Source organism: Crinia signifera, chromosome 5 (assembly GCF_055691185.1).
Source record: "Crinia signifera chromosome 5, ASM5569118v1, whole genome shotgun sequence".
Lineage (NCBI taxonomy): Eukaryota > Metazoa > Chordata > Amphibia > Anura > Myobatrachidae > Crinia > Crinia signifera.
Window position 1 is genome coordinate 53428886 of NC_139221.1, and position 129246 is coordinate 53558131.

Sequence of the window (129246 nt, forward strand, 5' to 3'; positions counted from 1 at the left end):
GCAGAAGATTCCATCACAGCATCTTATATAGCGCAGCAGATTCCGTTACAGCGTCTTATATAGCGCAGAAGATTCCGTTACAGTGTCTTATACAGCGCGGCAGATTCTGTTACAGTGTCTTATATAGCGCGACAGATTCCCTTACAGTGTCTTATAGCGCAGCAGATTCCCTTACAGTGTCTTATATAGCGCAGCAGATTCCGTTACAGTGTCTTATAGCGCGGAAGATTCCGTTACAGTGTCTTATATAGCGCAGCAGATTCCGTTACAGTGTCTTATATAGCGCAGCAGATTCCGTTACAGTGTCTTATATAGCGCAGCAGATTCCGTTACAGTGTCTTATATAGCGCAGCAGATTCCGTTACAGCGTCCTATATAGCGCAGCAGATTCCGTTACAGTGTCTTATAAAGTGCACCGGATTCCGTCAGTGTCTTATATAGCGCAGCAGATTCTGTTACAGCGTCTTATATAGCGCAGCAGATTCCGTTACAGTGTCTTATATAGCACAGCAGAGTCTGTTACAGCATCTTATATAGCGCAGCAGATTCTGTTACAGCGTCTTATATAGCGCAGCAGATTCTGTTACAGCGTGTTACAGAGCCCACAGTGATGGGGAGGCGCTGTGTAAGTGTGGGCGCCGGGGGTCTGTGGGGCTATTGTAATGTCGATGCCGGATGAACTGCAAATGTATGTTTACATTTGTGGCTCCTCCCCCGAACTGGGTGATTAGCGCGCCCCCAGCCAATCAGGAGCAGAGTTTTTCCAAAACTCTGTCCTAATTGGTTGGGGCCGGGCCAATCCCCCAGTTCAGACGAGGAGCCAAGAATATAAACAAACATTTTTTGGCTTGTCCTGTCCATGGGGGCATTTTCAAGGCTTCTGCCAAATATGCATGGAAAACAAGGAGTATTTTCCAGCCGTATTTTCGGGTGAAGTACCACATAGTAAATTTGGAATCACCATTCAAATAAATGGTGATTCATATTCGTATTCTTTCTATGGCGGATGCATTCGTGTTCCGGAATAGGAATACACCTGTCAGAAGAATACGAATGCCCGTATACTTTGTAAATTCTAAAAAACGAATTGGAGGCCGAATACGACTACGAAAATGCCTATTCGTAGCCATTCGTATTTTAGTAAATTTCCCCCTATGATATGCAATTCAAAACGAAGAAGTCTGTTATACTTCTCATATAATCTAATGTAATTGGTATCATACAATGAATTGCTTTGTAGAACACAAAAAAAAACATGTCATCATATATCATCTGATAGAACTTAATAACTAAAAAAAGACATAAAGGCATTTCATTAAAAAACATGAATCATTGTTACATTATTATTTCTGAGTATTAAACGTTTATATTAACCCACAGTACTTTGGTGGTAATTCAGACCTGATTGCATGGCTGCGAATTTGCACAGTGGCTGATTATTGATAGACTGTGCATGCATACAACCCGTAGTACACATGCTGGAGGTTATCCTGCGATGAAAGCCTGCTACTTTTTTTATTCTCTGGCTGTTCCCATGGTGACTGACAGGAGGTAGGCGTCTGTGGGTTATAATTGGAGTGCCCAAAAAACCCACAGGTGTCCCAGAAAAAAACGCTGGGAGTGACATGGAAAATGCAGGTGTGCGTAAGCGTTTTAGGGAGGGTGTGTAACATCAGCAACAGGCAGGGCCGGCGCCACCACTAGGCAGCTCTAGGCATTTGCCTAGGGCGCCGGCCACTGGAGGGAGGTGAGCGGAGATGCTAGCAGGAGCAGGCAGGGGTGTCCGTGCCGCGGGGGTACCATTACCTGCGGCGCTGTGTCCGTTCCGCCATCTGGCAGGAACGGGCAGGGGTGTCCGTGCCGCGGGGTACCTGCGGCACTGTGTATTAAGCTGTCGGCTGTGGCGGCGGGGTCCCTGCAGTGATTAGCAAATAACTAGTGCTATTTGGCGGACGGGCGGCGGCGCGGGTGAGATTCAGCCAATCAGCGTGCGGTAAGTGTTTTCAAAATCAGAAGCACTTCCCGCGCCGCCGCCAGGCCGCCGGATAGCTTAATGCACAGCGCCGCAGATATCCCCACGGCACGGACACCCCTGCCCGCTCCTGCCAGACGGCGCAGCAGGTACCCCTCAGTCCCCACCCCCCCCTCCCCCGCCTTGGGTGCTCCGGTGCCTTGCATGCCTGTTTTCATCGCAGCCACCGAATAAGTCACTTGCTGCTCGGAGCCTGCGATGAGTGTTGTTCAGTGGAAAAATCATTCTATGGTGAGTCTGTTACGAACGGTTTTGAACATTTTTGCATGGCTGCGAATAGATGTGTGATCTATTTACACAGCGAGTGCATTATTTAAGAAGGTGGGATTTCACTGTAGCGGGGCGGCGTCTACTCGTTGCAAACTTGTGGTTATGTGATCCGGTCTGAATTACCCCCATTATACAGGCTTCATCTTTGCTAAATAGGAGCTGCCATCTCTCCACAAGAACTGTGCAGTGCAGTAGTGAAAAATAATTGCATTTATCATGTTAAATGTATTTTTTTTTTTTTTACAGAATGTTTGCTGTATAATACACAAAAGAAGCTATTTGGAAAACACCCTAGTGCATTGTATTAGGACAGCAGCTAACAATCCCTACTGTTACTTATATATCAGATGTTTTGTTTCTGTTCACACATGTATATACAGTTTGTGTGTTGCCCATCTCCAAACAATAAAGAAAAAGGTAAAGCAATACAATGCTTAAAAATAAAAAAATAAAAGAGTAAAAATCCAAACTACAGAATAGTGTTGTTTTGTCAGCTAATCCCGGAGTTACATCAGACATTGAGGGGCGAAGTGTGATCAGATTTTTGCGTGTTAAGGGCACATCAGCAGCTGAAATTCAATGCCAACTTGTCGAGAAGTATGGTGATAACCTGTCACGGAAGCAGGCAGGGACGGATTGGTAATAACAGCCTTCAAGAAGATTCCCGGTGAGCTGGTGCACCTGTAGAGCCACATGTGGCCGGGAGAGAGTATAGGATGAAAGATGGTGATGTCAGTGTGTTTAGGGTATAGAAGGTGCCAGTAAGGGGACCACTTTTTGGATTTTTTTCCAGGGCTACTTAAAATTTCCAATCCACCCCAGACATCAGGGAAGAGCATTGTAGTGGAATTAGCATAAACTCGCAGCCACAACTGCAGGAAGAAACCAGGGGCAGAATGTAATGCCGCCCGAGTTCGGCGGCAGTGCGGGATGCCGGACAAACTCTGACTTTTTTTAAAGGGGCAATCACTTACAAGGCAAAACCTAATATGTGATTGCCCCTTTAAAAACCATTTGAGTAAGGACTGTGTCCTGCACCGCTGCCGAACTCGGGTGCCATTACATTTCACCCAAGGACTGATGCAACTGTGTCCAACTTAGAATTATGCCCTATGAGGAGGAATCCTGCCACTTTAAGCAACTCCACCCCTCAACAGACCCCATCTCCATGAGGACTGCTTCCTAAAATTTTCCGGGCTGGTTTTCCATCTCAATCCGTCCCTGGAATCAGGTTTTGGTTTGATGCATGGCCTTTGATAATGGCAGAACAGATGTGCGGGTAGATGGTGCTACCTGTGCGAGGTACTTGACAATTCTTCCTACAGCCTTGTCCTGGCACAAAGTGATTTCTATCTCTATGGACCCTTGAAGAAGTACCTGGGTGGAACACATGGTTAAGTTCAGCAAGCTGTCATGTCCTGGCTTCAGGCGCTTAACACTGACATATTACACACTGTGGGCTGGATACCACATGATATATATATATATATATGTTACTGGGCACAACAGCTTCACCAACGATCCGGGGCACCGTCAGGAACACACAGCCCACGCCGTGGATGTATCCAGGATGTATTATGTACCCCACAATCTTTGCAGCTTATCTAAATTCCAAATTGTCAAAGATCCATTTCAACAAATGTCCAGCAAATCACCTAGCCCCCATTATATATGTGGATTGTGCCTGATACATTTACAATTTTTTTTTATTATTGTTGTTAATAGTAGTAGTAGTAGTAGTAGTAGTAGTAGTAATAGTAGTAGTAGTAGTAGTAGTAGTAGTAGTAGTAGTAGTAGTAGTAGTAGTAGTAGTAGTAGTAGTAGTAGTAGTAAAGAGCCTACTTCCACACTGTTTGTACTCACATTACAGCATACTGGCATTGCAACCCTATAGTGTGTTGGACTATGGCATTATTAAACTACACATATTCTACAAAAGGAGAACTAGTCATCATTGAAGTAGAAAATAGACCCCTTTAGAGATTTATAGAAAAGCACTGTGACTGAGTTGGCGCGATGTTAGATCCCAGGATGGGCTTGTCCTGCCCGCACACATCACCCATAGACCAGTGACATCCTCATTGCTGCCTGAGCATGCTGCACAGGGACAGCAGACAATAGCAGGACAGCGGGATCCCATGTAACAACACATGGCCGGTGTGTGGGCAAGTTCACAGTTCAGCTCAGTGAAATGATGGGGGAGTTTTCATCTCTCCAGAAACAAAGGTGCAGGGCTCCTAGCCTATGAGCGGCGATTCCCCCGAGTCCTGAGTGCACCAATACACTGCCTGGGTCCCCATTACATAACACATTGGGAGATCAGCAGCAGCAGCATGTCACAGAGCACTTTCCCTGTATCTGCTAGTACACAATAAACACACAGGACTTTCCTTTTCCCCAGTAATGCTGGAAGCAGCATGGACAGGGGAGCTGGAGCTGGGCTACAAAACAAAAATAAATAAATAAATACAATTAAAATATCAGTTAACATTTCAGTGCAAACTGGTTGCACATTAGCACTTTGTCAGCCCCCCTTTAACAAATAAATAAATGACTTGTCTCCTTTAGAAAGCGTGTGCCCACAGGAAATGGCCCTCCATGGCAATAAAACCATTATTTTTAAATGGCATCTCTCCTTTTACTGATGTGTATCCCCCACTGTGTGCGAAGGTCCTAGTGGTCCCCGGGGATTGCAAGGGGGTTGCTGCTGTAGCACTAGCAGCACAAGTGGTCATCAGATCTGATCACACCCTCAATACCTTCCCCAGCAGCCCAGCACCTCCCACTTACACTCTTTTTATAGAGCTCCCCTCTCTAAATCTCAGGTTACTCGGGTAAGAGTTTGCAGACCTGCAGCTTCTTTCTTTTTACTTTTTTTTTTTTCCTATATATTTTTGTTCCTGTGCCTGCAGCCTGTGCAGAGACATCCAGCCCCAGCCATTGGATTGGGCAGCCTGTCCTGACACACATCACTGTGCTGAGTGCTGCGGGACGTGTTGCAACAGATGGTTGGGGTTAGAGTGTGTCATCACATTGGAGTGGGGATTAGGGCAGAAAGGCTGCATTGCTGGAGCTGTGTGGTCTCCTGCAAGTGATCTGCAAGGAAGAGGAGCAAGGGGGACAACAAGGATCTCTCTTGTCTGTTCAGGTATAGTCAAACATCATGCTATTCTGCTTGTTGCCATGTGTGTGTGTATGTGTGTGCTTGTCAGCCACTGCTGCCTTATCAATGCTGTTATTGTGCTTGATCGATAACCCCGAGAAAGAGAGAAGGGGGGGGGGGGGTAGAGAGAGAGAGGGGTGCTGCATAAACCCTCACTTTGCTGAGCACAGACTCACACTTCCCCCCATGAAGCTGTAAGCAGGGCTTTAAACTGATCTTGGGGTTACCTGATCTCCCCCCTTATGACATAGCCTCCAGCAGCAGGAGAGTTAATTCAGGATACTCTAGATTGTATCATGTGATTTTTAAGGGTTAAAAAAAAACCACTTGTTGTATCCAGGAAGAAATGCTGTGGATGTGCCCAGTGCTTTCTCAGAAGACTTTCTAGGAAATACTGTATCTTGCCCTGATGCAGGGGCTGCAATACCCACTGTAAAGGCAAGAGCAGATCTGTTGCTTAAAGGTGAATTATTGCTACATGGAAGAACACATTTTTAGAAAACCCCAAATTAAATTCTAGAAGAGATAAAAACATTGTATTCGATGTATTCAAATCTGCACGGAATGGCATGATCCATGGAGCTTGCACTCTATCGCTATGTAGTGTGGCACAGGTGTTGGCTAGCACAGTACCTGTAGTGTGTAGTTTAAGTGATTATTATTTCTCTGTAAGGAAAGTTCATAGGTAAATTCCCCACCAGGACATTTGGATGGAGAGGAAATAGCTGTTGGTGTTGCATATCATGAATAGTGTTCTACCCCAAATCACAAATAACCAGACACAATTGTACTCATGGTGTATAGCACAAACAAACCCTATTACAATGCCAGATTCTTGTTTCCTAATTTGATATCAGTAATTGGGGCTCTCATATCCTTGATTGCATTGCTGATTGCTTTGCTTTGATGTCCATGTATTCATTGTCACATTGTAACAATGTTACCTGACTTAATTCATTTAAAAGTGACTGTGTACATTAGGTAGGTGTTGTGTCTTGCTAGTCAGGGTATGGTGGTACTAAATCCCTAAGGTTTCATTATCCAGAAATAACACTGGATGAATAAATGGACCGTAGCACATTACCTGAGCTTTGCAGGTAATCCAGCTGTATTATTTATGCCTGTCATTGGATATGCCTGCATGTGCTCCTTGCTGTTTGTCAGGGCTTGTTTCACTATGGCTTAGGGGCTACTTCTGATTGCTCTGCGAGTTAGGATAAAAAAAAATGTTACTGGTGTTCTAAAACAGATTTTTTTTTTAAAATGATTTCTCAACTTTACGAACAGAAAAGCGATCCGCTTTATTAACATGAATAGTCACAATAAGTTCTTGTAGATTTCAATTCTGTGTAATGCAATCTAGAGCGGTAGGTGACAGTTGATCTTATCCCAAGAGTTCTATCTATCACTATTGTGTTATGGCAGAATTATAAACTTGGCAACTTGTTTTTAAATTTTGCGGAGGGTATTTATCAAAGCTTGGGGAGAGATAAAATTGTGAGAGGTAAAGCAGTAGTCAGTGAGTTACTACCTATCTTTTACAGGCTATTGGGGTAATTCAGACCGGCTCAGTGTGGGCAGAATTTGCTACCCCGGCTGATTGTTGGGGATTGATCATGCGTGCACATGGGCATGTGCAAACCCCCAGAGCGAATGCCTCCATCAAGTTTCACACTCGCCGGGGCTTCCGCTCATCAATGGGTGGATAGTAGGCGGGCGTAGGGGAACGTCCAGCGTGTTATGGGCACGCCCATATAAATTATGGGTGTACCCTTGCGAACAAAGGCGTGTCGATGTACGCTTGGGGCAGGCGGCTAATGTCACATGATCTCAGCGCCCGCCCCCATTTTGCCCAACTCTGCCAAGGATAAAAATTCACTCAGCGGTGTTGACCTGCTCGGTAGGCAGCGAATATACACTGAATCTGGCCCTGTGTTTGAAAAATGATAGGTGCTGATTGATTGGTACTCTATCTCTCACAATTTTATCTCTCTTCAAGCTTTGATAAATACCCCCAATGTATTAGTTTTTGTGAAGCTCTACTGAATTCAGTACTGATGACATATAAGTATGCTAATGACTGTTGTTACTTGAAATGGGATCCAAGGTGTTTAATTTCCTCCAGAAGGTCTGCAGAATTTTTGATTTACAAAATGTAGATATTTGCATACTGTGAGCTGAGACTGTTGGTGGCTTCTTATAACCTTGTCTATCTGATAAATTGTACATTTAAAAGAAGAAGAAGGCCAATACTTACAATAATAGACTGTCAAGATGCAAGGAACTTGTTGAGACACTTTACATTTGTGACATCACAAAGGAAAAGTGCCTCATTTATTTATTACCAGTTATTTATATAGCGCACACATATTCCGCAGCGCTGTACAGAGAATATTTGAACATGACCATCAGTCTCTGCCCAATCTATAGTCCCTATGTACGCACACACATTCATTCTAGGGGTAATTTTGTTGGGAGCCAATTAACCTACCAGTATATTTTTGGAATGTGGGAGGAAACCGGAGTACCCGGAGGAAACCCACACAGGCACAGGGAGAATATACAAACTCCACACAGTTAGAGCCATGGTGGGAATCGAACCCATGACCTCAGTGCTGCGAGGCAGTAATGCTAACCATTACACCATCCGTACTGCCCCTCGTACCCCTATTAAACATATTTCCTAGTGACTTCATAAATTATCATGAGTCTTATTTCAGTGTTCCAAATCAATACCACCTCATCTGCATGTAAGCCATGGGCACACATTCAAATGATTGCTTAGAAAATTAATCTTAACTGCAATCAAACCGCACTGTACATGCCAAAAGTACTGTGTGAGTTCTTCCACTTGTTGCTGTAGTACAAGTCTGCATTCTATCCTAGTTATCTCTGTTACATACTGTGCTCAGCAAAGCAAGGTTAGGAAGCCTGCCAGCGTGAATGATTTTGATTGATATTTAAAAGTGTGCGGATTTGTCGATGAATTAAAAAAACAGAACAGATACATTTACAGACAAATATTTAAACTCTCATTAAAACAAAGATCTGAACTTGAGTTATCACTGGCAATCATACTAGCTGCTAAATCCTAGACCACAGAGAAACGTCAGTTATAAGCAGCTGATTTAATGGAGTTTGTTTTAAAGTGTAATTAGAAGCTTAGATTACTGCACAATAGCCACGTTTTTAAATCTGGTACAAAAAAATCACCTCAGGATCATGACTGCAGCTCTTATTTTTGCCTATTTACAGAGTTGGAAAGTATTTTGTTACTGCCGTCGTTTGCAAATATAAAATACACACTATCCGTAATCAAAAGATATAATTATAAGTTTCTGTGGTATTTCAGTTCGTGATATGGCATTATTATATCTTAAGTCTCTGTCAATCATACTTAGGAAGCACAGATTGGGTTTCAGAAAGCGCCCTGCAGTTCCCTGACACTGATATATGACACAAAATATGGAAGATCAGGAAGATTATGTATTTAATACTACAAAACACTTCAGGATTCCATTTATGCCCGAAGTAAAACTTTTGCAACGCGACTTTGCGGACGTGCCGTATTGATGCATTCTGGTACTGCTGAAGTTCTGAATATATAGGGGGAAATTTTCTAAGATGGGAGTTCTGTTTGAAATGGAATGTTGCTATGGGAAACCAATCAGCTTCTATTCCTTTCTAAAATGTGTTAACTAAATAAGAAGTAGATTCTGATTGGTTGCCCGTGGCAACATCCCATCTGAAATAGAACTCCCATCTTAGTAAATTAACCCCTTAGTTCCTTTTTCTGCCATTTTGCAATGCTCAAATGCCATCAGCGAGGTGCAAGGGCTACTAGCTAATAATACCTAGTAGAAAGCTAGCAGGTTGAAAGATCACTTCTCACATATTTTCAGATTTGACTACTTCAAAATGTAAAAAAAAAATAAAATGTAAATGTTAATTACATTTTTTTTTTAAATTTTAAGATTTTAATTTTTTTTTTTTCAAACAGATTTTGCTGTAGATCAGTGCTGGTCTACTTTGTTATTTTGTTTTTTAACTGGAATCTGAAATGTATGCATATATAGAATTAACCATTAGCAATTAACTTTGATCTACCCCAAGTTCTAAAATAAGGGCTAGTTCATACACACATGCATCGGGGAAAAGGTTAAATAATAAGTACGAAAACGTATGTGCAGGTTAATGATGTGGTTGAAATACATTTCCCGTGCTCTGGTAAATAACTCACAAATAGCTCCCTTACCAACAGATACATAGGTCTACTAGTGCACCCTATAAGTAATAGGGCATACTGATTCCTAATATTTAATATGCTGCATTCGCCGGAATAGCGGAGATGATGTTTCTTTGTCATATTCTTGTTTTTTGGCTTTAATCATGAGTAAAAAGTGCAAAACTTCCCTAAATGTAAATGCCTGGCTAATTACTAGGGGTTTTCTTTTTGCACCGATTTGTAGCACTCTGCTAAAGCTGGCCATGAGAACTTGTAAAAACATGGACTACTGTATACTGTGAGTGTAATAGTGATCTAGGCTGTAATGTATTTTGCAGTTCTGTTCTAGTCACAATGCTTAATAATGGTGGATTTATATAATAATAATAATAATAATAATAATAATAATAATAATAATAATAATAATAATAATGTTAATGAAGCACATGGATGGAACCTTAGGAAATGTTGGGAAGTAGTAGGAAATGTTGGGCAGTAGTTGGTGCAGGTATTGATTGATATTTAGCCAACATGTGGGTGCATGCTCTCAGACGATATATCACATGTAAAAAAATGGCACATTAAGTGCCAATCTTATCAAGCTCCCCCGGGGAGCTGCCGGGAAAGCTCAGGGGGAAGTCGGGGGCGACTTGTCCTCAGGGGGGCCTTTAGGGTGCCTTGAGGAACAAGTTTCGGAACCTCTGAAATAGGCAAAAAAAGGACTGCACAACAATAAAGTTTTGTTAAAACCAGTTTTCAAAATCCTATCTTTCTGTTAAATCCCTCTTTTTTAGTTTATTAAATAAATAGTTTGTTGCATATTTACTATCATTGTAAATGAGCAATACGTTTTTACTTGTTCACAAAATCTTATAAGAGGAATATATTTTACTAGTTACTAGTTTCTAGTTACCAGCTTGTCAAAATGACACAGCAACATAACCGTAATGTCAGAATTGCCAATGATTGAATTTTTTCCATACAAAACACTTGAGTCTCCCCCAAAAATGTGAGGACCAGTGTTAGCCTTTTATTATTTAGGATGTTCAATCATTAGAAGTAGCCTGTCAATTTATACGCACATGTGTAGAGCACTGCAAGAAAAGTGAGTGCCAACTTCACTGTGAGGGATGTTCAAAATATCCGCTAAAAATGCCAGCAACGCTCAAATTTGTTACACACATTCAAATAAAAAATGTTGTGTAAAAATAAAAGTGTGCACACTTGAACAGTTTCTATTCACTGTTGGGCATGCCCCCACAATGATGAAAATTGGAGGCTTGGCTCGCAGTCATTGCATTTTCATGAAACCCTTTTTTAAAAGTCAGGCCCCTTCAGATGTCCCCATCATGCAAAATGTTGGGAGGTATGCCTATACATCAATATACGTTGGCCACTTATAAAGAGGTTGAGGTTGGACAGTAATAAAACAGAAAGGTCAGTGACAAAGTTTTACCATCTCTATATAGTCCTTTTTATATGGCTAAAGTAAAATAAACTTTACTCTATAGCCTGTAATGGAAGTGCAGCAATTTGTACAGCATATAGGGCTGCGGAATATGTATGCGCTATATAAGAAACTGTTAATAAATAAACAAATATAGAAGAATATAAAAATATATATCTATATAGTGCAATTGTGCCCTGGACTATCTTGCTCCGGTGGCCTCAAGTTGAGTGATGTCACCCTATGTAGACTCTCGTGAGGTGGACAAGCGGCACTCGGAGACTTGATGAAAGCGAAGTCGTGCTTTATTTTAAGACATCAACGTTTCGGGGCTGATCCTGACGAAGGGGATGAGCCCTGAAACGTTGATGTCTTAAAATAAAGCATGACTTCACTTTCATCAAGTCTTCGAGTGACGCTTGTCCACCTCACGAGAGTAATACCCCCCTCCCACTTTCTGGTGCTCTTGGTTGGAAACTGATTGGCAGGAACGCCATTTACGTTTGTAAAGAGTGATAACAACAATATCACAATCTACCCTCCCAGAATGGCCGGCAGGCTCCCGAAAATCGTGTCCCCCTCCCGGCCCCCCGGAAAGGTGGTCAACCCTCCCAGATACTGGCGGCAACCCCTGAATCTCCCTGGCCGCATCAGTATATTACTGTGATTCGTGGCTTTTAGGGGGCGGGGATTAACATGCACACCGCACCATTTATCCCCGCCTCTTCCTCGAAGACCCGCAAATTGCATGATTTGCCATACTGGGGACCGGGGCTTGATGATGTCTACATCAGGCCCCACCCCCCAAAGTGCTGCTGACAGTCTCCTCTCCGGGCTTCTCCCGGGAGGAGACTTTAAAAGTAGGCAACCCTGCAATATCACTCATTGGGGCAGATGTATTAAGCCTTCAAAAGAGATAAATGCGATGGTGATAAAGAGAGATAAACGTCCAGCCAATCACATTCTAACTACCATGTTACAGGCAGTGTTTGAAAAACATCAGTAACAAGCTGATTGATTGGACGTTTATCTCTCTTTATCACCCTTGCATTTATCTCTTTTTAAGGCTTAATACATCTGCCTCTTAATCGGTACATTTTTACAACATTCTTATTTTATTTTCAGTGGGCTGAATAGTTCAAATCAGCATATTTAAAAAGATCCAATAGAGTTAAACGGCCTGTGTATATCCAATTATTAACGTTAACTCTGCATGTAACATAATAGTGAAGTAATACTGTTTCCAAGTGACTGTTCTAAAATAGTACTGTTAACACATGTCCCCCCATAATGTAGCCAGCGAACTCATATCCAGTTTCCAGGCCTGCGAGGAAAACAAAAAGGAACTTATATGAGCTTTGTTAATAGAATTACAGTAAAGTTGTGTGAACTTAAAAGAAATCAAGTAATTGTCCTCTGTGCAATAAATAGAGCAGTTAAATACCTCTGTGCCTCTGGGGAAGTCCAGCTTGTTGTCAAAGTGTAATTTACTGTTCCAGGTGGTGAACACTCGAAAATATTTATGGTGGGTTCAGCATTCCATATATGCGTTATATGTGCTACTACTGGCAAGGGTGTAAACAGCCTATGCACATGTACATACAATGTTCTTTTGATTCCATTACAGTAAAAGGTCCCTAAACACATTTTCATTTTCTATTTCAATTACTATTTGCATTGTTATGTAAATGCATGATCAAAGACCTAGATGCCTGTAGTTTCCACACACTGGCACTTGCAAGTGATTGACAAGCCCAGGGGCAAACTTGTCGGGGAGAGCGGAATACCAGCTAGCAGCACTCTTTCCTAGGTCATTCAGCCGCTGGTCACATCTCGCTGGGTGGCTCTGGTCTGTGAGATGGATGGCTCTTAGGACTGGGAAGAAGGACGTATGACCTGACAACTTATTGAAAAAATAACAAGAGGGCATTAAAATAGAAAAAAAACATTTAATAGGAACCACTGATGAGAGGAAGTTTTTATATTTTAGGAATGGTTTTTGCAAGTAAAATTTTAATAAGACACACATACAGAGATGGATTAAAGCTTCCAGGGGCCCTGGGCAACAAAGTCGTGGTGGCGCCCTACCCCACGCCCCCTAAAACAATGCTCTGGCCACCACCCTCTCCAGTGTGCGTTGCCATTGGCAGGCAGGGAAGGAGCAGTGGAGTGCTATCATTGTTGTTCGAGGATAGCTAAACCACCGCCTCAAGCAGCAGCTGTTCTTCGCACCCTACTCCTCCTCATCTTCTTGGGGGACCCCTCAGTGCAGCACGGTCACCACTAGTGGAGTGGAGCGTGTGTGGAGGAGACTAATGAGCCAGCATTGCCATGCCACTGCTTCTGAATACATGCTGCATACAGAGCATTGCTATGCATTCAGAAGCAGCTCTCGGCATACAGACCGTTTGGGTTGGCCCTTTGTGTGTGGGGCACCCTTGGGTGACCTCCCCTGTCCCATGTTGCTCCCTGGTAAAATCAACTCCACATACCAAGGTGGTTTGTACCGTATCTGCATTGTAAGTTAATGGTAGACATAAAACCAAACTCTTTTGGAGAGGTTAGGTCTAGTATGTTAAGGAATACAGGCAGAGAGCTGGAAGAGGTTAATGCAGTGGTCCCCAAACTGTGTGCCATGGCACCCTGGAGTGCCGCAAAGCACTTGCAGGGGTGCAAAGGGTTGGTGGCCCAGGACCAATTCAAATTATTTATGGTCATTTTAATAGATGAAACCAGTGCGTGAGGCTGCCAATGATAAGTTATGTGGACAAACCACCACAACCACATGACAGTACCTATGGATGACGTACCTAAGGGTTACTTATAAACTCAGTTTTCTTAATTGAATAATTTTTTTGTGGAATTTGCAATAAGAAACCTTTGCATTGCGGGCGCAGTGATTCAAAAAAGTTTGGAAACTACTAGTTTAATGGAATGTGATAAAGACAAGATCATAACACCCTCAAGTGTTTTGGTTTGGATTTCACTTTAAATTCTGAATTTTTGAATTTCACTGAATAAAAAACAGCTAAAATCATGTAAGTTTACTAATTCAGAAATCAGAATTCAGATTTAAAATTGATAAAAATTTCGAACCACTGAAAAATATGAACCGGGACTTGGTTCATTTCATATCTGCAAAATTCAGGTGGGTTTGGATTTCTAAAGAACTGATCCACACATTTCTTATTTACATGATATATACTTTACATATATACATAAGTTACGGAGAAAAATTACATTTACAGTTAAGTGTCGAGCTTATTGTCAGAATTATGGTATCTGTAATGGTTTAGTTATATATTTACAAATCAGTGGTCTTCAAAATATCATAGAATGAGGTTCAGTGTTGTATTATATAATGGTTGTGGCTTGTGAATGCTGTTATAATACTTATGATGAAATTGTGTATGGCAGAAGTTGGATTGCATGTACATGGTAGCAGCGGTTGGATTGCATGTGCTTGGTATCAGCAGTTGGATTGCAATTGCATGTGCTTGGTAGCAGAAGTTGGATTGCACAGTAGCAACAGTTGGAATTCATGTACTTGGTAGCAGCAGTTGGATTGCACAGTAGCAGCAGCTGGATTGCATGTACTTGGTAGCAGCAGTTGGATTGCGTGTGCTTGGAAGCAGCATTTGGATTGCACAGTAGCAACAGTTGGATTCATGTTGTTGTTGTTGGTAGCAGCAGTTGGATTGCACAGTAGCAGCAGTTGAATTGCACAGTAGCAACAGTTGGATTCATGTTGTTGTTGTTGGTAGCAGCAGTTGGATTGCACAGTAGCAACAGTTGGATTCATGTTGTTGTTGTTGGTAGCAGCAATTGGATTGCACAGTAGCAGCAGTTGGATTGCACAGTAGCAACAGTTGGATTCATGTTGTTGTTGGTAGCAGCAGTTGGATTGCACAGTAGCAACAGTTGGATTCATGTTGTTGTTGGTAGCAGCAGTTGGATTGCACAGTAGCAGCAGTTGGATTGCATGTACAGTACTTGGTAGCAGCAGTTGGATTGCATGTGCTTGGCATTGTGCAGTATACCAGTTTATGCAGGTGTATCTAGCTCTGCAGTTAGTGGTTCAGAATGGTGCAAAAAGTTTCTGAGGTACAGTGGTTTGCCCCGGCCCATGGTAAGAGTTGCCTGGAGAACTAAATGTTTTGAGATCCAAAAGTTTTATTTTGTTTTTGCAAAGAAAAAATAAAATATGATGAAGTGTAATTTTAGTGGTGTTCCAATCAGTACAGCTCCATTAGGACTAGAATTATATGTATGTGTACCTGTGAATGGAAGATCCCCAAAATACAGAGCACTCTTATCATACATTAAATAAATCCAGCCCAATTTTTTTGTATGAGGTCCCATGCTGCTGGACATTGGGGTGCAGCTCACAGTCTATTGATGCCTCTTACTGTGAAATCCCCCCATCCATCTCCCCTCTCTGCCTCCATATGATATGCTGGCAGTCTAGAACCCTATGGGCTTTATTTTTTAAAAAGCCGCAAACGCAACATTCACAATTAGGGGAATTTTAATTGCCCTAGGAATATCCAATTAAAACCTGATGTCAGCAGTTATCAGGGATTATTTTTTCTCCTGCCTTACAGATTCTGCAACATGGTACTTTAACAAACATTAACAAAGGTATCGGGGAATTTTGGGAATCCAATGCCCTGGGCTTTAAAGTCCAAGGCTACTTCCCGTATCACAGGTAATTGAATTCCCCACCTGAGTGTAAAACCTGTGGTGCTTTACACTGTGAGTGCCGCTTTAAATATGCACCTCCAACCCAATGGGAAGCGACTGTTTCAGAACCTTCCACTTCAGTCTTCTATCTTTCAAACTTTATCTTTCAATCCTAGAACTGTCCCCACATTATATGGGCAGGTGGCAACATGATGTTACATCTACAACTGTGAGAATGTTTTTAAAAAAAAATCAATATTTCTCAAGATATGCAGCACATTATTGCCATAGCACTTCCCTGTAATAGATTAACTAGGGTTCCAAAGATTAGAAATGTACATAGACAGATACCTGCTATGGTAATATATGGTATATTTGCTCACTGTCAGTCACTTATAATGTAAAAAGTTTTAAATGTTTCTCGCACACCATTGGTAAATAGTATTGTAGTATGAATGGGTTAATAATACATCTATGTCATAAGGACTTAGCAGTATTTGGATAAAGCAAGGCTTTATTCTAACCATTAAAACAGGATTGTTGCTGGGCAATGCATCATTAAAAGTCATTTTCATGATGCTTAACGTTCAGTATCACCAAGGCCTTGATCTCTCTCTCCATTTTGGTCATTTGGAAAAATGTATTTTTAATCATTTTAAAACTCAGTCCATTAATTTATCATTGCTGATGGCCAATACTGAAGCTGAATTTCTTGTGCCATAAATCTATAAAGAACTACATGGTATCACCATATACAACACCTGCTCTAATCATTGAACTGCACAGCACCTTGACTATAGGCACAAGGAGTTGATCTTTATCTCAAGTGTTGTAGACCTTTAAATTCACATTCTCTCCAAACTTTGCTATTATTCCATAAGCCTCTCCTCCACTTCCATAAGCCACTATATACGTCACTTAAGGCATTTTATAAGCTCTGGAACCTTCTAGAGGAGGGGTGACCAAACCTGTCCTCAAGATCTACCAACAGTTAATGTTTCTCAGACAACCTGTGGATCTATAGTAGGAATGAATACAGCAGGTTTGAAAATGTGACAGTTAGTAATGACCACAGCTGTGCACCAGCTAGGTGATTTGGAGAATGTGGACCATTGGTAGATCTCAAGGACTGGTTTGGCCAACCCTATTCTAGAGGCAAAACATAGGAAGGCTACTGGCTGCAAATAGCCAATGTCCAGGCTTTGGGCAGCTGTCCAGGGCCCAATGATTCTAGGAGCCTTCAATAAGCGTTAGACTGGGCGCGATGGCATCTGCTTTCCAGGGCTGGTGCCTTTGAAGCTTCTTGGAGGGCAGTTAGAGAATGTTTGAATTTGGTTTTCACCTATTTTGGTAGCTAATTGTTTAATTTATTTATTTCTTTAATATTATATTCTTTGAAACCCTATAAAGCGCCCTGGAAATAGTAAGAGGTTAGCAATTAGTAATGTTAGTTTTTTTTGTATTTAGTATTATATTTCCTACTTGTAGCCTACTCATCTACAGATTTCATCATTGTTATCTCTTCCAAAACAGCTGTTATAACAGCAACATCTGCAATCTATAAGACAGTCCCATAATGCACCAAGTCAAACTGATGGAGCAAATTTATCCAAACTATGATTTATATTTTTTAATCGAGTTCCTTTAAAAAAAAATTTTTTATTGAGTTTTCCTCCGTTATTTATTTAGAAATATAAAAATTGTCCAGGCATGATTGATTATCAGTTTTACCTATTATAAATCAAATAATGTTTGTTCTTTAATGTAGATATGATTGTAAGAATAGAAGAATTATTTCACTAACATTTGCCATAGCGTATGCTATATTAATGCATCCATGTGGGAGGTATATGTTTTCAAGGAAAACAGCTAAGTGCAACTTATAAACATTAGTTAAATATTTAGTTTGGCTATACTAAGTCACGAGGGAGCTGGTAGAATTATAAACAGATTCATATAATTAAAATCCAGACATCCTTTTTACAGCAGAGTGCACTTGTTTGTTTCCTAGTTTACTGCTAGCAAGGAATGTATTAATAGTATATGATGAATACTCTTTTGCAGTTGCCAATTTTTAATTTGAGAGAAATTGTCCGCTCCTGTTTTTGTATTTCAATCCCATTATTCGTTAATATGAGGATACTCAAAAGTAATTTACATTTTGAAAATGAGCCATCATTATTGCATAGTTGTTAAATGTCTATAATTTTCATAGACAGGCTAAAGTACACACTATGGGATATGTGTAGCCAGCGACATTGTGGGTTGAGCCATTATTGGCAAGTCCTCTAACTGTTTTTGCTCATTAGTGTATTGTTAGGCGCTGCGGAACCTTTGTGGCGCCATATAAATAAATGATAATAATAAGTGCATGCACATTTGCCGGTGCTGGCAGCGATGGAGCAGGGGCAATGGAGAGTGATAAACAGCCAGCCAATCAGCTCCTTAATTCCATGTTAGAGGCTGGGTTTGAAAAATGACAGGTAGGAGCTGATTGGCTGGTTGTTTTTCACTCTCCAGTTTATTTTATTGTGTAGTGTGTGTAGCCAGCTAACATTTATGCCTATAAATGTATTTATTTCATGTACAACAGAATTCCTCTTTTTCTACTGTACTTCTTAAGGATAATGCACACTGGTCGATTTTGAGCTGAAAGTAGTTCACTTTTGTGAGTCTTGTACTATGGAAACCCCCTGTGAAAATTGCTGGGATGAGCAATAATTGCTCAGTGTGTATGCACTGAGCGATTTTCCGCCCAGCAATTTTCTTCTTATTGCTCCTCATAGACACTGGGCAAAAACACCCTGTGTGTATGAGGCTTAATTTTCACCACCCGCTCCATATTCATATCTTTTGAAGAGGCATAAATTAATTATTTAACAATTTTATATTATAATAAACATTAAGAAACTTGAAATAGCAAGGATGGTAGTACGGAGAGGTCCGCTGAGACAGTACACCTGTGACGTGCCTCAGTGCACTAGCTATTAAATAACGCTCCCATGGAAACTATTTGAAAATGTTTGAAACTATGTTATTGATATATGGAAATCATTTTTAATGCCACGTAATTATTTCTAAATGTCTTCAGTTTAACATGAAGATTGACGCGAGTTTAACTTTTCCTAAACTTTCAGGATTTTCCTAAGCTCATTGTAAACATAGGGTAGCACTTAATCGTGGTAAAGTGGATCTCCTGGATTTCCAGAACAGTTCCTGGTTTTACCAATAATATTTACAAACTTCGAATGTTCACTTCCTGTTATTCAGAATGCACAATGTTGTTAAATAAAAGTATATTGGATTTATTATTTGTGTTGCATGTGTTCTTAAACAAAAAAAAAAATCTTTAGGAGCAGATAAACCACTGAGGAGGCTAAATTTACCTCATAAATCCAAGGACTTATAGCGTTTGCATGGGGAAAACATTTTATCGCCGGTGCTGCAGTGCATGTGCTGCTGCGATTTTTGCTCTATAACACCAGTTTGGGATGAGCTCAACAAATAGAGGATCTAAATAAAATAATTGTTGTAAACTGTTGAATCGACTGACTTGACATTTTGGCGTAAGAATGGTTTATTGGCTGGGATGGAACAAAGGATATGTGTTTTCTTGCTTTCTATTTTACATTCAGATTGCAGATCCTATTTATTGTGTTTTGCGCTAAACTCTGTTCATTTAATAATATGTGATAATATTCATTTATTCCAATATATCCCTTTATTTTTTATTTTTCCCGGAAAATATTCTAATCATTTGGGGATTTACTTGAGCCAGATGTTATACAAAAATCATGATTTTGTTTTAAAGAGTTCGATCGTTAGTGGGCATCTTTAACCAGGTAAGTCTGGTTAAACTTTAATTGTCTACAATAATAATAATAAAGTTGCTTTGTACCATTGAATATTGAAAGAACCTCTATACAAATGTGTCCTTTGACACCACAGGTTGGATGTATGCAGATATCTGGTGTACCCAGGCCCACCGGGGCAATACAGTGATAGGGGCCCATGTTTAGGGGTGTGGCCAGTCTGTGGGCCAGGCCAACCCTATGTGTTCCCTTAATTTTCTAGGACATATCTATAATTTTTCAACAATCCTTGATACCATTAGGAGTTAATTGATGTCTGTCTATGGTGTCCAGATGTAGGAGGAGCCTAAACCACTAAGAGAAATATAATGTCACCAATTCCCTTTCAGTTCTATGTGGTTAATAATGTAAAAGGGCAACAGCTGAAAGCCTCTTAATTTTGAAGATGACATCTGGTGTAATGTGCCACCAGTGTGGTACTGGGATATGATGTTACTGAATCGGGGGAGGGGCAGCTAATGAGACAAGCATACCTGCACTTTCCCTATTACCAATGTAAAAATTGAAATAGGAGTGTAGAAAAGTTTTGAATTCTAGTAAGAAGGGGAGTAAATGGTTTTATTCATCTTTTGGTTCATTCCAGATTATAAACCGCATATGTAATTTCCTCTCAGAGCCACTGGCAATGCTGATGTTCACATGTGCAACGGAATATGCTGCGCTGTATAAGTAACTGTAAATACATTTAAAAAATGGTTGAGTGTTTTTTTTTTCAACTGCGTTTCAATGAAAATCCCTTAAAAAATCATATGACACAACATGTTACACAAAGTGTACGCACAAAGGCACTGTTGGGTGCTGACAGTGGACATTTCTCTTTTAAATAATCACAGGGGTAAACAAGGAAGGGACGTTCTAGTGCCAGTTGCATAAGGTCGTAGATGGGCAACTGCCAATAGATGCATTCATGTCTGCCTTTCTTCTCATCTCTTATTCAGGGGTCCAACCAGGGGTTAAAGTGAGGGGTAACTGGATGGAACTGAGTTCCACCACCTCCACATTGGCCCTGCACAGTAATTCTAACAGAAAAGCATTATAATTAGCAGGGGGTGCCAAAACCCCTAACAATGGCCCTGGCTCTGCCTAATTGAGGGGGGGGGGGGGGTTGAATTAGGGGTTGAATTAGAGGGCAAAGGGAAATGAGGTCTCAAAAACCACTTTATGCCCTGGGTCTAACACATGATACAATCCAAACCCTGATCATATACTGTACATCACAAATGTATGTCTGTAGCACAGTAAATGCAAAGAAATTCAATTTTAGAACTTCTTGACTAAGTATTGTGTGTCTACAGTCAATGTCTTTGTATAACAGAAAAAAGTTAGCAAAATTATCACATGGTTAATATTTATTGAAGGGCAATAGCCTGGAGAGTAGAAGGGGGGGGACCTAGTGATGGAGTACCAAAGAATAACCCATACACCAGTTTCTTGTATCCCTCTGTCATGCTTACCTACAATAAGCTGAAGGTCAGTCAGGTGGAAAAAGGAAGGGGTACTTGTGTAGTTTCACGGCGCCAGCATGGCGCCGTGCTACTTCCGGGTGTCCGCTCGCCACTAAATATGTCAAATAAACTAACTTAACTCCATGCCAACATGGATAGTTCATGCCTCCACTATCCATGTTGGCATGGAGTTGATTTTAAATAGCGTGGCGAGCGTAGCGAGCCACCGAGCCTGCAGCGTGGGCGAGCGAAGCGAGCCCTGCAAGGGGACTCAGACGCACGGGGCCATGCTGGCGCCGTGAAACTACACAAGTACCAAGGAAGGAAATAAGCAAATAGCAGAAGTAATGATAATGGTATCACTATCAGAGAACATAAAAGAGATGGTTGTTAGTTTTATCATGGAAGAGGAGAACGTATTATATTTGACTATCCGGTACTTGTGTATTATGACGGCGCCCACGAAATCAGCCGAAAATCGGCCGCAAATCGCATGGAAAAATCGGATGCGATTTTGCGGCCGATTTTCGACCAATTTTTCACTTTTTCCGACCAATTTGCATGCTGTTCCATTATTGCACACCTTGCACACCCCCGATTTCCATCGTAGTGCATCGCATGCAATATAGTGGCATGTGATGCATGTGAAGCAATTCGATTTGTAATTGTACAATCACCCTGATGGGTGCTTACAATGTTAAATGCACCGCCATTGTTAACGCCACCCCCACTATCAACGCCAACCCAAAGCGTGGCGAGCAAAGCGAGCCCGCAAGGGGCGGCGGTACGCGTCCTCCGACCTTTTCATACCCCCCCTATCCACGTTAGCCGAGCCCGAAGCATGGCGAGCGCAGCGAGCCCCGCGAGGGGACGCGGAATACATGTAAAGTAATCCGCGTCCCCTCGCGGGGCTCGCTGCACTCGCCACGCTTCGGGCTCGGTGGCTCGCTGCGCTCGCCACACTATCTAAAATCAACTCCACGCCGACGTGGATAGTGGGGGTATGAAAAGGTCGGAGGACGCGTACCGCCGCCCCTCTATCTAAAACAACTCCACGCCGACGTGGATAGTGGGGGTATGAAAAGGTCGGAGGACGCGTACCGCCGCCCCTCGCGGGCTCGCTGCGCTCGCCATGCTTCGGGTTGGCGTTGATAGTGGGGATGGCGTTAACAATGGGGGTGCATTTAATATTGCAAATCACATCGCATCGCATGCCACTTGCTGGCATGCGTTGCTATGCGATATTTAATTGTACAATCAGGGGCATTTTCCCGAAAATCACATCGCATACCATCGCATAGTACCTGGGGGTGTGCAAGGATGGAATAACATGCAAATCATCAGGAAATGGCCGAAAATCGGCAAAAAATCTGCCGAAAATCGGACGCAAATCGGACGCAAAATCGCATCGCAGATCATATCGGCCAAAAATCGGCAGAAAATTGGCCGCAAATCGGATGCGATTTGGATGAAATCGGGCGCCGTTATAATACACAAGTACCGACTATCCTATTACATGCATAATGTCATATTATGTATATATGTACAAGTGTAACATTTCCATATACCATTTATTGGACTAAAATTGTATCTCAAATTTAAACATTAGCATTTGGGATTATGTATTTGCTGTATTTGTATAAGATGAACATTGTGCTTTCTCTTTTACGTTGTGTTGTTTGGTATCTGTACCACTGGCAGAACACTCTGACCTCCTTCCAGGAAAGCCAGTATCGGGAAGACCTAAAACAGGGGCACATATGAAAAATTACACAAATTCGGTTGCATTAATAAGACCATTCATAAAACAGACAATAAATAATCTGAATGAATGTGGATATGAGTCCAAAAGATTCTTAAAGTTCTGCTACCACCTAAATTTGTTGGTTATCCCAACATTGGAGGCTGCTCTATGCAGTGATTTGGGCCAGGGCTCGTGGTTCCTTACACAACCCCAGCTATATAACACTGAGATTTTGTATGCTGGAGGACCACATTTTGCAAACAGATAAAGCGGTCCCCACTTGGGCCAATACTTCCAACAACAAGGCCACAGCTGCTGGAAGTATTGGCCCGTGTGTGGCCCACTTTCACTGGGTCTATAAAATGTGGTCCCCCAGCTTACCAAATCTCCGCTAGAAGCCAAGCCGCTGGAGCACTTCTGTAATCACTGGCGCCTGTTAGTGTGGCACTGAGCTGACCACAGGCTGTTAGTGAATGCCTTTTCCAACTTTGCTTTCTTATCATTTTATTGATGCCAGTTCATTATTGACCAACCTTGGGCCACATGTGATTCAATATGTGTGGCTAGCTTGAGGCAGCATGACTGGATACGGTCGGCTTTGGTTGACACATCGTCAACATGGCTAAGGTAGAGAGGGTCAGAAGGTCGATACAACTGTTATGTCAACAATGGGGAGGTTGACAGTCAATAGGTCAACATTAGTTTTTCATGTTTTTTCCAAATCGTGGTGGCATTACATACCCTTACATCCACTAGGGCATGGAGGGAGGATACAATAGTGGCCAGGGGATGTGGTACACTGATACGGTATCCATGTAAACTTATGTCGAAATTCGGGACAAAAGCCATGAAAAAGTAATGTCGAGCTTTTGACTGTTGACCTTCCCATTGTCTCCCTAAAGCTTGTGTCGACCTTATGACCCATATCCAACCTAACAACAGTAAGTATTGAACGCTCTGGGTAACTAATATTTGTGCCGCACGTAGTTGCAATGTCTCTACAAAGGGTTAATCATCTTTCGGGAGGCACCGTTACTTTCATAATCAGCAGAGTTATGGCTGTCTGATTTTATGAATAACTTTTCTTGTTAGGGCTTTCCATGTATGTTAGTGGAGTCAGACTGCGTTGTCCTTCAAACAGTTCTGCGAATGTTAAGGTCTAAATACTACTGTTAAATAAGGATAAATTACGGCTTTTTTAAAAATGTAGTGCATGAAACAAAAATGTCCTGTTAAGTTAACATGAGTCATGGGAACTTTTCTCCTTGGCCATATCCCAATATATTCCCAATATAGTTAGTTCTGCCAAGATCAAGAACGGGATGAAGGGTTGGTTGTGGGAAATACGATTTGGGTTGCCCGTACAAATGCAGTGTGTTTTTCGGTTTCTGTGGTTATGATGACTACTTCTGGCCTATTGGAACAGAGGATAATAATTGGGGAACGAGAATAGTTAGTCAGTATCTTCCTGCATTACTGATTAACCCTTTTCAGGCTTGCTTTTAATTTTCTTCAGTTAAACAATGGGGATGCCCAAAGTTCAAATACATTTCTGACTAAGCAGTAATGCGAGATGAATTGCTTGAGTTGTTCCCGACAATGTTTTGTTTCATGCCAGCGTGGAATTACCATCTTCTGGTCAGCTGTAAAGAAAGAGATGGAAGAATTGAAGCGTGATTGAACAACCAATGTATTGGCAAGGGCGTTCCCACTGCCCGCACTATCATTGGATTTTAATCATGTCTAATGCATGTATGACACAGAGTTGGACTGAAACAGGATGGCCCTGCAGCAAAGCCATAGCCAGCACCAATCTATGTTACAGCCTCCTTTGGTACTTGTTTCCTAGCACGGCCACACCGATCATGATCGTGGGCATCGTTAGTAAAAATCGGGGGCATCGCGGCCATCGCATGCACTAAAAAATCGGGTGCGATGGTACCGACGCGATGACCGCGATTTCCCATAGCAAACAATGTTAAATGCCTCAATTTACCCGCGATGCCCACGATTTCCCATAGGAAACAATGTTAAATGCCTCAATTTACCCAAATCATCATAGGGAACAATGGTAAATGGGCCAGAAACCCCCAAAAACACCCCTGAACAGTGAAATGTCCCCCCAAAAGTAGTTTACGCCACCCCATGATCAACGTGAACCCGAAGCGTGGCGAGCGCAGCGAGCCCGCGAGGGGCGTCGGTACGCGTCCTCCGACCTTTTCATACCCCCACTATCCACGTCGGCGTGGAGTTGAGAATAGAATAGTGTGGCGAGCGCAGCGAGCCACCGAGCCCGAAGCGTGGTGAGCGCAGCGAGCCCCGCGAGGGGACGCGGATACCTTCACAGGTAAATGTGTCCCTTCGCGGGCTTCACAGGTATCCGCGTCCCCTCACGGGGCTCGCTGCGCTCGCCACGCTTCGGGCTCGGTGGCTCGCTGCGCTCGGTACGCATCCTCTGACCTTTTCATACCCCCACTATCCCGTGAGGGGACGCGGATACCTGTGAAGCCCGCGAAGGGACGCGTTTACCTGTGAAGGTATCCGCGTCCCCTCGCGGGGCGCGCTGCGCTCGCCATGCTTCGGGCTCGGTGGCTCGCTGCGCTCGCCACACTATTCTATTCTCAACTCCACGCCGACGTGAATAGTGGGGGTATGAAAAGGTCGGAGGACGCGTACCGCCGCCGCTCGCCACGCTTCGGGTTCACGTTGATCGTGGGGTGGCGTAAACTACTTTTGGGGGGACATTTCACTGTTCAGGGGTGTTTTTGGGGGTTTCTGGCCCATTAACCATTGTTCCCTATGATGATTTGGGTAAATTGAGGCATTTAACATTGTTTCCTATGGGAAATCAAGGGCATCGCGGGTAAATTGAGGCATTTAACATTGTTTCCTATGGGAAATCGGGGGCATCGCGTCTGGACCATTTAAGCCTTTTTTAGCCGCCTGCGACGCGACCGACGCGATTTTGACTTTTTTCAATGCATTTCAATGGGAAATCGGGGGCATCGCGTCGGTCGCGTCGCAGACCACTAAAAATTACACCCGATGCCCGCGATTGTGGCCGTTCTAGGAAACAAGTACCCCTCCTTTTTTTCTATCCTGAAGTAAACCAATGAAAAAAATATAAATCAATTTAGATGAAACAGGACTTCCACCTAACTATGCAAATGAACATCAAGGTATTTGCTCGCTTCTGATTGGCTTAGTGCATGGCCATCTTAATGTATGGGTACACTGGCCAGTTGCCCAGGACCCCACAATTCTAGGAGCCTTTGAGCAGGGAAAGTTGGTCCAACCGCACAGGCTGGTACTTCCAGGGCTATTTAGAAGGCATGTAGAACTATACGCAAAATCTAAGGGGGTATTCAATCCCAGGCAGGGGTTAAAGTGAGGGGGAACAGGGTGGAACTGAGTTCCACCACCTCTAATGGTGAGGTGGAACATTTTAACCTCCACATTGGCCCTGCACAGTAATTCTCACAGAAAAGCATTCTAGTTTGCAGGGGGGTGCCAAATACCCTACCACTGGCCCTGTCTCTGCCTAATTGGGTGGAGGGGAGGGTGGGTAATTAGGTGGCATAGAGAAATGAGTTCCCCACCTCTGCATGACCACTTTAATGAGTCCTGACAGCCGGGGCCCCTGGCCTGTTTTAATTTTGCTCGACCGCAATGTCAACAGGCGGGATTCAGTGTCCTGCATGCCGATCGTCGAAAAGGGATCATGTCCACATAAACGGCCATGGATTGTCTGTGATCGCGACAAATCACGTCTGTTATCGGAAAATGTTGGGCAAGACAGCATTGAGTAGGCGCCTGCTGCTATTCCCAGCATTGAATAGGCGCCTGTCGCTATGTCCCCTGTCAGAAATAGCAGTGGAGATTGAATACTCCCCTAAGTATGCAGATTGGTGGATGACTGGAGATCTCCACCAATCAGAGTGCTGTTAGACATCACTGTGTGGGTGTGGAAGCATGTGGAGAGACGGTTGAGAACTGCAGGAGGGATTTTGGTGCACAAGATAACTTGCACACGTTTCGTCTGTCATAATTTTAAAATAGATTTTACTGTTCTGATTTACAGAATCAGCAGGGCCTGAGAATTACAACTGTGTGGAGTAACCTCTGGGGCTCCTACTTTAGGAAACAGCAATATACTGAAATGTATATTGTACCTGTAGGTGGTAGAGCATCTGTTAACAGAAAGTTATTTATTAAGGGTCAGACAATGTCTCACTGATACCTTATAACATGCCCAGTCCTTCGGTGTGTAGTACCGTACAAAGGTTTCCATGCTGTTCTTGATTCACTGTAATGGCATCACTCCCACGTTTCAGGTGTCTAAAAATCAGGTGAAGGAATAGGAAGCATTGCAGGTATGCACCAAAGACTAGCAGTCCCATTCTTCTACAACAGAGGTTCTCAAACTCGGTCCTCAGGACCCCACACAGTTCACGGTTTCCAGGACACCCGGCAGGTGCACAGATGCACTCATTACTGACTGATTCATTTATAAAGATGCACAGGTGGAGCTAATTACTTCCCTTGGGATTCTGTGAGGAGACCTGTAAAACATGCACTGTGTGGGGTCCCGAGGACCGAGTTTGATAACCTGTGTTCTACCATATCTTCTATCAGAGACTTGCCCGACCTATATAAAGCAAATAGAACGAATGCAACCAGGAGAACAATAAAACAGAAAAGAAAGGGATTCAATAAACTGATTGAAAAAGTGACCTTGTATAATGTCTCCCACTGTTTATACTACTGTCATAGTTAGTGATGCCCAAGAAATACTTAGTAATAAAGAGTTTATCTTGACTGTGTAACAACAGGATGCTTATTGAATGAAAGGATTTTCTATAAAGAAATTTCTTAAGGTTTTCTATGTTTCAACATGTTTCTTTTTTAATCTGAAAATACAAAGATAACATGTATTTTTGTCAGGATGTTACTGTTATCATTTGTATTCATCGTTCTGTGCTACTGACGGAAGTATATTATTTGTTTGCACATGTTGAAGTAGGTTTTGCTAGTGTTTTGGGTTAATCTGCGCATAGACTTTGATAGCAGTTGTTAAATGTGTTTTCTTTTCATCAGAATGACAAGTTGGTTTTGTGCTTGTGACTCAGCTGAATAGTGTCTATGGCGCTCTAGGTTAGAATATCTCCCATTCATTGACTTGTTACATAGAGTACCGAAGTTATCTAATTAGGGAGCAATTAGCGATTGTGCAACAACCTAAAGCCATTTAAGGGCATATGTGTAGTCACAATGATATGGACCATGTACAGTAATGAACATCAATTGGGCCTAATTGTTACTTCTCCCCACCGTGGGAAACCCATCTACAGATGCAGACGAAATGTCAACAGTGTCATAGGGATAATATTAGGTTTAGGCTGTGGAGGAGGGGGGTTAAGCACTAAAGGGGGGATTAGGGTAAGGCTGTCGTGGGAGGTTAGGGTTAGGTGGTTGGGGGGTTGGTAAACACTATGAATAGGATTAGGCTGGGGGCGGGAGGGTTAGGGTAAAGATGACCATATTGGTTAGCCAATACCTCATGAGCAGCCGGGAAGGTCAGGGACGCATGCGATCCATCACAGTTTGTTGTGATGGATCGCATGTGGCCCTGCTCCGTGCCTGGGCCGCCGCCAGAGGGAGGTCTGAGGTCGAGTGGTTGGACGGCCAGCAGGTCAGACCACCGACTTTGAGGAGACATCAAAGTGAACCAATTTGGGCCGATTTGACGTCCCGATTCGTTTAGGCTGCAGGGTGGGTGGATTTAGGGTTAAATTGTGTGTGTGGGGGGGGGGGGGGGGGGTAAGCACTACAGGTAGGATTACAGGCGGATTAGGTTTAGGCTTTGGGTGGGAGGGTTAGGCTGTCCAGGGGGAGGTTAGGGTCAGGCACTAGATGGAGTAGTAGAATTAGGAATACTTACCCAACTGCTGATGGATTAGACATTAGAGAACCAATGATCGCATTGCCCCCGGACATGGAAGGTAAGTCACTAATGGGACACCAGGGACAATATGTCGACATTTCATCACTGTCAACGTGTTTAACATCGACATTATGGATATGTTGACATTCTCATGTCAGCATGATAATTACCAACATTATGACTGCTGACCCAGCCCTTTTTTAAGGGTCCCTGGGTTGACAATGTCTAGGTGGACAGTCAACTAGGCCGATCACTAATGATCGACAATGACTAGGTCAACACCTAAAAATGGTTGACATACCTTAAGTCGACATTAACAGATGGTCGAAACAAGCTTAAGGTCAACATGGACGTGGTCAACACTCAAAAAGTCGAAACAAGTTTTTCATGTTTTTATTTTTATTTAGACCAACTTGGTTCATAACTTATTGTCCCAGAGGGCATAGAGTGAGAATATTATAGTGTGCCGAGCACAGCGTGCCATACGAGGGGACACGGTACACTTTTACGGTGCCCATGTCGACTTATGTTGACATAGATGCAAAACCTTTTCTCAACCCTGTGGACCTTTTATCAATGTCGACCATTTTTAAGTGGCGACCGAGTCACTATCAGCCCATAGTGGTCAACCTAGTTAATGTCAAACTAGAAATTGTCCACCCCGTATATCATAACCTTTTTTGAGATGGCCATATAAAGCGACAGCAATGTACTTAATCTACATACAATGATTTAATTAAATTCACCTATGCATCAGACCAAGTTAATGTATTAATATTAGTCATGCTTGCCTACTTTTGAAAACTAGTTTCAGGGAGATTATAGTTTGTAGTAGAATGTTGCACGGCGCCCCATTGAGGGGGTGTCATGCTCCACCCAAAGGGTGTGTCTAGTTCCATATATGGAGAGATTGTAAAAAGAGATTGTGACCGTGGCACCTAGAAGCGTGGGGTGTGTACTGCTACATCTGAGAGGAATCTTTTATAATGACTTATATCCAAATATAGATGAGCCCCAAAGCAGTTAGTAAGAGATACTATACATGGTAAAGTGCTGGGAAATGGTGCTGATGATTCAATGTATCTGTCTCTCATTCCTTTTCCCCAAAAAATGTAGCAGTGTAATGTGGGCTAGGTGAAATTAGGGAGATTGCTGGACTAATGAATGAGAGAGGGAGGTTGCTGCTATTTCAGGGAGTCTCCTGCAGAATGCAGGAGGGTAGGCAACTATGATATTAGTTTACATGAGGTTAAAAGGTTTCTTGTGAATAAATGGTCAGCTGAATCTGCCAGCGACTACAAGAACGGATTTGTGATTGTACAGACCCTACAGTACCTTCTGGATTAATGTTTGCATCAGACTGATTCTGTGCAAAGTACATGTAGTGTAGCTGTGGGCCTGTAAGGTGCTATTCACCAGAAGCTACTGTAAGGTCATATGACTTCAGACCCTGACAGTGCATGCTGTGACAAGCTGCTTCTCTGTTGAGTAAAGGGCTTTGTAGCATTCATCCAATAAAGCTGGCAAACGACTACGTCTGCCCTGAGCAGCAGTATCCCTCAGAGTATTCTGCACAGGGGTTTGTCTAACCACCAGGTTACAAATCTATAGCTTTATTTAGTCCAGGCCCCTAGAGGAATCCTGCTGCTGCTGCTGCCCTAACGAGCAAAAGAGAAAAAAAATCTTTCGTTGACCACATGGACTCCGGCTTTTTTCCTGCAGACTTGTTAATGTATTGCAGAACACAATGATGGTAATGTTGATTATACAGAGGTAAAGTACTCTCTAGTCAGTGTTGATGTGCAAAATCCAGGATGCGTTTTTCTAGATGATTCATTATTTTGCTACTTTAACAAAGAAGCAGTTCAGCAGGGTTTTTATTCTCTTTAGTTGTGCTTGACTGGGGTCAAACCGCCTTTTGTATTCATCCTGCAAAATGTGCTTCAGATATTTACAACTATGGCAGACATGATTCTGCCATTGCTGAAATTAATTAACAATGAATTCTGTGTTGTCCTTGTCAGTACTGATAAAAGACAGAGGCGCTTCTTATCCCGCTTTATGGATTTAAATGACACATTTGTAATCCCTCATAAACGCTTGTATCAGTTTTATAACATTTCCACAGCAACGTCAAAAACCAGTTATCCAGCCGACCACTGACCACATTAGAATCTTTATATTTTAGGCAAGCATTAACCAATGTTCTAATGTCCACTGTATATGCTAAGGGGGGTATTCAATCCATATTCAATCTGGAAAGTTCTGTTTGGTCTGAAAAGGTAACGCATTGTCGAATTCTTGGCCAATTTTAGACAATCCACTGCCTTTTTCGCCAAACCTTGGACTTTCCAGCACTCGAAAGTCGGAATATTGTATTCCAACTGTCGAGTTCCTGTTGAAAAGAACGATAAGGGCCTGGGAATCTGACTGTCCGGGTGTTCTGACAGTTGGAATCTCAGTTTGAATACCCCCTCCCCCCCCTTATGTACCCAGGTATGGTTCATTTAGTCTACAAGGTATAGATCAACAATGGCTAAGTTGACATTTAAAGGTTGACAAACACAAGGTCGACACTGGAAAAGGTGGAGACAAGCAAAATGAGGACATGGAAAAGGTTGACACATGAAAAGGATGACATTAGCTTTTCACGGTTTTTGGTGTCAATGTCGACACTTGAGCTCACTTCTCTAGCCATATTTTGGGGCACTTTCCCAATTGTAGTACAATTGTATACTAAAGTAGGAAAAAGTACCCCAAAAAATTTCATGTTGACCTTCCGCTTGTGTCAACCTTTAGTCCATGTTAACCATTTGGTCTTGACCTATTGACTGTAGACCTAGACATGTATATCAGCCATCCGGATACCAATCTACCCCAGGGACTCTAACAAGTTAGCATGGGAGTCAGACCTGGGAGAACCTTTGGACCATGAGGATTGGCAGAAGGTTCCAGCAAATACTTTGTGTGCCCAATTAAAGACCATTATTATTATTATCATCATCATCATCATAATTTAGCATATATAGCACCACAAGTGTTCTGCAGATCCTATAGCAATACAAGCTTCTGTATTGCTGCTTCTGTGTTCCTTCAAGACCTCATAAAATGAACCCATGTGTTTCAAATAATTGCAGGAGCAGGTGTCTGGCTGAAGGCTCAGATCCCCATATTTGCTGTTTTTGTCCCAAATTACAAACCTTTAGGAATTATATTCAACACACTTTGCAGTCAGTCCTACAAACAGATATTCCTCTCTTTCTGAAGCACTTTGGCAATTAGCGGTTAACTGCAAAAGTCTCCAATCAATATACAGACACATATAAACTCACATTAGTTACGTAACATAGTAAAAAGATGGCTTAGATCACGTACCAAAAGTAGCGGAGTCGAAGTCCGTGTGACAGAAAAACACATTGGGGGGGACCTAGCGTTGTGAACTGCAGACAGAGATGGAGATTTGAGAGCGTTACTGGTAAATGTAACCGGCTTCTTATTAAAGTGCATTGCGCTACAAACTATGCGGTGATTACAGCCGCTTCTTTGGGTATGTGATCTACTGTAAGACACCCTCTTCCTTTCATGCATCACTTGCCTCTTCTCCAACCGCTTACCCCATACGTGTTTAAAAAAACTGATCCATAAATTGCGGTCTATGAACCATTTTGCCTATGCTTTTTCTGTACAATGTATCGGTTTTTTTTTTAATTTATGGATGTACAGTATATTGAGCATTTTTTGTTAAACAATGGTATCTTTTAGTTGGCTGTCCTGCATGGCCAATCAGATGATATCGTGTATGACTCGGTGCAAGAGGTTGTTCCATCATTCATGACATTGCGTAATGTGTACTGGCAATTTACTATGATCCTGGGCGAAGGGAAATTGCACCGACCATCAGCACGATTGCAGGTCATGCAGGTGTGTACCTGGCCTTGAGGGGAACTAAAAATTGTTAATTAAATGGTACCCTTGCATTAAACAGAATCTTTTACATGTAAATATTTACTTACTGTATATTTTTCTTGGATTTGTGTGGAAATATATCTTACCCCATCATACTTGGGAAACCACATTCTCTTCTATTTTTATTTTTAAATGAAATACCAGAACCCGGGGGCTGCTAATTTATGCACAGTTTCCAGTTCCTGACACTTGCTGGGTACACTGTAAACATGTTCCGAGTGAAAAGATTTGTTTGGAGACCCCCGGGGTCTACTGAGGGGGTCATAATGAACTGGTGACATGCTCAGTAAGCAAGTAGCTTACCAAAGTATATAATGCAGCAAGTTGCTATATAAATTCTTTGCCCACTGAATTCCTGACTTTGATCATTCCAAGGTTGGTGGAAAGTTGTAATACAACAAAAATGTAGGCGCATTCAGCTTTAAGGAACATGTTGCGGCCTTTCTAGTTACTGCAAACTCTGATGTTGTTTTTGAATCTTCTCATCTTTATGCATGAGTTCGGCCTATGTCCAATACAATGACCCTAAAAGGAGACTCTCTGCACAAAGGAATCTGGGCTAGTTTATACATATATTATATGTTTTGTTAACTACGCTTTCTTGGTCTCTTCGTGGAGTACCACAATGGGAAACAACGTGGTCAGTCACTAAAGCTGGCCACACAACTTCGCTGTCACTTGGCTGATCAAGTTAAATGATCATGATCAACTGAGTAGCATAAATGCAGCTTAACTCCCTGTGATTCCCCGCATACACACTGATCGGAAGTACAGTCTTCTATGTGACCGGGAACTCAGGTATTTAATATATTGCAGGAATGATGCATGAGAGTTTTAAGCTGTTTGTTGGGTGATTGGGCTAATGATTGTATAGTTGTGTCCCAGCTCAAAGGTTTATGGTGAGGAGGAACATTTGGCAGACAAATCAAGGAGCTATCTTTTATAAGAAAACCAAGTATTGGCCAAAAAGCATAACCATGGGGTATGAACACAACAGACCCAATTATAACCACCCACATTATACCTAAAAGTAAATAAACTGCAGACATGTTTTAGTCACTTCTCAGATGCACTCTCTTACAAATCAATGTATGCTTACATTTTGTGAAAACTGAGAACATCCCAATATTTGGAGGCATTTGGAGACTGGGATTGTTCAAGTCGCCTTTGGGTGTTCTAAGCTTTTTCTTACAGTATCTGTAAGTGCTAACAAAAAAAAAGAAATACGATCCAAAAAGCTGTATTTTCTGTAGTTTATAAATGCTTAAGTTTATTTTGTATCTTTTTTTTCACTGAAAGCACTTTGGGGGGAATCTAATTGCAGACAAAGTTCTTCCGCCAGCACATAAGTGCACTGAGAGCAAAAATATGCAGTCGGGCTGACAGCAGGCTGTGAGGAGTGCAAGATGCACTAACCTTATTGGTGTTTCAACTCCCATGCAACGGCAGCACACACCCTTTGCCTGCAATCCCCTTGGAGTTCTATTGGTAGAAAACCATGGATCTTATCATGTGTGTTCTTATTATTATGCTATTACTCTTATCTGTACTTGAACCTTGCTGTAACAATTGCAAATGTCTCCATTGTGAGACGAATAAAGGAATTCTATCTATCTATCTATAATAAAAAATAATATTGGTAGTAGTAGTAGAAGGATTAGGCGTAGTGTTCCAGATGACTCACCGACAGTTGGGATTCCAACAGTTGTTTCTCTGACATCGTAATCGGACAGACAGGAGCCAGATAGTCGGAAACCCGACTTCACTGGCTATTTTTCCTCATGGGGGTCCATGATCCCCATGGATGGAGAATAGAATAGGCAACAAGCCCACAAGGGGCTTTAATGCATTTGCCCCCCATTGGCCTTCTGACAGTCGGGATTCCAACAGTCGCAGAAAAGACCATTGGAATCCCGATTGACGGTAAGTTATACAGTACCATACCCGAGGTGTAGTAGTCTCTCACCACAGAGAGGCTTTTGTTGAAAGATTTACAAGAATGTACTGTATACATCTGACCATCAAATGTATAATTCAAAATTACTTCAATAACTATGCAATAACAATCTATACTAAAGTTCACCCGTGTGCCAATAATATTTAAATATGAAATTACAGCAGAACATGGACTTGTAATCTTCTCTATAACATGAGGCTTTAATAAGCCTACGTTTGGTGGCCACATGTTCCTGAGACAGCCAGGAAACCAAATCAGTGCAAAGAAGGGATTACTTCAGATTCCTCTGAAATATGCATTGTTCGGAATGGCCTCTGGTGACCAGCATTCATGAATGGCTGATTTTACTTCTGTGACAAATCATCTGTTATAACTTCATCAGCCTCTTTTATGTGACAAGTATATTTTTAGCTGAATGTGAGATGTGGAGTTTAACCAGGTGCACAAAATAATGCAACAATAACGCGTAAATCATGTCTCCCGTGCATGATGAAGAATTTACTGTATGACAGCCTCTATATTTCTAGTGTGACACTGACACATCCCATATAATACATTTAATGCTGCTCCTCACCTCTATGGGGGAATTCAGATGGCTGACGGCTTTATTTTTAAACTGCAATATAGATCTCACTTTGAAGTAAAACCCCACCCAAATCTAACTTTCTTTGTACAAGTTACATCTGCCCCACCTGCAGTGCACATGGTTTGCAGTGCAATTTGCCTTTGCAACTTAGAATAAGGGCCTTGGTGCTGTATGCTGGGCTGCAGTGACCAGGGAGGGGCTTACAGTACTATTTCCCCTATATTTTATTTTAGTGGTGCATGCCCACGCCTCTTGTGATTAGGCCACACCTTCAGAGAAATCCCCGGGCCCTGCCAGGCTCTATACTGCCCTGACTACTGCTACTACTACATTTTTAAATTTTCTGGGGGGAAAAACATATTGTATAGAAGGCAGCCATCATTATAATAGTTGCAGTGGGTAATTACAACACGTAATATACAAAATACTCACAGGATCATTTGTTCTACAGAGGATTCATTGTATCCGCAAAAATATAAGATATAGGGCTGTAACTAAGGGCATTCAAACGTGCCATCATCCACGGTGTAGGGCTCTGATTTTGGCAACGTCATGGCCTCATGACACCTGTGTTTGGCTTGCAGGGTGAGTAGAATAGCACCCAATGTCCAGTAGGGCTGCTGTAGGGCTGCACAGATTGTCTAAAAGATGTACCGAGCAGTGCTGTACCGATTGGCATTATCAGAACCATCCCTAAATTTAAAAAATTTAAAAATGGAAAATTTGAGGGTATCCTGCTGATGCTGATTATATTACAGTAATGTGAAAATGCAGGCTACACACGGGCATTCTGAAGGAATTGGGCGGGCAGCTGACATCTGGTGATGACATCTACCTGCCCCTGGTGTTCACGTCAGCAGTCGATTTCCATAGAACGCCCATGAATTACTGGGCGTTCCCATGGGCAAATTCGCATGCGAGCGAACGGAGCAGAATAAGGTCCATACTTGAAGAAGCCTGAGTTGCAAGTTTGTGTTCTTTGATTTCATGCGGTCTGTAATGTTAAGGTCCATACACACTAGGAGATTTTGCCCAGCGTGTATGCTGACAGATGATGGGGAAAATCAGTGGGCTGAAAAACACTCATCACTGGGCTGAAATACACACTGAGCGTTGTTTTGTACATTTTAGCGATTTTCCCCAGGATAGACGACTTTCCATAGCAGGATGCTATAGAAAGGCGTCCACTCCGCCACTCATCGGCTGGTAAGACCAGCCGATGAGTAGCCGGGCCAGCGATGATGCAGGAGAACGTAGATGATGCGGGAGAACGCTCAGCGCTGCCCCATACACACTGGGCGGCTTTTGAGCTGAAAGCAGCTCAGACGAGTAAACTTAGCTGCTCTCAGCTCAAAGTCGCCCAGTGTGTACGAGCCTTTAGACCTCCCACCCTGTACAATTGGATACAACAATGCACACTGAGCCTAGCATAGCTTCATTGTCGTTCTCTTTCATTTCTTAATAAAAGGAAAGTCATTACACAATTTATCAGTTAACTAACATTGTCTTTGAAGAAATTATAACTGTGGGCTCAAACACAAGACAGGATTTAATATAAATGAAGGAAACAGTCCTTTGAGCCAAAAGACCAATTTTAAATTCAAAAAGGTTATTTTTATCTTGCAGGGTAATAATGTTGTTTATTTTTACTAGTATAGCATTTACCAGGCTCAGAGCACTGTATAAGTATTTAAAGCCAAATATCATTTCAAATACAAACATAAAAATGTATTGCTTATATTTCGCAAGGAAAACCATGTACAGTACTTTATATTTGCTATGTGAAGTATTATTATTACAGGAGGCTAATATACAATAACCAGTATTGTCGACACAAGCATTAGATCGACAAGAGTTTTTCTCGTTTTTTTATTATTTATTTTTACCCGAATGTCGACATGGACACCATCTAAGTGTCCCACGTGCCTCGCTGCGCTCGGAACACTATTATATTGTCCCTCCACTCCGTATAAAATACCGCCTGTCGGCACAAGTCGGCTAAAAAAAGTGAAAAACTCATCTTAGACATGTCAACCTATTTCAGCTGTAAACCTAAGCCCTGTCGACCCTCACTTGTCGACCTAATGTATGTTGACCTTCATACAGTTGACCTAGTAACCGTAACTATGGAACCTGGTTTGAGAATAAGTGATCTGAAGCCAGGGCCGGACTGGGACCAAAAATCGGCCCTGGCATTTTTAGAGCACACAGGCCCACCTGTAGCAGGCGGGACCCTTGAGCTGTGAAGCTGTGCTGCGAAAACGGGGTGTGGCCTAATGGAAAGGAGGTGTGGCATCACAAAAAGGAGGCATTACACTGCCCATTACACATTATGGAACACACCGTTGTGCCCATTACACATTATGGAACACACCGTTATGCCCATTCCACATAATGCCACACACCGTTATGCCCATTCCACATTATGCCGCACACCATAATATGCCCATTACACATAAAGCGCACACCGTAATGCCCATTACACAAAATTCTGCACACTGTGATGCCCATTACACAATATGCTGCACACAGTTATGCCCCATTGACAAAAAAACAAGAGCAGGACACTTACTAGTCTTGGCTTGCACTGTGGAACTGGCATTGCAGGACAGATCCGACTACAGTTACCATGTGACTGGCTCTGCCCGGCACTCTGCTTAAATAGAACTCCGCTGCGATGGCACCCTGCTGCAGATTATCCCGCCGCTGGAAATGATGTTTGATGAGTCTGTCCTGCCCCTCAGCTCCCCCCTCCTCAGGACTGCCACCTGCCAGCTGCCACCGCGTCAAGGTGATGATGGGCTGGGCGGGCGGGCAGCGCAGACTGGCCATGCAGCGAGGACTGGAGGCAGCGGGTGGGCTCAGGAGCAGCCGCCATGTCATGATGTCATGAAGCTTCGGCGTCATGGCATCAATATGCAAATGATGCGGCGGCCGTCACAGTGATGGACAGGGAGGCAGCGGGGCGGGCACAGGTGCCGTATGACTGCAGCTAAAGTTCTGCACAAAATCGGCCCACAAGGCCATTGGCCCTTCTGGCATTTGCCAGAACAGCCAGATGGCCAGTCCGGCCCTGTCTGAAGCTAACGTCAGAATCCAGACTGCCCTGGAGGTGGGCCAAAAGAAATAGATGGCCGGCTGCCTTTGACATCATCATATCATAACATGCAGCTGGCCACCAAAGACCACCTCCTCCAGGCTCCACATCATGACCACGTCACAAACTACACACTCATGTGGCTGCACCTCCAGTAACTGGAACATTTGTGTGTCCTGAAGGCTGGAAAACAAGACAATCCCAGGAAAACCTTCATGTACAGCATTTCTACCTCAGCGTGTCACCATAATGTCAAATAGCCCACTGCGAGTACTCGGATTGCTGGGTGCACGCACCGAGGACAATAGGGGGGGGCATGGGGTTGCCCCATTAGCATATGGGAACGCCCAGAGTTTTATAGGCATTCCCATGAGAACGCTGTGCGTACTCATGCTAATGAGGCCATGATGTGGTTGCCAGGGACGGGCAGCTGACATCACCGGATGTCAGCTGCCCGTCTACTTCCTTCTAAATGTGCACGCATATGTAAGGGTGCATCTGATCACCATTCCATGTGCGTGCACATACCACATCATTCGATGGACGCTGACCATCGAATGATGTGGGTGTTCCCCTGCACGCTGCGAATCGAAGTTTATGCAGAACATCCATTCGAAGTCTTGCGAATGGTGGGCCGGCGTGCCACCACCTGACTAACCCCCAAGTTGTAGTGGATATGATAGGCAATATGTGGAGATGTGATTACACTTTGCGGGCTGCATAGTACAATATACCCGCAGAATCATAAGTCCCATGTCATCCTACCCTTGTCTTCTCTATTTTAAATTTAAATTCCAATAAATAAGCAATGTTTGTTCATCTACATACATCTATTGTCTTCCTGGATAAATGTCTTACTAATTAGACACACCTGACCTTGTTACTGATTGCTTTCTACACCTTCAATGTACCACTATATTGGTAATTAATGCACCTAAGCATAGTTTTATGCATCCAGTTCATATAAAATATAAAAAGAGCAGTTTTTCTTTAATTGCCTGTGAGAATTCTATATTCTTAAGTCATCTTAGTTTTAATCTGACACATTGGGACACACCAGTTATTGTATTAGATTTAAATGTTCAACCTTGAGTCATATTAATGCTGAAGTTGCTACAGTCATGGAAATAACACATCAGGATGACTACTTTTTTATAATTGCAAAAATTGGTTTAAATTTCTGTTATAGCATCTTTCAGCATGCAAAGGAGTCAATTTGGTCTGTCGAGTGGTCTCTAGTGGTCAGTGGTTGTGATTCATGTCATAGAGGTGAGGAGTAGTTAGCCTTTTCTATAGAGAGAGAAAGAGAGAGATAAGGACAGTGAGTATTGTTTCTATTTGTTCTCTTCACAAACCGTGTGCTTGGAAGTTATGTATATAAGGAAAGGCTCCTAGTTTAGTATATATTTACTGTGCTCTTCAGCATTCTGCCTGCAGTCTGGAAATCCTCCCGGAAATTGAACTAGGATTTGTTTCCATTATTTTGGATGTTCTCAGGGCCATCCTTAATCTCCTGTGGTCTAGTCCACAGTTATTAAGCCCACGTCAGTATTTTTGTCTGTGACATAAAACACAGCACATTATCCTGACACCGGCACTTATGAGTACATACCATCATCATTTATTTATGTTTTATTTTTTATAAAATCTATATTGTCCAGATTAATTTTATTCTTTATTGTAACCAGATGTCCAGTAAACAATTTTATAGATATAACATTTCAAGTGAAAGGTTAACGTCTCCCAATACTAGAAAATTAATTAGGGTGGAATAAGGTGATCTGAAATGAAATACAGTTTTATTTATAAACTCTTTAGTATCTGGCAGTTCAGACCGTCCATGGATTGTACATAAACTTAAGGAAATGGGACCTACACATGGGCCGACATTTACTAAATTGCTCAGAAAATGCCTGAAAACGCATGTAAATCACTGTGTGTGAAGACCGCACATCGATTTAAATGCACGGCCCCACCGGTCTGAATCCAGCAGTGATTAATAACTTGCACCCAGGTTATTAATCCGTCGGGGCCAGTGTTCTCAACAGAGAGCACTGATCCTGACACCTCACTTCGCTCTGCATTAGCGGCTCTATGGGGAGGGGGTGGGGCTACAATCACACAAATTGCATCAATTAGTACCACACCCTCCCCGAAGAGCCATGAATCACGGCATTTACAGGAGTGGGGCGGTGCTTAATAGGGCAGGGCTTAGTGACTGCAAGTCCCACCCCCTGGGCTTCTCCCGTAGAGGAGACACTTAAAGTAGGCAAGTATGGGCTAAAGTAACCTTATCCTTCATAACAATAATACTTGCACAATGTAAACTACTGTAACATCCTCAAAAAGAGTGAACTTCACTAAATGTACCAATTTAAAAAGAATAAATTGAACATTGTGTTTCTTCATTATATTTAACGATTCCCATTTGAGATTTTTATTTTACATGTGGTCAAAACTCCATATAATTTCATAATACATCTGAGGATTTTGTAGGATCTTGCCAATATCCTAGCGCAAGCATTACATTATTGTCTTACTCATCAAGAACTGCATTATTCCGTCCACCCTTTTCCTGGAACTCAAATCCGGAAGTCAGGGTGCAAGTGAGACAAAAGGTCGTAGCGGCATAAAGAATTAACTGTGTGAAAATGGATACAGTTCCTGGAACTGTAGAATGAACAACTTGTAAGAAGAATGTCCCCAAATTTAGCACTATGTTCCGAGGAAAAAGTAATGTTCAGCGATCATTTAGAATTGTATACTATAACATCCTGCTTACGGTAACACAGGAATATATACACTTCACAATATGCTCATGCACTAACTAGATTCACTACTGTTATCATACAGAGAAGACAAGAGAGTCACGTCTACACAGTAATGAAGTTCCATGCTTGTAGAATGCACAATATACCGATATCATTTACGGTATGTTCTGCATATTGAGTGTTCTGCTCCGAGAACTGGGCAGGTGGCTGATGACCGTTGATGTCAGCCACCTGCCCCCATTCCCCCCGTAAGGCAGGTACCAAGCCGCGTTGGCACAGGGACGCCCAATGTTTTTCTGAGCGCACCCAACGTTTTCTTGGGTATGCCCAGGAAATGCAGGGAGTTTGCATGTGAACACCCCCTGTCCGCCTCCATCGTGCCCCCCCCCTCCCCCGCGGCCACCACAGAGACTATGCAAGTCTCCAAAGTCACACACACACAGAAGCCCTGCACGTGCGCATATGCAAATATGCACATGCGCAGGGCTTCAACATCGGTCCTCGGCGTGTTCACAGTCAATTAAAATGAGGGCCATTGTTCAGTGTTTTTGCACCATGTCGTTAGCCCGGGAGTACTGTGAGAATCGGTGATGATATCACTCAATGACCAGGGCTCCGGCGGTCTGCTGCTGCGGTCTTTTGATTTCACAGGATGCTACTGAGATAGCAAATCTGAACACAGCAGTGGGATAAAAAGCTGGGCACTCACCATACAAAATTGTAATGTAATTCAGACAAAGAGCAGGGGTGCCGCTGAAGAAGTAATGAAATCAGCGTTGACCCGCTCCGAGAGAAGAACGAGGCAGAGAAAAGCCCTGTTTTCAGTAAAACTGGGCCTCTCTCTGCCCTATGAATAGACCCCTAAATATAAAGCCTTGAACCATATACAGTTTATGCCAAACCACATGGGGAAGCCAACTGTGAAGCATTCAGTGTCCTTTTTCTACATGAAGGACCTGACGAAGTGTACTGTCACTGGCTGGATACTGTAGACTGGACAGATGCCAGGCTCACTTGAGCAGTCATTTTAACAAGCTGCAAAAAAAACCTTATCAAAGCTTGGAGAAAGATGGGGTCTATGTACTAAACTTTGGAAAGAGATAAAGTGGACGGAGATAAAGGGTCAGCCAATCAGCTCGTAATTGTGATTTTTCAAACACAGGCGGTAAAGTGGCAGAAGATGATTAGTTAGTAGGCCTACGTTATCTCTCTCCAAGCATTCATAAATCTCCCCCTAGCTCATGTACCACAAATGGGACCACAGAATTCATTAGGCTATACTGGATCGCTTTTGAGTCAAAGCACTGTGCCTATATATGGACATTAGCCCACATTTAACCCTTCCTAGTGACAGGGAGATAAACCCTTGCTTTCCTCCGACAAAGAAAATTACATTGGTGTCATAGTAAATGGACCCCAGACAGCAGTGGCGTATCTAAACAATGCCGCACAGGTTGTGGCTCTGCCATTTTGTGCCACATCAGTTGCTGTGGTCTCCTCCGCTTTCCACCCCTCCTGACTACTCCCGGCATCGGTCAGTAGGATACCCAGCTCCTGGGATTGGTAGAGCTGGAGCTTCTGGTGCAGGTCTCCATGAGAATAGGAGCTGCCAGTGAGCGGGAGGACTGGCTCTGACGATGCTGATGAGACACGGCACTGCCGGTACACAGCACCACTTTTACTAAAGGGAAAGAAGGGTGACTTAGGGGGTTATTCTGGTTCACTCGCAAAGGCACAATCACTCTCTAATGGAAAAAAAAACATATGCACTGCAGGTGGGGCAGTTGTAACATGTGCAGAGAGAGTTAGATTCTGCTACTGCTCTCCTCCCCTCACCTCACCTTTCTGTCTCATCTTTCCTGTGTCTCTCGCCTTTTTTGCTGTATCACCCCTTTTCTCTACTCACTTTTTTCTCTCCCTTGCTGTCCCCCACCAACCTCTCTCTCTCTCACCCTCTCAATCCACTGCTCTCTCTGCTGTCTTTTTAACTTTTCCTCTGCTCTCACTCCCCCTGCTCAAAGTTCTAGTTACACCTCTGCCTGTCCCTATGAACCCTCATAATAATATCTGAATAAACCAAGCTGATCCATCAGATATTAGAAAACAACACAGTTAACCCCACTGTTACCCAGCTTTCAATATCATCATTGCCTAAAAGTTATTTTGTATGACATGACTCCTTGATCCAATTGTAAGTAGATGTAACAATGAAAAGCGATGAAGACTAGGATATAATTATTTCTTCAGATGATGAGTTTGGAAATGTAATAGTATAATTAACAAGTTGTCTGGTAAGGGAACTTAACAACATAATTAGAGTGTGCTTCTGTGAGCACTGATTGAGGAATAGAAGAGGGGGATATATTTAGCAGTTAGTGCGGCATAAGGGTGTGAATTTTATTAACACTGAGGTGTAATTGTCAGCTGTCTCATATGTTGAGGAGGGGGGGGGGGGTATTCAAACACTCTCCTGCCAATGTTTGCACAGTGCAGTCAGGATGACTGCGCTTTCTGGGTCAACAATGTCTGAAACTTTTTTTTTTTCCTGAACTGTGTAACAGAAAAAAATGGTGTGAGGCGTTCCACATGCAGTTTTACTGAGGTGAGTTAAACTCTTAACTTTTCCTGTGGGAATAATATACACTGTGTTTACATTAAATGTGCGCAATGTTGTGGGAGATGTATATGAAGTGACTTATGGGCTCCTTCGTGTGAAGCCTTAACATCTTTACATTCTGCTGAGTTTATTATATTTTATTGAGCATCAAAGCAGCTTTGGTTTGTAACGTGACCAAAATATCCCGGGATGGCTTTTACACGGAGAGCAAAGGCAGCTAAGAGTTCTGTATGAATGTCTGTTCAGGCCCGGAGCAGTTCTCTGGCAGTTAATCAGGAATATATGGTAGAGAATGTTGGTTTCTCTGGCTTCTTCCTTTTTAGAAGTATTTGTATGTAATAGAATTTTGAAGAAGTGTTTGATGTTGACCCAACATTATGATTACCCTGCTCTTAAATCTGCTTGTGTGATGTGAAATAAATAATTGGCAAGCTAGATTCAAAGAAGGACATTTATCAAAAAGTATAGCACACTGTTCATTGGCTTGATACCATAACGCTGCTAAACTGTCCCGGTGACTTTCATCAATGTTTCTCGCGCCTTGTCCGCACTGACTTTTCTTTTCAGTTGTTTTAAAAAATGATGTGTGATGAATCAATTTTTTAAAAACATCTTGACACTGAAGTGTTGCCAGCTGGCCCCTTTAAAAACAGCTTTGTCCTGTGCTAAGCTTACCAGTTCATCTCATCCACCAGAGGGGACCAGTGGTTTATATTTAATGAGTGTACAGTGACAGCAGCTGCATCACTGCACAAATCACCGGGAAAATGTCGCGGCTGACATTTTCCCAGAGACCTGGGCATGCACAGTACACTCAGCACCAGAGTCTACAGTACTTGCTCTTGCCACCAGCTAGACAGGATGGAGACTCCACAGGGCCCTCTCCTCACTTAATATTCTCCTGGGGTGAACAAAATATAAACATGCAACTGGGCATAGTTCATATACATAGGCCCTCGCCTCTGCTTTCCCTCTGCATCTTCTTGTTGAGAGGAAACTTTTAAAGCAGAACCAATTTGAAACACTTATACACTAACCAATTTGAAACACTGTATTTAGGCCCTTACTTATCTATATTCTTTCTCCTTCAACTCCATCTTCATCTGTGTTGTCTCTATACATTGTGGTCAGGGCTTAAAGTGGTCATGGAGAGGTGGTGGAACACATTGCCCTCTGCCACCTAACTGCCCCCTCCCCTCAATAGGCAGACACAGGGCCAGTGGTAGATTTTTTGACACCCCCCTTCCCCCCCTGCAAACTATATTACTTTTCTGTTAGAATTACTGTGCAGAGCCAAGGTGGAGGTTGAGCTAGTTCCTCCTCACCATTAAAGGTCCACACCCTTGCCCCCACTTTAACCCCTGATTGTGGTGCTAAATAAATGATTCAGATACAACTTGGTTGTATCATTGTACCAGATTTTCATTTACAGTATAGCAACTTTCATGTACAAAGCCAATTGATTGTAATTGTTACTATGTTATCGGTCTGAATCATTATAATCTGCTCCACTCACTTTTATTTTCTATTTTCTCTATCCCTCCCCAAATGTACAGGTATGTTCAACATTCTGAATAAATGATTATCTTTTTTAAAGTAAATACAGTAAAGATGTACTGGATAAGTCAACAGATCTATTGCTTAAGCTTAGTTCAGAGTAGTAGTTTAATGTTTGGTTTTTGATTTGGTGTTTAGTCATAGTTACATTATGAATTGCTGCCATCTGTGCATGAATATGTTTATGCACAAGGCTAAAAGAGGAGGCTGCCTATACAAGAGTCCAGCTAAGCTTCCTGGCAATGTTAGATTATGGACCATAATATATAATTCTTTTGAAGACCTTATGTAAGCAACTATTTGTTATAGCTTGGGGGTGGTCCAAGATAAAAGGCTTGGAAATCACCAATTTTGAGTATTTGAAATGTCGAATATATAAAACGTAATTTTAGCTACATTTTTTGCTCTTGATTTTAAGGGTTCTAGATCAAATAAGGCCACCTTGTCACTCCGATGTTGCCAGCTTGCCCAACAAAAACATCATGGTTCTGTGGGCCCCATTCACTTCTGATAGCAAGGCTGCAGTTTTTGCAGATGGACAAAACCATGTAACATGTACAGAGGTAGTTAGATTTGGGTGAGTTATTTTGTTTCTGTGCAAGGCAAATACTGACTGCTTTATTATTACACTTACAATTTAGATTTCAGTTTGAACACACCTCACCCAAATCTAAATCTCTCTGCACATGTTAGATTTGCTTCACCTGCAGTGCAGTCCCTGTTTTCTGCCCCCTGTCACTCCAGTCTTCCATGTCACCTATTTGTTCGGGTGGCTCAGCATGGAGGAAAGATTCAATGGTGGTAAAGGGACACAATTCTCACAAATGGGGCAGATGGGGTGGCTGCAGCTTCATCTCCATTCATGTAGGAATAGCCCTTTAAGGCCAATATTAGCAGAAATAAAAAAATGCTCAATAGTTAAAGTAATTAACAGCAAGATGTCCAATATAAGCAGTAGTACATAATAAGATGCACATTGGTAATACTAATTAGTAATACCAATCCCCAGCTTCATAACAATTAGTAGCCGTGGTATCTAATATTTAGTTGCTACTAAAGGTTGTGTGCCCAGAAGTTGTGGTAATGACCTGTAAAATATTCAAAAACTTTTTTTAGCTTGGCAGCGGGAGATAGAGGTGTAATAAAGCCATGCTTTAATATAACTACTTAAAAACTTGTCATCTCCTGGCACTTAGAGGGCCCTGAGCCACCACAAATATCCAGAGACTGAGATGAATTTACAGTTGTTACAGTCTCTATTTATATTCAATATTACATTTTATGTGTTTTTTCTAATGCTGATTTTTGCACTTTTTTGCCAAGAAATTACTCTGTACTCTTTGAGGGTATTAGTACTGCTGGACGTCACAGCAGTGTCTTACAGCCTACATTAACATTTAACAAGCAAGGAAAAATGGGGCAGATGTATTAAGCCTTAACAAGAGATAAATGCATGGGTGATAAAGAGAGATAAACGTCCAGCCAATCACCTGCTAACTGCCATGTTACAGCCTGTGTTTGAAAAAAGTCAGTAAGGAGCTGATTGGCTGAACGTTTATCTCTCTTTATCTCACTTGCATTTATCTCTTGTTAAGGCTTAATACATCTGCCCCATTGTTATTTATTTACTGTGTACCTCTATGGCAGGGGTGGGGAACCTTTTTTGTGTCAAAGGCCGTTTGTATGGGGAAACAATCCTTCGGGTGGCCATATGTAAAAATGTCTCTTACAAATTGTCCTGCTGCAGCCATCTCACGCTCCAGTGGCTGCCGCTGAATAGGACTGACAGTCTCCGGCTGCTGATTAAGAGAAATCTCGCGAGAACTACTGACCTCTTGCGAGAATTTCCCTGTGCTTGACTCCCGGCAAAGCCACTGGGTGGGTGGGTGGGCGGGCCTATCAGAGCAGCTACAGGGGCCCGCATATGGCCCCTTGGCCTGAGGTTCCCCACCCCTGCTCTATGGGTTGCAATGAAATATGAACGAAGATAAAGGCTGCAGAGTGCAGCAGTTTCAAAGACACTCAGTGCACATTGGGCCTTACTGAGCTCAGTACAAATTTGTTCAGAAAATGGGCAAAACCATGTGCACAACCATTTTCTGCACGGACCTCACGCTGTGTTAGGTATGCCTCTGCACATGCGCAAACACCAACCATTGGTTGTCCGTATCAGAATAAGGGCCATAGTTTTGTCCATTTGAGAAGGAATTTGCCTTTGCGAGTGAACCAGAATAAGGGCCATAATGCCCTCAGAAGTGTCGCTTACACATATAATTCCTCCTAAAGTGCAGCTTACCTACATACTCATTGCCTAGGGTAACATGCTCATTGCAGGGTTAACACGCCCATTGCCAAGGGGTTACATGCTTGTTGCCAAGGGGGTTGAAAGGTTTGGATTACATGTTTTCACCATCTTAATTTACCAAAACTGAGTTACAGCATGGAATCTGATGCTTAAGCAACTATGTATGTAAATACAGATTTTTTCATTTAATGTATTCTAGATGTATGAAAAAAATCTGTATTGTAAAGCAGAGGAGATCATCGATGGGTGAAACCATTGATGGTTCCCATGCAGATAGTTTCACACTATCAAATTTACCCATCAATGGTACCATGGTACCATCGCTGGCAACCATCGATGGGAAACCCACCGACGGTCATCCCAACAGGAAGTGTTTGTTATACAGGAATTGTAGCTATTGTTCAACCTGACTGCAGCTAGTAAAGATAAACTTGTGGAACCAAGGGGCACTTTTGAGGCCCCTCAAAAAATGCGTATCCAGTCGATGGATCGACTGTGTCTAGATCGACCACGTTTTGGTCGACCACGCTTAGTCAAACCCATCTAGCTAAATGCTTAAATATAGACCACGTCTAGTTCAAGAACAATAAAAGTTAGATGCAATCGTTAGGTCGACGAGAACGTGTTCGATAGTCACAACGTCAACACAAGTTTTTCATGTTTTTTTTGGTCGACTTGGTTCATACTTGACTATCCAAATGGACAAAGAGAGTATAATAGCGTGCCGAGCGTAGCGAACCACTGTGCCCAAAGCATGGCGAGCGTAGCAAGCCATGCATGGGGACACTGCGCACTTATACAGTGTCCACGTTGACCTATGGCGACATAGCCACCAAATGTCGACCATGTGACTGTCGATCATGCTCCTGTCTAACTGTCGTTAATGACGAGCTAGACTCAGTCAACTATTTCAAGACATCTAACTAGACGGGTTAGACTAAGTGTGGGCATCCATAACATGGTCGATCTAGACACCGTCGATCCACTTTACCATAACCAAAAATGTTATGTTGCCCAAGTCTGAGTAACGGTGAAGTGTAATAGTGGTACACATGGTGTGATTTTGCTTGATTGGGATCGGATCTAATGGTACACAAAATGCATTCAATACTGTAGTACAGATCTGTACTATATAGTCTTGCCTGAAAAGCCTATTTTTCTATTCAATTTACACTACATGGGAGAGCGCATTGGGATCGAATCAAATCGAAATGTAGAAAAATGATTCGATGCCCATTCGGTTCTTTATTCGATTTTGCTTCTATAAGAAAAAAATAGTGTATATATCACCGTGCTTACCCTCTATAAGCCATTGTGTAGTAGATAGTAAGAGCTCAAATTTTACTCTATTATAATAAGGTACAGGTTGAGAATCCTATATCCGGGCTTCCCGTATCCAAATTATTCCCCAAAACGTGTTTTTTTGGAATAATTAGTAAAAAAAAAATGTTACCCCCCCCAACCCTTTTTTTATACTTACCAAGTCCCCCGGCATCCACGGCAGGCCTTCAGCATCCTCTCCGTCGTCTCCAGCGGTCCCAGGAGAGCATTGCGCGAGTGTGTGCGTGCGCCGGTGGAACTCGCGCAATGCACTCCTGGGACCGCTGGAGATGCCGGAGACGGTGCTGGAGGCCTGCCATGGATGCAGAGGGACCATCGGGGCACCACCAGGGGACAAGTAAGTATGCTTTAAAAAAAATATTCCAAAACCCGGAAAAGTCCCTTATCCGGAATGCTCGTGGCCCGAGCATTTCAGATAAGGGATACTCAACCTGTACCAGGAGAACATGAATAAATACATTTTACTCAAACACCAAACTACTGTAGCTCGCGTATGTTTGTGAGCATAAAGTATGTCTATATGTACGCATTATTTCTATGTACAACGTGCATTATATTCCCCCCTTTTTTAAAACTATTGCCCTTAGTTAAGATAGGATTGGAATGTGAATGAGCAGTGCTCCCATGTATCTAGAACTGCTTGTCTTGTACCTAGACACATACAATACCTCGCCGCAGCTCTCTCCAGGATTAGATGAAGCGGTGGGAGGCTCATTGATGTGGCCAAGCAGTTTGAGAGGATTATCTTGTTTTTAATGAGTGAAACCTGGCTTTTATGTGTGAGTGAAACCTTACAGTATTATAGCAGTCTTCTTATAGCCCTCCGTTAATTCTGTGGTTCTCACCATTAAGCTGAGTTGTGCTAATATTTACATTGAGACCCTTGTGAGGGCTCAAACACAAAGGAACTGAATAACAATGATACTTGCTGCAGTTTGCCCTGCGCTTATGTTATGTGCTGTTATCTGGAATGGAGCAGCTCTTAGTACTTGATAGAGGAACACTGATTTATCCAGTGAATGCTGCCAACAATAGTTCAGTATAGCGTAACTATAAATTTTGCTCCTTCACAGCCAAAAGAATTCTGGCACCCCAGGGGCAAACGCAGGATTTTCAGAAGGGGGTTTCCGGAGATGGACACTTAGGTGACCCAGTATATGCCGGGTCAGTTAAAGTATTATAGATAGACCAAATGTATATAAATAATAATAATAATAATAATATATTATGATAGGGGGTATTATATCAATCGCTCAGCAAGTAGGGCCTGGATCAGTAATTTCCACTAATTACCCCTTTACTGCACAGATGGTGGGAGATTGGGTGGGAGAAGTGGGCTTTGGGCTGAATGAAGGGGCCCTGATACATAACTTCCAGGGTGGTAGAGGATGTTTAATATGCAGAGGAGGGGTGTATAATGGAGTGGGCTTATTATTCATAATTTTCTGGTGGGAGGACAGCTTGCTTGCCTGCAGATATCTCCAGTTCCCAGAAAAAGATTTTTTAGATTTTAATTGGAATTAAAAACTAGTTAATCCCACCTACCAAATGGTATTATGGACTAGGGGATCAGAGTTCAGGAGGCAGAGCAATCCGCCAATGAGTATATAAAACTAAATTCCAGGCGTGTGGAGCTGGAGCAGTAACCAGCTGCTGGAAGGCTGATATCTCTGGTTCTAGGAATAGTAGATACAAGCTACTAGTATCCCTCAAAGGGGGAGAGTCCCAGCTTTTGGAATATACCCTCAGAAAAACTTTAAGTCAGACAGAACCTGAAATATCTGACTGGGAAGAGCAATTAACAGGCTTGGATGGGGACCACTGCTTTGAAGTCAGATATCTCCAGTTCCCAAAGGCCGTTTTTTAAAATTCTTGTACCCATGGAAAGAGGGGACACTCAGCTTTCAGCCTAGGGTCCTTAGACTCCTGGGGGGGGGTTTCTGGGTACTCAGAAACCCCCCCTGCGTGCGCTACTGCACCCTGCCCACCCCCCCTACATTATTTTTTCAACCTACATGCTCATTGCCAGGGCTAACATGCTCATTGTTCATTGCTAGGTGTTACTTCATTTTACCAGGGGGTTACATTCTCATTGCTAGGGGGTTACATGCTCATTGCCTGTGGATACTTGCTCATTGCCAGAGGTTACATATGCTTGTTGCCAGAGAATACATATGCACATTGCCAGGGAGTGACATGCTCCCTGTCAGGGGTTACATATGCTCTTTGGCAGGGGGTGATATCCTCATTGAGAGGGGTTACATGCTCATTGCCAGTGGGTTACATGCTCGGTGCCAGGGTTACTAGCTCATTGCCAGTGGGTTATATACTCATTGACAGGGTTACTAGCTCATTGCTAGGAGATCCAGTGCTCCCGGAATCCCATCTATTGCTGTACGCGCAGTGCTACCCTGACATATGATAGAGGTTTCTAGCACCTGTATCCTAAAAGGTGGAAAAGATTTGTAGAAGGCCATTTTTGCAGATACCAGGTGGCCTGCATGGAATCTGCAACATTCACTGCGACAGCTCCCTCCCCACTGCTGCTTGACCTGCAGATGACATAATGAGAGCTTGGGGGGGACTGTTTAACACATTTGCAAAGTATTTAGCCTACACTTTTTAATAACAAACTATAATGGGTGCGCTGGCTTTAGGGCATACCTCCCAACATGACCCATTCCAGGACAATATGCTCTGTTCCTGGACTTCCTTGCCAGCGGCAGTTACAGAGGTGGAACAGTAGCATGGTTCAAAATTCAAATAGGGGAACCACACCAACTGCCACCACAAACACTATCAAAAACAACAGTCCTGGGCTCACATGCACATGCAGGAACATGGTAGTCACCACCACTTTTGCAGGTTCTGTGATCCGACCCCCTGTAGTGTCCCACCTACTTCTCCTCTCTCGGTAGAATTAATGTAGGCAAATATGGTAAGCCTATACCATACCTCCCAACTGTCTGGATTACAGCGGGACAGACTGCTATTTAAAGACTGGTGGGAGAGCAGTTGGAAGGAGCTGGAGATCAGAGCAGCCAGTGATCACTGAAGAGGTGCTGTGCACAAGCAGGGAGCAGAGGGCTGCCCAGTTGCTAGGAGAGCTGGGCACTCCCCCACATTTTATAAAAATGAGAGTCGTTTCGCTAGTCCATGCCCCCTCTAAACGAGGCCATGCCCACCTGCCTCCCTTTGGTGCGGCAGGTCCCGACTTGCCAATTACAAAAGTTGGGAGATATGCTACACATATGTCATCAGCATTAAGGCCATGAAACTCACCAGGCACCTGTAGCTCTTGCGTGGGCTGGTTTAGGTCCCTCTATAAGAAAACATCAATTGGGAATGTTTAGATAAACATTCAACAAAAATATTTTTTGTTTAGTCTTCTGGTGTGATTACTATCAATGTTACGTCATTGGTAGTGAACAATAAAGTTAATCTTTATAAAAATATATTAAGAAAACCTAAGTTTTAATGCGCTTCTTGACATTTTGATTACTTAATTAAAACTAATTGAATAAATTAAGGGAGACACCTTATATTTATTTTTATTTTTTTCATTTGTCATCTAAATTCTAAGCCAGCCTGTATAACAGTGATGGATACTTGTCACTTAATTAGTTCTGCTTGCTTGTCTGATTCCGGTTAATGTTGCATGCCTAAACACTGCTTTGCTGAATGTTCCAGGTGCCAAACTGCTGAGCTTATAATGAACCCTGGCCAGCCAGTTTCTTTCTTAAAGCAGGAGAGGTAGTGTATATAATAACAATTCTCCACGCTCCATATACACATATAAAGCGTGTTAGCTGAAGAGTCAGGAATGATATACCGGATGCAGGATTACAACTATTGTATTTATTTTTTTCAATGTGGAAGAATTATCTTCTACGGACTGACTCTAACAAGAACATTAACAAACCACCATGTCCAAGATTTTCCTGTCACATCAGAGTATGAATCTTCTTGAGTGACAAACACCAAAGTATCTCGGGAGGGAAATGACGGGTTTGTATAGACAGCAGAGAGAGACTTGGGATCATCTGGGGCTCAGTAGATTATGAATAGAGCAGAGTTTCTGCCAATGTTGATTGATGAGAAGCAGCTCTGGAACGTAGAGCTTCATACAGTGCTAAATCTGATCATCGATGCTGTCAGTCATTGCGAGGCTCATCGCTTTTCAACACAGGCATAGAATTAAATTGCCAGATTTTTTCCCCCCTTCTCTGAGTCGTTCAAACGTAATAGCGATCCTCTATAATTATAGTTGCTTATTTCCTTATTTAAGCATTTCTTCATTTATTTCTAACATAAGGGCTTAATTGAAAAATAATTAACAAAAAAAACTTTGTGCGTTCCGATTGTCATCCTTGAGGATTTGTTTGAGGTAAGGATTATTTATCCCAAACACCATAGAACAGGAATTCCCAACCTCAGTCCTCAATTCACAATAAGGGGTAAATGGAAAGTGGTGACGTGTTACGTATAACAACCAATAAGATTCTATAATTTCTCTATTGCAGCCTAGAAAACCGTAGACAGGGGGCCACATGTACTAAGCTTTAAAAGCGATAACATGGAGAGTGAAAAACCACCAGCCAATCAGCTCCGAACTGCCTGGTTACAGGCTGTGTTTGAAAAATGACAGGTGGGAGATGATTGGCTGGAGGTGTATCACTCCCCACGTTATCACTTTTTGCAGTTTACTACATCTCACCCAGAATCTGATTGGTTGCTATGGGCAACATCTCCTCTTTTCATTTTTAGGAGCTTTAGTAAATAGGATCAATGAATCAAGTCCTTTTAGTCGTAAATGGGCGCTAATTCGACAATTAAGTGGCCATATCGGCCAATGTAGATTCGTTTTTTCCAAGAGCCGAATCTGCATCGGCGATTCCTGGCCGAATACTGCTGGGATTGAATAGGTCCTGGCCTGTATTTCCGACTATTGGAAATATCATCCAGATTTGAATACCCCCCTTAGCAGTCCAGTTTTTAGTGATATACATGCTTGAACACAGGTGACTTAATTAGTACCTCAGTTATTTTGATTTAACCTTCTGTGCTGAAGCCTGGACATCACTAAAGTCAATGTCCCATTACAATTTGTACTGTTTAGATGCATATGTTAAATTTGTCATGGTTTGCCTGCTATTAAGGAACCCTCCAGGGCTTGACCTGGGCTGCAGTCAGAGTCACACCCTAATGTGCACACTGAGCAGCCGTCTTATTGCAGCTGTATCTCTTGCACCTAGCATGCAGTAGGTGCAGTGGAGGAGCACAGGCCTACCTGGTTTCCTGTGCCAGCCCTACCCTGAACATGTGACATCACAGGAAGGGGCGGGGCCACCGGCAGGAGATATTATAGAGCTGCCCAGATGCTTCAGATGACTCTACACACTAGAGGATACATGCCTGAAGCATCCCTGAATATTCTGGGCTCCCCTTGTAATGCTGCTGAACACACGTGTATGGGCGCTCAGTCATACTGCCTATGTGCATGTAATGAAGGTTATACAACTGGCATGTAGGATCTAATGCTTGTGGCATGTGAAGGAGACTTTGGCTTTAGGCTTCCAGCTGGCACTGTAGCACAATGTACATAAAGTAATGGTTCCATCAGTAGTTTACATTGGCACAGCCATCTGGCAGTCACCTTTAGTGCAGTACATCGGGACAGGTGATAGCTAACAAGCATGGAATAAATTAGGCCTTCATTTTATCATTAGATTCCTCAGCTGTCACCTGCAAGCCCCCCCCCCCCCCCCTCCTCTCCCCCATCCCTAGTCCAGGTATCTCGGCCACAGCCTCATCAGCCTATTGGTTAATCAGGCACCTGTGATGACACCTTCTCTAGAGTTCTCTGAAGGGGTGTGGTATAGGGTTCCGACAGTCGGGATCCCGACAGTCATTAGCCCGACGTCGGGATCCTGACTGCCCGGACTCAGACAGCATGGTGAGCGCAACAAAGCCCCTTGCGGGCGAGCTGCGCTCGCCCAAAGCCATTCCCCCTCTATGGGGGTCGTGAACCCCCACGATGGAAAATAGCGGGTGGCCGTCGGGCTCCTGTCTGTCAGCATTTTGAAAGTCGGTAAATGATTGTCGGGATCCCGACTGTCGGGACCGCGTCCGGCACCCCTCTGAAGATCCGTCATTAGACTTCTGTTTGTAGGTGGAGCACTGAATTTTGTTAATTTGTGTGCAAATTAGAATCCGGATACAAGTTTTCTCTCATTTCTCTTATACAGGAAAATCATATAAAATGTTCATACTGTGTATGAAACAATATATTCTACTTGTGGATGTTGTGTTTCCATGGTTTGCATTTTGTTGTTGTTTTCTCCTCTCTCCCCTTTGCCTCTAGCTAATCATTGTAGATAATTATTTACCGTCCCGGTCTGGTGCAGATCGTTTATGCGTTATGTTAATGCATGTAAATGAATGCTGGTATTAATAGGCACATTAAAGCATGAAATGACCGTCTAATAATTTATTTTGCAGTCACGGGATTGCCTACAAATAGCAGAAGTGACACTGGACCCATCTGTGAGCGGGGGAGGCACCGACAGACCAACAATGAAGTGTTACTGTTTCGCACTCGTTTTATTATTACTGGATATGGAACTGCCTACGAGTTATTGTTCGACACTAAAAGCGCCCAGGTTTAGAGGACGTATACCACCGGACAGGAAGAACATTAGACCGAACATTATTCTTGTCCTCACAGATGATCAGGATGTGGAGCTAGGTGAGCAGTGTACATTTATACATTTGGAGAAGTGTGAGCACCACGTCCATTCATGCACACTGTATTCCCTGACACATATCACATTTATGAAAAGGGTACATGTTGAATGAATTATTTTAATCACCAGTGTGTACGGGCACTTTAGTGTTTTGTATACTGTTTTAGTTTTCTTTCTAGTGTAGTTATATAGTGTTTTTTCTACAGTTATGTGTTGTATAGTCCCCCAAAAAATCTAATGATATGGACGAAAATACTTTTACTCCCAGTGAAAAAAAATATCAAAATATATTTGTTAACATGTGTAAATGTGATAATACATCGTACATTCCTACTGTATTTGTATTTCCTATTATTGTCCGTGGAGAGGTCTGATAGTTGAGTATATCAACCCTTTGAGTACTAAGCGAGTTTGTTCAAATAAAAAAAAAATTGCCAAGCGAACCATTTTATTAAGCCTTTGAGTGCCTTTGAGCGATCCTTAAAATATCGGTTAAAAACGCCAGTGCCGCTCACAACTACTGTTTTTTTTTGGGACACAATATTTAACTAAACTTCAATATATTGACTGGGCTGCATTTGTATTTATTTCTACTACAAGAACAACCTATGTGAGCGATCCTGGCATTTTTAGCAGATATTTTGAGGATCGTTCACAGCGAAGTTGGCACTGAAAGGGTTAAGTATACAATACACTGACCAACAAGATAGCAAACATTCATCATGTCAAAATAATACATAAGATCCACACTGTGCGTTTATAATACAGTCTGATGGTTTCTATTTTGTTGTTGCTGTTGAATCTATATATCTGTATATTGTGTTTATCCGTATACAATAAACCTTTTGTGTATCTGTACTGTATATCGTGCATGCTGAAATTCCATCATGCATTTGCAATTTCCACCATGATATATGGTTCCCAATAATCTGCACAATGTTTAAAGTTTCTGTTATTTGTAGTATTCACCCATCCTATCATTGAATAGATACAGTTCATAGGATACATAGGATACCGTACAGATAACAGGCTGTGTTTGGCAGTTAGGAGCTGATTGGATGGTACTTTCAAACTCTCTGCAAATAAATACCCCCTAGGCAAGGCTTTATCACGATAGAGATTGATGACTTTAATTTAAGAGGTAGTGCCATTCCTGCCAAAGATCCCCAGATTTTAAAATGTTGACACTTTATTCAATGCTCCTGATATAACCAAATAACTACTTCTTTATTATCCACTGAAAATAACAAGCTTGAGGGCGAAATTCAATTGTTTGATCGCCAGCAGCACCCTTTAAGTTATGTGGATTTTTCACAGGTTGTCTTTTTGCATATATGCTAAATTATAACGTTTGTAGAACCTATTTTGTACCATCGTTAAAAATACATCAGGGTCTTTTCCACAATTAAAAATAAGCCATTGCAGTCCCCTTGTTCTAGAGATCCTCAGCCCTTGTTGCATGCCGTCATTACATTATTTTACAATGCGCACAAACCATAAGGCCCATGAGAGCTGACAATTGTCCTTCCCTGTTGTGCTACTTTTGCTACCTACTGTAGATTCTGTAAAACAGATACAGGTAGCTATCTTTACTAATTATATTAAACTGGGAGCAACAGGACTTTGCTAACAACTCAGTGTTCCAAATTTCCATCCAGAAAAATAGAGAATGTCCATGTATAAATGGGAAACAGTACTGTGAGGCCACTGGTAGGACAATTGAAGACGCTAAAGGGAACCCATATGTGCGTTTCCTATTTCTGCCCTATGTAGACACTTTTTGGAAAATAGAATTGTGCTAAGGTAAAGTTATTTATTCTGGTGGATGGGGGGGGGGGGCGATTTTGCATGTAAATGACTTAAACATTAGCAAAGAATATTATTTATTTCAGGTTCGTTGCAGGTGATGAACAAGACCAGGAAAATCATGGAGGAAGGAGGTGCTCATTTTATCAATGCCTTTGTGACCACTCCTATGTGTTGTCCCTCCCGCTCATCAATGCTAACGGGGAAATATGTCCACAACCACAACATTTACACCAACAACGAAAACTGCTCCTCTCCGTCTTGGCAAGCCATGCATGAACCGCGCACCTTTGCTGTATATCTGAATAATACAGGATATAGGACAGGTCAGAGGCATTTCTCCATATACTATTCATTTTAGTTTGTAAGAATGAAAATATGTACTTTGTTTGACTGCAATTTGCATCCAGTCAATGGAACTTGCCTCCCCATCTGATGGGGACAATGCCGCCCTAAAATTGAGACTTTTTCATAAAAATTGGCATAGATGGGAGCTATATTATGGTATGATGGCCTTTCATTTGTCAGTCATTTTGTCTACAAATTCCTGCATGTAATTGTTATTACCAAATAATGGGTTATATAATCATTTGGTATCTGGTTGTTAGATCTTCTCTATAGACATTCAACAGGTCAAGCCCAAATGGCCAACATGCAAAAGATTGAGAGTGAAATGGTTGACAGGGTCAAAAGGTCATCAGGTGAAAGGTAGTGTTTGAAGTCGATAGGTGTACTTTCACTTTGATCTGTGACAGTTTTTAGCCCACAAACTCTCCACCCCACTCTCAATCCCTATTTTTGCCTACCTCCAATATCTGTCTTCACAGTTCCCCCTCTCCATATCCAGCAAGTTTGAAACAGATCAGTGTTGCTGAAAAAATTGCTTTCTGTTATGTAATTAAGTAATTTGGTCTGTCAGTTGGCCTCTAGTGGTCAGTGGTGGTACTTCACCTCATAGAGGTGAGGAGTAGTTAGCCTTTTATATAAACAGGTTGAGTATCCCCTATCCGAAATGCTCGGGACCACGAGCATTCCGGATAGGGGAATTTTCCGGTTTTTGGAATAAATTGTTTTAGCCATACTTACCTGTCCCCTGATGGTGTCCGGTGGTCCCTCGGTGTCCACGCAGTCCCCGGGCGTCCACAGCAGGCCTCCGGCATCTTCTCTGGGTCTCCAGCGGTCCCAGGAATGCATTGCGCGAGTGTGCGCGCCCACCGGTGACGTCACCGGCGCGCGCGCACACTCGCACAATGCATTCCTGGGACCGCTGGAGACCCTGGAGAAGATGCCTGAGGCCTGCTGTGGACGCCCGGGGACTTGGTAAGAATGAAAACAGGGTTAGGGGGGTTAAAAAAAAAAATTTGAATGATTCCAAAAACCACAGTTTTTGGAATAATTTGGATAAGGGATGTCCGGATACAGGATACTCAACCTGTGTGTATATATATATATATATATATATTCAGAACTACAACTAATTCCTCCCGATTTAGGATCTTATTCTGGTTTACACGCAGCGCTGCAAAGTTTATATTGCTCCGTGTCTTTTTTAGCCTGCCACTGCCGCCCACCCCCCTTTGCAGGGCGAATTCGTCCGCACGGCTGCGAATGGATGTTTTGCATAAACATCCATTCTCAGCCAATGGGCAAAACCCGCATCATTCGATGATCACCGATCATCGAATTATGTGGTGAGTACACAGAAAACTCAGACACTCTCAGGTGTCTTAGCTCTGCGTGCGTCCTGATGATGTCAGCTGCCCGCCCCCGGCACCCGCATCATTGGGGCATTAGCATGAGAACACCCAGTGTTTTCATGGGCGTTCCCATGGGTGAATCCCCCAGCCGGCGGCTCTACGCCCCCCCCCCGCCCGCACTGTTGTGTGCACATCGCAGATTAAAAACATTGCGCTCCGTTGCGAATTCGCATGAGAGAGCATCAACCAGAATCACCCCCTTAGTCTCCTGCTAAATGTAATCTGAAGTCATAACTATATAAGGAAGCAACTGGGCTTCTCTGCAAAATCCCTTGTCCCCCACTGTCTGGTCTTGTCCTGAACTTTGAACCCACCACAAAGCTTTCATTCTTGAAGAGATAACATTCATCAGTGAAATCTGCATTCTGTCATGTACTGCATCAATGGTTCCCTTGGTACAGTATTGCAAGGGGCATAAAATAGACCACTAAGTATTTTCACTGCTGAATAAAACAGGAAATTCCTTGCTAATTGCAAATGGATTTATATGGTTTAGTCCAGCATATGTTATGATGTAAGCCATTATTCATATAATATTATATGTATTTCATTGGATTCGGTTTAAATTACTTTAATTACAAAATACCATAAGGAGCCAGTCCTTGTAATATTTATAGAAATTAGTTTTCTTTTACATAATCTGTATGGGCCCCTAGCCAAAGTGTTTAGTGGTATGGTTATTTAAAAAGTTAACAAATGTTTATTTACGTTAGCATTAGTGCGCTCCGCGATCCCTGCAAGCTTTAGGGATGAATTATTATTATTATTTTTGCTTGTGATTACTTAAATGCTTAAAATGCCATTGCTGCAAATCTGAAACACTGACCACTTCATTTCAAAGACCCAGCAATGGCATTCAGAAATATATCGAACAGTGATCATACTTGGGTTAATACAGATGGAGTGCTTCTCAGCCAGCGCCGGAGATCGCCAGAATGTCCCCGGATGCGATTGCTGTCGGAGAGGTGCTCCATCTGACTGGGACGCGTGATCATCTCACACGCACGCACGTCCCAGTTTCCGGGCGGAGGGCTATGCAAACCTTGCCGTCTCCGCTTCAGGGAGATGGGCAGGGTTAGGGGGGTGCGGGGAGGCAGCAGCGATCAACGGCAGGGACCAGTGGGGAGCTCCGTCGGAAGGGGACGCACCAGTGTCTGGTGCGAGCGCGTCCCCTTCTGGCGGGTGGCGATCCGCCCTCCAGAATCTGCCCCAGTGCAACATAGTTTTGCCAAGTTGTGTGCTTCTTTGCTTTACTTATATAAATCAGGCCCCATGTGTGATTCTTGGAGACTCCAAGAGATTTCCAAATAGAAAGTTTGGGAGCAAATTTTAGACTAATCCTACCCATTGGCTATTATGTTTTTTGGTGGTCAATCTGTGTCATAATAAAGAAAACAAGACATCTTTTCCCTCAGCACACTGAGCAATGCTAGTAACTAATCTAGAACACTACATGATAATAGAATTCAGAGATATTGGTTACATATACCTGCGCAGGTGTATGCTATGCCCCCAAGCCGCGTCAAGGCTTCTCTGTATATTGGGGGTCCCTAGCGCTTTATCTAGGTGCAGGGTGCGGCACCCCAAAAACCATAATAAGCTGGGAAGCCCAGTGCGGCATGCCAGTGATATACTAAGTGTTAATAATTAGTGATAGGAAGCCGAAGCTATATAAAAAGGGAGAGATAAATGAATGTAATTAAAATAGGATAGAGATAGTGTTAGTGAGGGAAAAGTGTTAATAGAATGTAAGAGCATGCCGCACTAAAGGCACCCAGCCCATCCAGTCCAGGAGCACCGCACCCCACACCACCGTTACCCTAAATTGGGTCTACGATTAACCAGCAAGGAGCCACATGATAATGGCTCCTTACTTGATATATCCAAACTAAGAGCTACCTACCTTGGAGCAACCCCTGACTACTCCATGTGGCATATCAGGACCCACATCTCCTCCTAATATGGGCTCCCTTCTGCCTCTAACAACATACATACAGATAGTGATAGATGCTCAATTAGTTCAGTAGCATTTCCCAGGTGCATGAGGGAGGGGTTAATTACTGGGTAAGTAAAACAAGACATCTTTTCCCTCAGCACACTGAGCAATGCTAGTAACCAATCTAGAACACTACATGATAATAGAATTCAGAGATATTGGTTACATATACCTGCGCAGGTGTATGCTATGCCCCCAAGCCGCGTCAAGGCTTCTCTGTATATTGGGGGTCCCTAGCGCTATATCTAGGTGCAGGGTGCGGCACCCCAAAAAAATGTTTTTTGGGGTGCCGCACCCTGCACCCTAGATATAGCGCTAGGGACCCCCAATATACAGAGAAGCCTTGATGCGGCTTGGGGGCATAGCATACACCTGCGCAGGTATATGTAACCAATATCTCTGAATTCTATTATCATGTAGTGTTCTAGATTGGTTACTAGCATTGCTCAGTGTGCTGAGGGAAAAAATGTCTTGTTTTACTTACCCAGTAATTAACCCCTCCCTCATGCACCTGGGAAATGCTACTGAACTAATTGAGCATCTATCACTATCTGTATATATCATAATAAAGAAAGGCATGACATAAATAACATTGTTAATAATAATATTATTATTATTATTATTAATATCAATATCATCTATATATTAAAAGCAGAAGGACTCATTTTATGAGTGACTTATTTCTATAATGTCTGAGCAGGGTACCTAATATACCAACTTAAAACTCTTGGTCCGTAGATTTGCAGAATTGCATTGGCATTGTAAATGGTTGCTACTTTTCGGAATTATGTGGCAAAACGTCCACCTACCATTTGTAATGCATCACCATTGTGCTATGGAAAATGCAACAGTTGGTGAACACTCCCTGTGCACCTGCTGGGTGACCTGTGACCTGCTGGGTGGTCTGGAAACTGTGACAGTTATTTGCAGCCACCCACTAAGCAGGATTTTTACAAAATTCAACTCCTAAGGAGGTGAAAACTTAAAAGGGGTAAAATGTTTGAGATGTAACCTGATTACTGTTTTATGTTAATGGATTTTTGGTCTGTTAAGGGAACATCTAGCTTATAGTATGTGCCTTTTCTTTTGCAGCATTTTTTGGAAAATACCTGAATGAGTACAATGGAAGTTATATCCCACCTGGATGGAGAGAATGGCTGGGGTTAATCAAGAATTCCCGCTTCTATAACTATACTATGTGCAGGAACGGATACAAGGAAAAGCATGGGTTTGAGTATGAAAAGGTAATTAATTTGGTATTGGCAGTTTTATTTGGGTGAAAACTTGGTCAATGTACAGTCACACAGAAAATCTCCCAATCATATAGGAAATCTATTGTGTCTGAAATCAGATAATTGTAAGTGCGGTTGCAATGAGTTTATAGTTTGCTTGCCTACTGTCTTGGAACATCCAGAAGACCCTCATCCAGGAACCCTTCATCCAGGAGACCCCTCTTTGAGTGGTTATCTCAGATTAGGGAAGTTTCCTGGAATCAAGGCCCCACTGGCCGTCCCCATCCACTGCAGTGCAATGTCTGTACAGCTCGATCATGTGATTCCTGCTGAAACACTTCATTGTGCTTCCACCACCAACCTATGCCACCACATTATACAGTTCCAAGGATCCGCATCATTGTGTGTTGCCATACCCAATACACTGCCCACTTGGCTGCGCAACACCTCTCGCACTGCACACCTGGCTGACCCCTTCCAGAGGGGTCATCGGAAAAATAGGCATACAGAACCTATAAGAAGCTGATTTTCAGTGGAAGCCACTGGGCAATGGCCTCAGCCCATATGCTGTCTCTGGGCACGTAGGCTATCTTCCGTTATCATATAGATATTTCTGTGTGAGTATAATAAGTGCTCTAATGGGTAAAAAAAAAAATTCTTAACTAAGTGATAAAAACCTGAAGCAGGGAAAGGTATGTGAAGAATTTCTGTGAAGTGGAAAGCAGTGGCCTGTGATTTAACACCTCCACATTTTCTCGGTTAAATGACTCTTGAAGTATCCAAAGACTAGCATTTATTTCATTGTGTATGTCTTCAATGTACTTGGTGTTACTAATATCAAGAGCAAAGTGTAGTGTACAGTAATGATTTCTAATTATATTTACAGTAGGATCTTTACATACTTTATATAATAATCCAGAAGATATCTATGTACTTTGCTCTCAGGAAACACTTGTAAGTCAGGGGTAAGGGATTTCTCTAATACACAGGTCTTTGGGCCTGCAATATAGATCTAACTTTGAAGTAAAACCCCACCCAAATCTAATTATATCTGCACAAGTAACATCTGCCCCGCTGCAGTGCACATGGTTTTGTCCATCTAAGAAGGATTTTGTCAGAAAGAGTGAACTAGAATAAGGCCCTTTGTTTCTTGACAGATGCTGCCCCAAAAACATGTGATATAGGTCAGAAGTCCCAGAAAACATTCTTTGCAGTGGTGGTTAATGGTGACCGTGGGGTCACGTGAGGTCATCAGTAATGTTCCCCGATGTCATTCTGATTTTAAAGTACAGTAGCAGCATGCAGAATTTGTAGATGCTTAGAATTAGATGCTTATAATTAGTAAACATGTATACAATCCTATCTGTATACAAATGCACTTATATACTGTAGAGTGTGGATCCACTGAGAAACTGTGAGTCTGAGGCTCTAAAATACGGTGCATATATCAACTTGTGAATGCGATAGCATTGAATTCTTTGGGCCATACATCTATGGTTCAATGTTCTGTCGATCCTATGCAATTTTGTCCAATCAGGACAAAAGGTCGGCACCACATTTTAGGCGTCTAAATAGGATAGGAGTCTGAGTGGATTTAGGGTTCAAACACATGTTATCAAGATTAGCCATTCGTGTGGGATCAGCCTGATTTACCCACAACTGAATTACTTGACCGACAGTGTTATACCGGCATGGTGTAAATACCTATGGTCAATATCCTGACACATACATAATATGGGCTGTTCAAATTAGGGTGGCCAATCCCGCGATCAGCGGGATCCCATAACTTGGCCATAAAATTACCGGGATTTGAATCCCGTGATTGGAGTCTAAGGGTGGGCTGCATCTGAGCACTTGTTCCCTTGCTTTTCCCTTCTCTGGCTGTACGGCTCTGTGCAGTGTGATGTGATCAGAGGTCATGCTGCACAGCCCACTGGTGGAACTGCTGCACCCCGCACTGCTGCTCTGCACCTCCCAGCTGTACCACTCCCTTCAAACCCCGCTTCCGGTCCATGTGAGTAAATGCTCGGGGCGGACGGTTTGGTTAGGTAGAGGCCATTTTAATTTATTTGGAAGGCCAATCCCGGGATCCTGGGAATCCTGGGATTAAGCATTTTTTAAACCTGAATCCATGGATTGAAAAAATGCCCCCGGGATTGGCATCCCTAGTTGAAATACCTATGGTCAATACGACAACATGATAATAATGCCAAACATGTTAAAATACCGACATAGTTATAATTAGTGTAGCGCGTCCCCTCGCATGGCTCCCTGCCCTCGCCATGCTTCAGGCATTTTATATTCTCTCTCTATGCCCACTAGGATGGTAAAGTATGAACAAGCTGGTGCTTGAGAAAAATTTATGAAAAAGTGTATTATTTGTGACATTATGTAGGCTTTGTGGTTTTGTCTGTGTGTCATTATGTAGGCTTTGTGGTTGTGTCTGTGTGTCATTACGTAGGCATTGTGGTTGTGTCTATGTTTCTTTCTGTCTGTGTTTTACTTGTCGGTATTTTGATGTTGTCTGTATTTCAATTGCCGGTGGTGTGTATATGTCGGTATATTGTCCATCAGCATTTGGTTGTGGGGATTATGTTGATCGATATCCCGTCCATCATTAACTTAACAATATACCATTAGTTTTACCATCGTACAGACCACATTTTTTGCCCCTCACACTTTCTCAAAAAATCTGAGCTCTACTATACTTGTAGATCAGAACTGTGCCACAACCGGATATATTATAAAGGTGCTGTCAAACTAAAAAACAGAGTAGTATCTTTACATTAGTACATAGAGGTGGAAACCATCTGGGTTTTCTGTTTCATCGGTATAAACTCTAATCACATTTATTCAGGAGATCACTTACTATGATTGGTATTAAGTTTAATATTAATATTAACAGGTCGGTTTTGGTGGGTTGTTTTAACCGGATGGGTGCACTGGCTTAATTTGTCATTAATATAATGAAGATCAGGTTGGCCTGTGTTGCATGATTGATATAAGGCTTACTTGGTGAACCTTGGCTTCATTGCCCACTGATATTATAAAACCATTACCCAATGTTTCTATACATTAGATAATGCTACTATAAAACTATTATTTGTAACTATAGTAGGCATTTGTAAATATACACACTTGGAGGGGGCGCTGCTTTTACCAATTCAGTCCAATGACGTTGACCTGTGACCCCATGCAAACACGACATGTCTGTGTAAGAGGCATGTAACTGGCAGCAACAGGTGGTTGAAAGTCAGTAGCAACAGTACTGTATATTGGTAACGTGCATTAGATAACAATAGAGGAGGACACTGAACAGGGAATGATACATATAGTAATTTACAGACTGGCATCAAAATGCTCTGTGGATTAAGGGCCAGTTTAATCAAGCTTCAAAAAGTGATAAAATGGAGAGTGATAGACAGCCAGCCAATCAGCTCCTATCTGCCATGTTACCGACTCGGTTTGAAAAATGACAGGAAGGAGCTGATTGGCTGCTCGTTTATCACTCTCCATTTTATCACTTTTTGAAGCTTGATACGTCTGGCCGTAAGGGAGAATTACAACTCTCCTGTAGATTGTAACAATATATAGACACAATCCATAAAGTCTGTAATAGTGTTACTAATGTTAATGCACATTCATAAATGACATTTTTCCTTGCAAGATTTGAACTCTCTTTGAAGTAACTGATGGGCTTAACGCCCCCTCTCTATATGTTACCAGATGTTGCTAACCCTTCGTCATAGATGTCTACTTGGAATGTAATATTTTTAGAATGTTTGTTGTCATTAAGTAAGTTCATTTCAGTTGTGAAAGTCCTGGCCCGTTCTGACGTCTGGAGAAAAAGCTTTCTGAGAAACTTCACTCAGAAGAGAAAGGCACGGGCAACATATGGTGTCCTCTGGAACTGTAATCCTGTGATAAATGATGTTACCATGTATTTCCATCTATAAAGCGCAAAAGCTGGACCTAGGCTGTGCTGTTTTTCATTATGTTTTGGAAAAAAAAATAGTGCTCTTCACTGTCAATTCTCAGGGTAGTACAAATGGAATAGATGTGTAAGAAATAACAGGGTTTCGGGAACACTTTTGAAACTTTTAGAATTCACTCCTAACAAAAACGAGGAATGTGCGCCAAGGTGACCTGCCCTCAGCTGTGAGATTTCACAGAGGCACTAACTGCCGCAGACCATGAGGCCTGTCTTTGTGATAGCTGCATGCTGGGATGCCGTAAGAAAGCCGTCAGTCAGTGACACAGATGTTCCAGTTATGGCATTTGACCCATGTAATGGGATTGCACATAAGATTACAAGCTTAGTGGTGCTCACCCCCTTAGGTCCTGGAAGATATATGGCTTCAAATTAATTCAGCGTAACCTAGTTTTATGATTTCTTTTTTTCAAGTATATAGTCATGGTAAAGGGCAATGGAATTTGATGCGCTATATAAGAAACTGTTAATAGATAGATAGATAGATAGATAGATAGATTGATAGATAGATTGATAGATAGATAGATAGATAGATAGATAGATAGATAGATAGATAAATATAAAGGTGTTTTACCTTTTTCTTTTTTTTACTATTTTCCAGTTGTATTGTTCTTTTGCCATCCTCTTTATTTTTTGTGTCTTGTGAAGGAAATTCTTGGCAGAGTTCAGTAACGATGTTCTGATCTGTACATTAGAATTACGGAAGCCAAACATCACTCATTTTCTTGCACACTTTTTGGAAATCCTCCCTTAAGGGGCATACACTCACTGTGTCTATTTTCTAAGCAATCTAATTAGATCGCTTAGAAATTAAGCACGAATCGCTCTGTGTGTACACCCCATAGCAATAGCAATGCGCAGTGCCGCAAGTTGCCGTTGCCGTCTCAGACCTTGTGTGCATGCAGTCATAGTTAGATCTAATTAGATCGCTTAGCAATTAAGCACGAATCGCTCTGTGTGTACACCCCATAGCAATAGCAATGCGCAGTGCCGCAAGTTGCCGTTGCCGTCTCAGACCTTGTGTGCATGCAGTCATAGTTAGATCTAATTAGATCGCTTAGCAATTAAGCACGAATCGCTCTGTGTGTACACCCCATAGCAATAGCAATGCGCAGTCCCGCAAGTTGCAGTCGCCGTCTCAGACCTTGTGTGCATGCAGTCTATAGTCTATTGTAAAACGCAATGGAATCTGCTGCGCTATATAAGAAACTGTAAATAAATAGTTAGATCTAGATCTAGTTAGATTGCTTATCAATTGAGTTCAAATGACATCGCCTGTACAGAATGAACGATAGCAATCTACTATTTAAAGTAACTTTTTTTTTTTGTTACCACAAATCTCAATGTGCATATGGTAGAGATGGGTCGTTCGCGAACGAACCGGATCTTTTGAACGGATCCCATTCAAGAACGAATGAGCCGCCGATCCCAAAAAAGGTGATCCGTTTCAGTTTACAATGTATTTTCCTGATCTCAGTGCTGCCACCTGTGGCAGCTGAGATGTACTACCTCTGTAGACTGAGTACAGTGCTGTGACTACAAGTGATAGAAAGATTAGCTGCTGCTGCCAGGGATGGCCATCGGTGCAGACGCCATCGATGGTTGCCATCGATGGTGATTCTGCACCCAGCCATCGATCAGTGTTTTCACTCGGTCATTTATATTCCCCCTTTTTTTTAAAGCGAGTCGAGGACCCGTCTAAAAGATACGTATCTTTTCACTGAACGATCCGTCGGTTCCCGGCTCAGCTTAAGGATCCGTTTTGCCGTATGGGCGATCTAGACGGGTATGAAGGTCTACATACATTTGGTCGACAGGGCAAGGGTCAACACATGAAGTAGGTCAATATGGCTAAGGTTAACAGGGTTGGAAGTTTGACACAAGCATTAGGTAGACAATGGGAAGGTAGACATTCAAAAGATCGGCATGAGTTTTTCCCTTTTTTTTGACCCAAATTTCGTAAGTTGACATGGACACTGTACCAGTGTACTGAGTCCCCCTCCCATGGCTCGATTCACATGCCATTCTTTGGGCACTATTATATTTTCCTGCCGCTAGTGGATGGTACGGTATGAAATACCACCTGTCGGCACAAGTCGGCTCACAAAAAGGGTGGAGAACTTTAAAACTTTTGCTGAAGCTACTTTATTTTGGCATATTTATTTGTATTCTTTGTTTTAATGTACACCGTTTAAATTAGCCACAAGTAATGCTGGGTACACACCAGGACGACTAGGGCCCGATCCCCTCAATCTAGATCCAATTCCGACCAATTGGATGTAGATTGTGTGGTGATTGGGCCCTTTTCTGTCCTGTTGTGGACCGATACCGATCCGATGCACGGTCCCGCGGGTCAGTCGGTCGTTATTGAGATCCTACCTGCTGCAGGTAGGATCTCAATGACGACCATACAGCCGGGTGCGGGTCGCCATCGGATCGGACCCGCTCACGGTGCACATCGTGAGCGGGTCGTGCCCCCCCGCGTCACCGTGAGCGGGTCGGACTAGACCCTGACGACCCGCTCACGATGTGCATCGTGAGCGGGTCGTCCTGGTGTGTACCCTACATAATTGTGCAGCGCTTTTTACACTATTGTTTTACATCCATAAATTTTTTTTTTACATTTTCGTCTACTTTTTTTTTACAATTTAATATCTAATTTAAAACAATTGTATTATCCTAAGAATAAATAATTTGTATTCATCTTTAACCGTTCTCCTTATCCTGGGACAGAAACATAGGTAATCTATCACTGTCTTTACCCGGTGGAGCTTACTAATTTTCTCCCTTTAATAAATAGACCCAATAATGAGTTATGTCCTGTAAGGTTTTGGTAACCAATAGGAGGGAAATGGATGGATGCATTGGAATGCAGAAGCTCATTCTCCCTGTCACTCCTACCTGCCAGTACAGATACAAGTTTCCGCATGAAGGGTATCATTTGGGCATTAAAGGAAGATCTGCATAAATGCACATTTCAAACATTCTAAAACAAGAAAAAGTGTTTGCAAAATAAGGTATAATTGTGCTTACATGTAAATACAAAAAATATATACTGTATATATATATATACTTTCCTTCTCCTCTGGCACTCCAGTCCCCCATGGAGATACAATGCTATGATGCCTTCCACCAAGTAGAATACAACGATGTATAGCGGCAGACAATGAGACGGCACTCACAGACTTTCAGGTATCCTGATGAAGGGGCCTTTTCCCCAAAACGTATTGCTGGATTTAAGCACTTTCACCTTTAAACCTGAGTATTGGAAGTCTCTGAGTGCCGCCTCATTGTCTGCTTCTATATATTTATATATATATATATATATATATATATATATTATTGGAGCGGGAGAGTTTATGGGGGTATTCAATCCGGTGGCACGACTGTCGGGGCTGGTCCGACAGGCGTGACCCAGTCACGTTCTCGGCCAGCTCAACTGCTGCTCGGCAGGCAGGATCCAATGTCCAACCTGCCGAGTGCCGAACACAGGGGTGTGGCCATTAGATGCGGCCAAAAATCGTTGAACTGCGGCCGGGAGCTCAACAATTCCTGGCCGTTCTCATCAGAACGTGCCCGAACGCTTGTAAAGTCAGGCACGTTCTCCCGAGATCTCTGTTCAATGCTGTCGGGGAAGGGCCCCGGCGCTATTTCCCCCGTCGGGAATAGTGGCGGGAGATTGAATACCCCCCTAAAACTCCAAATGACTATGGCCCTTATTCTGATTGACGCGGACTTTACCGCATACTTTCGGATCGCGTCTTTACGGCGTCTGCGCATGCGTGGAGAACGCAACGCGCATGTGCCACGCATTGACTCGGTACCAGTTCGGCCAGATCCCGTCCAGAACTGTTCACCGCTATCATTCGGGAAATAGGGGCGTATTATGGGCGTCATGCGGAATGACACATGGGCGTAGTTTCAAAGTGGGCAAAACGGGGCGGAAACATGGGCGGACACGGGGGAGTACACTTATGTTGGGGGGCGTACATTCGGAAACCACTCCGAATGCACGCGATCAAAAAGGGCAGAAATGTGCGGTGTCCACAAGTGTACTATTGCTTTGTGGACACCACTCGTTCATGCGGTAGGCGAACGTACCGCCTAATGACTACAAGCATTAACACCTGAACCCAATAGAATCGACTCCTTTACTCATTACTCACTAATAGGCCGCTTGTCAGTGCTTTAATTGAAACCATTGCTGCTTCAATTGCTGTAAGGGTTAATGTGTGCAATGCATGTGTTAGGCATGCTTGTAAGGATATATTGGCATCTAATTGATTCCAATTCCAAATAACAAGTTTTTTATGAGGATAGGTAATTGAATAAGTGGGTCAAGTGATGTATTGCAGAAGATACATAATAGTGGGTTGTTTGGCGTAAATACTCCGCTTACGTGCGGTAGCACCGCTTGGCTCCCGTTCGGATGCGGTATTCCCGAGCATACTCTGTAATACTCTGTAATACCGTGCCGAATCGGAGTGTTTCTCCCGCACACGCATGGTTTGTATGTCGTCCGTAAACACGCCCTGTTCTTAAAGAGTGAGTCCGTCCGAATGCGGAGGACACGTGGGCGTTTCTACGGACGATGGCCGCATGCGGCAAAACACCGTTGCGTGCTGACCGCTCCGTAAGAATGCGGGAATTTCCGCACAGATCAGAATAAGGGCCTATATGTTGGACCTGATTCTGAGTTGCAATGCATTGGGCAGAAATACATTTCCTTTCCTGCATTCGCTAGACATACTGGCTGCTTTTGCTTCTAGCTGAAAAAGCTTTATATTTGCTCTGCAGTTTAAATATCAGTTGAGATCCACCATTCCCGAATCAACTCTCTGCACATCTGAAATCCGCCCCACCTGCAGTGCAGCGCAGTTTGTTCCAGATACAAAGTTACTTGCTTAATTTGTTTTGCTTCCAACTCTGAACCAGCAGCCCCCATTGGCACATTTCCAACGCAAACTGACACGTGAGCTAATAAAATTGTAAAAGGGTCTTACTTTGACGATTTTACAATGTTCACAAAATGTCATTTACTCCTATAGGATTCTGTTCTACCCGGCTGAATAGTAGCAGTGGCAGCTTTGTATTATAAAAACACCTGGCTCAGGGAATACAGCCGTAGAAGAGAACTCCTGTCTCCTTGGCTCTGCTATTGCAGCTGTTGTGAGGAATAAGTACTCATCATGAGACCACTTGTGTTATGCCGGCTTCCAAATGAGGCTTGCATGAGACTGCCGGCCAGCGGTAGTAGCAGGTGGTTTCATTTAAAAGTTCATCTTTATTCCCAACCTCCTCCTCTTTTGTTCCATTTCCTCAATTTCCCTGAGCCACACAATTTCCGCGAGCCATCTTGGCTATGGGTTAAGTCCACTTATTTGCAAATCAGCGTTGCCTTTAATGTGAGCACTGCAGCTGCGTGCACCCAGTGATCGTGCCGGCCTTAACGATCTCACTCGCACACTAGTGGCGCTTTTACAAGTCCCGCTGGTAGTGCTGAGGTTAAAAATCCAATTATCCATAGCTATTTAGCCTGGCAAATCTGAAAAGAATAAAAAATATATATATAAAGCTGCTACATAAATATATTAGTACTAGCATAAAGTTGATATATATGTGTGTTTTTTTTTTTTGCTTTTTATTTTGTACAATCCATTGCACTAGCTTTTATACTGTTGCTGACTAAATAATAAGACTTATGGTGTGTACACACGGATACAATCCAGCATACAATTTTGACTATATAAGGTTTTTTACCTTTCGATACCGATGCGCGCTCCCAGGACAGCACAAATTGAAACCCAGATAGACAGGGCTGCAATGACTACACAGTGCAGATCTGCACTATATAGTCAAAATCGCATGCACGTCGCATGACTTGCCATGCGTTCCGATCCCTATGCGATCTGATCGCATCGGGATCGAATAGCAAGCCTAATTGACCATGTGTACACACCATAATGGTGTGTACACAAGGTACAACGGGATACGGTCATATTATCGACAGTCATTAGGTCGACACCGTTGGGTCAACAGGCAACTAGGTCGACTGGGCTCTAGGTCGACATGGATGAAGGTCGACATGGGACAAGGGCGAAATGGTTTTAGGTCAACAAATGCGTTGGGTCGACATGGGTTAGGTCGACAGGTCGCGAGGTCGACATGGGTTTTTTCCACTGTTTTTTTGAGCCGACATGTGCCGACAGGCAGTATTTCATGCCCTACCATCCACTAGGGCATGGCGGGAGAATAAAATAGCGTGCCCGAAGCATTGCGAGCGATGCGAGGGGCTGCGGTTGACTTCCAACTGTGCCCATGTCAACTGTGTCGACATTCGGGTAAAAAACAGTGAAAAAACCATGTCGACCTCACGACCTGTCGACCTAACCCATGTCAAACTAATGCATTTGTCGACCTAAACCCATGTCGACCTTGTCCCATGTCGACCCAGACATCTGTCAACCTAGTTGCCTGTCGACCTAAGTGTGGTCCATAATACGATCCACACCCCATTAGATCTGCACTATATAGTCATTGCTGCCCTGTCTATCTGGGTTTCTATTTGTGCTGTCTCAGGAGCGCGCATCGGAATCGCAAGGTTAAAACCTGTGTGATCTGCATGCGATCCCGATGTGCTTTTGACTATATAGTAAAAATCTCATGCTGGGTTGTACCGGGTGTGGATCGTATTATCGACCAGGTTGACAGTCATTATAGCATGAATTGGATGTAAATAGGACATGAGTTAGCAAAGATTGTATAGAAAGTCGAAGAGCAAAGGAATCTCACCGTGTGTACACACCATAAGGCATAAGCCTGTATTCTGCATACTTTTTTCAATTTATTATATTTTGGATTAATGTTCATTTAATTACAATGGAAAATGGGTTGTGCGTCTTTAATTACTAATCCCTTCTGCAGATTAAATTGCTATAGTAACATGTGCCAGAGCAGTTTATAATATCCGTAATCTTATGACGTGTGTGACCCTAATGCCTTATGTAAGGCACGTCATTTTGACCTGATAACTTGCTAAAAGTGCTTTTAGAAAGTAGTTCTGGATGACAGAAGCCGCTTTTCTGACCATTCGTCAAAACGCTGACATCACAGTGACAGCTTTTAAGCATTCTTTAGAGCACTTTGTAGCAGGATATCAAAGGCTTGGCACATCATAGGTGTTCCCGGGAAGGTTCTGGAAGCTATCAGGGTGGCATACATCCTCTCAGTGATATGATTACACGCATTTGGAGATATCAGTAGCAGAGTGTTCCAGTATAATGAACTTTTTAAAGTGAAAGGAAAATGGTCATATTAAGGTTGATGGTTCATCCTAGTTAAAAGCTAACATTTTTGCAGTGGGATACTGCCACTCATGCCGCAGTTTCCCCTGCGATCACTGCCACCAAGTCTCTAATGCCCCTTTCACATCGCAGCTAATTACCGGGTACAAGCCGGATTCTTGCCGGTTCGACCCGGTAATTAGTGCAATGTGAAAGGGGTTACCGGTTACAGCTAGCCGGTAGCAACACAGCAATCCGAACCGGATAAAAAACGTTCTTACCGGTTCGTTGCCTTGTTGCTGTGCAGTGTGAACGGGTTAAGTGGGACCGCACACGCAGGGTCGCACCGGGACTGAACCGTTTAAAAGTCCCAGTGAGACCCTGCATTTGAAAGCAGTGCTAGAGTGGAATCCCACAAAAAAAAAGTTGCCAGTTATTTACTAATTTCCAACTGTTTCATTCTTTGTTTTTTTTTACCTTATGGTCTAGGATTATTTCACCGATCTAATTACCAACGACAGCATTAGTTATTTTAAACTATCAAAGAAGTTGTACCCTCATCGGCCAATCATGATGGTCGTCAGTCATGCAGCTCCACACGGTCCTGAGGATTCTGCTCCACAGTTTTCTGAGCTCTTCCCAAATGCTTCCCAACACATGTGAGTAGAATTTTGGAACTCAATAGTGACTTTTACTGTCCACAGAAGTTTGGAAATTAGTTTCCTGGAATAAATCTATTGATTCCTTCAAGTAATTTCTACTCTGAATCATTTTTGTGCCTAGAAATTGGATAATTGATTAAAATGAGTCAAAGAGATGATGCATGTATGAGCGCAGGTAACATAAACCCCCTTTCTGTATGTATTCATTTATGTCAATTATAATTTGACATGACTGTGAGACTTACCTATTTCCATAATTTATTATTAAATCTTTCCAATGTAACTGAGAGATTCTGCTGTCTCAAAAATAGCATTTTAGGAGGCAAGACTAAGCGCTACACAGGTGTATGTCCCACCATACTTTCCCATTGCAAACCAACAATGGGTTAGGGGTACTGGGTCCAGTCTGACCATGAGTGATTCCCACACATTCTTGAATCACAGAGTATAAGCATTAGGCACCCATAGACCAAATGTTTGTATTTGTTAAACTGTGTCTGTCATCCTTAGTAACACCAGTTATTTGGTGGTGTACATTGTTTTGGTTCTAATTGTCCACCCTGTTTTGATTGCCAGTCACTGGTTTTGCGGATTAAATGGATTGAGCCCAGAAAGTCAGTTATATAAATCAGTTTATATCGTAATTACAGTATTTGACTTTTGAAACCCATTCTTCCAAATGAGCAGTAAAATTATTCGTTCTTTTAGTGTGAGGTTAAAAAAAATGAAATGTCATTGGCTCGAAAAACAGGAAAGAAATAAAAAATTGTTTCCAAGAACACTTGTCCAAATGATAATATACTTGGAATCCTGTGGCACGGGTGGAACTACTTCAGGGTTCCAAAAGATGTTCCCTTTAGATTGTTAAAACAAACATTCTAAAGATGTTCTCATTTGTTCTGCAGGGTGAGCTCCAATTTTCTCAATTGAACTTGCAGATTATTGTTCTTTTCGTCAAGGCAACAAGGTTTACGTCATGTAATGTTTCGTATCACCCATACTCCCTAGTATTTCTGTAGCGAGCGATCAGGACATTTGAAATGTTGCTTTGTGCAATATGAGAACAGCTTTTAATATGCTCATATTAGTAAGTGGTTCGGCTACGCCCGGTACAAGGTGCTGCATTTCTGCACACAACGTATAATGCCAGGGAGTTCGATATTGTGCATGTTATTTTCAGTTACATGAAAGTCGTTACAAAAAGGCTCTTTGTTTGTTTGATATATAATTTATTATATTCCAACTTGATATCCACAAGTATAGTTTTGAAGTTTGCCTTCATCAACATAATGAATGAACATTGATCTAATGAAATGGGTTATGTAACTTTCAAGGCTCACCTGCTTTCCTCCTTCTGATGTATAAATCATCATTACATGAAAACTTTCTGTGGCAACATTGATACCAGAGACAGGAGAATAGTATTTTATATTCATTATTGTAAAAGGACAGAGATTGCAGATAACAAGCCCCAGGACAGCTGGCTCAGAGCATGCAAGATGCTAATGGGAGACCTCACACACATATACAATTTAATTTTTTAACCATTATAGACATTTATGCAACATTCCCCAACCCAAAGAGAGTTGGACACATTTATTTTAAAGCAATACAGTATTCAATTGATGTTGAAACTGCCGTCTTGCTGAAAAAATGGCAGTTTTCGACATGAATAGATCAGAAGGAGTTACGATCTATTCAATGCTAGCTGTTTTGTTCGGCTGGTCAAAATGATCAGACCTACCGAAAACCAGGTGGATTGATGGAATAGCCACTAATCCACCTGCTTTTGATGGAAAGGTTTTGGCCATGTTTCCGGAAATCTCAATCCGACATGAAAAGTTTGGATTGAGGCATAGAGGATGGCGCCGGTTGAGCAGCAGCAGCTAACATGGTGCCGTCCTCCTGTCTGCCGCCTCACATACTCTCCTGCTGCATACCCATACCTTCCGGTCACCACCATTACTCCACCCCCCACTCACCTGTCCCACCGCCAGACCCGGTGAGAGCAGTCCTGCCACCAACCCGGTGAGCATCAATTAGCGGCCAAATCCGACATCTGAATTTGAACGCTGCATTGAATAATGGATGCCAGATCCATTCCATCAAAATAATTTCAGAATGGATCTGGCATCAATTGAATATATACCTGTAAATTAATTTCCATGTTGTGGTGTAGACACATTTGACAATCAGAAGGGTTCTGCAACTATATGATCTTGCATTTTGCTTATTTGGATCTTTTCAGATACCATTTTGGCCATATACCCATAAAAGGTCCTTATTGTACTTAGGCCACACCTACATGTTCGTTCCAACCCCCAACTCCTTGTCATACAGAGAGGCAAATGCATATTTCTAGAGTCTAGACGTACAGGGGTATACCGACTAACAAGAAACAAGCCACAACTCACTTTTACATCCAATTCTGAACAGAGCCGGCCCTAGCCTAAATGACGCCCTAGGCAAGATTTTAGCTGGTGCCCCCTAGCACCGCCACTAGTTCTGCCTCTGACCCTGCTCCCCTTTCCCAGCACCATCAACCCTCATCATAGCAGTCATCATTTTGGTGCTCCTACCCGCAATATTTTAAATAGAAACAGTGCACACATTCGGTGTGCAGCCCAAACAGGGGTGTGTTCTTGCTGGGAAGGGGCATGGCCACCCAATAGTACCCCCAATGCAAATTATGCCACACAGTAGTGCAACTTTATTCACATTATATCTTGCGATGGTGTCCCTTATTCACGTTACATCACACAGTAGTACCACTTTACCTTATGTACATTACTCCTCACATTATACCCTTAGAAAAAAATCCGGAGAAAATTTTGTATTTTAAGCACCTCCATGGCCACACTGCAACCCAGCACAAAGCAGTGTTGTGCTGGGCAGAGGAGAAGAGTTGCAGCTGCTGCTGTCACTTAAGGGGAGGGGGCCCAGGGCCCCCACTGGGCCCTTCCATCAGACTTTGGCCTGGGTAATTTGTAGCCCCTACCCCTTTCTCTCTGTACCCCTGATAATACCATGCAGTAATGCCCCTTACACATGACACACATTATTAATGTCCTTATAACCATAATGCCCCTTACACATTATGCCAACCTTTATTAATGCCCTTCATACACATAATGACACACATAATGCCCCTTACACATCTGTTGCACATTATTAATACCCTTATACACATGACACACATAATACCCATTACACATATGTTGCACATTATTAATGCACTTATACACATGACACACATAATGCATGTTACATATATGTCACACATTATTAATGCATTTATACATGACACACATAATGCCCCTTACACATATGCTGAACACTATTGCACAAGCAACCCACCTGCAGATAGCACTCGCACAGCCGCTAACACTGTGACCTATGCCCCTGCTTGGATACAGATGTTTCCTCATACATCTTGACTCAATAAGCCATGCAGCTCCTGGCCAGTTCTGCTAACGTTGGGTGCCGTTTTTTCTGAAAATTCATCTTATTTGCATTGTTATGACCAGCACACACAAGGAGCTTCCAATGATTAAAATGATATGCAGCATGCCTATATTCTGTGTGCAACTGTGGCTGTAACTGCATATGGAATGCTATGTTACAGTGATTTCCATGAATACACTATTTCATATGCAGATACAGCCTCACTCACACACAGAATATAGGCATGCTGCATATCATTTTAATCAGCAGAAGCTGGTGATGCCCCTAGGCATTCCAAATGCCCTAGGCAATTGCCTAGTTTGCCTATGCCTAAGGCCGGCTCTGATTCTGAATAAGATCCTTTGTACTTTTTTATTTTAATATGTAATTTGTTTCCTTGCCCATAATAACAAAAAACACAATATATATGGCACCAAGATAAAGAAGATTGTGTGCAATGCACACTTCAAAACCAATTAAAATATAACCATTTTGATATAGCACTAAATTACAAAATGACAATGTGAGTCATAGACACTTCGACGCAAATAAAACCAATAACAAAAAGAGAATATGCATTAAAGCCTGTCTGGGATGACCAAAGACATTGTGGATTGAAGGTCTGTCGCTAGGGTCTCTGACTGGTCTCTCTTCGCTCTGTGTGTAATAAAGACACAATGCTTTTCCATTATACCTGTAACTATGTATTCTGTTTAAATGACAAATGTTTCTTTTGCATTGTTCCTCAGAACTCCCAGCTATAACTATGCACCAAACATGGACAAGCATTGGATTATGCAGTACACGGGAGCCATGCTACCTATACACATGGAGTTCACAAATGTACTTCACAGGAAGAGGCTGCAGACACTCATGTCTGTGGATGACTCCATGGAGAAGGTAACTTTAAAATAAAAATGTACCTTCCACCATCATCTCCAGAGGCAGAACTATCATTGGTGCAACAGGTGCAGTGCACCGGGGCCCCTGTGGATAAGGGGCCCACTGCTGCCCCTGTTGCACTTTTCCTGCCACCACTGTTTTTCCCTCTCACATCCTGCTTACCCTGTCACCCACTGCCTCTCCTTCTCACACACTGAGTGACAGGGAGAGGCAGAGGGTGACATGGAGAGGCAATGTCACCCTCTGCCTCTCCCTGTCACCCAGTTCCTCTCCCTGTCACCCACTGCCATGTTGCATATTGTAAACTTGGGTTGGTGTGAGTAGGGGGGCCCAAATTATAGTTTTGCACCTGGGCTCACCACTCAGAACTTCTCCTACTGAGAATCTCCATTATGGCATGTGAGCTGTAGCACGTGTATATATTAGTCATGAAACATAAAAGTTTGGAGATGCTATTTTGGGGTCCCAATTGAGGCTTTGTATTGGAGGTGTCATGTGTTAGGGATGTGTTTGTGTGCCCTGCATTCTTTCATCTGGCTCATAAAGTCTAATGGACTTATTCAAGTAGCCACAAGATTCCATGTGTTACCCAGGCAGGATAGTCTTGCACATTTTTATACACGTCCCATAATCGTACCAGCAAATACCAAAAGAGATGTTCCTAACATTTACCATTAATCACCGGAACCTTATACTTAATTGAATCTGCATACAATTCTAAATTACAATAATATTTAAGCAGGCGAATAAAATGTTGAGGACTTTCAAAGAGGTTTATACACAATCAAGTGATTAATCTGATGTTCTGCTTGTAGATTATTATAAAGCAGGCAGTTTGGCATAATGATGTTGCATTGTAATAATCTAATGCCGGTATTTCATTTTCGTTTTACCAGCTCTACAACATGCTGGTTGAAACTGGAGAATTGGACAACACATACATTATCTACACAGCTGACCACGGCTACCACATAGGACAGTTCGGGCTGGTGAAAGGAAAGTCAATGCCCTATGATTTCGATATCCGGGTTCCCTTCTTTGTGCGCGGTCCAAATGTGGAGCCAGGATCAATGTAGGTTCTCCCATCTTGTTCCCAGCTGTAGATTCTTTCAACTATGTTTCCAGATAACATGGGTATCCATCACATTCTCTGTCCTGGACTTTATCAGTAACGGGCTACATTATGAACTTGTTTAAACATAAAAAATATTTTTTCTTTTGATTTTTTTAAACAAAGGTTAAAATCGGCAAATAATGTAAACCATGAGGCCTGGGAGCTTGCAGGGCCTGTGGTATAGACACAGCTGAGAGCCTGTATACTGAAATACGGATGGTTGACAACATTGCATGCATGGGTTTTATTACATTACCAGGGCTGTTTTGAAGATAAATAGCTACTGGATATAACCAGCCTCTCAGAGTACAACACATGTTCACATTGATTAGTTTGCAGATTATTCTGTCTGTTTATTCGCTTTCCAGCTGGCCCCCAACGTAACTATACTGCTTGAGTGTGTAATGTATGTTCCAAGTTGTACAGTATATCATTTTTTGCTTTGTGGGAATATGTTCAGCTTGAAATGAAGGAAACAGAGAATGTATTTGAATACTCATGTGAAGTTGCTGGAAATTGTTTTTAATACTACCTTCAGACGTGGACCGGCAAAGACAAGCCCCAGAGTTTGTTTTATCTGTGAGCTGCCTAAAGTCCCATCAAAGACGTGTCTTTTTTTAAATCTATATGCGGTTTATAAGAAACTGTTAATAATAAAAAAAAATCATCAATATTTCCCAGCACTTTATCAAGTATAGTAAAGGCCCATACACACTGGGCGACTTTGAGATGAAAGTCGCTCAAAACACCCAGTTTGAGTGGCTTTCAGCTCAATGCCGCCCAGTGTGTATGGGCCGACGATGAGTGGTGAGCGCTGCTGTGCGCTCCCGCATTATCACTGGGAAAGCCGTTCATCTGCTGGTTATACCAGCAGATGAGCGGCTTTCAGGACGGCTTTGCATAGCGCTGCGCTATGCAAAGCCGTCCTACCCCCTTCCGTCGGCGCCGGGCAGGGGGAAAGCCGCTCAGTGTGTATGCACTGACTTACTAACTGCTTTGGGGCTCATCTACATTTGGATAGAAGTCATTTTAAACTACACACCCACGCTTCTAGGTGCCACGTTCACAATCTCTTTTCACAATCTCTCCATATATGGACTTGGCTTGAAATGTATCATGTAGACTTGAATGAATATTGTGATATTAATATTTGATTAAGTTGGATATTGAATTATATATTACTTAACCGGTAAGTATTTGTTTGTAATACCCAGAAGGAGTAATGTTTAATATTAACATACATTGCTCTTAACAAATTTTCATATGCGGAGAATCAGTTAGATTTTACTTACTATTGGGCAGTCATCAGCACTCCAACTGCGGCTTACTGGATTACAATTGTAATTCACTAAAATGTGGGTTACCTGTCGAACTCGGACAGTTTTTTTTAAAGTCAAAATCATTTACAAGGCATGGTTTTGCCTTGTAAATGATTGCTGCTTTAAAAAAAGTCCAAGTTCAGCCGCTAACCCGCACCTTTGGCCAACCTGGGCTTCAATACATACAGCCCAAATACTTTAGTGCCAATTATAATATCAGCAAAAACAGAATGTCAAAAAAGATTAACTTTTTGATATACTGTAGCATACAATATAATTTATGTTTGGGTTGCCGGATGTGCTCACGATAGTCGGGATTCCAAAGGCCAGTAGACCGACATCGGAAAACCAACTGTTAAAAGCCTGACAGTCGGAATCCCGACTTACAGGGGCTATTCTCTTTTAAGGGGGTCTACTAGACTTTAGAGCCAACTCATCATGTAATTACAGTATGTAGATTTTGAAAAAAGTTAAGTAATAATAAATCAATTACTTTTAATACTTCAGTATAACAGTGTACTGTATAAGAAAATAGAAGAGAGAAGTCAGTAAATACAATTGTATGCCTCATTTTAGCATACAGTAATATTAAATAACATCTTCTTTATATTTGCAGTGTGCCTCAAATTGTGCTGAACTTGGATATTGCCCCAACTATTCTGGATATTGCTGGTTTGGACGCACCACCGGACATGGATGGGAAGTCTGTCCTCACTTTGATGGATATAGAGAGGCCAGGAAACAGGTATTCTTCTTCCAAAGCTGCCATCTGTCTGTCATAATGGTGCTGGTTCTGAGTCTGTGGGATCTGTGGCCAATTATCTGGACAGCCGTGGAGGCCTGCACACTATCTTATACTAATGGGAGAAAGATAGTGGGATCTGTCAAAAGGACATATCAGTCCATACATGCAAACTATCTCAGTCCTTGTGCAAAGTCTGATTTGGCACAAGTGCAGCCACAATTTCTTTTTTTTTCGTATGTGTATTATTCTGTAATGGTAAGATCCTGCCACATTGCCACTTGCGTCTTATGCTGGGTACACACCAGAACGATCATCATAGTGAGCAGATCGTGAGATGCCCATACGATGGTCGCAAGATCTGCTGGAGCACACAATCTGCTCACAATCTGCATCCAATCCGATCATGATCTGTACCCACCCAGTTGAAGGGCTAGTTTTCAAATCCTGACTGCAGCAGGTAGGATCTGCAAAACGACCAAACAACCAGTGGGGATGCGCATTGGATCGGGAATCAGATCTAAATCATGCCAAAACATGCCCAATTTACATACTATCGGTCGAGATTGTATTGAAATTGGGGGAATTGAGGCCAAATTGTTCTAGTGTGTACCCTACATAACTCAAATTGAGCCCCATTGTAAGGCTGCCAGTGAAGCCAGTGGATTGGTCATCTGACACTACTTGTCCTGTTAGCTCTTTGGACAAGGTGACAGAATGCATTCATCCTGGGAAATGCAGCAGAAACTGCCCCAGCAGGGGTGATTGCCAATTAAGCTACTGTGTGTTGCAAACATTGACACCAACATTGTGAGACATGAGCAGCGATTTATAGATATGATAAATGGTCCAGGTGGTGGAAGACAAGTGCCGCTGACTCTTCTGCTAATTGCGGATAGGTTACAGGAGTGACAGTTACTCCAGAGCTAAGCATGAGGAGTGCTGCATGAAAAGAGTCCGGTGGTATGGGGCAGATCACAGAAGAGTGAGGGTGGAAGAGGAGAGCAGGTGCTGGGCACAAGGGGGTCACTGTCGTGTGTTTACAGTAAATATTGCATGCGGTAGGCAATAGGGAACAGTAGCAATGTTACACATGTGATTGTTGTGAGATAATATCTTATTGCCCCTATGTGATAGAGACACACAATGAACAGGTTAGAATATAACAGGCTGTCACACACTATTCTGTGATTATATGATCCATAGAGCAGCTGGTTCTCATTTGTACAATCTCCACTTTATTTCAGATTACGGACAAGTAAGAAACACAAGATTTGGAGAGACACGTTCCTCGTGGAAAGAGGGTAATCTGCTATTTTTGTAATTTTGTACAGCTGTTTATCTCAGGCACCTTGCGTTACAGGGGAGCACTGATCGCTAACTTAGCAACATTGTAGGCCCTGGGCCCAGCATTGTAGGCCCTGGGCCCAGCATTGTAGGCCCTGTATACGGGGGCCCCTACACACCCATAAATGTAAAAAAATAAATTACACCTGCTTCTTCCATACAGTAAATGGCTATCAGCACTCTGATTGGTGGATAGGCCCAGTTATCCACTAATCAGCATGCTGACAGCCATTCACTAACTGGCTGCAGGCTCAGATGCAAGTAGATAGTGCTACACTCTGATTGGTGCATAGCTCCATCCATCCACCAATCAGCTTGATGACAGCCATTCACTTTCTGGCTGCATGCTGGAAGGCAGGTAGAGAATGCTGCCTAGCCAATCTGAAAGCAAACTGTGAAAAGAACATAACTCACAATAACAACTAACACGCCAGCAAATAAAATCCCATGTGATATCCAAAAACAAAACTAAATCAAATAAATAATTTTGGTACTTGTTTCCTAGCACGGCGCCCAAGATTTCCATCTCATGGCATCTTATGCCATCGCATGCATCGCATGCCATATAGCCGCATACGATGCATGCAATGCGATGCGTTGCGATATGATTTTTAATTGTATAAGCACCCTAACGGGTGCTTACTATGTTAAATGCACCCCCACGCCACCCCCACTATCAATGAGAACCCGACGCGTGGCGAGCGCAGCGAGCCCGCGAGGGTCGGCGGTACGCGTCCTCCAACCTTTTCATACCCCACTATCCACGTCGGCGTGGAGTTGATTTTAGATAGTGTGGCGAGTGCAGCGAGCCACCGAGCCCGAAGCGCGGCGAGCGCAGTGAGCCCCGCGAGGGGACGCGTATTACTTTACATGTATTTCGGTGGCTGCGCTCGCCATACTATCTATAAATGAACTCCACACCGACGTGGATAGTGGGGGTATGAAAAGGTCGGAGGACACGTACCGCCGCCCCTCGCAGGCTCGCTGCGCTCGCCACGCTTCGGGTTGGCGTTGATAGTAGGGGGGGGGGCATTTAACATTGTAAGGACCCATCAGGGTGGTTGTACAATAAAAAATCGTATACAATCACATACAATTTTTTATTGTACAACATCGCGTCGCATCGCATCGCATACCATATTTAGTCTTATGGTATACCATGCGATGGGCGCCGTGCTAGGAAACAAGTAACATAATTTTTAATGTCAAAATATAAAACCAAAGCTCATGAAACCAAAGTATTTCCCATTGCCCAAATTATGCACAGTCCTTTATTCCATCTTCATTTTTCTGCCTCACAGAAAGTTTATGAGAAAAAAAGAGGAGCCAAGTCAAAGTAGTCCGCAGTCCAACCACCTGCCGAAATACGAGCGCGTGAAGGAGCTGTGCCAGCAGGCCCGATACCAGACTGCGTGTGAGCAGCCTGGGCAGGTAAGGAAAAAATGTGTTCTACCACTTTTATTGTCATCCTGGTTGTGTTATCCTCATCAGTATGGGAAAAAATATTTCTGTCTCAGTATAAACCATTGAAAGTCTTCCCTTGTTAGTTTTTTTGGTGCAGTTACATGCATGCTACCCAGTACCCACATGTGAGCTATAGCCCAAAATGAAATCTATCCTCCGTGCCTTCTGCGCATGTGCAGACACAGGGTGCGTGCCCCACGGTGAACTTTCATTTTGCTGGGGGCATGCACCTTAGACGGCGTGCGGGGGGGGGGGGGGGGGGCGGTGAAGTGCAGGGGCGCTGGGCTGCCACATTACCATATGGGAACCTCTTTAGGTTTGATACATCTGACGCTCATTTCTCCACCTGTCCTCTTTAGAAGGTTTGATACATCTTCCCCTCTAACAAAGTAAAAAAAGAACACCGGTAATCTGTAAACAGAAGTTTTACTTACTGAAAAGAGTTACCAGCTGCAGCATCTAATTTCAGGTTGCTGTATAGTCTGACTTACACCATTATTAATATTTCCAGCTTTTCCTTGTTCTTATAAATTCCTCTGCAGATTAACATGGGATTGCATTCCAGTGGCCAATCGTAAACTTATTGCTGAGCGCAAATCTCCTAGCAAAGAATTTCCTACCTGCCACACAACTGATTAGTTGTTAATCTCTGTGAAAGTGCATACAGGGCAATTTCTTTCTAAACCTGAGAGATAAATATGAGCTTGGCTGGGTATGGGTTTCCTCTGATGATTGACCCTTATTGGCAGTGGGAAGTCGGTGGGATAAAGAAATACTCCTCAATGCATACTATAAGATTACCTGTACCTAGGAAATAAATGAAATGTCTAAAACAGGGTTAAGTGCAATCTTAATATTGTTTGATTCAACTGTATACAGTAAAACAGACATTACATATTATAAACAGCCTCTGTATTAAGGCAGGAAATATGTATGTACATCCAAGGATTTTCAGAAGGGGGTTTCCAGAGGAAAGGAGCAAAGCCGGGTCAGTTAAAGTATTATAGATAGACCAAATGTATAGGAATAATAATAAATATATATAGTGGAGTGGGCTTATTATTCATAATTTTCTGGTGGGAGGACAGCTTGCTTGACTGCAGATATCTCCAGTTCCCGAAAATAGATTTCTTAGATTTTAATGGAATTAAAAACTAGAGAATCGCATCTACCAAATGATATTAGAGACTAGGTGATCAGCATTCAGTAGGCAGAGAAATCTGCCAACAAGTATATAACACTACATACCAGGTGTGTGGACCTGTAGCAGTAACCAGCTACTGGAATGCTGATATCTCTGGTTCTGGGAACAGTAGAGACAAGCTGCTAGTGTCCATCAAAGGAGCAGAGTCCCAGCTTTTGGAATATAACTCAGAAAAACTAACTAACTAAACTAACTCAGACAGAACTTGAAATATCTGACTGGGAAGAGCAATTAACAGGCTTGGATGGGGACCACTGCTTTGAAGTCAGATATCTCCGGTTCCCAAGGGCCGATTTTTAAAATTCTTGTACCCATGGAAAGAGGGGACCCTCCGCTTTCAGCCTAGGACCAGAACCTTATTCACCCTCACCCAAATCTAATTCTCTCTGCACAAGTCACATCTGCCCCACCTGCGGTGCACATGGTTTTGTCCATTTGAGAAGAAATTTGCCTTTTCGAGTGAACCAGAATAAGGTTCTGGTCCTATTCTTACATATTCAGTACACACATAATTATGTGAAGATGAACAGGGGATTTCAGTTATCAGCAATGTCTAATTCAGAAGCAATCCCCAATCGGTTGATGTTTTCTTACCTAGCATGCACCCAAGCCACAGTGCGTTATTTTTGGTGGCAGTTGTAATGAGGGATTAGATGCAAAGTAAGTGACGGGATGTGGGTTTGGGGGTGGTAACGGGGATTGTATGGGGAAACGCATACGCGTCATGGCCAACTGCATGTGCATAAATTAGCAATGTCGGTCCTACAGGAAAGCCCTCTGAGTTCCAGGAGAGCATCTCATCCTGTGCATCTACATAAGTACTCAGACTCAGCGACATGACATGACTTTGATAGTACCAACATATCAGCAGCTGTATGCTGTCGGACAGAAATTATACAACACATATATCCCTGCGCTCCTCTATGGATTGCATGGAGAAATACGGAAATTTTGTTGGTCATGGGATGTGTATGGCACTTTAGGAGTTCCTATACCTACTTATATTGGCATATACTTAATAACTGGTAAAAGTGTTCACTTAAAATGTGTTAGTTGTTGATTTTGATAACTACCAATCAGTGTAAGTATTATCAGTAGACAATCTCACACTATTACGGGGCCTACACACAGGGAGACTGCTGGGTGATCTGAGCAATGTAAATTGCTCAGTAAGATCGCACAGCACACAGCGCTGCACAGCGATGTGTCAGCGATCTGTCAGGGGCAGTGTTCTCCGGCGAGAACACTGGCCCTGACCAGCAATTAAGTAGATTTATCGAGCATGCTGGATATCAATCGCTGGGTGATAGTGACGCGTGGGGCCACATATCGCTATGGACCCTAGTGATGTAGGGGCATTTTCTAAGCGATCTAGTGAGATTGCTTAGAAAATGCCCTAAAAAGTCCAGTGTGGGCCCCCATCCCGTGTGTAGGCCCCATCAAACTATCAATCTCAAAAAGTGACTGTCACACTTATTGCATTGTGCTTGTGCACATTGGTGCCAGCCATTGCACTAATTACTGTGAAATTCACAGAATACCACGAATGTGCGCACCGACAATCTATTTGCTTTCCATCTACTGTCAGAACAATTCCTCGCCCCCTTTAGCCACAATTGGGTCCTCCCACAGTAGGTGAGCCTGACAGCTTTGTATGATGGTACATAATGGTATATTATTAACACTGAAATGTTCCCCACAGAAAGTCAAGCATTGGTATGTGCTGCATCAACGCCTGTGGAAAGTATCTATCCTATTCTTTGCTGTTGTATGAAATGGAACTTTTCCACCTATCATACTAAGGGGTATATCCAATGCTGCCTGCGAGGGGGGTTTCATGGTGAGGATGCAGGGCCTGCGCCACCACTAGGCAAATCTAGGCATTTGCCTAGGGCGCCAGCCACTGGAGGGCGGCACTTCGCCTCTCGCATGGAGGCTGCAGGGGTGTCCGTGCCGGGTACCTGCGGCGCTGTGTGATCTGGCGGCGGGGTCCCTGCAGTGATGCACGCTATCCAGCAGCCAGGCGGCGGCGCGGGAAGCGCTGCTGGGTTTGAAAACATTCCGCATGCTGATTGGCTGCGATTCAGCCAATCAGCGTGCGGTGAGTTTTGAAACCCATCAGCGCTTCCCGCGCCGCCGCCTGGCTGCCAGATAGCGCGCATCACTGCAGGGACCCCGCCGCCAGATCACACAGCACCACAGGTACCCCCCCCGTAGGCACCGGGGCGCCCCACCCCCCCTCGCCTGGGGCGCTCCGGTGCCTTGCACCGGCCCTGTGAGGATGGCTTGATTTCGGTGAGGATCGTCAAAAACAAGCCATCCTCGCCGTTTAACCCCCTCACCAGCCGCTCATCCTATTCTATGTTCCGGGGAAATCCTTGCCGTCAGAGGATGGCGAGGATTCCCCCGAACATGCCCAAAACGGCATTTAATATCCCCCAAAGTTCTGACTTATATAAAGCTGGGTGCTGTCATTGCTCAGTAGAAATGCATTGCAGCAGAGAAACGTGGTCTCTCCAATAATTCTGACAAAAGCTAATGCAGTCTGGTTTGGCTCAGCAATATGATTTTCTCATAAAATAAACATCTTTCCAACCATACATTTGTAAACTTCCAGTCTCTGGCCAGCTGTGGATTCTGACTAAAACCACACACGTCTGGGATTGCGAGGTGGAGGTGTCAGATGGTGAAGCAGATAATGACAGTTAAATACCAGACATATTCCGGTCTTATCATGACTGTGATTGATCCTATACAGGACTGACTGTCTCTGATACATTTACATTTTTTATGAATAATCTTTAAAAAAAAAACATGTAGGCTCATATTTTACCTCTGATTCTCTCGTGCTATTTTTTGATGTCTGGTTTTTCATCACTTGCAAAGAAAAATGATGTTTCTTATTGGACTTATAAAATGAAATGTTAATAATAATAATTGACACATGGGCCATTATTCTGGTTCACTCGCAAAGGCAAATTTCTTCTCAACTGGAGAAAACCATGTGCACTGCTGGGGGGGAGGGGGGGCAGATGTAACATGTGTGATTTATTTAGATTTGGGTGAGTTGTTTCTTTCTGTGCAGGGAAAATACTGACTGCTTTATTTTTACACTGCACTATAGCTCTCAATAGACCCAAATCTAATTATCTCTGCACAAGTTACATCTGCCCCTGCTGCAGTGCACATGGTTTTGTCCATTTGAGAAGGCATTTGCCTTTGCGAGTTAACCAGAATAAGGGCCATTGAGGGGGAAATTGATCAAAGCTTGTTGAGAGATAGTGGCAGGGGCGGATTGGCCCGCCGGGAAACCGGGCCATTTCCCGGTGGGCCGGCCCAAAACTCCTTAATATCGGGCCGGCCGTGCTCCCCCTCTGGCCTGGCTGGGCTGCAGCACTTTGCGCACATCCAAAATGGCCGCAGGAGGGCTGCTGCGCATGCGTGATAGCGCTCAGCACCTCTCATTGGCCTACAACTGCGGCGGCATCAGGAGCCGGCAGAAAACAGCAGGTGAGCCCTCCCCCTGGCATTACAGGCACCGCCCCCCCCACATTATATTACATTCATGGCCGCCCCCGCCCCCCCCCCCCCCCCCGCCCCGGGCACGGCTATGCATTTAGATCCTAATTCATCTTACATAAACAGTAATCCCAATGGTCTATGGCTAATAGGGTTTCCTAGCACGGCGCCCATCGTGTGCCATCGCATACCACTAATTAAGGTGTGCGATGGGACCCCAGATTTTCATGGCAAGCGCAGCAAGCCCCGCGAGGGGACATGGAATACATGTGAAGTAATCCGCATCCCCTCGCTACACTTCGGGCTCGGTGGCTCGCCACACTATATAAAATCAACTCCACGCCGACATGGATAGTGGGGGTATGAAAAGGTCGGAGGACGCGTACCGCCGCCCCTCGCGGGCTCGCAGCGCTCGCCACGCTTCAGGTCAGGGTGCCTGTACAATTAAAAATCGGGTCTGATCGTATCGCATTGCATGCGATCGTGTCGCATTGCATGCGATCGGGTCGCATTGCATGCGATCGGGTCGCATGCGATGCGATCCGATCGATACGATGGCATAAGATGAAAATCGTGGGCGCCGTGCTAGGAAACAAGTACTGACTAATATGATTGTGCAGAACAGGCCTGATGCACATGTGCAGAAAAGGTTCATGTGAGCAGAATGGGGGAAGCATCCAGGACTGTTCTACAAAATGGGGGCATGTCACCTTTGTTTTGTTGGCATGCCGAGCCCAGGGGCCTGTGTCATTGGGCACAGACTTCCTGGATCCATCTGACAGCCAGGGTGAGTAAGATTTGGCTAATGCAGTGTGACAGAACGTAGCGACCCAGTCGCAGTGGCGATGCAGTGCTGTGTCTTTGGACGCTGCAATCGGATCGCAAGCATTATCACGATGCATGCATTCCATACAGACGCCTCCTGCTGCATTTGATTTTCAGAATCAGGCCCTAGTGTACATATTCACATTAACTTAGCAAGTGTGGAAACGTGGCACTTAGATTAGAATCTGCTGTGATATCTTTCATATTCTACAATTTCTTTCTCTTCTATTTACTGCTTGGTGTTCACACATTTTCTAGGAATTTTGTCTTTTCCAAAGAATGTGTCCTGCAGCCTGCAGTCTCTCAGACATCTGTTCCATGGACTGAGGCCCTTATTCAGATCTGATTGCAGTACAAATTTGCAAAACCATGTGCACACCCAAATTTAACTCTCTCTGCACATGTTACATCTACCCCACCTGCAGTGCACATGGTTTTGCCCATTTTGAGAACAAATTTGTACAATACTGCGATCAGATCTGAATAAGGGCCAGAATGTGTTCTGTAATTCATTCATCTTTGTCGCGCTCCCAAGGTGTAGCCGAGAAATAACTTGTCCATCCTCACTGCTTTATTTTCTTGTATCAAACCCTTTAAAGCAGGCATGTCCAACGTTGGCCCTCCAGATGTTGTGAAACTACACATCCCAGCATGCTTTGCCACAGTTTTGCTATTAGAGAATGCTAAAACTATTGCAAAGCATGCTGGGATGTATAGTTTCAAAACATCTGGAGGGCCAACGTTGGACATGCCTGCTTTAAAGCAAAACTGGCAGCCTGGTTCCCAAGGCTGGGATAAGTTTAGATAAGATGTATCATATCCGGCACTCTGTCTAGTTAACACACACTTCTGGGAAGCGCCGTCAAAGCTGGCCTGCATGGAAGTAATGTGAGGATTCCTACGCTGAGTCATATTCCCCACCTTTAATGGACATCTGGTTACTAAAAAAAAAAAAAAAGATTTTGATCACTCGGTATCCAGAAACTTTCTCTCCAATGCTGATCAATCTCAGTTTCTAGTGCAAATCTGGAAGATAAAGATGCTATTAGCAGCTGATTCGCTGCAAGCAGAATGTTGTACATGTTAATCTGTCCATCAGATAAATGTGCCAGCTGTTGAGTTGACTGTCGCTGTCTTAAACACCATAGATAAATATATTATGACTGGTCAACACTTGATCTTAATGTGGTAACATGAGACTGAGGCGGACGAGACACTTTATCTGGTGTAGTGTAAGGAAAGCTGATATTGCCTCTGTCACATCTATTTAGGAAACATCTGAAGGTATGAAGGAATGTGCGCCATTAACAAGACGTGACGTGGAAGTGAAGGATCTCCTCTTTACATATAGGGGGTTTACTATACTACATGCCTCCATGTATGATTACACAGTCACACACACGTGTTACAGAGAAACTGGTTATTTATATTATGAGTATATAGTATTTTTTGTTTTCTGATATTTTCTGATCTAAGGGGTGATTCAGACCTGGTCACTGTGGTCCAAATTCGCTCCTCCGGCGTGTTTGCGATGTTGGGTGTTTTTCGACATGCGCTCCGACGCATTCGTTTGCTGGGGCGGTCGCTGCCTTAGTGACAGACGTGTCCGTCCGGCGTTTCATGAGCGTGCCCAAAAAAACGGTGGGCACACCCATTGAAACGCTGAGCTGGGCCCATCAGAACGCAGGCATGCCCCTGCATGCTCGGGGTGGGTGGGTGGCTGACGGCACATGACGCCCCCAATTCGGCAGAAAGCGGCCATCTGAAAAGCAAGTATAGACTTTCTTATACCAAAGAGTGGAAAAAAATTATTTGATGGGGAGCGACCTTAATGATTTTTTCCTCCGTCGGCTGCATGAGAGCAGGTGTGTAAGCGGGCATATCCGCTGGCATGGTAGTGCTGAGCATGCAGGCGGGTGGAGGAAACGGTCCAGGGGAGACTTCTGACATCACGTCACGCGGCGCAGAGCTGTACGCTCGGACGGGAACAGCTGGGCAGCGTCTGAACGAGTGCTCAGACGCTGCCAGGCATTAGACCGTGCATGCAGTAAAATCCCGGTGATTTTTGGGCCAAATCCCAGGATCCCGCCGATCCCGGGATTGGCCACCCTAATTAGCTGGCCACATTGTCGGCCATAAATATTAAGCATTAAAATTGTATTTTCCACTAAAAATTCTGCCATTTTTGTATTTGTATATATTTGGGGGACAGTGGGTCTTATAGTGTATGGATTCTATATGGCACTGGTCTCACCTCCCCCGCATCTCATACAGTAATAGGCCCTTGAACATTTTCAGCTCCAGACCCATGAAGCTCTTAATCAGGCATCTATATATACTGTTTTATTTGTAATTTATCCTAGAAATGGCAGTGCATTGAAGATGTGTCTGGAAAGCTTCGGATTCATAAGTGCAAACCATCCACAGACATTGTGTCACTGAAGAAGAGAACGCGAAGCATAAACTCAAGGGGCTACGGGAATAAGCACAAAGACTGTATCTGCCCTGACACTGATTACAGAGCAAATAGGAATCACAGGAAGAAACAAAGGATTTTCTTGAGAAACCCCAGCTCTAAAAGTAAGTGATTTCTTTAACTTACTGAAGATGATTTCATACTGTCTTATAAATGATTTGTTCAAATTGCTTCATACAGTAGGTTATTTAGAAAAATTATATATAAAAAAGTTTGATTTAAAAGAGTAGCGGTTAGGGCTGACTGCTTGCTGTCACAGCTCGCGCGGTCAGTATTTAACTGACCCCCTGCACACGCCGTTTCCTCGTCGCTGGGTTTTAGCAGCGACAGAGAAACAGTGTGTGAGGCCCTTTAAAACAGCAAGCTCCCTGCATTAGAGCCTCGCTGTTTGGGGGAATCTTCGCCATCATCCCACATTGAGGATTCCCTGGAACGTAGAATAGGGTGAGCGGCTGGAGTGCTGGTTAAACGGCGAGGGTCGCTTGTTTTCGGCGATCCTTGCTGTATAACCCCCTTGCCGGCCGCATTGAATACTTAGTGTAGGTCAATGTGTGAGTCTAATACACTGCAGGACACATCAGTGATGCCTTTTCTCTGTAACTGTAACTAACTGCCGAACGTGTACACTGAAGAAAAGAAGAAAAGAAAAGAAAAGAAAAAAAAGTTGTTTGTGGATGCACTCCTGATGAACAATTGGTATAGAATCTCAGTGAGGATTTAATGTATTTCTAAAACCGTGGGGGCTCCTCTTGGGCCTTATTCTAGTTCACTCTTTCTGACAAAATCCTTCTTAGATGGACAAAACCATGTGCACTGCAGGGGGGGCAGATTTTAAATGTGCAGAGAGAGTTAGATTTGGGTGAGTTTGTTTCTGTGCAGGGTAAATACTGGCTGCTTTATTTTTACACTGCAATATCAGAGCCGGCCCTAGCCTAAATGATGCCCTAGGCAAGATTTTGGCTGGTGCCCCCTAGCACCGCCACTAGTTCTGCCTCTGACCCTGCCCCCCTTTCCCAGCACCATTAACCCTCATCATAGCAGTAATCATTTTGGTGCTCCTACCCGCAATATTTTTAATAGAAACAGTGCACACATTCGGTGCTCAGCCCAAACAGGGGTATGTTCTTGCTGGGAAGGGGCATGGCCAAACAATAATACCCCCAATTCACATTACATCACACAGTAGTACCACTTTACCTTATTACTCCTCACAATATTCACATTATACCCTTAGAAAAAATCCCTGAGAAAATATTGTATTTTAAGCACCTCCATGGCCACACTGCAACCCAGCACAAAGCAGTGTGTGCTGGGCAGAGGAGAAGAGCTGCAGCTGCTGCTGTCACTTAAGGGGAGGGGGCCCAGGGCATGCCTAAATTCTGTGTGCGACTGTGGCTGTACCTGCATACGGAATGCTATGTTACAGTGATTTCCATGAATACACTATTTCATATGCAGATACAGCCTCACTCACACATAGAATATAGGCATGCTGCATATCATTTTAATCAGCAGAAGCTGCTGATGCTCCTAGGCATTCTAAATGCCCTAGGCAATTGCCTAGTTTGCCTATGCCTAAGGCCGGCTCTGTGCAATATAGATCTCACTTTGAAGTAAAACCCCACCCAAATCTAATTCTCTCTGCACAAGTAACATCTGCCCCACCTGCAATGCACATGGTTTTGTCCATCTAAGAAGGATTTTGTCATAAAGAGTGAACTAGAATAAGGCCCCTTATCTTTATTAGTATGGATTGGATAAGGAAACACCCACAATATAGCACAGTACTGCACAAGTTACTGTACATCTGCCCCACCTGCAGTGCACATGTTTTTGTCCATTTGAGAAGGAATTTGCCTTTGCGAGTGAATCAGAATAAGGGCCAAGGTGTGCAAACCCAAAATAGATGACAGTTACCACATGAGAGATTTCTTTATGGGTTAGATGTACCACAGATTATGATGCAATATGAATATTTATACAGATCTGTGGTTGCTAGTACAAAGAAAAATGTAATTATATTCATAGGACAATTATATGTTAAGCAGTGATGCCAAGCTGTGCAAGATTTAACATTCAATTATTACAGCTGTATTGGTTTGAAAGTCTAATTTGGGTTTCCTTTCATAATTCTTTATTACTACATCTTAAAAATACATTGTCTAAATCACAATGTTAGTTAGTTGTGAAGATGGTATTTATTAACCTAAATAATCCTTAATACTCTGGGAGTCCATAATCACCAGTGTGCTGTAAAGTATTTGGTTAAGTGAATTGAATCTGGAAGGAATAGCACAAGGTATCGTATATGATGAAGAACCACATATTATGCCACAGCGGCCCCTAGTGGATATTCGGAAAATAGCAATATAAGAATAATTAACTTTTTCTCTTAAAAAATTTAAATGTTAATTAAATCATGCTGGGGGAAATTTACTAAGATGGGATGTTGCTATGGGCAACCAATCATATACTTTCTATTATCTTCTAGAAGGTGCTAAATAAATAATAAGTAGATTCTGATTGGTTGCCCATAGCTAAACATCCCATGTGAAATAGAACTCCCATCTTATACCCCTTTTACACCACCACAAAACCCCGGGTCAGTGGCGGTGTAAATGGGTCAACCCGTGTCCCTTTACACAGGACTTCTACACAACACTGAACACAGCTAGGACCTTGGTAGAGAGCAGTGTAAACTGGTGCGCCGGGTCATCCAACCCAGCTCCCATTTACATCAGTGGGGGAAGCACAACCTCCGGACCGCAGCATCCGAAGGTTGGATGGGGGAGGGGGGCACACACAGCCTCCGCTGCTGTCTGCTGCCCTCTGCAGACAGCAGCAGAGGCAGGAAGGAGGTGAATGGATCCCAGTGTGTGGAATCCATTCACCTTGCTGACGGGGGCTGGGGGGGTTCACGGGGCTTACCTTGGTGCTGGGCTTGCATGGCGATCGGTGGTCCCAGCGCTTGGCGATGATTTCATCTCTGAGCACTGCCTCCGTCTACACTGGTGCAAATCACAACGACAGTTGATCTGTGTTCCAATTGCCGGGTTGCATCTGGGATTTTTGGTGTAAAAGGGGTATAAGAACATTTCAGGCATCTGGGTTCGGGTAGCGCATCCCTGGGTTCCAGGTTGCCCGGGGCAGGCAGGGGGTCTCTGCAGTGGGTGAACAGTCAGCGGCGGGGTTCCTGCGGCAAATGGGAACTAGTGTGTGTGAGGGCGGGAGGGTGAGAGGAGAGGGGGGATGTGGGAGGAAGTACCCCCCACAATTTTTGTTGTCCACAGCCCCCACAGACTTTATTCCAGCCCTGGCTGGACTTCCAGGTCTGAGACTCGGGAGTCCCTTTGCGCATTCAGAGTGACATTGCCTGATGCAGGGCATGCTGGGAGGGATCCCTGACAGATCCTTCAAACACCACTGTGGAGAGAAGCCCATAGGCTTTTATAGTATAACACCAGCCTTTTTTGGCATTACTCTATAATACGATAAGCCAAAACCACATTTTCCCTTTAGTGCATCTCCCCCATAATCACTGGATGGAAATATGTGAAATTTACAGTGTAACAGATTAAACTTCATATAACTGTGCAAAACTTGCTTTGAAATACTTCAAAACCTAGGCCCTGATTCAGCTTGCCTTATAAGTAGCAATAATCACTGCTTACTGAGCACTGAAACACTGCCCCGCCATGCACATTATCACCAATGGGATTCAAGTTCCCTGGGCAGTGAATATACACTGCCTAGCGAGCAGGCCTGAATGACCCCCATAGGCTTTTGTCCCAGTGCTCTCAGTTAAAGAAGAAATACTTGTATCTGTCCAGTCCTGCAGTACACTACACTTGTATCTGTCCAGTCCTGCAGTAGGATTCAGTATGAAATCCCGGCGGTCGGGATCCCGGCGTTCAAAATCCTGACGCCGGAATCCAGACCGCCGAAATCCTGAAAAGGGGGGAACGTGGATCGCCCCCCCTTGCGGGCTCGCCACGCAGCAGGCCCGGTGCCTCGCTACACTCGGCACGCTAATTTATTCTCCCTCCAGGGGTGTCGTGGACACCCACGGAGGGAGAAAGTGTCGGGATTTCGGCGGTCAGGATTTCGGCGGTCGGGATTCCAGCGTCGGGATTCTGAACGCCGGGATCCCGACCGCCGGGATTCAAACTGCATCCCCTGCAGTACACTACACTTGTATCTGTCCAGTCCTGCAGTACACTACACTTGTATCTGTCCAGTCCTGCAGTACACTACACTTGTATCTGTCAAGTCCTGCAGTACACTACACTTGTATCTGTCCAGTCCTGCAGTACACTACACAGATTCCTCCGAAATTCAAATCCTATTTGATGAAAAAAAAAAAAATCAAGTGAGGACGAAGGTGAACTTGAAACGTTTTTCTATGTTCTCACAGTTTCCCATGTTTGTCTTTCCTCTTCCAGCTGACACCATAAATCACAGTAGGTCTTTACATTAGACACATAAAACTGTGTTTTATTGCAGCTATTTTTCAATTAGTGTAATTGCCCCTTGTGATGTTTAGAGCATGGATGGGTACAAAGTTTGGCCTGGCTAATGACAGGGGCGACAGATGTTCTGCGTTACAGATTTTATGTATACAGCATGTGAAATACTGGCACATGTAGGCAGATGGAAACTAATGACTTTTATTAACATAATCTATTTCACATACGGCTCTGCCAATATGGAGAAAGTATTGTGTTAATATTTATTATTTTTGTATGGGGTTAGATTCATTGATATTCAAAAGAGGACAAATTGTACAATTTTGATTTACTTCAAAAGTTTAAACCTTTATTATTCTTCTTGAAATTACATTAACACCTTACCTAGTTTATTTTAATAATATTTTTCCCTAGACAGTTTACAAAAAACATTACCGTATCTGTCCTTTAATCAGCTCAAACCAAGGTCTATTGGACGTGGGTAAACGTGGGTAGCATGGATGACTTAACGTTTAGTTTTACTGTATCACAGCACTGAGACCTGGTCAATACTCATCTCCGTGGAGTTTGTATGTTCTGATTGTGTTTCCATTGCCTTCCTTCAGGTGCCCCATTTACTTCCCACACGCCGAAAACTCTAGTGGTCGGATAATTGGCTTCCGACAAAAAATATAACCCTAGATTGTTTGCGTGTACCAATGTGATAGGGAATATAGATTGAGGTTGGGGTCGTTTGGTCTACAACATGTTGGTCAACAAACATTAGGTTGACACCGCTAGGGGGAAAGGTCGACAAGGGTCTAGGTTGACATGGAGTTAGGTTGACAGGTCAATAAGTCGACACAAGCATTAGTGGGGGGGGGGGGGGCAGGGAGAAGATACTTTCCTCTCCCATTCTGTCCTTTGGAATTTTGGCTTTAGTATTCTGACTGCTGGCATCCTGACCTCCAGTCATCCGTATGTATACCACTGTACATCTCAGTAACTGAGTGCATATTTATCTACCTGTCTGTCCTTACATGTCTATAAGAAAGAATGTCATTTTTATTCTAATACATTGTTATTTTATGCAGAATTAAATCCTCGATTTGTTCACACCCGTCATGCCCGCTCCCTGGCTGTTGAATTTGAAGGAGAGATTTATGATATAAATTTGGAAGATGAGGAGAATGTGCAAGCCTCGCGTTCTAGAGTCATCACTAAAAGACATTATACCTCTGAGGAGGAGGCCGGAGAGGATAATGATGATGATGATGACGATGAAGAAGAGGATTATATGTTTTCTTCCCCGGATGCAGATGAAATAATGTTGGGTGATGGAGTGATTGGAAGCAGTCATTCGGCATCCCTCAGAGTCACACATAAGTAATTATTATTTTTATCTATTGCATTTCTTCTGTCTAAAAAACATTCAGCGCCAGGACCTCTAAGCTTCAAAAGTGATAAACAGACAGCCAATCAGCTCCTGTCTGACATTTTTCAAACACAGTCTGTGACATGGCAGGTAGGAGCGGATTGGCTGGCTGTTTATCACTCTCCATTTTATCACGTTTGAAGCTTAGAGAATCTGGTCCTTAATCTGGATTCCGCTTATAATATCAGACTGGTTTCTTCCTATACAGTAGCTCTACTAATATTCTACTTATCAGTATCTGTTACTGCAGTGGTGTACCTAACATATTTGGTAACCTGGGCAAGTCTTTCATTGGCACCTCCTCCAGGATGCCTCAGTGCCCTCTACCCAATATGCCCCCACAGTGCTTGCAATGTATACTGTGCATTCCTTTGGGGTATATCAGTGTACGTAGGGATCATGTCTCCTGTGTCCACTGGGCAGCTGCAAAGGCTACTTAGCATATTTTCTGATATCCTCTGACTCAGAAATCCCATCTGCTGCAGTGTACAACTCAGAATCAGGCCGAATGTGTCCATATTGGTGTCTGCTAGAGGTCATTCATTTACATATGTAGTTCAACAGTTTATTTGTTTCACATAGGTGTTATATTCTTTCCAATGACACTGTGCACTGTGAGAGGGAACTGTATCATTCAAGCAGAGCCTGGAAGGACCATAAAGCTTACATTGACAAAGAGGTAAAAGGACTCTCGTGTCCTATTCCTTTCTTTTCCGGTCTGTATTCACTGTCACACCCGATGTGTGTGTGTCGCCATGGATACTGCTTGTTACCTCGGTTTGTGACTGAACTCTTCTACTTCTGCACCTACCTCTATGTACCCGTGTACCTAGACTCACATCTTCCCTCCTTTATGTATGTTTTCTGTCACAAGAAATGCAGTGATAGGCGTGTGCCCGCTAATATGTACTTGCTTGTTTTTATTGTATTGTCAGATTGAAGCCTTACAGGACAAAATAAAGAATTTAAGAGAAGTAAGGGGGCATCTAAAGAGGAGAAAGCCAGATGAATGTGACTGTAGCAAATCTGGGTGAGTAGTCATTTAAAAAGTTTCCAGTCTAGCAAAGAAGGAGACATTCTAATTACCTGAAGGATACAGGGTTTAGTTATCACAACATGCAATGATCGGGGCACCGGAGCGCCCCAGGTGGGCTCCATGGGGGGGGGGGGGGGGAATGGGTGATGCGGCTGCCGTCGCTGCATTCCAAGGGGGGGGTGATACGGCCGCTGCGCTAATAGAGAGTTGGTGGTGGGAGATGCGGCAGGGGGTATGGGATGCGGCACCGGGGGGGCTCCAGGGGTGGGCCGGGGGTCACTCACCTGCTCCCAGCTCCTTTCTAATTCTTTGCCACTGCTGCTGCTGCCCTCTTCTGCTGCACAGTATCGCCATCCAAATGCCTAATGCTACCTAGTGGTGGCGCTGGCCCTGGCAATGATCAAACTCAATAATATGATATAATATAATCAAATCATATCAACTTTTATTGGCCATGTATACTCGCGTATAGTAGGAATTTTTTTGCGAATAATCAAGCACAATGTAATATGTAATATAATAGAGTGCTGTTTCTGAGTCAAGAAACTAGTAAAATCCCACAGCCCAAGCTGCAGTTAGAGGTGCTGAGAAGTGGAACGCTCTATAGGAATACACAATGCAATAGCAAACATTGAAAGTCCAACCTCACTCCACTAGCACCTTGTTCACTGAAATAATTTTCAATTCTATACTTGATTTCACCTAATTTATGGTTTATATTTAACATGAGAGTGTCCTTTGTTCCAATACAGTAATCGACAGCGGAAAAATCAGCCCTGTTGAAAGATCTTGTTGTATCACAATATGTTTATTTATTTATTTACAGTTTCTTATATAGTGCAGCAGATTCCGTTGCGCTTTACAATAGTAGACAGTGATAAAACAGACTGGGTAACGACAGACAGACTTTGAGGTAGGAGAGCCCTGCTACAAGCTTACAATCTATAGGGATATAGGAGGGAAACACAGGGACAGGCACCAGTAATAGCATAGCAGTCCCACCAAGTTACAAGTCCAGAAGGGAAACTATATAATACATAAGTGCCTCAGAGGGTTATGCGTATGCAGGGCCGGCGCAAGGCACCGGAGCGCCCCAGGCGAGTCGGGGTGGGGGCGCCCCGGTGCCGGGGGAGGTGGGGGGGGGTACCTGTCCTGCGGCGCTGTGTAGTTAAAGCTGGCGGCGGCGGCGGCAGCGGGGGGTCCCTGCCGTCAATAAGAAGAAATAACCAGCGCTATCCGCCGGGCTATGCGGAAGCGCTTCTGTTGTGAAAACCCTGTCCGCACAGCCAATCAGCGTGCGGACAGGGTTTTCACAACAGAAGCGCTTCCGCATAGCCCGGCGGATAGCGCTGGTTATTTCTTCTTATTGGCAGCAGGGACCCCCCGCTGCCGCCGCCAGCTTTAACTACGCAGCGCCGCAGGACAGGTACCCCCGCGGCACGGGGGCAAAATGCCGCCCTCCAGTGGCCGGCGCCCTAGGCAAATGCCTAGATTTGCCTAGTGGTGGCGCCGGCCCTGTGCGTATGGAACTTAAGAGGTGAGTTTTCAGGGAACACTTGACAGTTTGGAGGCTAGTGGAGAGTCTTATTGTGCATATATATTATAGACTTACAGGGTATTCAGTCCTGGACAATATTTCCAACAGGTGGAAATATTGTCCATTTTCGACAATAATAGGTCGAATTTACATTCAACCTATATAATGTCATAAAAGACAGTCGGAAAGCCTGTAAATCTCGAAAATGGACATTGATTGTCGCAAACGCCCCCAGATTGGAGAAACCAATGGCCATTTTTGACAATGCAGATTTGACTTTTTTATTGAATACTGTTGGCCGATATTTTCACCCATCAGAAATATCGGGCTGGATTGCATACCGCCCAAAGTGGGAAATCCAGTAACAAATACACTAAATATACTCATGCAGTTACTAGAACTAGAAACCTGTTGTTATATAATGTTTTCTTGTGTTCCAGGTTTTATAAGAAGGAAACGGGAGTGAGGGTTCAGGATAAAATAAAGAGTCACATTCATCCATTCAAGTAAGCATTGTTGATGTATTAACATATATTGTTTTACCTATAGAGGTAATACTAGATACATTGAAAGTATTGAGGTTCTATATATAATTTTTTTTTTTTTTTAGTGCATCAAAATAGAATTTCAAATATTTATTGATAAATACATGTTTAATGTGGTGTAATCTTTCCTCAGTGCCTCTATTGCTCCTTCTCCCCATTATGCAGAAAACAACATGTAGCAGTCAGGGGCATGACTAGACTATTGTGGACTCCATAGCAATGTATAGAAGGGACCTCTGTCCAAATGCTCCTTGAGAGACCTCTCTGCAGAAGTTATTAATATAATTCCAAATAAGTGTACCCTAGTTTATTTTCTAAACCATAGTAGGACAAGTTCATGTTATGCCTCATAGTAGTGTCCTAGTATGTTATGCCTCATAATAGTGTAATAGTTAATGTTATGCCCCAAAGTAGTATCCTAGTTAATAGTATGCCTCATAGTAGTGTCCTAGTTAATGTTATGCCCCATAGTAGTGCCCTAGATAATGTTATGCCCAATAGCAGTGCCCTAGTTAATGTTATGCCCCATAGTAGTTCCCTAATTAATGTTATGCCCCATAGTAGTGTCCTAGTTAATGTTTTGCCTCATAGTAGTGTCCTAGTTAATAGTATGCCTCATAGTAGTGTCCTAGTTAATTGTATGCCCCATAGTAGTGCTCTAGTTAATGTTATTCCCCATAGTAGTGCCCTAGTTAATGTTATGCCCCATAGTAGTGTCCTAGTTAATGTTATGCCCCATAGTAGTGTCGTAGTTAATGTTATGACTCATAGTAGTGTCCAAGTTAATGTTATGCCTCATAGTAGTGCCCTAGTTAATGATATGCCCCATAGTAGTGCCCTAGTTAATGTTATGCCCCATAGTAGTGCCCTAGTTATCGTTATGCTTAGATTAGTGTCCTAGCTAATGTTATGCCCCACAGCAGTGCCATAGTTAATGTTATGCCTCATAGTAGTGTCCTAGTTAATATTATGCACCATAGTAGTGCCCTAGTTAATGTTATGCCTCATAGTAGTGTCTTAGTTAATGTTATACCCCATAGTAGTGCCCTAGTTAATGTTATACTGTACCTCATAGTAGTGTTCTAATTAATGTTATACCACATAATAGTGCCCTATTTAATGTTATGCCCCATAGTAGTGCCCTAGGTTATTTTATAAACCATCATAGTTCCCTAGCGTACATGAGATCACATTGTAGGGCTGCCTCATTACAAAGAGTGGAACACATTACAGTGCCCCAATTCTTATCATGTAACATTATAGTGCCCTCCACATTACAATAAGCAGATCAGGTTATGACACATTACCCTGGCCTCCAGTTCATATTGTGCCACATTACAGTGCCCCCTTACCATTATAACATACAATACACACACCTCTCAAAAAAAAATGTAATGTCACACAATTCATGTTGGGAAAAGGATCAGACCCAATTGCTTAGCAGACTTACTTGTCTGCAAAATTGGTAGGCAGCTTTATAACCTAGAACCAGGCACCCTAAGCCTCTGGGCCCCATACCAATGGCAAACTTTGTACCCACTATAGTTATGCCCATGGTATAAAACATGGTGTAACTAGTAAGGGATTTGTCTCTGCTTGACGAAGGAATGATTTCATCCTGTTTCCACCCACCTGCGCTCTCCAGGGGAAGGGAAGATGTGAAATGTTTAAATAAATAAAGGAAACATCAAGTCTTTTTGTTTTAGTTAGAACTTTGTTTTACGTGATGCTACCATACAGACTCTGTTCATATACAAAGCTGTTGACTCAGACTCCGGCCATATACAACATTTTTGACTCAGACTCTGGCCATGTACAAAGCTTTTGACTCAGACTCCGGCCATATACAAAGCTTTTGACTCCTCAGACTCTGGCCATATACAAAGCTTTTGACTCCTCAGACTCTGGCCATATACAAAGCTTTAGACTCAGACTCTGGCCATATACAAAGCTTTAGACTCAGACTCTGGCCATATACAAAGCTGTAGATCCCTTGCCATCTCCTCTATTTAAAAACTGCTCTTCTTACCACAGAGAAGGGGCTCAAGAGGTGGACAACAAGTTACAGATCTTCAAAGAGAACCGCAGGCGTAAAAAGGAGCGAAAAGAAAAGAAGCGGCATAAGAAGGGAGAAGAATGCAGCCTTCCTGGACTCACTTGCTTCACTCATGATAACAACCATTGGCAGACGGCTCCCTTCTGGAACTGTAAGAGCATATGAACAGCTGTTACTGAACCATTTACCATCCTAAATTACAGTAGTCACCAGTATCCTAAGTGACAGTAGTCTCCAGTCTGCTAAGGATTACATGAACCTATAAAAACCTGCTGTGCTGTTTACATATTAATAAAACAGCTATAAATATATAAATAAGTAGTTGTACTTGTTACGGGCACATGCAACATAAAGGGACAAAAATGATGGCCCTTTATGTTACAGAGTTCTATCTCCTTGATATATTGACAAAACTCCATGGTGACTTGTAGTATTGTTATAGTTTACGTTAACGGTGAGTCTAGTTACTTGTATTATAACTATACAGCCTATTGCAGGCACTTCTTAAGTGCAGAATGTTAGCTACCCAGCCTAGAGTGTAAAGTGATTCATTACACTGATCTCATGACTTTTTGGCTAAGCTCTTCCTTAATTAAACACAGTAGAACTTGTCGGATTAAAATGACTTGCGACAGGCTTTTCCACAAGTAAATCAGGTTATACAAAGAATGTGTACTTTAAATGAGCTTAATTACATAAACAAATGAATGCAATATTATTACATTTTGCATATAATACTTAATATATTTATCAAATATCAATATTAAATTAGATTAATTTCTGTCTATGCCATATTTGGTTACTTTTTAGTGACAGTAGGACAACAAGAATTTAAATATCTTTACGGTATTGTCTCCGAGCAATTTTGGACCATCATTTTAATTAAAACTTTTGACAGGCTTTTCTAAAAAATGTGATCATTGGAGCCTATCTTCTGTCTGACATGAATGCTAGAGATTTTATTTCAACAAGTGTTATTTTTCTTTGCATTTTCTAACCATAACATATTTAGATTTAAAAAATCTAGATGGTATATAGGTATCCTATTTTATGTAGTGAGTAACATCTGATTGCTTCCTACTGAGACTTGTATAAAATCAGATTGTTCTGCCGACACTAATTAGGTTGTACAAACACCTACTGTACTTGCTCACTCCATATACCTTCAAATTCACTAAGATATATCTCTCTTCCAGCACGACAGCATCCCTAGCACTTGTACACAGAATAAGGTGTATTACTGCAGTTGGAAATGATGGAATGCCTACACACATTTCTGACCAGCTACTATTGTCCTACAACTGTGATTATTGTAACACAGTATGTGATACTTGCTTGGCATGGCCCATGTCCCATATAGTGGCCATAATATATAAGTCTGGCAATTGGCTCGTGTTCCATATAGTGGCCATAATCAGGCTAGACTGGTAATTAAATATTCTAGAGGATCCTTCAGCAAGCCCTTAAGGCCTTTGGATTTCTTGTGGCATAATGATACAGGTTGAGTATCCCTTATCCCAAATGTTTGGGACCACGAGCATTTTGGATAAGGGATTTTCCTGGATTTTGGAATATTTTTTTTCCATACTCGATGGTCCATCGATGTCTACTGTGTCCCCCAGCGTCCACAGCGAACTTCAAGATCCTCTTCAGTGGCATCTCTGGTCCCATGGGTGCATTGCGCAAGTGCACGGGCCTGCCGGTGACCCGCACACTCGTGCAATGCACCCCTGGGATCTGAGATGCAGCTGAAGAGGATCCTGAAGGTCGTCGTGGACATCGGGGGATGAGGTAAGTATGGAAAAAAGGGGAGGGGGACCCCCCCAAACTAAAATTCTCGAATATTCAGAAAAAGCACGGTTTTCGGAATATGTTGGTTTTTTTGAATATACGAATTAGGGAGACCCGACATGGAATATATTGTTAATTTGCCCTCTGATTATTGGTCTTTATTGCTATAATAGTCCTCATCAAACATTGTTTTAGACTCTTGTTTCCTTATTGCCGGTGTTTATTTTAGTGGGACATGGATGCCAAAGTCAGATATTGATCATGATGTATGCACAATCGCTCTGGAGCATTTGATTCTCTTGTATTGGTTGCATGGCTCTGATTAGGTTTGTATAGAATAATTGTGTATTCAGAAGGGCAGTGCAGTTTTGGTATAGTGTAAATTGTGAAGGAAATTTGTCAAAGCTAGGAGAGAGATGAAGTACTGACCAATCAGCTCCTAACTGTCACATTACATACTGTATTTGAAAATTGTCAGGAGCCTTTCCCCCTTTCCGCTTTATCTCTCTCTATGCTCTGATACGTCTCCCCCTAGATTTTTGCAATATCACTTTATTCTGTTTACAGTTGTTTCTGTCTTCACAGTGGGGTCTTTTTGTGCCTGTACCAGCTCCAATAACAACACATACTGGTGCCTGAGGACCATCAATGAGACCCACAATTTTCTTTTTTGTGAATTTGCCACAGGCTTCTTGGAATATTTTGACATGAACATCGACCCATATCAGGTAAATGTATAGGGCCTGATTGTAAGCTGCACGCAATGCTTCACCACAAGCCCGCAGCGATCGCCATGGGCGGATTTAGGATTCCCAGCTCATATATCGCAACAGGGGCATTTCACTGTTACTGGTAAAATCTTTCATTTTGTGGACACAACACTACCCCCTCCCCCCATAAGTGTATTGCATGACATATGAGAATATACCACCTTTTTTTTCAAGAGTCATTGACACTTGTCTATTAAAAGTCAAACTCGGGGCTTTTTATAATATATGCCACTATTTAGAACAATGATAATGGTATAATCCATAACAAATTGCAATAGTCAAGGAAAGTTTCTAGCTTTCAGATAAATACATTGGGCTCAGTTCAATGTGGAGGAAGCTTAATAATAGGGGTCAACTGTAATGCTGTAATTGATGCTTTACTGGGGTGCAAAGTCAACTTGCAGGCACTGGAGTTTTCTGCATGGCAGTTACCTGTCACAGCCCCCAGGATAACGCACCTAGGCAGCAGCAAGCTCAGGACACAATGAATAGAGAGAGAGTAATACACAGACGCATCCAGAAACCAGGCAGAGGTTAGGTCAGGCAACACAGGTGGGAAGTTGAACAAGCCAAAAATCAGGATTACAGGCAGACAGGGAGCTAGTATAGAAAGCTGAAAGACAAACAGATGGCAAACATTAAGATTGTTGAAGCAGCACTGGTCCGACACAACAAAAAGAATACACAGTGTGTTTGTTGCTCAGGCACTGAGCTGGCCTTATAAATACAGCATTCAGGTATACTAGGAGGAGAGAGAAGGTATGGTAGGCACATGTATGTAGCTGGCCTGGTGGTATGAAAAGCAATGTAAGTACCTCAACCAACTGCTGTATGTTATCTAACCCCACTCAATATGAAAAGAGCTTGTTGGACAGGACGGTTGCTTTTTTCAATATCAATGCCATTATTTAGAACAATGATATAATCCAGGGGTAGCCAACTCCAGTCCTCGAGAGCCCCCAACAGTCCATGTTTTCCAGACCACCTAGCAGGTGAACAGGTGTATTCATTACTCATGGCATGTGTCAAAAGATCCACAGGTGGAACTAATTACTTCACTTGTGATTCTTTAAGGAGGCCTGAAAAACGTTAATTTTTGGTAGTTTTCAAGGACTGGAGTTGGCTACCCCTGGTATAATCCATAACAAATTGTAATAGCAAACCCCAGGAAAAATTTCTAGTTTTCAGGGCAATCGTTTGGTTCAATGTGGCAGAAACGTGAAAAATTCCATTTGGTCTCCAGATTACAAATACCATGCCCCTGAGATGCCACCTATGTATGTGTAAAATCACATGTTTAGGCTTCATGTATAAACCTTCTTCACAGCTTTAATGAGTGATTAGTGGGAAGGCGTTATCAGTATATTGTCCAAATAAACCACTAAACATTGGTGAATATGTGTTTAAAAAACTAATTAACAAAATGTTGTAAGATGACTGAGTGTAACCTGAATAGAATACAGGTTCTTAAAGTCGGTCCTCAGGACCCCACACAGTGCATGTTTTTCCAGGTCTCCTCACAGAGTCAAGTGAAATAATTAACTCCACCTGTGGTTCTTTTAAAATGTGTCAGTGAGTAATGAGTGCACCTGTCGGGTAACCTGGAAAACGTGAACTGTGTGGGGACCGAGTTTGAGAACCACTGGAATAGACTAACTGTCTCATATTGAATACAGTATTTTAAGGCTTTTAATCAAAGCTTTATTTTAAAATTACCCATAAACCTAGGGAAGCTCATTTCATCCAAAGAACGTGAGATGTGAATATCCAAGATTTATATTTTAAAATGGGTTTAGCTGATGTTGCCAGAACCCGACTAACAATGGGGTGGATTGGTCTACAATTCCAGGGCTCCACATAAAAATATAGGTGCATCATCGAGACAGGATGACAGGATGATGAGGAGCTGTCTAGCTTTTCACACTTTCGTCCATTGTATCTACATTTACTAATTTATTGAGACACTGGGGGCTGGGGCTGATGTACACCCCAACATGACAATGTCTACAATGGCTCAATGGTCATTCCTCCTTGACTTTATTTTCAGTCCCAGGTTCATGCTGAGTGTAATCTGGCTGTGGATGCGACCTAGTATAGCCGCATAAGATCCACCGATGCTTTGGTATTCAAACAGTACCGATTTCTAAAGTTCCACCTCAACACATACACAGACAAAGGGATTGTCTCCAGGTGTTTTCTTTCTTCATCACACATAGGCTTTTTAGAAGTAAAAACAGTGGTTTCTAGAATCAGGAGTGAGGCAAGGAGACTGAATGTTCTAGATTTGCACCTTCTCCATGCAACTGTTACCTGAAGCATACATCAGTATTACAAAGTGTGAGGCAGTATTACATCAGCGGCAGCAGGCACATTGTGGCTTGCTAATACATCCTTGCCCGGAGGTGGTCTTCATTGTTCCAGCCAAGTTCTGGAGACAAGATGTGGGCTTGTGCTTTGGCAATCTTAAAACCAGGAATACAGGCAGCACTATACGTACCACCACCGGGAGTTATACAATACATGTGTGTTATCTATTAATGTGGAGCTGAGAAGTATAATATAACTGATTATTGTTGCCTCTTTGCATTGTTAATACCTATTTATGTTTTGTACACAGCTATCGAATGCTGTACATACTGTAGAAAGAGGAGTATTGAATCAGCTTCATTTACAGTTGATGGACTTGAGAAGCTGTCAAGGGCACCGACAGTGCAACCCAAAGCCGAAAGGATTAGAAACAGGTAACTCTATTGCATCAGCAAGTAAATTCTGTTACCAAAACTTCTTTTAGCAATATCGGCCATGTTCGTTCCAGAGCAGATCCGTGTTCTTGAGATGGTTATCAGTGTTCTATATTTTGTAACCATGTGCTTGAGGAAATTGAGTGGAGGATACAATGGCACACCTCGTGCGCTTTCTGTTGCTGGTTAACAAAAACAACTAAATCATTAATTTCTGGGCTTAACAATTCTTCCTTTCAGGTTTCATAATAAAAGCTCTATACAGGTGTAGACAACAGAGCTTATCTCCAGCATTGGCTTGTTAGCTAACCACTACTAGGCTGAACAGCCAGGGGCTGCTGACTAACCCGCTGACACCTGTGTACAATGCAATGTGCCCTTTTCAAAACTGACATTTTTTATTTTTTTTTACTTATTCACAATACAATATTATTATTTTAGAAACCAGGAATTTGCTGTCCCAATTATTCATGTTTGGATTTTCAATTTGCCAATAAACATTAACACATACTTGACAAACTACACTTTTTTTAAGCTATTACAATCCAAACTACTCCTTTTGTAAATTTAAAGTGTACCTGTGGCCTATACAGCAGTGGCGGCCATATTGTGCCACATTGGGTTCCTGTGGAACCAGTTAATTGATGGTCAATAAATAATCGGTCTGTGACTAGGCCGCAGGTACACTACTCATCTTTTTTTAGAAGACTTGGCAATCTACTTTTTGTGAATGATTTCTTTAAGTTAACAAACGTTACTCTTGTATTTTCCTATATCAGGAAATAAAGATGGAGGAACCTATGATCCACACAGGTATATGGAATTTTCTTATTTATCCTTCTCAGTGGCTTCTCTCCAAATAATTGCATGATCCAGCCCATTCTGACTAATGTTTGTATCCTGTCCTGTGGCACACGGCTTATGGTGCATGCAGTTCTAACCGTGGTTCTCTATTATATTGGTCAGTGGTTTTGGACCTGCCATTATTCACTTCTCATCTTCACAGCAAGACCTCGTGCATCTCATTCCATGCTTGTGACTTGTGGTTTTTCAACAAAGGTTTCATATAATAATTAAGAATGTATGAGACTGGTGCATTGTGTTCTGTGTTTGCACTTAATTCATCTCATATTTTACATTTGTGAAGTTTTATAATGTCATATGTTTGTATGATACCATATAATGCAATATAAATGTTTATTTGTTTAAATTTGGGTGGGGTGTGTTGAAACTGAAATCTAAATAGCAGTGTAAAAATAATGCAGCCAGTATTTACCCTGCACAGAAACAAAACAACTTGCACAAAAAGTTTGAGACCCGGTATTTTGAAACAGTTAAAATGGTATATTACCGTTTTAAACCCCTTTCACACTGCACATAAATACGGGTCTCAAGCAGGTTTGCAGTGTGAATATATAGGAGACAGACAGTAGCTATAAGACAGGGTAGTGCATATGTAATGAGCCACTCATTACATATGTGCATATGTAATGAGCGCAGTGCATATGAATGAGCCACTCATCATATATGCACTGCACTCTCTACATATGCGCATATGCGCTCTCATAGCTACTGCCTGAGTCCTATGTATCAGTTCAGAGCCGTTCACACTGCAATAAAAAATGTGTAGGACTCTGCTTTTTACCCGTTTGCAAATACCGGTTATTTGTAACCGGTAAATGCAGACTGGTGCTTTCACAATACAGCTCTAACCATTTTAAAAGGCAAAAAAGAATCGGCAATATACCAGTTAAGAGCTGCAGTGTGAAAGGGGTATAACTCTTTCTCTCTCTATACATGTTACATCAGCCTTTACAACATATGTCAACATTGACACCAAAAAACCTGTTGACCTTTTGCTGTATCAACTATTTAAATATTAAAATTTTCCTTGTTTTGATCTAGACCATGTCAACCTTTTTCATGTGTCAACCAGTAGTGATCAACCTATTGACTGCAGACCTAATAATCCACACCCGTTATGCCCAGTACAATAGGTGTTAATCTTATTTCTATTTCATTCAGTTTTCTAGGTGGTATTATGTTCAATTTTGAAATAGAGTCCAAAACCGAACAAGAATCCTCTTTTCAAAAATGGACACATTCAATTTTGAAATCGTTTTCACAATCAAATGTTTGTAAATGAACAATTTAAACATTAAAATGAATGCCGATTTGATTACATTTTTAGCATATTTAAATTTAACTTAAAATTGGATACACAATTGAACACTAGAAAATATACGCCATAATCACTGACTGCACTAGCCCTGATTCACACCCTGAAGACTTCAGTCAGATGTTAATCATAGTCCTAGTTATCTCATATTTTGAGTCATTTGTAGCCAGTTAGATATACAGTAAACCCCAACTGACCTGCAGAATCCCCTTTTATATGGGAGGTTTTATTAAAAAGATCTTGGACCTTGGGAAAGAACAAAATACCTTTTGTCTTACCGTAATAGCTTGCAGCGACTCCTCATGCCAGCCTTTTGCCATTGGAAAAAAATATTGATGACAACAGTGCCCTCTATTGGTTAAATGGAACTAAAGCATGTTATTAAAAATTAAACCAAAAAATTAGGAGCATTAGCTTACACATTTATTTCTCACATGCTCGTAGACTATATTCTAGCAGCTCATTTTAATATCTTTATGTTAATATATCAATATCGGGTGCACTAATTTGTAGAAAATGAATTCAAGCTTGGTCATGGTTACATGTTGATTACTGTTATTATTATTATATTTTATTTATAATGTGTCACTGGTGTTCTGAAGAGCCGTTTTTAAGGCATAGACCACATAATGTAAGATCATTAGGCAGTTACAGAAAGGTTAATTTACAAGTATACATATTTACATAATTACAACCTGCAAGCTGCTCACTCATAGAAGTTTACAATGAGAGTCTTTTCTAGAGAAATGATAAATAATCTTGGAACCTAGATCCATTAGTGGTGGCTCCAGAGGTGAGGTGGCAGCACAGTCCAAAATAGTATAGGTGAACCATACCAACTGCCACTGGCAGTGCGTGTGGCTCCACTATTTGAAGTTTGAACTGTGCAGCAGCTCCACCTCTGGTACCACCACTGACTTCCAAGGTGGCAAAATACCAGCTAGGAGACAGACCTGACCAGTTTACCACCCACCCCATCCCTGAGTTTTGTTCTGTCACATAAGGCTTTAGATCTTCTGGCTCCATGTTTCTGTTAAAATATGCATGTAAGGATGCAAATACAATGGCATTACCCATTTTAATGTATTTGCAAGCATTTGTGAGATCATTGGAGGCCAAATCAGCTCCCCAAAGCATTGCTAAAACCAACCTGAATGAAACACAGTGGATTTAAAAATGTGTGTAAAAGGTGTTTAAAAACAATGGTTTATTTTATTTTATTTTTAGGCCTCATGATTATACTAGCATTAAAACCAACACCAATAACACACATACAGTACAGTATAACTTACTTCAGAGAGTTTGAGGCTGAACGTTTGGTAGACACAGATATGACAGGTTTGGACAGACTTTGAGAAGATGTCCTAGATTTTCATGTTCATTTCCTGGATCTCCCTAGGTATGAATCTTTTGCCAACCACAAAAACATGCATCACCCAATTTGTTATATACAGAATCTTTCTTTCAAAAGCTGCCAATCATGTTATGATCAGTATTTTATCACTTCCCTCATGATTGGTATACTATCATCTCTCTCCTGATTGGTATTCTATCACCCCCCTCGTGATTGGTCATCTATCACCTCCCTCACGAAGAGTAATTTATCATCTCCCTCATGAATAGTATTCTATAACCTTTCTCGTGAGTGGTATTTTATCACCTCTATCATTAGTATTCTGTCACCTTCCTTATGGTAACTATTCAAGCCATCGTCCATGTCGTTTAAAAAAATCGCCTTGTGTGTACGCAGTTTTAGTTTTGGTAAAAAATAACAATTCAAGCTCAAATAAGATTGGTTACACATACCTTTTTAAAAAAGTCTGGCCTACGTCACTGCACCACGCACGTTGCCATAATTATAGTCTTGTATGAGACATGGGGTTACATTTACTAGCCACGAGAAGCCAGAGGTGTGGGAATTTGTGTAAGATCTCCATCATTTTCAAAGCTGCAATCTTTTACAAGGCAACACCAGATTTGTTTGGCCTTGTAATTGTATGACAAGATATTACTACAGTGCCCCTTACGGTAGCTGCAGCTCCATTGGCTGCTCCCTTCCCCTTACAGCCCAAATAGACTGCAGCTTCTGATTGGTCGTCATGTTTAAAGCTGTCCAAACACTATTGCGATTTAGCCACTTTTCACCCGATTCCTATGGATTGGGCGAAAAGTGTCAAAATCGCATGTGTTTGACATCTGATCCAATCCATGCGCATCTGATTGGACCTGCTCCATTAAGGATCTGTCAGATCTGACAGCCTCCAGTGGCAGTGAATGGGATTGCATGCTATATATCACTTGCTTAAGGACTGCATGCAGGGGCGTAACTAGATATTTGTAGGCCCCATAGCAAAAGTTTGTAAGGGCCCCATATTTAGTGACAGATGGTGATAAATGTATGTAAAACATATTACTTAGGCAGTAAGATGGGCCCCCTTCAGCTCTGGGCCCCATAGCAGCTGCACTCCTTGCACCTATGGTAGTTACGCCCTTGACTGCATGCAATACAGTATATCTCTTGCAATTCAGCTTTCCGGGCGGTTTAAGGGAAGTCTTCTCCCTCCAAGAAGTTATGTAAGTTTATGGGGGCCTTTACACTGGGCAGCTGTACCTTAGGAAAAGTGGTTGCATGTAACATCACTTAAGTAAAAATATATTTTTAAGAGTGTATTTACTAAAGTGTGGGTTTATAGAAGTGGAGATGTTGCCCAATAAAATTCTATATAATATATTCTAGAAGATGTTAGTTAGATAAATAGGTAGAATCTAATTGGTTGGTATGGGAAACCCTGCCACTTATAAAAACCCACATTTTAGTAAATATACCCCTTATTCAACATTGTAGTGCAGCGTTATTCTTGACTTAATTGTATTTAATATTTTTTAGGAGGTTGGGTTCTTATTAGTGTGGATCAAGATTGCACCAGGTTTTATTCTATTGATTGGTTAGTGACAAATCCATAATTTAGGTCAAATAAAAATGTAATTACTACGTTACATTTCATTTTGTCTTTTCATTTTTAGCATGTTTTTTTCCTCACTTCCGTAATGATAATTTTTTTTGCCATGGAAATAAAAACATAACAGAAACTCACTTATACAATTTGTGTTGTTACAGAGGACAACTATGGGACGGATGGGAAGGTTAACCTGCCAAATTTCACAGAGGATGTAGACTTTAAAAGACTGGAAGATTTGTACAGCGTAAATGAAAGTTTTTATGGCTACAGAGACAACTATAGGCTTAGTCCGGATGACTGGGCTAATTACTTGAAGGATGTAGATAGAGCTTTTGCACTGCTGAACAGTATCCCTAAAAAAGTTTCCGGAAATACAATTGCAGTTGCAAGAACTTCTGAGTCTTCCGATACTCCAGCTCTGACGGGAATATCCTCTGGTGACTCTGAAGATGAATTTAGCGGTGTAGTTGCAGAAGAAAGGGAACCTAAAATGGCAGCAAACTTTGGTGTCTTGAATTTGAGCACAGTAATATTTAATCACAAGAAAACACTTGAAACAAATAACGATATTCCCGAGGGAAAAAAAATTAACCAGGCACACTGGAACTACAGAAATACAGAAAAACTGACTGACCGTGTCACTTTAGATACCTACGATATGGATTTCAGTGGAAATGGGTTCATGGAATTGGAATCGAAGAATACTTTCAATATTCATATTAGCTATGTCCCTAAAGAAACTCAAAAACATCATAGTAGCCAGACAAGCAAAGATATTTTTGAAGATCAGCTTTACCTTCCCATAGACTCCATGACTCGCCAGAAAAAAGTCTCCGTTTCAGATGAGTCATATGACTCTGCTGACCAAGAAAGCACAAAAGTCATATCTACAGAGGATTCTCCAGGCGAGACTAACACAGACTTTGATGTAGAAGGCAGTGGCTCGTTCCTGATCTCTTCTGAATAAACCGATACACATTGCAATAAAATAAAAACAAACAAACCATAACTGTGGCACTTGACATTCCAGATTTGGCGCAGTTAAACCTTCTCGTCAGCTGATCAGAGTTTATTCTGATGGTCTTTGCATATCTTTTACCATATAATACTTGTTGATTACATTAACACATCACAAAGTTTGGCTGGGTGCTAAGATAATGTTCTTTTATTTCCGTTTTAAATTTCCTTTGCTTCACTGTTTGGGCTCATACGCTTTTGTTTCTTTAAACACAACAGATGATTATATCCCCACTATTTTTTGTTATTTTATTTTCTAACCACTGGAATTTCTTAAGTAAACTAATATTGCACTTTTTAAGAAAACTTAAAACTTAAGCGTGACCACCATGTATTTCCCTTTAATTTCATCTCTAAAACCTGCTGGTGTTGCGCACAGAAAAATAAGCAATTTGTGCCAATAAAATGTGCCTTATAAATCTGCAATTTGAAATAAATAAATATATAAAATATACATGTGTGTGTATATATATATATATATATATATATATATATATATATATATATATATATAAACACACACACACGCACAAACATACACAGGTCTGGCAATCCAAGTATACTGTAACTGCAGCCGGTAATCACACATAAAATCAACATAGTGGTAGAAGTTGTGGCACTCAAAGGCCCTTATTCAGATCTGATTGCAGTACAAAATTCTTTGGAAAATTGGCAAAATCATGTGCACTGCAGGTGGGGCAGATGTAAAATGTGCAGAGAGAGTTAAATTTGGGTGTGGTGTGTTGAAACTGAAATCTATATTGCAGTGTAAAAATAATGCAGACAGTATTTACCCTGCACAGAAACAAAATAACTCACACAAATCTAACTCTCTCTGCACATGTTACATCTGCCCCACCTGCAGTGCTCATGGTTTTGCCCATTTTCCAAACAAATTTGTACTGCGGTCAGATCTGAATAAGGGCCAAAGTTCGAAATAAACACACAATAGCCAAAAAGTCGCAATCATCATCTGATCATTTATTCATTGCTTAATGTTAAAATGCAACTTTTTGGCAACCATGTGAATTTATTTCGAGCTTTGAGAGCAGCACCTTCTTCCACTGTATATTTTTTATAATTATATATATATATATATATATATATATATATATATATACACATTGATGCTTAAGTTAAATGGTAACAAATACCATCTAATTAACTACCTGTTAATATTGACCTGTTAGTTAGGTTTTTTTTCAGTAGCATATGTGGCACATATTTAAATAAAATAAAACTTGGCAGTAATTACAGGTAGACTATACTGTTTTACTTCATTAATTGACCTGAATAAATATAAACATTTATCAAATACCTCAAAAAATTATTTACTAACGCTTACAGGAGAATTTTTTTGGGGGGTTTTGGTCAAACTGTGTCTTTCCAATGCAGTTAGATCTTCAACACAATCGTCCCGACGTGGTCTATGTACATATGCTAAAGTTACTTGTTGTTGTACACGTCATGTATGTGACGACAGTATTTATGGTCATGAAAGTATTTTTTTCGTTATTTTGTAAATAGATTTCAGATTAATAGGATTTGTTTTGTGTGTTTTTTTTTTTTTTTAATCATGTATAGTATTCTGTTATACTTTTATAGAACAACTCTGACTTCAGGAAAGTTACGAAGCAACATTTCTTCAAATAAAAAAATGGGCTTTAATTTTACAATTTCAAAACTTTATTTAAGTGGCTTTATTGTGTTTTTATTTTTCAAATTGCATTTTTAGACACACACATTTTTGTTATAAACAGTATGGTATTGCCGAGATTCTCTGAGAAACCCCTCTGCAACCTGAAAGTGCATTCTTGATCAGCGCTGGTTGGAATGGTATTAAGTAATCTGTCGCCGACCACAAGTAACACCTTTACACTGCCAGGTGCTAATTACCATGACGTTAATCTCCGCTCTGTTTGGCAAGAGGAAGACACTTCCGCGAGAGACATTCCATTTATGCTTATCCCTAGGTGACCATCTACAACATTATTGCATCAGTGTAAGTGTCCTGCTATTTACACTTTTTTAATTGCAGAACCATCATTTTGATCAAAAAGAAATAAATTTCAAACACATTGCTACACCATTTTTTTCATCTAGATTGACTTTCTGCAGCTAGATTGAGAGCTGATTCACCGATGCACATAATGCTGATGTACACATACTGTATATTCGTGTTTCTTTGCTACTTTCCATGTGTGGAAAAAATCTGAAAACTCTTTGACGCATTCGTCATTTGTGTGTATGCACCAAAGTGCGATTGTGATTGGGGGCATGAAGCATCGGTACTTGTGTAGTTTCACGGTGCCACCATGGCGCCGTGCGTCTGAGTCCCCTTGTGGGGCTTGCTTTGCTCGCCCAACGCTGCGGGCTCGGTGGCTCGCTTCGCTATCTAAAATCAACTCCATGCCAACATGGATAGTGGGGGTATGAACTATCCATGTTGGCATGGAGTTAAGTTACTTTATTTTACATACTTTGTGGCGAGCGTAGAACCCGGAAGTAGCACCGCGCCAAACTACACAAGTACCGAAGCATCAAACGTTGCATTTTGCCTGCAATGCATCCCACCACGAATCACAAGCATAGCGGCATTTTATAACGCCATTTGCTTGTATACACTCAAAAAGGACAGCTCTCCCCTTAAGAATGGTCTTTTGCGATTATAGGACATCCCGTTTTATGACCCAGGAGACCTATCTACTTATGCGTCATGGGTACCCTGGTCAGGACTGAATGTATGACATCAAAGCTGTGAGGCAGCAGTGCTAACTTCTATGCCAACTGTGTTTTTACAGCTTACAAAAGATTTACAAAGGATCAGCCTTTACAAAAGGATTGCATGTCTTTTTTTCCTTTTCACAGTGAGATCATTCTTGACTTCTGCTTTTTACAATTATTTTCCAACATCAATCACCTGGTCCCAGTACTTTATCTTGAATTAAGAGCATGCATTGAGATCAGTTAAAAACATTCAACTCTAGTGTGAAGAATAAAAAACAGTTGGGGAAGGGAAATTTACTAAGATGGGAGTTCTATTTCATATGGGATGTTGCTATGGGCAACCAATCAGAATCGACTTCTTATTTAGCACCTTCTAGAAGATAATAGATAGTGGAGGTTATTCAATCCGGGCCGTTATTTACGATTGGCGGAAATAACAGCCATTTCCGGCATTACGTCATTCGACCTTTTCATTGTGGGGTCCGTTGTTCTGACTGGTGGAATATATTCCGATAGTCAGAAAATCCCGGCATCGGCAAAAACGTAGTCTGAAACGGCCACAGATTGGACAATCCAGCGTCCGTTTCCAAAAATAGATTCACCTCCATAGACTTGCAGGTAAGTCCTGGCCGAGATTGAATACTGTCCGACGCTATTTCCATCTGGTGGATTGTATCTGATTGGTTGACCATACCTCAAATAGAACTCGCCTCCAACCTCAAATAGAACTCGTACCTTAGTAAATTTCCACCAGTGTCTAACTATAGGCCAGTGGTTCCCAAACTGTGTGCCATGGCTCCCTGGGGTGCCTCAGGGCAATTGCAGGGGTGCCCTGGGTTGGTGGTCCAGGACCAACTAAAATTATTAATGGTTAATTATTTATGAGAAAAACCAGCGCTGGTGGCTGCCAATCATAAAATATGTACAAACAGAAGCAAATCCTGCCATTTACCACATAACTGACCCTAAGATTCGCATATAAACCCAATCTAATAAAAAAAAAATTGGCCTAGGGGTGCTGTGAACAAATTCTGATACTCTAGGGGTGCCTTGATTAAAAAAAGATTGGGAACCCCTGCTATAGGCTATAACATTACTACAAATAAAATAAAAAATGCACAGATAATGCAGAGAACCATGGCCCTTATTCTGATCGGTGCGGCCGGATCCGAATATGCGGTCAGGACCGTACGTGCGAAACCCCGCCTTCCATACGGATCGCCAACTCCGTCCGTACGCGGTAAGAAGCTGGCCGAACGGACCGCACGTGTATTTTTCATGGAATACGCCTCCTCCATCTCAGGGAACCTCCCCCATCATTCGATGGTCGCAGACCATCGAATGCAGGACCGAGTGGTCCACCAGCTCCCGCAACCTCAGACCACACGGACATTTTTCCGTGCAAAAGCAGGGATCTGGGCGGGCAGCTGACATCCAGCAATGTCATATATCCGCCCCCTACACGTGCGTCACGGCCGCATTACCATACGTACGCCCAGCGTTTGCATGGGAACGCCCATGAAACGCGGGGCGTATGCATATGGTAATGAGCCCAAATAGCCCTTCACGCCCCTCTCCACCCCCTGTTCGGAGTGTTCACATATAATGCGGGATTTGACCGTACGCCCCGCTCCCACATGCGCAGAGACGCCTCTGCACATGCGCAGACACAAAACATCGGCGGCACGAACGCACGCGGATATAACCGCACCAACCAGAATAAGGGCCCTTGTTTTAAACTATCTTTTTCACTTATTTTTCTTTACCTTCCCCCCTCTTTTTCCTATGTTTATTTCATTTTGGTTGCACCCTTGAAATATTAGTGAAATATATAGCAATGCTATAACCCACCAAGCAAAACTTTGGCCCATAAGTGTGGAAACACCCTCCTAAAAATGAAATTAGTAAGAAAACAGTAATTCAGGGGTAAATGTACTAATATGGCAGTTCTTTTGAAGATAATATGTTGCGCATAGCAACCAATCAGATATGATCTATTATCTTCTAGAACTTGCTAAATAAAAAAGTAGAATCTTGCTATAGGCAACATCACATCTTATATAGAACTCCCATCTTAGTAAATTTACCCCTCACTGCATCTGTTTGATGACAATTGACTACTTTCCCAATTAAAAAATGAGAGTTGCATCCAAGATGTACGACTTTAATATGGCCGCCATACTGGTGACATACCTTGAAAAAAATTTCTTCACCCCCATATCATATGTATAAACACTGGATTAACATTTACTTCCTCATTTCCTTTTTATAAGGGTATTTCCACACTCATGGATAATAAAAAGGGGAAACAGACCATCAACAAACTGACTACAGTGGAGAATAAATTGCTAGTGCATCTGTAAAAGGGAGGAAGAGTTATCAAACTAATCTATTAAATAGCTGAGATTAAGTAATCCAATCTACCATTCTCTGTGCAGGACCACCTTAACCTCTTCAGTGGCAATCCCGAGAATTTTCCGGGCTGTGCCTCAGTGCCCAGTCTGGCAAGCCCGGAAAATTCTCGGGATTGCCACTGTTTGGAGTCGGGCAGCGCTGCTGAGTTCACTCTGATCTCAGGCAGCGTCGCGCTACCCGGCTCCCTCCCCTCTGCGGCGTCGCCTCCTCCTCCCTCCTCCTCCACCCTCCCCTCCGGGTTTTCAATAGAAGTCCCCGGCGCCAGCTTATGACAATCCGGCTGCCGGGGACAACGATGCGGTGGGGGGGGGGGTGGGAGCAGGTCCGGGCAGCCGCTGATTGACAGTTCAGCGGCGCTGCCCGGACCCAGGGGGGTAGTGGTGGGTTTTTTTTAAAGGGAGCGCTCCCCATAAAAAACTCGCCCAGTGGGGAGCGCTCCCAAAAAAAACCCCCACCACTGAAGGGGTTAAACCCCATACATTTAAACCCCATACATACTGAATTATATTTTATTAATTATATGAATTATAACGTTATATTGTTCATATTAAGCGTATACAGGAACTTTTTTGGCAGGGGGAAGCAAAATTTATAGTTACGCCACTGAATGGATGATATCATTATTGATGTCACTCCCTTGGGTTGCTAACGATATCTTCTGTCGTCTGTACATGCGGGTCAATGATGACTATATTTTTATGACTGCATGTTCAAGCAGGAGGTGTCTCTAAATTATATAGTTAACAATGTCGTTCAGTGTGTATGCACTATATTATTTGCCCGGAAGCTTGGCCAATATCGTTCATGATATCGCTTGCCGTGTGTATCGCCTAGTTTATATCTGGCTTTCATGTCTTCTTTAGGTATCTCATTGTGAACAATTTTTTTTTCCAGGATAAGGCTGTCAAGTCATGCTGAGACTTCTAGTTTATTACTATATTAATGTAGCGCACACATATTACATAGCGTTTTCCAGAGAATATTTTAAAATCCATGCTCAAATACCACAAATATACACAGACATTTTTACCCTTTGAGCGCCAACGTTGCTGTGAGAGGTCCTCAAAATATCCACTAAAAATGCCAGCGTCGCTCACAGCGACTGTTCTTCTAGTATAAATAAATACAAATACAGCCAAGTCAATTAAGTGAAGTTTAGTTACATATTGCACCCAAAAGCTGGCATATTTAGCAGATATTTTGAGGATTTCATACAACAAGGCTGGCACTCAAAGTGTTAATAGGAGCCAACTGCGCTACCAGCATATTTTTGGAGTTTGGGAGGAATCTAAACTACTCAGAGAAACTCATGCAAGCACACGAGAACATACCAGTTCCGCACACTTAGGGCAATGTCGGGAATTGAGCCAAAGTCATCAGTACTGTGAGAAGACTGCTTAATCTCATTGAATTGAATGCATAATATTGAAAGATACAAGTAAAACACACACAGTATAAAGAGTTTTTCCTTTATTGTCATCATCTACCAATTATCGAAAGGCTTGTAAACAAACATTTTCAAAAAGATAAAATTGAACACACCACTGAGACCTTTTATAAAAGTCATCATAGAAATAAATATCAAGTAAAAACAAACTCAACTTAGGCAAAAACAAGATTTGCACTACAAGTTAAATATGTAAATGGAAACAGTCTCTCAGGCCATACCCTAACGTGATAATACTTATCCTTCATTACCGATCAGCGCCAACATATTTTTGGATTGTTCTACAATCAAAATAATGGCATTAAACCGAATTGCATCAGCAATTATGTACTGTGCCTTTATATAGCATTGACAAAAGCATCCAGCCATACACACAGTAAACTAAAATGTGCATACAACATACATGCCTAAGTATATATGTACAATTCTAAAACTCACTCTCTGCATTAGCCACAAGATCTTAATTATATCTTTAACTTAAATGTATACAATTGATTTTGGTAGATGTTTAGTATTTTATATATGGCCATGCCCACTGTTGAGACACCTGTTTCTGCAAAGAAAATTACCTTTGGAAGCAAGTAATGACCACAATGGTATGTTCTTTGGCCTCTGTATGGATCAGCGTTAAGCTAGAAACACACTATAAGATTATCTGTCCAATCTTTTTGGTTGGAACAAAAATCTGGTAATGTATAGGAGTAAATTACAATTGACCATTTGCTCATAAACACGGGAAAACAGACAAAGAAGGACACTCAGGCAAATTGGTTAAATCCATTTTGATTAACCAATTTATCCAAACAACATTATTTCCCATTTTTCAGCATTTGGAAGGAAACGGTTGGTTGACATTTGTCCCCGTACATTACCAGTTTTTTGCTCTGACCCGAAAAACTGGACAGATAAGAGTTGCATAATGTGTTTCAGCCTCAGTTAATTAGAAATTTATTTTTATAACACGTTTACAACACATTCATGAATGTACAACAAAAACAACTTGAATACGTTTTATCCAGCTGAAAGACTTTTAATAAAGAGAAAAACCATCTATACGGACTTTTGGTCAATTATTTGTGACATTTACAGAATCATCTAAAGGACTTTCTTATGTTCAGGGCGCCACTCCACTATTGTATATATATATATATATATATATATATATATATATATATATAGCTATAGTCAGGGAAAGGTTTCTCGAAGGTATTTTGATTGTAATGAAGCATTACTGATAGTTAAATGTTACAGATACAATTTTTCACCCTCTAACATATTATCATTCACTACTACCTGCGACAAACACATCAGAGAAAATACATACGGTCATGAAATCTAAACCCTATTAAATTAATATAACGCTAATTCTACTCCAAAGTTAAACCGCTAACCTAAAGATTTATTATACTACAGGTAGTGGCGCACGGGAGTCAAGGGCTTTGCACTTATTCAGCTAGTAGATATTAGGTGTGGCACTTTTAAATTTGATAATATTCTTACATGTACATTACCTTACATCACTGTGAAAAATAGTACTAAAACCCCAAAATGATGTACATGATGTAAAATAAACCAATAATTAGGACACCCCCCCCCCTCCACACACACACACACACACACACACAGCTACACTCTAAATTGAGTACATATAAAAATACGTAATACGGTCATATCTTTTTTCCGGTGTCTATCTTAAACACTGATCTCTTATGACATTATGACAAAGTCCACTCACTGCCAGAACTCATGACCAATCAGAATAATTAAACAATCAGCTTTTAAAGTTACTTGTGCCCAATGAGCAGTCCTAATTCTGAATCCTTATTATGTAAATAACCCTTAATTTCAGTTATAAACTCAGTTTTGTATGTATTACCATTGCTAAAGTTCTATACTGAATATTTTATTTATTAACTTACGTATTTGTTGAGTGGTGAATTCTATGTTTCTGAGATTATTATCTTATTGTATACAATATAAAGTATAAATTATTAATTGCTTAATACTGGAACATGAGAAATACAATAGAATGATATAAACCAACTATCTGCTAAAATTACATTTCATTCAAATTTAAGATTATGATGATATAAATGTAATTAATTTTAAATGAGTGCAATACATATTTTTTCCATGCAACATTCCCAAGTAACCATACTTATCTTATGGTTTTGAATATGTGATGTGTGAAAAGCATTCTAAATGTTCTGATTTTATTACTAAACTTTTGAGAGTAGTTCAGATTTTATTAACAATGTAATGTTATGTAAGCTTGCGAGCAGGGCCCTCCTACCTTTTGACTGTCTGTAAATACCCTGTTTGTTGTATCACTGTCTCCTTTTGTAAAGCGCAACGGAATATGCTGCGCTATATAAGAAACGCCCCTCCCAACCACAATTCTCTGTACATTTCAAATCTTCCTCATCTGGTTTTTCCAAGGGGCATATTCCTCCTTTTTATAATATTTGCTCCTGACTCCGAATTAAGACCTGTAATGTAACAATAATTTTGTCTACCCCCCAAATCAAGATGTCTTATAGATATCAAAACTAGGAGAGAGCAGACAATACTGGAGAGATCTTACCTACCACAACGTGAGCACTGGGTATGAAAGGAAGCACCAAGTGGCAGCTGGGAAATTATGGGAATTGCATTTATTTCAGCCACATCTTTGCAAAATGTAAATCCTATGTTGCATATACAATGTGTACATCTACTTAGTCTTCAGTCTGCAGTCCGCCAGTCTAGTCTTCACTGTGGTCCCCCAATATTTCCTGCATTATCATCAGATGTATTTTAGAATGGAACAATTGTTTATCCTATGATTAGGTTTGATGTGTTGGCCTTTTAAAGGTTAAGCGACCACCCAGAAATGTCAGACTACATATTACTTTTGTGAAGCCTACACACGTAGCTATAAAGGGCTATTGCCTAATCGATCTGACTTACATTTGACTAGATCGCTCAGAAATTGAACACACATCTCTGTGTGTTTGTAGGGACTGCTGGATTAATATAGTCAGATCGCTTAGCAAGAGACTGCACTTCCCGTGGTTTGTATAGTGGGTGATAGCGATCTGCAATAACTTACTTGCTTAACTTAAATCTCCCATGCTTAATCGCTATGCTTAATCACTGGTGCACATCGCTGGCACTTTCTGAGCAATCTAGATTCAGGGAAGCTCAAGGGGAATGTCCCACGCCAAATCTCTGGCACAAATCTATACATGTGTGGGCCTCATTACACTATGGTGTGTATTGTTTTTACATTTATATGAATGGACTTTTTCAAGAGCAGCGACATGCTTTATACAAAAAAGCAAAAACAACACAAAAAGCAGCGCTGTCAATCAAAGATGAGTGAATCAGATTTCAAAAAGGATATAACAATTTATTAAAAAAACAATAATTTAAAATTTCATATATAGCAGCATTTTTTCCATAGCATATGAATCATATATAGGTGCAAGTTGAATATGTGCACATAAACATTTGAGTTTGAAAACAGTAAAAAGATGGCCAGATCTCACGTGTTTGTGAATAACCCCGTCCGGGGTGGAGGATTAAAGTACCCGCACTGTCCACACTAGGTAGTCCCAAATGTAGTAACGGAGTCCAAATAACAGCGATTTGTATTCCTGTGGGCTCACCGAGGGGATGGCTGATGTTGTGTAAGCCTACCTTCAACCTCGTGGCCAGATATCCAGGTAGTGTCCAGGTTTGATGGTAAGATTAAGCCGTGGACTTCCAAGTATTGTTGGGGAAGATGGTGGTCAGACGATTAAGCAGGAGCCTCCAAAGTGTTGATCTGGTATCAAAGGGCCAACGCGTTTCGCTGTCCAAACGTCAGCTTTGTCAAGGCAACGTCTTGTCTTGACAAAGCTGACGTTTGGACAGCGAAATGCGTTGGCCCTTTGATACCAGATCCCAGATCAACACTTTGGAGGCTCCTGCTTAGTCATCTGACCACCATCTTCCCCAACAATACTTGGAAGTCCACGGCTTAATCTTACCATCAAACCTGGACACTACCTGGATATCTGGCCACGAGGTTGAAGGTAGGCTTACACAACATCAGCCACTCCCTCGGTGAGCCCACAGGAATACAAATCGCCGTTATTTGGACTCCGTTACTACATTTGGGACTACCTAGTGTGGACAGTGCGGGTACTTTAATCCTCCACCCCGGACGGGGTTATTCACAAACACGTGAGATCTGGCCATCTTTTTACTGTTTTTAAACTCAAATGTTTATGTGCACATATTCAACTTGCACCTATATATGATTCATATGCTATGGAAAAAATGCTGCTATATATGAAATTTTAAATTATTGTTTTTTTAATAAATTGTTATATCCTTTTTGAAATCTGATTCACTCATCTTTGATTGACAGCGCTGCTTTTTGTGTTGTTTTTGCTTTTTTGATATTTTTGGGGACCGACCCTCCCCATTCAAGCAGCTGCTTTAAATTGAGGTCACAACTCCATCAAGCGCTCCTAAGAGTATACACACTAGTGTCTACTCAATTCTTTTTGCACATGCTTTATACAAACTGAATGGAATTAGCTGTATATATATATATATTTTTTCAAATACCATTTTCCACAGCAGCCGCATTTATTAATGCAAATTGGTATACACATAAAACAGAATTTTTTTTACATGTATTTACATGCTCTGCACTTGTATTAAAAATGCAAATTAAATGCAGTGTTTACACACCACACGGGTAACCAGTCTCTTCCGAAAAACAGGCAAACAAAAGCTAGATAATTATAAACATCTGTTCATATGATAAAGATGTCTCCTATTGTATTATTCCTATGCTCCAGTTTATACTTAACAGATGTTTTTATCTTGTGTATTGTTCAGATTCTTGTGGACATTTTACCGATTGGATAATGTACAAATCACTAGGCCGCATCTTGTTATACTCCTATTATGCACAATGAATATGTAACAAAATGCTCTTGTACAGTACACTTGCAGCTTGATATAGCAGAAGTAGTGTCATTACAGTATATATGAAGCCAGTGGCTACTCAATGGTATCAGTGCTACTCAGTGGAATGAGTGCTTATATACAGAATCAGTGGCTACTCAGTGGTATCAGTGCTACTCAGTGGAATGAGTGCTTATATACGGAATCAGTGGCTACTCAGTGGTATTAGTGCTACTCAGTGGAATGAGTGCTTATATACGGAATCAGTGGCTACTCAGTGGTATCAGTGCTACTCAGTGGAATCAGTGCTTATATATGGAACCAGTGGCTACTCAGTGGAATCAGTGCTTATATACGGAACTAGTGGCTACTCAGTGGAATCAGTGCTTATATATGGAACCAGTGGCTACTCAGTGGAATCAGTGCTTATATACGGAACTAGTGGCTACTCAGTGGAATCACTGTTTATAAATAGAACCAGTGACTACTCTGTAGAATCAGTGCTCATATATGGAACCAGTGGATACTCAGTGGAATCAGTGCTTATATATGGAAAATCCAGGATAAGAGCTGTTTCCACAGATCGATACCCGGGAAAGAGCCCCTCAAAACCCTGCTAGTGACCAGAGTAAAAAAATCTGGGTAATTTTACCCAGGATTTTTACCTTGTCACCATTTCCACTGACAACAATCCCGGGTTGGTGCACGTTCATGTGCAAAAACCCGGGATTTTTAGGTTGGTGGAGAAAGAGGCATTAGTTGAATGAGTGCTTATAGATGGAAGCTTTGGCTACTCAGTAGAATCAGTGCTTATATACGGAACCAGGGTCAACTTAGTGGAATCGGTGCATATATACGGAACCAAGGGCTACTCAGTGGAATGGGTGCTTACAGATGGAACCAGTGTCTACAGACAGAAGCAGCCTCTACTCAGTAGAATCAGTATACAGCCATTGGCCACTCAGTGATTATATATGGAACTTGTGACTATACAGATGTATGGTACTAGCTTTGGGAGGAGCACATTTCTGCTCCTCATGACTGAAGCATATTGCCAGACATGATACATGCTATGTATTGATAATGGGGGCTAGCTACATTATGCACAAATTACAACTGATGTGTTTAATGAACAAGTAGGTCCTCCAGTTTCAGTGGGAGTGATGCGAACTACATCATAGGCATTGTTTTCAAGGAGATACATTTAGCTTGTGAAAGCCAAAGTTCTGACACGTTCTGCAGGGACCCAGTAAAGCAGGCACAGCAATTGTACGCGCCCTAGCAGTACACTCGTAAACTCAGAGGCAATTCATCATGATTACAGTTGTAATGCTGGCATGTGTAATTCGCTGTAAGCAGCATTTCACACTTGCCGACGCCTGCCTCCTTTGCTGACAAACACACTGCATGCCTTTACACACAGACCTTGCGTGAACCATGTACATAGGGACATTTCAGAAGATAAAGTGATAAATAAAGTTATTCTATGTCCCCAAATGAGGCAGTTCCCAATGGAATGTATTACCCAAAAAGGTCACAGGTCCCAGAAAATAGGTTGTGCACCTCTAGCTTATACCCCTTTCACATTGCAGCTGTAACATGGCATATTGCCGTTTTTTTAGTGCTTTAAAACGGTTCCAGCTGCAATGTGAAAGCTCCACAATCAATTTACCGGTTACAGAAAACCGGTATTTTGACACGTGTTAAAAGCAGGATCCTACACGTTTCTGAGCCGTTTTCCCTGCAGTCTGAACAGCTCAGAAACGGTATTTGCTACAAATGATAACCACACTTGATCCCCGCCCACAAGCAGGAAAAAAACATTTAAAATGACTTTGTATGGCTTTCTATGGGTGAAATGGGTTGAATCTGAAAGGTACAAAACGGTATTTAAACTGCAATATACCTTTACATCATGCAATATGAAAGGGGTTTAACTGGCTTTTGACCAGTTTTAAGACACGTTTAGAAAAACGGGTTGAAAGCAGGTTTTTGCAATGTGAAAGCAGTATTAGGTGATCATTTTACCTTTGTAGATATGAGTGTTATGGGGAAGTAACAGAAGATGGCACTGTGCATAAATTATATATATTGAATGATATAGATATAATATTGAAAGCAAGTAAGGGATTGTGTAAGCGCATACGGCACACTACAACGTAATGCCAGGCCCCATATTACAATAACTGATTTTCTGCCCAACAAGGTGGTAAATGAGGACATAATATACATATATCAAACAGCTGCAAATGTAACCTCTTCGTCCACTGTCTGAATATTAAGAAAAAAGTTTTTTTCAGAAATAAAAAAAAGTTTCACACAGCCATCAGAACGGCCCTGTAAAACGTA

At 42.3% G+C, this 129246-nt stretch overlaps 1 protein-coding gene across 4 annotated transcripts; it reads left to right on the forward strand.

Moving 5' to 3' along the window:
- The first annotated feature begins 5128 nt into the window (after positions 1-5128).
- On the forward strand, positions 5129-117051 carry SULF1 (sulfatase 1). 4 transcript variants are annotated; one of them, XM_083187226.1, is made up of 20 exons: positions 5129-5450; positions 55524-55770; positions 57661-57900; positions 62420-62571; positions 74323-74492; positions 78689-78839; positions 79739-79914; positions 81892-82020; positions 83265-83321; positions 84666-84795; positions 92740-92956; positions 98392-98683; positions 99315-99411; positions 99668-99762; positions 101746-101811; positions 103885-104057; positions 106283-106425; positions 109085-109208; positions 109988-110021; positions 114506-114672. In XM_083187226.1, exons 2-20 carry the CDS (start codon positions 55599-55601, stop codon positions 114534-114536), a joined length of 2649 nt encoding a protein of 882 aa, XP_083043352.1. In that variant the 5' UTR covers positions 5129-5450; positions 55524-55598; the 3' UTR covers positions 114537-114672. The 4 variants fall into 4 exon arrangements, with proteins under 4 accessions (XP_083043352.1, XP_083043349.1, XP_083043350.1 ...); XM_083187223.1 differs by lacking the exon at positions 109988-110021 and having other exon boundaries at positions 114506-117051; XM_083187224.1 differs by lacking the exons at positions 5129-5450; positions 109988-110021 and adding an exon at positions 19549-19662 and having other exon boundaries at positions 114506-117051.
- Positions 117052-129246: the final 12195 nt, after the last annotated feature.

What these genes read in the sequence shown, in the direction of transcription:
- SULF1 (XM_083187223.1), top strand. Translation starts at nt 55,599, where the DNA reads ATGAAGTGTTACTGTTTCGCACTCGTTTTATTATTACTGGATATGGAA. An exon ending in TAATACAGGATATAGGACAG is followed by an intron (nt 57,901 to 62,419) that starts GTCAGAGGCATT and finishes TTTCTTTTGCAG; the next exon opens with CATTTTTTGGAAAATACCTG. An exon ending in TGAACATCGACCCATATCAG is followed by an intron (nt 106,426 to 109,084) that starts GTAAATGTATAG and finishes TTTTGTACACAG; the next exon opens with CTATCGAATGCTGTACATAC.